The sequence below is a fragment of the Eriocheir sinensis genome, chromosome 54, assembly GCF_024679095.1.
Source record: "Eriocheir sinensis breed Jianghai 21 chromosome 54, ASM2467909v1, whole genome shotgun sequence".
NCBI lineage: Eukaryota > Metazoa > Arthropoda > Malacostraca > Decapoda > Varunidae > Eriocheir > Eriocheir sinensis.
Window position 1 is genome coordinate 171,663 of NC_066562.1, and position 140,838 is coordinate 312,500.

At 43.8% G+C, this 140,838-nt stretch overlaps 5 protein-coding genes and 3 long non-coding RNA genes across 12 annotated transcripts in view; 5 read left to right on the top strand and 3 right to left on the bottom strand.

Annotated features, from left to right (window-relative positions):
- The first annotated feature begins 8,060 nt into the window (after positions 1 to 8,060).
- Positions 8,061 to 34,029, top strand: LOC126983484 (arylsulfatase A-like). The gene is made up of 12 exons (XM_050836227.1): positions 8,061 to 8,192; positions 20,039 to 20,466; positions 20,642 to 20,725; positions 22,646 to 22,769; positions 23,156 to 23,355; positions 23,815 to 23,947; positions 25,839 to 26,005; positions 26,691 to 26,818; positions 28,779 to 28,909; positions 29,195 to 29,303; positions 29,837 to 29,972; positions 33,398 to 34,029. The coding sequence occupies exons 2-12, from the start codon at positions 20,147 to 20,149 to the stop codon at positions 33,639 to 33,641; spliced, it is 1,776 nt and encodes a 591-aa protein (XP_050692184.1). The 5' UTR covers positions 8,061 to 8,192; positions 20,039 to 20,146; the 3' UTR covers positions 33,642 to 34,029.
- A 13,391-nt stretch (positions 34,030 to 47,420) lies between these two features.
- On the bottom strand, positions 47,421 to 50,414 carry LOC126983487 (uncharacterized). Its single transcript, XR_007735931.1, has 3 exons — positions 49,983 to 50,414; positions 48,500 to 48,615; positions 47,421 to 48,003 (listed from the first exon to the last, which is right to left on the bottom strand). It is a non-coding gene; the product is annotated as an uncharacterized LOC126983487 (long non-coding RNA).
- Positions 50,415 to 54,350: 3,936 nt separating this feature from the next.
- Positions 54,351 to 78,564, top strand: LOC126983483 (arylsulfatase A-like). The gene is made up of 12 exons (XM_050836226.1): positions 54,351 to 54,487; positions 60,763 to 61,224; positions 61,400 to 61,483; positions 64,048 to 64,171; positions 64,553 to 64,752; positions 65,212 to 65,344; positions 67,244 to 67,410; positions 69,990 to 70,117; positions 71,965 to 72,095; positions 72,381 to 72,489; positions 73,022 to 73,157; positions 77,938 to 78,564. Exons 2-12 carry the CDS (start codon positions 60,896 to 60,898, stop codon positions 78,179 to 78,181), a joined length of 1,785 nt encoding a protein of 594 aa, XP_050692183.1. The 5' UTR covers positions 54,351 to 54,487; positions 60,763 to 60,895; the 3' UTR covers positions 78,182 to 78,564.
- On the bottom strand, positions 61,587 to 63,876 carry LOC126983489 (uncharacterized). Its single transcript, XR_007735933.1, has 2 exons — positions 62,024 to 63,876; positions 61,587 to 61,983 (listed from the first exon to the last, which is right to left on the bottom strand). It is a non-coding gene; the product is annotated as an uncharacterized LOC126983489 (long non-coding RNA).
- Positions 78,565 to 83,203: 4,639 nt separating the features above from the next.
- Positions 83,204 to 96,097, bottom strand: LOC126983485 (3-ketoacyl-CoA thiolase, mitochondrial-like). The gene is made up of 9 exons (XM_050836228.1): positions 95,931 to 96,097; positions 93,775 to 93,941; positions 91,635 to 91,766; positions 91,178 to 91,300; positions 90,675 to 90,816; positions 88,218 to 88,393; positions 86,417 to 86,617; positions 85,035 to 85,189; positions 83,204 to 84,504 (listed from the first exon to the last, which is right to left on the bottom strand). The coding sequence occupies exons 1-9, from the start codon at positions 95,947 to 95,949 to the stop codon at positions 84,423 to 84,425; spliced, it is 1,197 nt and encodes a 398-aa protein (XP_050692185.1). The 5' UTR covers positions 95,950 to 96,097; the 3' UTR covers positions 83,204 to 84,422.
- Positions 96,098 to 96,358: 261 nt separating this feature from the next.
- On the top strand, positions 96,359 to 99,210 carry LOC126983488 (uncharacterized). The gene is made up of 4 exons (XR_007735932.1): positions 96,359 to 96,681; positions 98,004 to 98,105; positions 98,705 to 98,885; positions 99,138 to 99,210. It is a non-coding gene; the product is annotated as an uncharacterized LOC126983488 (long non-coding RNA).
- Positions 99,211 to 115,806: 16,596 nt separating this feature from the next.
- On the top strand, positions 115,807 to 121,560 carry LOC126983486 (small integral membrane protein 4-like). Its single transcript, XM_050836229.1, has 3 exons — positions 115,807 to 115,973; positions 116,623 to 116,795; positions 121,186 to 121,560. The coding sequence occupies exons 2-3, from the start codon at positions 116,636 to 116,638 to the stop codon at positions 121,254 to 121,256; spliced, it is 231 nt and encodes a 76-aa protein (XP_050692186.1). The 5' UTR covers positions 115,807 to 115,973; positions 116,623 to 116,635; the 3' UTR covers positions 121,257 to 121,560.
- Positions 121,561 to 130,149: 8,589 nt separating this feature from the next.
- The window catches only part of LOC126983490 (lethal(3)malignant brain tumor-like protein 3), a 20,519-nt gene continuing 9,830 nt past the window's right edge, over positions 130,150 to 140,838 (top strand). The window contains exons 1-6 of one of the 5 annotated variants that reach the window (XM_050836230.1): positions 130,150 to 130,333; positions 132,649 to 132,767; positions 134,705 to 134,902; positions 135,449 to 135,647; positions 136,871 to 137,100; positions 140,385 to 140,654. In XM_050836230.1, coding sequence (XP_050692187.1) covers positions 132,669 to 132,767; positions 134,705 to 134,902; positions 135,449 to 135,647; positions 136,871 to 137,100; positions 140,385 to 140,654 — 996 coding nt within the window. In that variant the 5' untranslated portion in view covers positions 130,150 to 130,333; positions 132,649 to 132,668. Of the gene's footprint in view, positions 130,463 to 131,094; positions 131,520 to 132,648; positions 132,768 to 134,704; positions 134,903 to 135,448; positions 135,648 to 136,870; positions 137,101 to 140,384; positions 140,655 to 140,838 lie in introns of those variants that run through there. The other 4 variants (XM_050836234.1, XM_050836231.1, XM_050836232.1 and 1 more) reach the window with 4 other exon arrangements.

Consider the following 140,838-nt stretch of genomic DNA (forward strand, 5'->3'; position numbering starts at 1 on the left):
TGGGGGGGCTCCACTCACACAGCTCTTCTGGACAGAGTGGAGTCTTAGGCTCTTCGTCTCATCAGCTCTCCTCCTCATACTGATAGTCTTCTACCTCTTAAATTCCGTCGCGATGTTGCCTCCATTCTATCTTATATCGCTATATTTTCACGCTGACTGTTCTTCTGAACTTGCATATATATATATATATATATATATATATATATATATATATATATATATATATATATATATATATATATATATATATATATATATATATATATATATATATATATATATATATATATATATATATATATATATATATATATATATATATATATATATATATATATATATATATATATATATATATATATATATATATATATATATATATATATATATATATATATATATATATATATATATATATATATATATATATATATATATATATATATATATATATATATATATATATATATATATATATATATATATATATATATATATATATATATATATATATATATATATATATATATATATATATATATATATATATATATATATATATATATATATATATATATATATATATATATATATATATATATATATATATATATATATATATATATATATATATATATATATATATATATATATATATATATATATATATATATATATATATATATATATATATATATATATATATATATATATATATATATATATATATTTATATATTTATATATATATATATATATATATATATATATATATATATATATTTATATAGATATATATATAGAGAGAGAGAGAGAGAGAGAGAGAGAGAGAGAGAGAGAGAGAGAGAGAGAGAGAGAGAGAGAGAGAGAGAGAGAGAGAGAGAGAGAGAGAGATTTACATAGATTTACATAGAAAATCAGACCACACAGAACCCATGGTCCAGACTAGGTGGTCTGTCCTTAAACCTAAGTGATTTTACATTAATCAGAAGGCTCCTAAACGTTGCATTTCTACTCTAGTTGATATTAAGTTGAAGGAAGTGACGGTCGAGCTTATTTTTGAAGGAGTCAATCGTGTTACACTGGACCACTGATGGTGGAAGCTTATTCCATTCTCGCACTACAACGTTGGTGAAGAAATATTTGGTGCAGTCTGAATTTACTTGTCTACATTTGAGTTTTACGCCATTGTTCCTCGTACGCAAAGTGTCATCGATCATAAACAATGTTGATCTGTCTACATTCGTGAAACCATTAAGTATTTTAAAACATTCGATCAGTTTTCCTCGGAGGCGACGTTTCTCAAGAGAGAACATGTTAAGGGTGGAAAGCCTTTCTTCGTAGGATTTGTTGCGCAAGGAAGGGATCATTTTCGTTGCCCGACGCTGAACACCTTCTAATTTAGCAATATCCTTTGCATGGTGGGGAGACCAAAACTGTACCGCATATTCCAAGTGGGGTCTGACTAAACTATTGTAGAGCGGGAGTATTACATCTTTATTCTTGAATAAAAAGTTTCTTTTAATGAAGCCCAACATTCTGTTCGCTTTATTTGCTGCATCGATGCATTGCTGTGAGAATTTGTGGTTTGACGCGATTTTGATCCCCAAGTCCTTGACGCATTGAACGCTTTTGAGTTTAACGCCGTGCATTTCGTAATCGAACTTCTTATTCCTCGTTCCAACTTGAAGGACTTGGCACTTACTTACGCTAAAGGGCATCTCCCATCTATCCGACCAAGCTGAAATTTTGTGCAAATCCTCTTGGAGGCTTTGCCTGTCTTCGTCAGTGAGAACCGAGTTACCAATCTTTGTGTCGTCTGCAAATTTACTAATGCGATTAATGAGTCCAACATCCACGTCGTTGATGTAAATAATGAAGAGCACTGGGCCAAGAACCGAGCCCTGAGGGACGCCACTAGTGACCGGCGCCCACTCTGAGTTAAATCCGTCAATCACTACTCTTTGTTGTCTGTTGCTCAACCAATTCGCGATCCATTGGTGTACTTGACCGTCAATACCTATTTGCTTTAATTTGTAAAGTAATTTATGATGTGGGACTTTATCAAACGCTTTCTGGAAATCAAGATAGACTACGTCCAGTGATTTGGTTACGTCATAAACAGTGAAGAGGTCGTTATAAAAGGTTAATAGGTTTGATAGGCAGGATCTTTTGTTTCGGAAGCCATGTTGTGAGTCCCCAATTAATGAGTGGCTTTCAAGGTAACTCACAATTTTGTCTCTAATTATGTTCTCAAGTAGCTTACCTACAACCGAAGTTAGACTAATGGGCCTGTAATTACCTGGTACTTTTTTGTCTCCTTTCTTAAAAATCGGTGTCACGTTAGCCTTTTTCCAATCTGAAGGGACGATCTCTTGTCGCAAGGACATATTGTATACGGTTGTGAGGGAGGAGAGCATTTCGCACTTTGTTTCTTTCAGCAGAGTTGGATATACTTTGTCAGGTCCAGGACTTTTATTTGTTTTAAGTGATTTGAGGGCTTTAAGGACTTCATCGGGTTTTATTTCAAAGTTAGGCAATGCATGCTCGGGATTTACATTAGTACTGGTGTTGGTGGTAGTGGTGGGAGGACTGTTATTATTAAACACCGAGGAAAAGTAATTGTTTAATAGGTTTGCAACGTGTTGGCTGTCAGTCACTAGTGCACCGTCGCTGTTTGTTAAGGGTCCAATTCCACTTCTGATCGCCTTTCTGTTGTTTATGTAACTGAAAAAGGATTTCGGATTATTTTTACAGTTGGCTGCAATATTTTCTTCATATCTACGCTTTGCCTGACGCACTAATCTGTTTACTTGTCGCCTGGCATCATTGTAGAGTCTAATGTTTTCGGGCGTGCTTTGTTCTTTCTTTAACCTGTAAAACAATTTTCTCTCCTTGACTGAGTGTTTAATTTCGCTATTAAACCAAGGTGGGCTTTTATTAGTGTTAATTCGCTTCTCGCACAAGGGGACAAATGTGTCCTGCTGAGTGAGTAAGTGATTTTTAAAGCTTAGCCAAGCGTCCTGTACATTGCCATCATCTGATAGTTGCATATCTATTAGTTTTCGTCGGATTTCTACGAAGTTGGCTCTTTTGAAATTGGGCACCTTTACTTTATTTTCAGTCACCGATGTTTGAGCTCTAATGTCAACGCGCACTAGTTTATGATCGCAGGAACCGAGGTGTTCTCCTACCGTGACATTACTGACTAGGTTATCTTGGGTCGCTATGACAAGGTCAAGTATGTTCTTTTGTCGAGTTGGTTTAGAAACCATTTGGCTTAGATAATTTTCCTCTAAAAAATCGATCATTCTATGGGACTCACCTTCTGTACCCGACAGTGTCGCCCAGTCGATATGGGGGAGGTTAAAGTCTCCTAGTATCAGTGAGTCGCTGTTATTAAGTGACTGCCTTAAGACGCTGTACATTTCAAGATCGGCATCGAGTGATTGCCCCGGAGGCCTGTAAGTGTCAGATATATTTAAATTGACTTTTGCAATGTTTACTTGCACGCACAAATGTTCAACGTTACTGTCTTCTGGTGTTTTGTCAGTGGGTTGTAAATAGCTTTTGACAAAAAGGGCGACACCACCACCTCTACGGTTTACACGATCATTGTTGAAGAATCTGTAGCCATCTATGTTGTATTCGGAACTTAAATCAATATTTGTGGTGTCGATAAATGTTTCGGTTATAGCAATTATGTCAAAGTTTTCTGTCAGAGCAAGACATCGCAGTTCATCAAACTTGTTTCTTAGGCTACGCGCATTGAAACTAAGGACTCTTAGGTTATCTTGAGGCCTGGTAATAGAGGTGGTGGTACTGGAGGGTTCAATGTTACGAGTTTGTTGCGGCGTATGGTGTCTATTTACACGGGCGGAATGGAAGGACGTGGCTGAGAGTCGTTTTTTGTTGTTCGGGCGTTACGTACGGCGTCGTTGAGGAGCCTTCCGAATCTGGCTGCCCCGATGGGGGACAGGTGTATGCCGTCCCTATGGAAAAGTTTACTCTGGCCGTAGATATGGTTCCAGGCGTTAAAGAACTCGACGTCAATCTCTCCGCAGAGAGTCTGTAGGCGGTTGTTGAGGCTGAAGGCCTTACTGTAGAAGTCGCCCTCATCCTACGTCCGTGGTAGAATTCCTGAAATCAAAATATTAGGGGATTTAGACTTATACTGCTGGATGAGCCTACGGTACTTGTCCAGCAGTTCCTCAGACCGGGTCGTGGTGACGTCGTTTGTACATGTGTGGAGAACAAAGAGTGAGTCATTAGAGGCCACAGCGGAGACTTCGTCCAGGGCAGCTGTGATGTCGTCAACACCAGCTCCAGGATAACAGTAGTTACGCCTACGACGGGGGACTCTGCCACAGAATTCAACCACCTGATGGCGAATCATAGAGTCACCGACCAAGAAGGTGCTCTGTTCCTCGTCCTCCTCCTCCAGTATGGCAAATCTGTTGTAGCAATGAGTAGGATAAATGGCTCTAGGGGCGGGTCTGGATCCTCCTCTCACGGGGGTGAAGCATTCAGCGTCAGCTCTACCGGTCTCCTGTGACGTGTCTTCTTCGGAAGGTGGCTGGGCATCGAGTGCAGGTGCGGAGGGTGATGAGGCGTCACTTGCAGCAGGGGCGACGATGTTGGCCTGGATAAACTCCTGCAAGGTATCAACAGTACTTGTTAGTTCGGTGATCTTCTCGCCAGCCGTCAGCCTTTCGTCCTGTTGAAGGAGTCTCGTTTCCATCTGCTGTGTCAACAGGCAGATCTTGCAGACGGTCGATCGTCCTGAGAAGAAATGACCAGAGAAGTTTCCTGTGCAAGTCGAGCATTTCTTTAGCGCCATCTTGGTAAGGAGGAGAGAGCAAGTGAGTAGTGTTTATCTATATATTTGCTTTTCTTTTTCTTTTTCGTAGGGCAGAGAGAGAGAGAGAGAGAGAGAGAGAGAGAGAGAGAGAGAGAGAGAGAGAGAGAGAGAGAGAGAGAGAGAGAGAGAGAGAGACACACACACACACACACACACACACACACACACACACACACACACACACACACACACACACACACAGACACACACGCGAAAATTGAAAATGTTTCAGTATCCCATGAAATATCTCGTTTTCCTTATTATTCTCCGCCTGCTCTCTATCATACTGCTGCTGACGTCAAATTCTGCGCGTGGGAAGACCTGGTATATTCTGTTGATCTTGGTTTTACCTACAAACCCATTTTGAAATTCGTGTTTGCATTGATTCATAAAATTAAAAATCCTTTATTTGCATAACGCTTTTATTTTTAGTCGTACAAAAGAATCTTGGGAATATGAAATGTTTGTATTTATGGTAGAATGATATTGTTCTCATGAAAAGTTTTTTGTATCTTACACGGTTGTAAAGTTATTTAAAAAAAAAACGAAAATCGGCTGCCATTTTCCAAGATGGCGGGTTGAGCACAAGTTGGATTTGGTGGGACTTTTAATAACATGTTTATCAGTAGGGTTCACTTTACAAGTGTACCAAGTCTCGCCTTCCTGCTAATCTGTTAGGTCGATTGACCAATTTTGGCCTAAAATTCCTGGCCTAATAACTAAACAGTGGGCGGTCCGGGCCAAGCCACAGTTAGGGCTCGTTAGAATCGATCAAGACTATTAGGCTATAACTGGTTATTCACTTTTACAGAGGAGCATAGAGAGCAAAAGCTGTACAGACTGTCTTTAGATGCAGATATTTTCCAAAGGCAGTTTTAAAAATTTGGAGTTTTGCAGCCACAAGTTTAACATAAATTACTTGCAATATAACTTGAATACTCTGTAGTCTCATTGTTAATAATACACTTTTTGCGACCTAAATATTATTTACAAGTTTGTCAGATGAGGTGTGACCTTCACCTAACCTTACTTTGTGTGTGTGTTGATAGGCGACGATTACCAGCATGTGTGTACCATGACACTCAGATATCATATCAGGGAAAAAACTTGCTTGGGAAAATTCTGTTAAGGCGTAGAAAAATTAATATCAAATTGCAGTTTAACCGTCAAACACCATTTTGGCTTGTTTTTCCACTCCAACTGAATTTTCTAAAGTAAGTTCCCCACTATGAGTTCTGACCGGGATGGTGTGTCCATGGCAACAACACGCTGGCCAGAGGAGAAACTGCTTGACTCCCATGATAGGGATCCCATGATAGGTAAGCATCCCTGCCCCCTCCCTTGCCCTCCCATCCTCTTCCCAGTGGGTACAACACGTGAACATCTAGTGCAGGGGTTCCCAAACCAGGGGTCGGGACCCCAAGTGGGGTCGGAACGCTCATTATGTGGGGTCATAAAGAGGCCATGGGGTCGGTGGTGTCGCTGAGGTACCCCCAAGGCCTGGGGGTACGAAATATCCAAGCAGGGATTACGAGACCATGTCAAATTCAGTGCTGTGTAGTACTTTCATTGAGAAACTTGGAACCACTTACGTTTGTGAGGCAGCACTCATCAATGATGTTCATTAAAAATGACTATCTCGCAGCCGTATGACTGCCATCAACTTGGAAAACTGTATGGTGTGTTGCCAGGCATCATACACCCCCAGATACAGAAAGTTGATCAAATAGTCCACATGGTAGGCTAAGCATATTATCAGACAGACAGGAGATGCAGTATGATACTTGCAATACAGTTGTTATAACGGAGTAGCATGTTATGTAGTGTTAAAATAGTATCGCCAGTTTGTAATTGCCAAATTTGAAAATTTAATTTTGATTAACTTTTACAGTAGTTACTCTCATTTCCATCACTACTTGGAATTTACAGCTACAGAGGATATTGATTTTAATGAAGCACTGGATCTCGCAGAAGAGAAACAGAATTTACTTAATTATTTTCAGAATCTGAGAGGGAACATGAATGCTAGATTCCCAAAGTTGCTAACCTTTTGATTTTGTACAGTTTTCATTCAAAATTGATGCAAAGCAGTATGGTTCTATTGCACTTGAAATGGTGGAGTAGCATGTTGTGTAGTATTAAAATAGTATCACCAGTTTCTATTCTCCCTTGTTGTTTACCTGCAACAATAAACTATCAATCAATCAATCAATCAATCAATCAATCTCGGCCTTGAGCTTCGGCGAGGTGCCTGGGGCGTCTGGATTCGAGACCTGTCAGTTACCATGGGGGTGGAAAGGTGGGCTCTTTCCGACACCCTCAGCCCCTTTGTTGGGTCTCCTCCTTGAAAGAATTGGATATCTCTCTCCCGGCCGTCTGGGGGGTTGCGCGGCATGCTCCGCCTTCCTCCATTGGGGTATATCCAAAAAAAAAAGAAAAAAAAATTCTTTTGTAAATAAAATCTTAATATGTTTTATGTGTTAACTTCTCATTTACATAAATACCACCATATGCCCAAAAATTAACAATAGTGCTGTAAATGTAGAAGTAAACATAAACACTTGGGATATATATATATATATATATATATATATATATATATATATATATATATATATATATATATATATATATATATATATATATATATATATATATATATATCTATATCTCTCTCTCTCTCTCTCTCTCTCTCTCTCTCTCTCTCTCTCTCTCTCTCTCTCTCTCTCTCTCTCTCTCTCTCTCTCTCTCTCTCTCTCTCTCTCTCTCTCTCTCTCTCTCTCTCTATATATATATATATATATATATATATATATATATATATATATATATATATATATATATATATATATATATATATATATATATCTGTGTGCGGGAGCTTGCGTTGCCAATCAGAATGCTGTAATTGTTTCTCCCTGCCCCACACGCCCCATCCCTATATCCCTCCCTACGTGCGGGCACATGCACTGCACGCGGTTTGCTGGGAGGGTAAAGGGTAAGGTTGCCTAGCAGGTCAGCGGCAAGAACAAACACATGTCAACTATTACGAGTGGGTAAGCTTGGAGGGAACCTGCTACCCGCGTCCGGTATGGCCACTCGTATTAGATGACATGTGTTTGTTCTTGCCGCTGACCCGCTAGGCAACCCGCTACCCTTAACCCTCCCAGCAAACCGTGTGCAGTGCATGTGCCCGCACCCTCCCTACCCCCTGCCAGGACCTTTCAAAACCACCTGGCTTTCCACTGCCCTTCCCACAGCAAGCACAGACAAAAAGATATATAAGTCTGCGCTTTCATGCATTGTTCCCTCTTGCATTTTGAAGCTGAAAGGTGAGACAGTTCTTATTCTGTTTTATTACAACTTGGTATATGGGGATGATAGCTCTTTGTTCTGCCCTATTAATTCCTAATCCTTATAAAGTCTCTTGTGGTCACTCATTTGAATTTGGATGTGGTTTTGCTTCTGTTTTTGGTGTGATCAGCGTTGGGGCAGGAAATTAGTGTTCGTATTCTTATATATAGGCGCTTCCGACTCTCACATCACTCACTTCTAAGTGAGTTTTATTTTATTATTGGTATTTCGTTGGGGATATACCCCAAGGGAGGAAGGCGGTGCATGCAGCGCAACCACTCAGACGGCTAGTAGAGAGATGCCCAATGGACCGTATTGGCTATACAGGCAGCGCCACATGTGGCCACTCAACTCCAAGCTGTCCTTTCTATAGAACTCAAGTTATAGACTAGAGTGCGTCTGAGGCTGTCTCCGGGATACATGGCCATGGTGCCGCCATCACTCCAAGCCGATGATTGCACACACTTAATTCACTCCTACCCGATTTCAGTTTTTCTCCATGTCAAATAGTAGAGTCAGGAAATCGGGTAGGAGTAAAGTGTGTGCAGTCGTTGGCTTGGAGCGTTGGCGGCACCAAGGCCCCGTATCCTGGAGGCAGCCTCAGACGCAGTCTAGTGCATAACTTGTATTCTATGGAAAGTACTACTTTGACAGCTCACCGAGTGGCCACGTGTGGCGCTGCCTGTATAGCCAATACGGTCCATTCTTTCAAGGAGGAAGCCCAACAACGGGGCTGAGGGTGTCGGAAAGAGCCCACCTTTCCACTCCTATGGCACCGGGCAGGTCTCGAACCCATACGCTGCCAACACCCCGCCAGAGCGCAAGGCGCAGACTCTACCACGGGATGGTGTCATGCGATGACCCCACCTCGACCAAAAGCTCTTCCGCTTTCATGAACACGCCGAAGAAATGATTCTCCGCATTTTTTTTTTTTTTTTTTTTTTTTTTTACATTGCGGCCTATTGCGCCGGTAGGCTTCTTCCCGGTGGATCCTGATGGTCGGTCCAAGGCTTCTTTCCGGTGGGTCCTGATGGTCGGCCCAGCCCGTTCTGGCGCAGGCGAGTATTTATAGTGGCGCCATCTTGCATTGGCTCATGCTGCCCTCCCTCTGCTCTGAACTTGGCAAAAATGGTATCGATGCCACGAAGCGTGGCATAGGCTGACACCAGGTCGCCATCTTTTCTCTGAAGAGTTCGGCTCGGCTCGAGAGTATGCGCCAATTTACACTCCACTACAACCAGTCCAACGAGAAAGCGGGGAACACGTATGGCGATGAGGAGCCCAGCGGTGGCGTCAAGTTCTTCCTCTAGAAAAAGAAAAACAGCGATGACAGGCAGAAATTCAACGAAAACCAGCACTGCGTCATGCCTCTCAATCCACCTGGTGGGGCACAGGGGAACAAGCTTTTCGTGCTTGGCCGAGGTAAGCTTGCCAACCTCTGTGAAGCGGAGAAAGCGAATATTCGAAGAATGAACGAAGTTGTACACCTCGGTCAGTGTTTGAAGAGCGATCTTCACTTCCTTGACGTCACACGCCTTCGCCAGTGCTAGATTCTGCCGGTGGTTAAAGCAGTGGCTTGGCTTGGCCAGGGTGTACTTCTTCATGAGTACTGCGGCACACCCTTTGAATTTTCCCATCACGGTATTTGCTCCATATCGAAACCAAGTCCCCTGCACTTGGCCATGTCCAATCCGAGGTCTTCAACGGTGCGCAAAAGGAGCCAGGCTAAACCTTTACCGGTGAGGTCTTGGGCGTGCACAAAGGCAAGGAAGTCTTTCCTTATTTCCTCTTCAAAGTGCCAAATGATGATAGTGGCCTGCACTAAAATTCACTTTCTGCTTGCATGTGAGGAATGAGGTCACAAAGTTTTTTCCTAGGCCTTTAAATCTTGCTCTATAATATTCAATATACGATTCCGTAACTTAAATACTGATAATAAATAAAGAAAATCCTGAGTTCTCCAGAAATGCAACAGAAAGGTACCAGTTTTCGTTTCGACTCTCAGAAAGTGGACATTTTAGCGGATGGGTGGGGGGGGGGAGTCGTCCGACACCCCTGGCCTCTCCCCCCCCCCCACCCCCTGGGTACAGCGTACTACGGCCCTGTACGAGTATATAGATGGTTAGATGAGTGCGGGCCCCATAAGAACGCGGGGCCCTGGGCACGTGCCCGTTGTGCCCTGGCCCTGCAGGAGAGTGAAAAATTACATCAGACCGAAAAAAATCTAAATCTTGCCTGAGCATCCTGTCCACCTCCGCATAGTAAGCCTATAGAGGAGGATTTCTTTTTATAGTTTGGAAGACAGCGTCCAGAGCTATCTAGCGGCGGCCGGCTTCGCTCCCCAGCTTTCTAGCTTTTTAGGGGTGTCTTAAATATATTTTATGTTTTCTCAATTCATGGGTATTTCAAATATTTTAGTTATCCTAATATTTTTTTGGGGGGGGCCCGAATTATCTGGCTCCCCACCGCCGTATCCGCGCCTGCATATGCCTACAGCCGACGACACATTCCGTATTATAGTTGTAGCACATTATAAGCGAGTCAGTTCTGTACCGACTATCCGCATACACTCGAGATTTTCTGGGGGGCGGAGATTTTTGGGGGGCCCGGCCCCCCCCCCTATGTATCCGCCCCTGAGTGGTACTGTATGTCTGATTCAGCTTTTCAGCAACTCTTAATTACTGTTAAAAAGCTTTGTAAGACTGTACAGTTCTACGCTTGCTGGGCTGAGCATGAGCAGTTCACGAGAGACCAGTGTTTGTAAACAAAAGCGCCAGCTTTTAACGGTGGGGACGCCAAATAACACAACACCGGTTCAGGCGTTTGTAGTATTCAAGATCTATAGTATTCTACTGTACTGTAGATCTTGGTAGTATTACCGTCCAAAGGTACGTGTCAACGTGTGGTTTTCAGGTTTTGTAAGTTTTCTAAAATACAGATAATGAAAATTTTAATTCATCTATGTTTTTTATTTGAAATATCAATATAGTATCGTTTTCGCCTATCGGACTTATCGCTTGCTGGTATCGGAATTGTGGATTTATATCGGGTATCGGTTATCGGTTATCGCCTATATTTGTGTCTCCAGTTAACGAATATCGGTTATCACCGATAAGGTTTTCCATTATCAGTTATCGGTTATCGGGAATAGGTTTTCTGTTATCGTGCCCAGCTATGCTTATTGGTGCAGAAGAAGGGTCACACTACCACCAGCAGGGTCATAAAACTACTCTTGGGAATGCCCACAACTCTTATGACAGCCTTGTCAAATGTGTGTGCCTGGGAACCGAAACGTTTAAAAATATGACTCTAAATTGTGCCAGGACTAACAGTATCATTTTTAGCTGTGCCTGACTGGTTTTCACACTGGGCTGAGTCTGCTTCACCGTTGCCAGATTATCGTACTCAGAGCCTCGTATTTACCGGTTTCTGAGCCATCGCAATTGCCAAAAAAAAGCACCAATAATTAACCATTTTAACGATAACTATGCATAAAGGCAGTTATTGGGGTCGAGGAGGCAGTTTTTTGATCGGAAATCGGCAAATATAGGAGGCTGAGTACGACAATCTAGCAACGTTGCTCTGCTTCGACTGCCTCACGAGACCAGCGATGCCAGATTGTCGTACACACCGTATTGCATTGTCGTACCTTCTGACTGATATCTAACGCAAAAACAAACAAACAATCCTCAATAAATAACAATTTTAACGCTAACTTTAATATTCTTTCGTTATTTATGTAGGTACGAGAGTATGAGGCTTAAAAATGATAAATACAATGTGGTGAATACGGTAATCTGACACGCTGCACGAGACCCCTGGTTGCAAGTGTTGGCGGCTGTTTATTTACAATGGTGTGTTTCAGAGTGACTGCGTGAATATTGATTACCAAGAGGCTGTGGTCCCATAGCCTAACTAGCCCCATAAAAAAAACAAGAAGAAGAAGAAGATTACCAAGAGAGAGAAGGGAGGAAAGATAGAAGAGATGGAGGAGGGAAGGTAGATGAGAAGAGAGTAAGGAGAAAGGAGGGAAGAAGGGAGAAAGGGAAGATAAAACGTAATATTCAATAGTAATAATGATAATGATAATAACTACAGTACTTCGATCTTTTATTCCCATATTTGTTACCCAGTGGAAGGATATTTTTGTTTCAGTTCATTTATTATTTTTATTCCCAGGCACCGGTGAGAAGAGGGCAGTATTTTAAACCAGTATTAAGAGTATTGATGTGCTGGAAGCTTCCCCCGGCGTCCATGGGGCTCTAGAAGGCTCCGGGAAGAGCGAGCAAGGGGGCGGGGAGCAAAGCCTCGTCCGCGCCCCGCGGGGCGCGGCCAGGCGCCAGGCGGGAAGTGTTGCCAACTCGCACATACTTTTGCTACATGTTCTTGTATGATCTAAAATATACTGTAACATTCTAGACTGTACTGTTCTGGATATATATAGGAGAAGAGGGCGAGAGGAGTGCAGTCCCAGTCATAGTAAGCTAGTGGTCAAAGAAGAGTCAAAGTGAAGTGTACTACTAAGGAAGAATATTAAACTACAGAAGCTGTGCAAAGTGTTTACATATCTCCCTCCCACGGAGTCTCCTGACGGCGACACGGAACCCAAGTAACACGTCCGGCATAACACTGGTGTCAGGAGTGTAGCCATTTGTTTTTTCGCCATGGAGACTCGTTCCCAAGCTGCCCAGAGGGACGACATGTTGACTGAACTTTTAGAAGCCTTGAGACTACAGGGGGAGAAACAAGAAAGAGCACACCAAGAACTCAAAGAACAACTAGAAAAAGCACACCAAGTACTCAAAGAACAACAAGAAAAAGCACACCAAGAACTCAAAGAACAACAAGAAAGAGCACAGGATCAACAAGAAGGAACACTCCAAGAACTCAAAGAACAACAAGAAAAAGCACACCAAGAACTCAAAGAACAACAAGAAAGAGCACAGCATCAACAAGAAGGAACACTCCAAGAACTCAAAGAACAGCTAGAAGATCGCTTCACAGGATTACAGCTACAGCTAAAAGCAGTTCAAGATGGAAGTGAATCAGTGCGAAGAGAAATGACTGATGTGACCACGAACTTGGGACAACGCCTGATAGAAGTGGAGAAAGAACACACAAATCTCCAACAAGAGATGGAGGTGGTACGGGAGACGACACACAAAGAAATATTAGAAGTGACAGAGTGAAGGCCCTTGAAGACTGCTTGGCTGGAAACGGACAGCCAGTGCCTGCAGGGGCTAGTTGTACCCAAGATGCTTCTCCTACGCAAGTCCGGGGTAGTTTGAGCCCTGTTTCGCCTGAGTTTATCCCCGCAAGAAGTTCCGCCAGCCCCATGAGTTTGCTGGGTTCGCCTGTTAGAAAGAAGCCTCAGGAGTTTGATGGCAAGGTCTCCTGGGAGGCTTACCGCGCTCAGTTTGAGCTGTTGGCAGCTCGGAACGGATGGGATGACCAAGAGTGCGCGGTACAGCTGGCCACTAGCCTGAAAGGGGCGGCGCTGGAGGTCCTTGCTCAGCTCGACAATGCGACAAAGGGCAGCTACAGCGGGCTGGCACAGGCGCTGGAGCAACGATATGGGACCAAGCACCAGAACGAGCTCTTCAGGGTTAGGTTCAGAACCCGCAACAGGAGGCGCGGCGAGTCTCTTCAGGAACTCGCTCAGGACCTTGAGAGCATGGCGCACAAGGCATACCCAGGTGCCACCCCTGACCTGCTGACGGTTTTGCTGCGTGATCAATTCATCGATGCCCTGGACAGCCCTCAGCTGAAGATACAAGTGAACCAAGCTAAGCCAACATCAATGCAGGAAGCTCTGGCACGTGCCATGGAGTTTGAGTCCTTTGTTGGGTCTAGCTTGTCAAGCTTCAGGGACGACTCGACTTCTGGCTTTAGGGCACGAAAGGGCGCTGTCAGCGACACAGACAGGTTCCAAGGAACGTGCTGGTACTGCGAGAAGGTTGGGCACAAGGAGAACGAATGCTATAAGAGGAAGAAGGAATATGAAGGTGGCGCTAAGAAGAAGCCCAGGGAAGGACCCAAGTGCTGGACCTGTGGAGAAAAGGGGCACTGGAAGAATGAGTGTCGGAAAAATGTGCCCCCAACGAGGGACCACCACTCGGGAAACTAAGAAGGGCTGGTTCACGGGGGCAACGACCAGTCTGTCCTGTACATGCCCCGAAGATATCAATGTGCAGGAGAACCACCATGACAAGCTGCCAAGTGGAGGGCAAGGTTGACGGAGTGTTGTGGCCTGTGGTCGTCGACACAGGCTCGGAACGCACATTAGTGCGGCCTGACGTGGTGAGTCATCGTCGACTTCCTAAGACGCCGCATCGACTGTGCGGAGTCACAGGACACTACGCAGAGCTCAGAGGCCCGGTGGACGTGAAGTTTGAGCTCGGAGGAAAGGAAGAGTTCCTCTCTGTGTACGTGGCCGACATGGACGACCCCTGCATCCTAGGTATGGATTATCTTGTCTCCCACAGGTGCGAGCTGGACTTCCGCGCTAAGCAGCTGACTGTAGGAGGAAGGAGGGTGCCACTGACGACTGTGAACAAGGAAGACCTGCCAGTGACGGTCAAGCGCACCACCATTATTCCTCCGAGGTCGGAGATGCTGTTACCCTGTCAAATTACGGGTGCCCCCCCGGCTAGCCTGTGTGTGGTAGAGAGTGGAAGTTGATGTCCGGTAGAAAACGGGGTGATTGTAGGCAGTACTTTGGTAGACCCTGCTGCAGCGGAGGTGCCTGTCGTCGTGGCCAATGTCTCCTTCAGCCCAAAGAAAATAAAACAAGGGACCATGGTGGGGTTGTGCCAAGAGATCGACCAGAAACCAAGAACCTGTGTCTGCAGGAGAACCCTGACGAAGCCCCAGGAGGAGCTGCCCGACTACCTGCGCGACCTGTTTGACAGGAGCTCCAAGTGTCTAGAGGAGCCCCAAGTGGAACAGCTCAGGGAGCTTCTCGTGAGGAATGCAGATGTGTTTTCCACAGGAGACCTGGACTTGGGGTGTACGGACCTGGTAGAGCACCACATCGACACAGGTAGCCACCGCCCAGTGAAGCAAGCTCCTCGAAGGATGGCACCAGCCCGTCGCAAGGAGATGGATGAGGTGATGGATGATCTCCGGCAACAGGGGTTAATCGAGCGGTCCAGCAGCCCGTGGGCGTCTGCTGTAGTGTTCGTCAGGAATAAGGACGGTTCCCTCAGGTGCTGCGTGGATTACCGAGCCCTCAACGATCTCACCATCAAGGATTCATACCCACTCCCACGGATCGACGACATGCTCGACGCTTTGGTGGGCTCCAAGTGGTTTTCAACACTGGATATGAAGTCTGGGTATCACCAAGTCAAAATGGCGGAACAGGACAAAGAGAAAACAGCCTTCTCCTACGGTCAAGGCCTGTGGCAGTTTAAGGTCATGCCCTTTGGCCTGTGCAACGCGCCGGCCACGTTCGAGCGGCTGATGGAGAGGGTGCTGGAGGGACTTCACTGGAAGACGGCATTCATCTACCTCGACGACGTGATTGTCTTTGGCCAGACCTTCGAGCAGGAGATGGAAAGGCTATCAGAGGTTTTCGCCCGGTTTAGAGCTGCACACCTTAAGCTCAGCCCGAAGAAATGCTGTCTGTTCCAAAAGGAGGTCCAATACTTGGGACACATCGTGAGCGAGGCTGGAGTACGCACTGATCCTGAGAAGGTGGCTGCGGTAAGGGACTGGCCGGCACCCTCCAACGTGAAGGAGCTGCGGAGCTTCCTCGGGTTGTGCTCATACTACCGCAGGTTTGTGAAAGGCTTCGCTACGATTGCTGCACCACTGCACCTCCTGACGAAGAAGGGGCGCAAGTTTGAGTGGACAGCGGAAACTCAGGTTGCCTTTGAGAAGCTCAAGGAGGCCCTCATCAGCTCGCCCATACTCACCTACCCAGACCCCTCTAAGCCTTTTATACTGGATTGTGATGCCAGTGATGAGGGGATTGGTGGAGTGCTGTCCCAGGCATGTGCCGACATGGAACGGGTTGTGGCCTACTTCAGCAAGAAGCTCACCCCAGCCGAGAAAAAACTATTGCGTGACCCGGAAAGAACTACTGGCAGTAGTCAAGAGCCTTGACTTTCAGCATCTTCCATTTACAGTCTCGTCTACACGGCCGTGCTGTGTAGACGTGCGTTGTCCTGTGCTCCGTTCGTGGATGCCCTGCCTTCCACGGAATAAACGGTGTCTAGAGGACATGGCTAACGAACATTCCTACTCGGCGGCTTCCGGGCAGTGTCCTGCCCCTGAGGAACGGCGCCTGTGGTCTGAGGAGACTGAAGAGATGGCCGACTCTGCCGAACTTGACCCTCGCCTTTGTTCGAAGGACCACGTGGCCAGCGCTAGCAAGCGGCTCAAGCCGGATAATCCTGGCTGCCTCTCCCCCACTGCCTCTCCTGTTAAAGCTGCCGCCGCATCCATGGAGGGTGTGCAGTCTGGTAGCTCTGAAACTGTCCTGGTCGACGGTGAGGTGCCCCTGGAGGACACGCACCCAGCCGCGGCCCCGCGCCAACCCACCCGCCGCCGCCTAGACTTCCCCGCCGAGGCCGGGCTGACACCAGCCCAGCAATACACGTGGTTTGCATCTCTACTGAAGCAGCACGGTGAGTTGGAGCCGCTCTTCAAGGAGGGTAGGCTCCGACCTTATCTCACGGTCAGGGACGACGTCGCCTTCTACAAGCGGCTCCTCACTGAGGGGTTCCTTGACGTTGTTTTGGTCGAAAATGCAGCGGAGCGGCAGCACACTGTCATCATCCACAATGTGCCGCTCTACATGAATGCCAACCTCATTGAGACCCCAGACAACTTTCTGTGGTTAAAGCGCAGGTATGCGGGCACGGCCCCTCGCCCGCAGCTTCTTGGAGCGGTGGTTGGCCACGTCCCGACAGAGGTGCACCTCCTCGGGGTGGGTCGTAAGGCTGTGGAGCCCTACACGGCGGAGCCCGACATCTGTCGCCACTGTTGCCGGTGGGGCCATCAGGAGTGGCGCTGCAGATCGGCCCCTCGGTGCCGGTATTGTGCGGGCACGCACAAATCAGCTCTGTGCCTCCAGAAGATCCAGGCGGGCACACCCGTCCCCCGTAAGTGCTGCAACTGTGGTGGTGAGCATAACGCCCACTACCACTCCTGCCCGATGAAGCCTAAACCATCTCGGGTCGCGGCGCCTGACCTTTTAGCGTAACCCGTTTCTGGGTCGTGATCTGTAGAGTCCCTCATAGAGTCCCGACAACCTAAGATTTGGACGCCATTATTGGCCCTGTGTTTTCGCCGCGCTTTTCAAACACTAGCACACGGTCTCGCGGCGAAGACAGGGCCAATAATGGCGTCCAAATCTTAGGCTGTCGGGACTCTATCTATCAAGGGACTCTACAGATCATGACCCAGAAACGGGTTACGCTAAATGGAAAAGGCTATTTTTCCATGCTTACCTGTACGGTGCAACTTTCACCATCCGCACGGATCACGCTGCATTGCGGTGGTTGAAGTCACTGAAAAACCCTGAGGGCCAGCTTGCTCGCTGGATAGGTAAACTAGAGCAACATCACTACACTATTGTGCATCGATCTGGGCTAACACACGGTAACGCAGACAGCTTGAGCCGACGCCCCTGCCAACCTGAGTGTCAACATTGCCTCCAGAGGGAAAGCGTCCAGAATATGTGCCGCCGCACTACAGTGGAACAGACAGCGGAGGTGCCATGGGAAGACTTGGGAAAACTGCAGCGGGAGGACCGAGATTTGAGACCAATTATGGAGTGGCTGAGTCAATCGTCAACGCGACCTGGGTGGGAAGTAATCTCGAGAGAAAGCCCTACCACCAAGAATTACTGGACTCAGTGGGACACTCTTCGGATGGACGACGGGGTGTTGCAGCGACGCTGGGTCTCTCATGATGGTCTTGACCACTACTGGTCCACGGTGCTACCTATGAAGTCCCGGGAAGGCGTCCTGAAAGAAATGCACGACAGCATCACCAGCGGACATCTTGGGGTAAAGAAGACACTGAGTCGCCTGCGCCAAAGGTTCTATTGGGTTGGCATGAGGAAGGACGTGGAAGAATGGTGTCACGCGTGTGAGGTGTGCTGTGCAAAGAAGGGCCCCAAGAAGCGTCACCGTGCCCCATTGCAACTATACCAGGTTGGAGCCCCCATGGAACGGGTGGCAGTGGATACAGCAGGACCCTTGCCTCTGACGACGAACGGAAATAGGTACATCTGCGTCACAATGGATTACTTCACCAAGTGGCCGGAAGCCTACGCCATCCCTGACCAGAAAGCCACTACCATCGCCAAGGTTTTGGTGGAGGAGTTCTTCTGTCGCTTCGGTGTGCCTAACGAGCTCCATTCCGACCAGGGAAGGAATTTTGAGTCAACAGTCCTTGCTGAGTGCTGCAAGCTTCTGGGTATCAAGAAGACCCGGACCACCCCTCTGCACCCACAGTCAGATGGAATGGTGGAGAGGTTTAATTGGACATTGGGCCAGGAGTTGGCCAAGCAGTGCAACAATGATCAGTCTTCATGGGATAAGAAGCTGCCGCGCTTCTCATGGCCTACAGGTCTGCCGCCCACGAGACTACGGGGTATTCACCGGCAAAGCTGATGTTTGGACGTGAGCTGCGATTGCCGCTGGACCTACTGACAGGAAGGCCTCCTGGGGAAAGCCTTCCAAGGGACGCCTCCAGTTTTGCCCGTCAACTAGAGGAACGGCTGGAAGAGGTGCACCATCAAGTCCGAGGTGCCTTGAAGTTCTCCGGGGAGGCCATGAAGCGCGGTTACAATATGAGGGCAAGCCACGTTGACTTCAAGGAAGGAGACCAAGTCTGGCTTTACAACCCGCAGAGGAAGAAAGGACAGTCTCCGAAGTTACGGAGCCCCTGGGAAGGCCCTTACACTGTGCTAGAACGCCTCTCCGACGTGACTTACCGAATCCGGAGAACGGAAAGGACCAAGCCGAAAGTTGTCCACGTCAACCGCCTATGGAGGTACCACGGTCCGGGAAACTACACCTGGAACAACTACAGACACCCAGCAGCCGACGAAAACGCAAGGGACGTCCAGGACCGAGAGGAGGTCGATGACGACGTAGGCCTTCTGGACCTTTCAGCCGAGGGAGATAACCTCCCGGCTTCGGCAGAAGTTCCAGGGACACCCCAAGAAGCGGACGACGACGAGGCGCACCAGGAGACAGACGTGCAGGAGGCACCGAGCAGAAGACAGAGACAACGCAGGCGTCCACAACGATACGACGATTATTATGTTTTTGATTAATTCTTTTATGTTTGTATATAGTTAAGTGTGTGATCGGGACGATCACAATTAAGAGGGGGGTATAGTGTTGTGCTGGAAGCTTCCCCCGGCGTCCATGGGGCTCTAGAAGGCTCCGGGAAGAGCGAGCAAGGGGGCGGGGAGCAAAGCCTCGTCCGCGCCCCGCGGGGCGCGGCCAGGCGCCAGGCGGGAAGTGTTGCCAACTCGCACATACTTTTGCTACATGTTCTTGTATGATCTAAAATATACTGTAACATTCTAGGCTGTACTGTTCTGGATATATATAGGAGAAGAGGGCGAGAGGAGTGCAGTCCCAGTCATAGTAAGCTAGTGGTCAAAGAAGAGTCAAAGTGAAGTGTACTACTAAGGAAGAATATTAAACTACAGAAACTGTGCAAAGTGTTTACATATCTCCCTCCCACGGAGTCTTGTGACGGTGACACGGAACCCAAGTAACACGTCCGGCATAACAGTATTATGTAAAAAAAACTGGAATTGAAACTTACCATTGCTTTGTTTTCTTACTGACAGGACAAATCAAGGTTGACATGCCCTGAAAATATTGCTCAACATTGTCTGTGTAAAGCAAAGAACTGAATTGCCTTGTCAGTTGTCAATCCCTTCACCAGCAAGAGGAACATGGGAGTGACAATGAAGGTGTTGCTTTGTGTGGTGTGTGTTTTGGTGATGTTCTCCGAGTGTGAGGTCATGAAAAGTGAGACCAGCAAGGCCTTGAAGCAGACGCTCGGTGGGGGAAGGCTGAAGGAGGAGGAAAATAGCCGGAAGCTGATGGAAAGTGAGAAACATAAAGAAGATGAGATGGTGAAGGACGCGCTTGGTAGAGGAAAGATTAAGAAGGAGAAGGAGGACAAGGCAGCATCAACACCCAACATTGTGGTTCTCCTGGCTGATGACCTGGGCTATGGTGACCTCAGCTTCTCAGGTCATCCCACCTCCAGGTAAGACAATATTACTGACCATGATCATTGTAAACTTGAGACACTTCAAGAATGGTGACAAGGTGATGTGAAAGTGTGAAATGATTGAACATTAATCATTTCAAGTGGTTAAGGATGTCATGGTTTAAGTGTCTGAAGACGCTGATGGTTTCTCTATGTGTTCATCTGTTTCCAGGACTCCACACATTGACGGGCTGGCCCAGGAGAGTCGGTTCTTCACCCACCACTACGTCACCAGCCCGGTGTGTAGCCCCTCAAGGTAAGTCCTTTAAGCCTCTCTTGTGGCCTTCTTATTTTCCATATTAATTTATATAAGTACAGTAATCTGTTGTTATTCAGCCCTACATGAATTTTCTGGTCTTATCTTTGAAAGCTTTCGATAAAGTCTGGCACAACTCTTTGCTTTCTAAACTGCCCTCTTTTGGATTCTATCCCTCTCTCTGTTCCTTTATCTTCAGTTTCCTTTCCGGCCGTTCTATCTCTGCTGTGGTAGACGGTCACTGTTCTTACCCTAAATCTATCAACAGTGGTGTTCCGTTCTATCACCCACTCTCTTCCTGTTATTCATCTATGATCTTTCCATAACAAACTGTCCTATCCACTCATACGCTGATGACTCCACTCCGCATTATTCAACTTCTTTCAACAGAAGACCCTTTCAACAGGAATTACAAGCCTCCAGACTGGAGGCTGCAGAACGCTTAACCTCAGACCTTGCTATCACTTCCAATTGGGGTAAAAGGAACCTAGTGTCCTTCAGTGCCTCAAAATCCCAGTTTCTCCACCTATCAATTCAACACAATCTTCCAAACACCCATCCCCTATTCTTCGACAACACCCAGCTGTCACCTTCTTCAACGTTAAATATCCTCAAAATCTCAACTGGAAACTTCACATCTCCTCTCTTACTAAATCAGCTTTCTCGAGGTTGGGCGTTCTGTATCGTCTCTGCCAATTCTTCTACCCCTCACAGATGCTTTCCATACATAGGGGCCTTGTCTGCCCTCATATGGAGTATGCATCTCACGTGTCGGGGGGCTCCACTCACACAGCTCTTCTGGACAGAGTGGAGTCTAAGGCTCTTCATCTCATCTGTTCTCCTCCTCTTGCTGAAAGTCTTCTACCTTTTAAATTCCGCAGCCATGTTGCTTCTCTTTCTATCCTCTATCGATATTTTCATGGTGACTGCTCTTCTGAACTTGCTAACTGCATGCCCCCCTCCCACTGCCCCGCTGCACACGACTTTCTACTCATGCTCATCTCTGTACTGTCCAAACCCATTATGCAAAAGTTAACCAGCATCTGCATTCTTCCATCCCCTTCACTGGTAAACTCTGGAACAGTCTTCCTTCGTCTGTATTTCCTCCTGCCTATGACTTGACCTTTTTCAAGAAGTGTATCAAGACACTTCTCCACCCGAAATTGACCTTTTTTTTGGCTACTCTTTACTTTTTACTTTTGTGGGAGTGGCGAGTAGCAGGCTTTTTCTTTTTTTCTTTGTACTCTTCTTGTTGCCCTTGAGGCGCATCCTTTGATGTAAAAAAAAAAAATAGATGAAGAAGCCCAGAAATCATGCATAATATGAGACTTCATTGTGTCTGTTTCTGACCTTATCAAGTAATGAAAGCATGTGTATTTATGTACCAGTATCAAATGCTTGCTTGCACCACTGAGGCTGCCCAGCAGGCCCCACCAAGAAAGCCTACTGCTGCCACGGGTAAAATAATGAGGGTTTGATTTTTTATGGGACATTTGCTACTTTTTCCTCACCAAGGTTTAAGTGATTTCCAAATGGTCCATAAAACTTGACTCTTTTGGCTACCGTTTTATTTCATGTTTGCTTATGTAAATATGTGTTTGCTGTTGTGTGGCTCCCAGGGTTACTTAAGTGCTTTGGAGGACCATGCAGCACTCACCATAGTCGTAGTGGAGGCCAAGTAGTCCCTCTAACTACCTGGTCCACTTTTCTCCCTGTACACACCCTCAGACACACACTTATCTTCTCCCCAGGGCCTACTTCCTGAGTGGCAGGCTGCAGGTGCCCAGTCGGGTGCATCCTGGGACATACGTATGTTCCTAAAAAAAACCTTGGTATGCCTCGTAAGGAGACCACATTGCTGCTGTCGTGAAGGCGAAGGTGAGGTGCATGGCCACAGTCACTAGTGTGTTTCCTCCCCAGGGCCTCCCTCCTGACGGGACGGATGCAGGTACGCAGTGGAGTCTATCCCAGTTATTTTGTGCCTGACAACCCCCTTGGTATGCATCGTAATGAAACCACCATTGCTGCCCTCTTGAAAGCCAAGGTGAGGCTCCAGTCTTGACCATGGCCAAAGTCATCATCTACAGGCTGCTGGGTTTTTTTTTTTTTCTTTTTTTCTTTCTTTCTTTCTGCTGCTGTTTCATGGTCGTCAGTTGTGCATCATTAAGAGCATCAGAAACACCCAACTAAAACTTATTTATAGAGGAACAATTTTTGATGCCTAAGAAAAGGCAAGGGTTATTTTTTGTGACCAGACTTAGTAAGTGTTACCTCAAAGCAGTGGGTGATGGTGGGCTGTGGGCTTCAAGATTCACATGAAGTTAACCAATCTATATATTTTATTATCTGTGGAGTTCCCCAACTCTGCCTTCACCCACACTTCTCTTCTCCACATTAACTCGTTTGGCCACATCCTCGCTGCCTCTCCAGGGTTACCGCACCATGATGACAGGGAAGTGGCATCTTGGGGTGGGTTCGAATGGCGAGTTCCTGCCCACACACTTTGGCTTCGACCACTACCTGGGGCTGCCCTACCCCCACGGCATGTGCCCCTGCCTGACCTGCTTTCCAGGACCCGAGTCCTGCTATGGCCCCTGCCCTAATAACTGGGTGTCCTGCCCTCTGTACAGGTGATTGTTGAGGCACTGATGGAGGTGGGAATGTGTGAATGGTGGTAAGAAGTTTTAGAATTAAAATGATAAAAATGAGTACCAATGCATAGTTGTAAGTGATGGAGATGACAGGCAACATTGCAAAGAAAGCAGGAAAAAGGTTAAAGAAGATGAGAATGGTGAAGACGATGATGATAATGAAGCACAGGCAGAGAGGAGTTAAGGATGTGGATGACGAGGATGAAGGGGAGATGTGAGACAAATAGAGAACAGAGTGACATTTTATAAGCTAATGTTTTTTAGAGGACCAGAAAACACAAGTAGAGAAGAAATAAGGTTGTGGAAGTGGACGACAAAGGTGAGAAATGGGAGGAAAATAGAGCGAAAGAGGATAATATTGAAATTTAAGACAACACGAACATTGACCAGAAAACACAAATACTGGGTGACCTAATATTACCTGTGTGCCCCTTGCAGCGACACTACCATCATTGAGCAGCCGGTTGACCTCCTCACCCTCACGCAGCGCCTGGTCCACAACGCCACCGCCTTCATCAATGAGTCAGCCGCCTCAGACACACCATTCTTCCTCTACTTCCCATTCTTGCATGTGAGTCCTTATCACCATTGCCAGAAGCCTAACCTAACCTAAAGCCTCGTATTTACTGGTTTCTGAGCCATAACTATTGCCAAAAAACATCAGTAATTAGCCATTTTAACAATAACTATATATGAAGGCAGTTATTGGGGTCGAGGAGGCAGCTTTGGGGTCGGAAATCGGCAAACATAAGAGGCTGAGTATGACAATCTGGCAACGTTGGTCCTGGTGGCATTGTGTTCATAGCTTTTTATTTATTTATTTATTTATTTATTTATTTTTTATTTTTTATTTTTTTTTTTTTTTTCGTCTACGCCTATTGCGCCGGTAGGCTTGCTTGAGGGGCCTGGATGGTAGTCGGCCCCAGCTCGTATTGGCGCAGGCAGGTGTTTATAGTGGCGCCATCTTCTCTTGTTCTTATCTGCTTATACTCCTTTTTCCTCTTCTTCTTGTTAAACGTCCTTATTTTCCCCTCCCAGCGATTGTATACTCTCCTCTCTGATGTTCCTCCTCCTCATGTCACCCTCCATGCACCATCTCCAGGTTTTCCTCAGTCCTCCAGCTGGTCTCCTCCTCCCTTCCTTCCTTCCTTCCTTCCTTCTTTCATCACGCTGCTCTGAAAACTTCATATGAGTTCTACACATATCGAATTAGTCCATTTACACTCATTTCCATCTTGTTAATCCTAAAACTTCTTATGTTTTTGACACATGATTTCACTTGGGAGTTGTATCATCTTTAATTTTGCCCTTGAGCTGCCTCCGTTACTGTAAAAGATTGTGTCTGTGTTTTCCATCTCCAGTCAGACTTGCATGTTGTGTGTTGCGGGAATTTTTACACTTGCGGTTTTGTTTCTTTGTGTCGTATTTAAGTTTGGTTTTGAGTTGCTTCCATTACTGTAAAAAAGAGTAATCAGTCTCAAAAATGGGTGTAAAAAAAGCTGAAAAATGAGTTAGTAAAAAAATTAGCAAGAAATCAGTAAAAAACTAATGAGTGAAAAAATGTGTAAAAAATGAGTAAAAAAATGAATGAGTCAAAAAATGGGTAAAAAATTAATTAAAAAATGAATGAGTGAAACAAATTGTAAAAAAATGAGTAAAAAATGAATTAGTGAAAAAAATGGGTAAAAAAAGACTAAAAAATTAATGAATGAATGAAAAAAATGTGTAAAAAATGAGTAAAAAAATGAATGACTGAAAAAATGGGTAAAAAAGTTTGTTAAAAAATGAGTGAGCAAAAAAATGAATGAATGAAAAAATGGGTAAAAAAGTTTGTTAAAAAATGAGTGAGCAAAAAAATGAATTAAAAAAAATGAATGAATGAAAAAATGGTTAAAAGATTAGTTAAAAAATGAGTGAGCAAAAAAATGAATGAAAAAAAATGAATGAATGAAAATATGGTTAAAAGATTAGTTAAAAGATGAGTGAGCAAAAAAATGAATGAGTGAAAAAAATGGGTAAAAAAAATTAAAAGAAATTAATGGGAAAAAAAAAAGTGAATAAAAAAATGAATGAGTGAAAAAATTATTAAAAAATTTGTTTAAAAATGAGTGAATAAAAAAATGAATGAGTGAAAAAATGGGTAAAAAATGAGTAAAAGAAATTAGTGTGAAAAAATAAGTGAATAAAAAAATGAATGAGTGAAAAAATTGTAAAAAAATTTGTTTAAAAATGAGTGAGTAAAAAAGTGAATGAGTGAAAAAATTGTTAAAAAATTTGTTTAAAAATGAGTGAGTAAAAAAGTGAATGAGTGAAAAAATGGGTAATAAATAAGTAAAAGAAATTAGTGTGAAAAAATAAGTGAATAAAAAAATGAATGAGTAAAAAAAAATGGGTAAATAATGAATAAAAAAAAGTTAAAAAAAAAGTGCTGAATGTCCCCTCCCTGCCACCCTCCGCTCCAGATCCACCACCCACAATTCGCCTCGGAGATGTTTGCCGGGACAAGCGACCGAGGCCTTTTAGGAGACGCCCTGGAGGAGATGGACTGGGCCGTGGGGCAGGTGGTGGAGACCCTGCGAGAACGCGGCATCCTGGACAACACACTCATCTGGTTCTCTTCGGACAATGGGTGAGAACTGAGGACGGGAGCTGAGGTCACCATTCTTAACCTGTCCGCTGCAATTGGCACGGACTTGGGTTTCACTGGTAGCCTGGTCACATGTACTCCCAGGTCTTTCTGTGCCTCTGTGGTGGATAGTTGAGTGTTTCCCATGTGGTATTAGTATGCTGGATATCCCCTCCCAATGTGCATGAGTTTACATTTTTCTTCATTGCATTGTAGCAGCCACTTTGTTCCATTCCTGTAGCTTGGTGAATCTTCTTGTAGGAAATCCACAGTCAAGGGGTTAAATGCCTCCAACACTCACAGCAATTATTTCTACAAGACATAGAAAAGAGGTTAAATGTGTTCTGATGAGTGTCTTTTCACATTTGTGGTAGAGAAGCTTTGTCAGACTACCACCAGAGTCATCAAATTACCCACTGACAGGCCCACAACTCCTAGGAAAGCCTTGCCAAATTTGTGTGTTCTTGGGTGACTCAAATCAGCCACTTTTTTGTTCCATTCCTGTAGCTTGGTGATGTCTTCTTGTAGGAAATCTGCATTCAAGGGGTTAACAGCAGTAAGCTTGAGTTTTGATAATTTTGATGAGTACGAGTTTTGATATCAGTATGAGTAATATGGGTAAGAGTTTTTACACCAATAGATCAAGATACCCCCACACTCACGGGCAAACACTTTCCCCTACTGGCAGCCCCAGTTTGTATCGGCAAGAGCGTGGCGGGTGTGCTGGGATGCTGCGCTGTGGCAAGGGAACCACCTGGGAGGGAGGCGTGAGGGTGCCCATGTTTGTCCATTGGCCCCACCCACTCATAGCACCAGGTAAGGGGGAGGAGATGAAGGAGGAGGAGGAGGAGTCACGGGTGCTTGAAATCACTCAAGAAAGGAGGAGAAGGAGAAAGAGGAAGACCCAGTTACCATATATTTTGCCAGCCCAGAGAGATGAATTTTTCCCTAAGCACTTAATCATCTGCAATTGTTTAAAAGGAGGAGGAGGAGAAGTTGGAGAAAGAGGAGAAGAAGAAAGAGGAAGACACAGTTACCATATATTTTGCCAGCCCAGAGAGACAAATTTTTCCCTAAGTACTTAATCATGTGCACTAGTTTAGGAAGAAGACGAGGAGAAGGATGATAGTAGTGAGTGAGTCGTGGAGCGGATGTGTGTGTTGTCTGGCTCCGTGCTGACAGTGCTGTGTCAGCATGGCTGCCGCCAGCAGGGCCAGGGGCGTGAGGGATTTGTGTTACGTTTGTGAGGATTTCACAGGCAAGAAATGGATTGGCTGCTGTTTGTGTCCTAAATGATGTCATGTGAAATGTGCTCATTTGTCTGGAATTGAGCAGGAGAATATATCTAAAATGAATTGGGTTTGCAACCCATGCCTTCATAAAGCATCTCTGGCTACCAAAATTGTGGAGAAATTGGATGAATTCAAGCAAGAATTATCTTAGGAAATATCAGGGGTAAAGGAAGAAGTTGAGTCACAGGCCGTGAGTTTGAGAAAAGAGCTTGGGGAGGTTGCAGAGGTGTTGCAGCTCGCCGAATATGCAGTCAGCGGGTGCAAGCTGGGCTGAGGTCACCAAACACAGGAGGAAAGTCAAGAAAAATCTACTTGTTGTTAGGGCCTCTGAGCAAGATAAAAAGGCTACTGAGTTAAAAAGTGAAGTTTCCCAGGCATTACAAGGCATTCAGATTACTGATTCAAGATTCACTAATGGAGGTAATATCATAATGAACCTTGATAATGAGAACATGAGGGATGAAGCAGCTAAAAAATTGGAGTCTGTTGAGCAAATTAGTACCAAGAGTGTTGGAAAGATGAAGCCAAAGATCATGATATGCAATGTGCATAAAGAGGAGACCAAGGAAAAAATAAAGGAGACCATCTTAGACCGCAATGACTTCTTACAATCAATTGAGGGTGTTGAGAATAAAATTGAGCTGATTTTTAGTAAGCCTGCAGCTGGCAGTACAATGCACTACATATTGAGGTGTGACCCAACTGTGAGAGAGCTGATTCACAAGAATCATAAGTTATAATTAGAATAGGGAATATACCCAGTGAGAGACAGATACCATGCAATTATATGTTATCATTGTCAGAGATATGGCCATCTTGAGGCCAACTGCACTGCTAAGAGAAATGGGGAAGCCCAAAAATGTTTCAAATGCTCTGGTAATTATAAATCACAGGAGTGCACCATGGCTGAGAAGAAATGCATATATTGTTTGAGGTTCAGGAAGCCTGAAATCAACCACTCAGCGAATGACCAGTGTTGTGTAGTTCTCCAGACTGAAATTGAGAGAATTCGTAACATAACCGATCATGGCTATTAATTAGTGTTTGTACTCAAAGATAAATTGTGTGTGATGAATGTTCAGTGAGTTGGAAATCATCGTTGGATATTTAATTGTGATACTATAATGAAAATACCAGACATGAAAACGGAACAAATGGATATTGGTGGTATTACTCATGAAAGCAATTAAGACACTCACTCACTCACTACAACGTTTGAGAATAAGTGCATCAAAGATTATTGTTGAGGCCAACATTGCAATTGTTGACGACCCTCGAGAGTGCCACATCAGCGGCGGAGCAGGGCCTGAAACTTCATCAACAGTAATCGTAACAGTATGTAGAAAAAGAAGGAGGAGGAGGAGGAGGAGGGCACAGGCATTTACCATATATTTTACCAGCCAGGAAAGATGAATTTTTGCCCCAAGCACTTAATTATCACCACTACTTTTTCCATCACTTCAATTCTGCATCTCTTTGGTTAGGTCGCAGCAATGGCCTGGTGTCGGCACTTGACCTCCTGCCCACATTGGCCTCCCTGGTGGGCCTCGACACCTCTGGCCTCACCCTGGACGGCACAGACATTTCCCCTCTGCTCTGGAACCCCCTCGCCCCTGTAAGTGTGTGGGGCATGGCAAGGCAGGGAGGAGGGGGAAGAGAAGTTACATTTGAGATTGATTTAGTTGACTTGGCAGAGGAAAGGAGTCAGAGGATTGGGAAACGTGTGTCCGTCTTAGTATTTCATCATGTGTGTGTCTGTGTATTCCCCCAGACCCCAGAGTCCAATAAGTGAATTAATCTCCTTGTATTTCTTTGTGTGTGTGCGTGTGTGCTCCTCGAGAGTCCAATGTGTGTATTTCTTTGTATTTCATTTCTTACTATTGCATTATTATTTCCCCAGAGTCCAAGGCAATACATGCCCATCTACCCTGAGAGCCCTGCTCCCTCAATCGGGCCCCTGGCGGTGACCAACGGGACCTACAAGGCTCACTTCTACACCAAGGGCTCAGGTGAGGTCAGCCACGATACAGGTGGTCACGGCTCACTACTGAATTCTTGGAGGCAGGAAAATGTTGTTCATAAACTCCCCAATTCCTTGAAATCAGGAGTGCAGAAAATTATATAAAAAAAAGTATATTAATTGACAGATTTTTACTCCATTCTACTCTATTTTCAGAGACAAAACAAAAATAAATAAAAAAGACGTGAATTGACAGAATTTTACTCTATATTACTTTCTTTCCGCAGACTAAAGACAAAAAAAAAAGCATTAACAGATTTTTACTCTATTTTACTTTATTTCCACAGACTAAACACACACAAAAATGTGAATTGACAGATTTTTACTCTCTATTACTTTATTTTCACAGACTAAAGATAAAAAAATATTAAAAATGTGAATTGACAGATTTTTACTCTATTACCTTATTTTCAGACTAAAGACAAAAAAAAAGAATAAAAACATGAATTGACAGAGTTTTTCTCCATTTTACTTTATTTTCACAGACTAATGACAAAAATTAATCAACTCCTTCATATACAGCTTTATCCGATCCCGATAACTACGACCAAATGTGTCCTGAAACCCACCCACTGACCCAGCACGACCCGCCCCTCCTCTTCCACATCCACCGTGACCCAGGCGAGCGGTATGACCTCTCTGGTGACTCACAGTACAGGTCAGTCAATATTGGGAAGGAGGGAGGGAGTAGAATGTTGAATGGTGGGGATGAAGGTGAAAAGGATCAAGGAAGAAGAGAAGGAGAAGGAGGGGAAGAGGCAGAGGAAGAGGAAGAGGAGACAGGATTATTATGCAGTTGTTGTAATTGTGATAGTACAGGTAACTCAACTTGCGCGAGTTTGGTTTACACGTTTTTTAAATAACGTTGGGTCCAAAATCCAAATAAATGTTTGATTTACACATTTTTTCACTTATATGCAATATTTTATGGAGTGGCCACCAGATGTCTCATACAACTGGACTCACACGGCACCGCGGCCACACAGCTGAGCTCAGTTCTTCCCGCGCGCCACTTGAACAACAATACAGTACCCACGCTGCCACGCTACTCAACTTTAGGGGTGGGCAGGTACCGGTACCAGTACAGGTACTAACAGTACCAGCTATAAGGTATGGTACCGGTACCAGACTGCTCAGTACCGGTACCAATACATGGTGTCCCTCATTTCTTCCTCACAAGAGTGAGACTGAGTGCCTGAGTGGATATCTCGGTGATATGGATATTCTCTCTCTCTCTCTCTCTCTCTCTCTCTCTCTCTCTCTCTCTCTCTCTCTCTCTCTCTCTCTCTCTCTCCCTTCAGATTTAGGCATCGTCCCTTTGGATTGGAATAAGGCTAACGTGACACCGATTTTTAAGAAAGGAGACAAAAAAGTACCAGGTAATTACAGGCCCATTAGTCTAACTTCGGTTGTAGGTAAGCTACTTGAGAGCATAATTAGAGACAAAATTGTGAGTTACCTTGAAAGCCACTCATTAATTGGGGACTCACAACATGGCTTCCGTAACAAAAGGTCCTGCCTATCAAACCTCTTCACTGTTTATGACGTAACCAAATCACTGGACGTAGTCTATCCTGATTTCCAGAAAGCATTTGATAAAGTCCCACATCATAAATTACTTTACAAATTAAAGCAAATAGGTATTGATGGTCAAGTAAACCAATGGATCGCGAATTGGTTGAGCAACAGACAACAAAGAGTATTGCAAAATTCAGAGTGGGTGCCGGTCACTAGTGGCGTCCCTCAGGGCTCGGTTCTTGGCCCAGTGCTCTTCATCATTTACATCAACGACGTGGATGTTGGACTCAATAATTGTATTAGTAAATTTGCAGACGACACAAAGATTGGTAACTCGGTTCTCACTGACGAAGACAGGCAAAGCCTCCAAGAGGATTTGCACAAAATTTCAGCTTGGTCGGATAGATGGGAGATGCCCTTTAACGTAGACAAGTGCCAGGTCCTTCAAGTTGGAACGAGGAATAAGAAGTTCGATTACGAAATGCGTGGCGTTAAACTCAAAAGTGTTCAATGTGTCAAGGACTTGGGGGTCAAAATCGCGTCAGATCTCAAATTCTCACAGCAATGCATCGATGCAGCAAATAAAGCGAACAGAATGTTGGGCTTCATTAAAAGAAACTTTTTATTCAAGAATAAAGATGTAATACTTCCGCTCTACAATAGTTTAGTCAGACCCCACTTGGAATATGCGGTACAGTTTTGGTCTCCCCACCATGCAAAGGACATTGCTAAATTAGAAGGTGTTCAGCGTCGGGCAACGAAAATGATCCCTTCCTTGCGCAACAAATCCTACGAAGAAAGGCTTTCCACCCTTAACATGTTCTCTCTTGAGAAACGTCACCTCCGAGGAAAACTGATCGAATGTTTTAAAATACTTAATGGTTTCACGAATGTAGACAGATCAACATTGTTTATGATCGATGACACTTTGCGCACGAGGAACAATGGCGTAAAACTCAGATGTAGACAAGTAAATTCAGACTGCACCAAATTTTTCTTCACCAACTTTGTAGTGCGAGAATGAAATAAGCTCCCACCATCAGTGGTCCAGTGTAACACGATTGACTCCTTCAAAAATAAGCTCAACCGTCACTTCCTTCAACTTAATATCAACTAGAGTAGAAATGCAACGTTTAGGAGCCTTCTGATTAATGTAAAATCACTTAGGTTTTAGGACAGACCACCTAGTCTGGACCATGGGGTCTGTGTGGTCTGATTTTCTATGTAAATCTATGTAAATCTCTCTCTCTCTCTCTCTCTCTCTCTCTCTCTCTCTCTCTCCATTGAATGAGGTGAAGTTTTTCGATATAAACCTACCTTGCAGACACTGGCAGCGCCAGCAGCCTCCACTATGTTAGTGTCTCCCAGCGCTGTGTTTACCCCTATGGGCGACACAGTGCCCCTCAGGATGTGGTAGCAATGCGCCTTAGGCTAGGCTATAGGTACTACTGGGAGGTTAGTAACTCCCCTGTGTCTGCTGCACGCTAGTGCCAGGCCGAGGGGCCACACACTGCAACACTGTCATGGAATGCCCTCTCATTGCTAAGTTTAAACCACGGGACTGCCTTGACCTGCCCCAAACAATTTGTTGGCTCCTGAACCATGATGTCCTCCCTGCTATCCTCAAAGAACACCCTCAGTTTGCACCAAGGTGGTGATGCAGTATATGGCAGCCTGAAATACTACCGTGCTATACAAGGCTGTGATTTCTGCAGTATTCTACTTTAAGGATTAGTATTTACTCTATCTCTGTATTCATTCCCTTCTAGTGCTTGGGCGATGTCCTTCTCTGTCCCCACATATTATTTTCTTCTTGTCCAGGGGGAGGCCGGCAGGTACCGCCCCCCTCCCTTGTTGTGCATTCCTTCCTACCATTGCATCTCTTTAGTTTCATGGTGCTACCTATACATGTATTAATAATTGTATAATCACACACTCTCCTGCCTGGGGGTTGGGATGGCATGTTCCTCCCTTCTCCCTTGTTGTTTACCTGCAACAATAAATCAATCAATCAATCAATCAATCATTTACGCGAGCTCTTCAAGGACACAATGCTCACGTAAATCGAGTTACCTGTAGTAGTAGTAGTAGTAGTATAGTAGTAGCAGTAGCAGTAGTGGTAACACCTGCTATTACAAGAAAACTCTGAAAATGAAACAAAAGTATCGTATCATAAACTTATACAAAAGAAAACTACCATTCATCGTTACAAATGCAATATTTCTCCTCCTCCTCCTCATCATCATCACCATCATCATCCACTCCATTGGTTATACTCTTCTCTATTTTCTTTTATGTGACAGGGGCAACGTTTAACTTTTTGTCGTTTTCATTTGTTTTTGCCCAGCCGTGGACTGCTTCCTGTACTGTAGAAAAGTCATCATCATCATCATCATCATCCACTCCATTGGTTATACTCTTCTCTATTTTCTTTTATGTGACAGGGGCAACATTTAACTTTCTGTCGTTTTCATTTGTTTTTGCTCGTTAACTGCTTCCTGTACTGTAGAAAGGTCATCATCATCATCACCATCATCACTGCATCTTCCTTTTTTCCCCCTCCAGCGACGTGATAAGTGACCTGACAGCTTGGCGGGAAGAGCACATGAAGACGATGACCTGGAGTTTCCCCCTCACAGAGCTCCATGAATCCTCCTCCCAACCCTGCTGCACCTCCCCCTCCTGCACCCCCTTCCCCCGATGCTGTGACTGCCCCACCTACTCCTTCAGCCCTTCCCCAGCCCCCCACCCCTTCCACACACCAGCCCAGTCCCACCCCAACCTTGTCTCCAGCGTCATGTTACACTGAGGAGGGATTGGATGGATTGGATTCATTGGCTGCAGTCTTGTAAAATAAATGTGGTGCCAGGAAGTGTTAGTCAAGACATTGCATACTTAGATCATCGTCCTCATTAGCGTGTTATAAGTAACTCATTAAATTGACTCCTCTTCTGCCCTCGCATTCTTTTGTTTTTTGTTGGGTCGGCGTCAAGTGGGTTTTCTTGTTGCGCGTTTTGTTTTCTGCCCTTGAGCTGCCTCCCTTGCGACAAAGAGATGAAATAGAAATATAATGTCAAGTGATGTTTTAAACCAATTTCCAGCCATGCCCTCTATAATGTAAACACTGGAATAAGTCGGGATGGATACATGGATATTGGTTTACAAAGATTTAACATTAATAAACTGATTGTAACACACTGATGGCCACACTGACCTAAGGATACATCACCTTGACCGACACCTTTCTGGGCATCACATTAATACATTCACCCTGATCATATGTACTATTACTTAATGCCTAGAGGTTGGTGCATTGGGCAAAGACTCATTTGAATAGATAAAAAGAATATGGAGTGTTAAAGAATATGAATTTTAAGCCAGCACACTCAGCACATATACTTAGACTATTCTATAATCGTAATTACTAAAGGAACCATGTGCTTAAATACATATTACATGTGCAACTATTATAAGCTCACAAATACTTCAGAGAGAGAGAGAGATTTTCATAGATATTCAGACCATACATTGGTTTACTCTCTCTCTCTCTCTCTCTCTCTCTCTCTCTCTCTCTCTCTCTCTCTCTCTCTCTCTCTCTCTCTTGTGTGTGTGTGTGTGAGAGAGAGAAAGAGAGAGAGAGAGAGAGTGTGTGTGTGTGTGTTCCTTAACCCGTCCGCTGCGATTGGCATGGGTTTTGCCTTCCTTGGTAGCCCGGTAACATACACTCCCAGGTCTTTCTCTGCCTCTGTGGTGTATAGTATAGTATAGTATAGTGGTGTATAGCTCTCCCCTCCCCCCTTCACCCACCCCTCCTGGCCCCCCTTCCGACCGTCGGGTTCTTGTTGTTGGTGATAGTCAGGTTCGTTATGTTGACAGGTATTTTTGCTCCAAGGATAAGAACAGGACGAGGGTGTGTTTCCCAGGGGCAGGGGTGGGCCATATATCAGACAGGATTGAGGCGTGTATGGCAAGCGAGGGATCGAACCCCATTGTCTTTCTCAGCTGTGGCGGAAACGACGTTTCTCGTGTGCCAAGCGAGGACCTTCTCAGGCGTTTTAGAGAATTGTTAGGCAGGATACGTGACGCTGGTGGGTCACCAGTAGTGTGTGGCGTCCTGCCAAGGAGGGGCGTTGGCGATGGATGGCTGTCCAGGGCGATAGCAGTGAACAGCAGACTTGCTGAGCACTGCGAGCGCAATGGGTGGCTGTTCGTCGACAATTGGGACCTCTTCTTTGGCAACGACGCCCTCTACGCCCGTGACGGGATACACTTGACGTTCAAGGGTGTTGAGGCTCTCTCAGACTCCCTTGAGCGAGCACTTGGTACCCTGAGGGATTTTTTAGTATAGGCGAGGGAGGAGGAGTAATGGGAGCAATGGGAGGAGTAATGGGAGGGGACATCTAGCTCATAATATAACCAGGCAGCTTAGAAGTAATTCTAGAGGAGTAACAGAGGACGGGCTAAGAATCTTCTATACTAACAGCAGGAGCCTCAGAAACAAGATAGACTTACTAAGGGGTGAAGCTTGTTCAGAAAATTTTGACATAATAGCGATCACTGAGACATGGATAGACTTTGCTAATAGAAATTTTAGGTCAGAATTTGAAATAACGGGTTATCAGATGTTTCACAAAGACAGAAGGGGCAGAAAGGGAGGTGGAGTTGCGCTATATGTTAAAGACTCACTTAAATGTTTAGTTAACAACTCAGTCAAAACTAACATGGATTCAGAATCAGTTTGGGTGGACGTTTACAAAGGGAAAGAAAAACTAACTCTAGGAGTTATATACAGGCCACCCAACCTTAACCGGCAGGACACGAGTATATTACTACAGGAGATTGGCAGGGCGAGTATGAGTAGAAATGTCTGCGTAATGGGGGACTTTAATTATAGGAATATAGACTGGGAAGATCTAGTGGGTGACCTGGAAGCCGAGGACTTTCTTGAAGTTATACAAGATAATTTCCTGAAGCAGGTAGTTACTGAGCCTACCAGAGGAGATAACATATTAGACTTAGTCCTAACCAATAATGGGAACTTGCTACGTGAGTTGGAGGTGGGCGGAGAGTTAGGAAATAGTGACCACAGAACGGTTCGTTTTAGGTTAGACTGGGCGGTAACCCGTGATCCAAACCCAGTGTTAGTGCCAGATTTTAGAAGAGCAAACTACGAGGGGCTTCGAAGACATCTTGAAGGGGTAAACTGGGATAATTTAGGGATTCATGAGGGCCAGAACTGCGGATTGGAGAGCCAGGAGAACCAGGTAGAAATGTCTTACAATAATTTAGTTAGAGTAATAGTAGAGGGGCAAGAACAGCATATACCACAGCGAACACTTAGAAAAGAAAACAATGATCCTAAGTGGATGACTCGTGGACTAAAACACGAGATTGGGTTAAAGAAGGGAATTTATCAGAAAATAAAGAATGGGAAACACATCTCAGGGGCCGGTACGTCGAACTATCTAGATTAGTTAAGAAAAACACCAGGATAGCAAAAAAGAACTATGAGATCAAAGTAGCAAATGAGGCGAAAAGTAATCCTAAGGGCTTCTTTCAGATGTATAGAACAAAAACACGGGAGAAAATTGGACCGCTGAAAACAAACACAGGGGAGCTAGTAGAAAATTACGAAAATATGAGTACATTGTTGAACGACTACTTCCTTTCAGTATTCACACAGGAAGATCGAACGACTATACCGGAAAGAGTTCAGGTGTACGAGGGCGGGGATGGCGATAAATTGAGGGATATAATCATTACCAGGCAAGTAGTTCAGGATGAGATAGATAAGCTTAAGAAGAACAAGTCGCCAGGTCCTGACGGGATATTTCCGAGGGTATTAAAGGAGCTAGGTGATATAATCAGTGACCCACTAACCCACATCTTTAAGATGTCGGTTAATACTGGCTATGTGCCGAGCCTATGGAAAGTAGCTAATGTGACGCCGATTTTTAAAAAGGGGGACAGGTCAGTTGCTTCAAACTATCGCCCAATTAGCTTAACATCGGTTATAGGGAAGATGCTGGAGTCCATAATAGCCAGGAACATTCGGGAGCATTTAGAGAAACATAGCTTAATTCACGACTCGCAGCATGGGTTCACAAAAGGTAGGTCATGCCTCACCAATCTCTTGTCCTTCTACAATAAAGTATTTGAGGCGGTTGACAGAGATGAAAATTATGATGTAATCTATCTTGATTTTAGTAAAGCGTTTGACAAAGTTCCTCACCAACGACTGTTGCTTAAATTACAGGCTCACGGAGTAGAGGGTAAAGTTTTGAACTGGGTCAAGGCGTGGCTTAGCAATAGGAAGCAAAGAGTGCAAATCAATGGTAAAAGATCTGACTGGGGATGTGTTACGAGTGGGGTCCCACAAGGTTCGGTATTAGGTCCACTTTTGTTTATTATTTATATCAATGACTTAGACACAGGAATTAGTAGTGATGTTAGTAAATTTGCAGATGATACCAAGATCGGTAGAGTAATTGAGTCGGATCAGGACGCTAGTATTCTCCAAGGTGAACTCAACAGATTATATGACTGGGCGGATAAATGGCAGATGGAGTTCAATGTAGGGAAGTGCAGTATTCTGAGTGTAGGTAGGAACAACCCCTCACATAACTATTGCTTAAATGACACTCTCATAAGTAGGTCTGGGTGCGAGAGGGATTTAGGGTACTTAGTGAGCTCTGATCTCCGTCCAAGGGCACAATGCATTCAAGCTAGAAATCGAGCTAATAGGGTACTGGGATTTATTTCAAGGAGCGTAAGCAACAGAAGCCCCGAAGTCTTCCTCAAACTATATTTAGCATTAGTTAGACCTCATCTTGACTATGCGGTTCAGTTCTGGTCACCCTACTATAGAATGGATATCAAAATGTTAGAATCGGTGCAGAGGAGGATGACTAAGATGATTCAGGGGTTGAGAAACTTGCCACACGAGGAAAGACTCAAACAGTTAAACTTGCATTCTCTAGAAAGGCGAAGGGTGCGTGGAGACATGATCGAGGTTTATAAATGGATGAAGGGCTTTAATAAGGGAGACATTCATAAGGTTTTGTTGGTAAGAGAACCGGGTAGGACACGAAGTAACGGGTTTAAACTGGATAAATTCAGATTCAACAGGGACATAGGCAAAAATTGGTTTACTAATAGGGTGGTGGATGAGTGGAATAGGCTTAGCAGTCATGTGGTGAGTGCCAATACAATTGTCACATTCAAAAATAGACTAGATAAATTCATGGACAGCGATATTAGGTGGGGTTAGATACACGGGAGCTTAGGGTCAAAGGAGCTGCCTCGTACAGGCCTACCGGCCTCTTGCAGACTCCTGCGTTCTTATGTTCTTATGTTCTTATGTTTCCCATGTGGTATTGGTATGCTGGATATGCCCTCCCAAGGTGCATGACTTTACATTTTTCTTCATAGAATTATGGCAGCCACCTTTTTTTCCACTCCTGTAGCTTGGTGATGTCTTCTTGTAGGAAATCCACATCCAAGGGGTTAGGCAAAACAGAATACAGAAATCCCCCTAAATCACGGGGATTACGTTCCAGACCCACCCGCGATAAGTGAAAATCTGAATAGAAATACTCTATTTAAATAACCCCCTAGGGATGTTTTTATAACTTTTACAGTACTTTTAAAAGCATTTTAAGGTCTTTAAACACGGTTAAAACAATAGAAACACACCGTACACTGTAGGGAGACACACGGATCTGAGACAGAACAAGGCGAACATGGCGAGATGTGAAGCAGCGAGATGCTTCTAGAACACAACAGCCAATCAGTAGGTGAGAAAACAATACTGACGCTCTGATTGGCTGAATCGGTACATATGGCCAGTCTATCGTGATGCGTGAGATTTAAACTCATAAACAATGCTGCAGAATGCCGCGAAATGGCGAATATATGCGATATCAAAATTAATAGGTCTTACAGAAAAAAACGCGAAATACCGGGACTGCGAAAACTGAACTGCGATATCACGGGGGTTTGTACATTAATCAAGTCAGCATGGAGACTGGAAGCAATAAAGGTACTGCCTTGGAATAATAATGATTAGTGACGGGGAACCGAGTACTTTCTGCAAACAGTAATTTGGTTTTGATTACTCTTCAAAACCAAGTACAGTGGAACCTCGGTTTTCGTGATTAATCCGTTCGAAAAAGTCTGACGAAAACCTAATGTACGAAAACTGAAGCAATATTTCCCCAAGAAATAATGTAAATTCAATTAACCTGTTTCAGACACCCAAAAATATTAACAAAAAATACATTTTATAGAGAATAACTATAGTTTTACATACCCTGTATGTAAGCGTTTGTGGCTAAAATCCTTAATAATAGGCCAAAAGCATTCGAAATATACTACAGTGGGTTGGCAGCTTAAAGCTCTGCCGTGAACATGTTGTAAGCATCCTTTGTATGCAAGAAATCTGAGTAACTTCCCTTTATAAACCTTCCTGCCCAGCACAGGAGATGATTATCGATGTAGTACTTACCTCATGTGTGAAATATGGATGAGAAAACTGTCGAGTCTTTGGTTCAGCTGTCGACATAGTAGGTACACGGTGTTGCCGCTTCCTCTATGTAAAAAGTGTATAGCTTGAGCAATTGAATATTTTGCAGTTCTACTTCCACTTATAAATAAACAAAATGTACTTCTTTTTCTGATAACATAATTCTTGCTTATACGTTTCACTTTATAAGTTTATAGAACATATTTTACGTTGTCAATAAATGTGACACCTTGCAGAATAACATCACATCGTTAATTCACTTGAACACCAAAGTCTTATAAACGTCTTTGTATCTGTAATTTTTTCCTCGTATGCAGGTCAAGGTGGACTGAAATTCATGTTTTTTTACAAAAATGAGAACATACTAGCATTTCATCTTGCATAAATGATGATATAGTTCCTATTTATGTCCCAAAGCAAATTAAGGTTCAAGGGAGGTCAGGAGGTACCTTGGAAATGCTAAGTTTTCCTTCGAGGATGATATTGGGAGACGAGCATACGGCTGTGAGTCACGAACACGTGGGATATTTTATGTGGGCGCTCAATTCAGGGAAATGAGTGGCCGAGTCACGAGGGCAAGCGGACTAGTTTGGTACGGACCATTTTCAACTGTACGAAAACTAAGCGGATGTACGAAAACGGACAAAATTTAGACGAAAAAAGTCATCGAAAACCGAATCGTACGAAAACTAGGGAATACGAAAACCAAGGTTTGACTGTACTGAATGATTGCTTTGTTCAGGCGACAGCTAGGCGGGCAGCAGATCGTGCGGGGATTGCAGTCATATCACCAGGAGGCAAAGGGGGAGGTCAAAGGGTTGCCAGAGATAAGAAGTGTTCATATTCAATGACTAAGATAATGTCTCCAACATTCCATGTGACCTTCAAACAATATTAAATGTTGTTCTTATTTTCAAAGAGCTACAGCACTGCATTCCTACTCGAGATAAAACAGAAGGGTCAAGGTCTACAGATTATAAACATCTGTTGGTACATAAGGCAGCTAATTAATACACAAACATATTCCGCACCACCTGTCTGTTTATATTCAATGACTTTTAGAGTTCCTGGTCTGGTCAGGGCAGTTAAGGTAGTGCCCTGCTACTGGTAACATGCAACCCAGTACAACCAGCCGCATGGTCGGGTAGTAGGCGACTAAACCGGCGACCCCACTGGTTTTGTCTTGGACCAGTGAGGAGGGTGTGCTGGATCCCCAGGTGGATTAAAAACAAGACCATTCAAAGGGCAGATGAACTCATGTTTATCAGAGTCAATGGCCATCCAGTCCCAGCTATGGGTGAAATAGTGGGTGGTAAACCTTATAGCCCCCTGCTGCCTTGTAGGGTTTGCCTTTTTCGTTCAGGCAAAGTCTTGGGCCACCGCTTAAAATATGTGGTTGGGTTGGCAAGGGCATGCACCAGGAAAATCTTGCACCAAAAACTGAAAATAGTTTGATTTACAAGCCATAAAACGTCCAATTGCCCTGGAAGAGTGAAAACGGACGTTAAACGAAATGATGATGATGATTCCACACCACCAGTGTTGCACAAAATTAATGTTTTTAACTGCAATGATGCGTTTTGTTTCCCAGACCATGTTGATTACTCTTGCCTTATTTGTCCATCATTGATCGGTCGATCAAATCCCCACAATTTTTGGGGATATAATCTATCAAGTAAGTGAATTCCAAGAACTGAGTAAACTGAGTAGTACTTGCCAGGCCTACCGGCCTCTTCCACTCCTACGTTCTTATGTTCAGATCCAAGAACTGAGTAAACTGAGTAGTACTTGGACCAGGACATACACCCCTAGCTACAGGAGGAAGAGGAAGATTAACAAGAACACAGACACACACACAGCCACTCAGATCTGCTTCAAGACAGAATGAGGAAGAGTTTTGGGCATTTCGTTCTTCTTGCCCCAATCGGAAATAATAGTAAGGTCTGAGGCTAAGCGTTCTGCAGCCTCCAGCCTTGAGTCGTTAAGTTCCTGAAGGGTGGGTCTTCTATTAAAAGAAGTTGAGTAATGCAGAGTGGAATCATCGGTGTAGGAATGCATAGGACAGTTCGTTTTGGAAAGAAGATCATCAATGAACAACAGAAAAAGAGTGGGAGATAGGACAGAACCCTGTGGGACACCACTGTTAATAGATTTAGGGGAAGAACAGTGACCGTCTACCACGGCAGAAATAGAACGGTCAGAAAGGAAACTGGAGATAAAGGTACAGAGAGAAGGAGAGAAACCGTAGGAGGGTAGTTTGGAAAGCAAAGATTTGTGCCAGACCCTATCAAAAGCTTTTGATATGTCCAGCGCAATAGCAAAAGTTTCACCGAAACGGCTAAGAGAGGATGACCAAGAGTCAGTTAAGAAGGCTAGGAGATCACCAGTAGAACGCCCCTTGCGGAACCCATACTGGCGATCAGATAGAAGGTCAGAAGTGGAAAGGTGCTTTTAAATCTTCCGGTTAAGGATTGATTCAAAAGCTTTAGATAGACAAGAAAGTAAAGCTATAGGACGGTAGTTTGAGGGATTGGAGCGGTCACCCTACTTAGGCACAGGCTGTATGAAGGCATACTTCCAGCAAGAAAGAAAGGTAGATGTTGACAGGCAGAGCCGAAAGAGTTTGACCAGGCAGGGTGACAGCACGGAGGCACAGTTTTTGAGGACAATAGGAGGCACTCCATCAGGTCCATAAGCCTTCTGAGGACTGAGGCCAGAGAGGGCATAGAAAACATCATTTTGAAGAATCTTTATAACAGGCATAAAGGAGTCAGAGGGGGGATGAGTAGGAGGAATATGCCCAGAATCGTCCAGAGTGGAGTTTTTAGAAAAAGTATGAGAGAAGAGTTCAGCCTTAGAGATAGATGAGACGGCAGTGTTGCCGTCAGGACTGAGGAGTGGAGGGAAAGATGAAGAAGTGAAGTTGGAGGAGATGTTTTTGGCTAGATGCCAGAAGTCACGGGATGAGTTAGAGAAAGCAAGGTTTTGGCATTTTCTATTAATGAAAGAATTTTTGGTTAGTCGGAGAATAGATTTGGCACGATTTCGAGCAGAAATGTAAAGTTCATAATTAGCATTAGTTTGAAGGCTCTGGTACCTTTTGTGAGCTACCTCTCTATCATTGACAGCACGAGAACAAGCGTGATTAAACCAAGGCTTTTTAGCATGAGGAGTAGAGAAAGAACGAGGAATGTATGCCTCCATTCCAGAGACAATCACCTCTGTGATGCGCTGAGCACACACAGAGGGGTCTCTATCCTGGAAGCAATAATCATTCCACGGGAATGGAAAAGTACATCCTCATGTCGTCACACCTAGCTGAAGCTAATTTCCAGTATCATCGCCTCTTCGGTGGGTCCAGAGGGTGTACAGAAGCGATAGGACAGGATGCAGAAATAAGATTGTGATCGGAGGAGCCCAACGGAGAGAACAGTTTGACAGAATAAGCAGAAGGGTTTGAGGTAAGGAAGAGGTCTAGAATGTTGGGCCGGTCTCCAAGACGGTCGGGAATACGTGTAGGGTGCTGGACCAACTGCTCTAGGTTTATATATAGATATATATATATATATATATATATATATATATATATATATATATATATATATATATATATATATATATATATATATATATATATATATATATATATATATATATATATATATATATATATATATATATATATATATATATATATATATATATATATATATATATATATATATATATATATATATATATATATATATATATATATATATATATATATATATATATATATATATATATATATATATATATATATATATATATATATATATATATATATATATATATATATATATATATATATATATATATATATATATGTATATATGGTTATGATAAGTTATCGCGATACTTTATCGCTGATAACAAAATCTGGTTATCGGCCATCCGCTACTTATTTAAATATATATCGGTATCTTCGTTACTTTTGTAACCAAACTGGCGATAATCGCTACTTTTTTCCGACTCGGAAAAAAAACGTTGTCTCCTCCCTACACGTGGCCCGGGCGCCCGGTGTTGTATGAAAAAACTTCGGGGTATGAAATATCTTCGGTGAAGATATTTCATACTTTGATCATCACCATTAAAACACTAGGTTATTTTTTTTTATGTAAGACTCAAAAATCAATATATCAAAAAGAAAAATCATTTAACTTTGCCCCCAAAAATTATTATTCACTGCCTCAAATTTGATATTCCATATTCGTTTGTGAGCATGCCATGGTATTGAAGGCACCCGGTGTTGTGTTATTTGGTGTCCCATCGTCCAATGTTGGCGCTTTTGTTTACAAATACTGGTCTCTCGTGAACTACGCATGTTAGACCAGTAAGTGTAGCCCTATAGAGTCTCACAAAGCTTTTTAACACATTAAGACATACAGTACCACCATCCTCGCTGTTTCTAAAACGGCACTCTGTACATATAAATACAACTCGCAGAGTGTCGTTCTCACTTCTCAGTGGAACGCCAGCACTCCTCGGGCGAGCAGCTGGGGGGTCCTTCTGCGGCGGCGTGGTTGACCCGCCTGGTTATCCTCGCTTAGGGCCCCACCGCGGCAGTCAAGTTGACCGGTCGGATGCTCGCCCGTGCACCGCTACGGGTGTCTGCTGGGCGCCTGCCCAGAGAGCCCGTGCCTCCGTCGCTGCTCGCCGGCTGTTACCCGTGGCTGTGGCGGCGGCGGAGGCGTCCCGCAACGAGCTTGCATTGCTCGCCCACACGAGCGGGCTGCTCCTGAGCCAGAGCTCGGAGGGCCCGTTCCTCCGTCGCTGCCCGCCGGCTTTTACCCGTGGCTGTGGCGGCGACGGAAGGGCTCCCCCACCCGCCGCACGCCCGCGGCGGGTTCCCCTCTGCGACGGGCCGTCCACGGACAAAGCCCGTTCCCCCTTTTTAGGGGGTAAATCTGAAAAGGAAAGGAAAAAAAGTGTCGTTCTAGAAACAGCGGGGATGGTGGGAGTGGTACTGTATGTCTGATTCAGCCTTCCAGCAACTCTTAATTACGGTTAAAAAGCTTTGTGAGACTGTACAGGTCTACGCTTGCTGGTCTGAGCATGCACAGTGTTTGTAAACAAAAGCGCCAACATGTGACGGTGGGGACGCCAAATAACACAACACGGTTCAGGCGTTTCTAGTATTACCGTCCATAGGTACGTGTCAACTTGTGGTTTTCAGGTTTTGTAAGTTTTCTAAAATACAAGTAATGAAAATATAAATTCATCTATGTTTTTTTATTGGAAATAATATAGTATCATTTTCGCCTATCGGACTTATCGCTATCGGAATTGTGGATTAATATCGGGTATCGGTTATCAGTTATCGCCTATATTTGTTTCCAGTTAACGAATATCGGTTATCGCCGATAAGGTTTTCCATTATCAGTTATCGGTTATCGGGAATAAGGTTTTCTGTTATCGTGCCCAGCTAGCCTAATACCTACTCTTAACTTTGGTATTAACTTGAGAGTGCTGGCGAGGACTTCTAAACACTTAAGTTAATAGTGAATCCCAGACCCAGACCCATATCAACATGGCCCCCGGACTTCCTCGTCCAGCCCGCCTCCGCAATTTAGAGTTTGATCGGGCGCTTTGGAACTGTATAACGATGGTGAACTTGTCAAGACATACATATTAGACCGTGCAGGAATGGAGTATGTGACTGATTTGGTGAGAAGAGAGCTACAAGATCCAGTTCAAAGGGAGCATTCCCTCACCCCGGGGTTGAAAGTGATTTTGACTTAAAGGTACTTGGCTACAGGAAAAATGCTGCAGTGTTCAAGTGATGAGTTTGGGGGTAAGCCAGAGTAGTGTAAGCAGGGTGATTGTGGAAACTCTGGCCGCCCTCAGTGACCCGTAGGTAGTCGGGAGGTTTATCCAGTCTCCCCTTGATAGGGTGGAGATCCGTGTAAAGCAAGCAGAATTCTACCAACTTGCCGGTGTTGTGGGAGTGATAGACTGCACCCATGTGAAAATAATGGCACCAAAGGAAAACGATGTAGTTTATGTCTACAGAAAAAATAAATAAACATAGCTTGAACATACAATTAGTGTTTGATGCCTTTGTTATTGATTAAAATGTGAAATATTCGAGTTAAGGAAAACAAAACATGGGAAAAAACTTTATTTGTAGCAGAAAGGTACACACATGCAAATGAAAAAGATGACATTAAAATTGCATTAAAATGTCATTTAGAATATGATTTATAATTATTGCTGCCGGTTATTCATATTGAGATAATGGTGGTAAGAAAGCTTGTTAGAGACGTCTGCCAGTGTGAGGGAGGAGGAACGAAAGGTCGAGGTGACCACATCGCGAACATCATGACTTATGAGTGAAGTAAAACGAGGTTACTTGGTTTCTGTTTACAAAGTTCCAAGTGGAAAAACAACTTTATTGTGAATTCAGTGTATACTTTTCTGGAGTATTGTGTTTACTGAGTGAATTGGTGACCAATCTGTTGCTATTTGTGTCTTGCTTGAAGATATTCATCATTGGATTCAAAGCTATGGTATTAATGTGCAATAGTCATCATAACAAAATACGTAGTAATTAATTATATATGTCAACCTATTTATTTTCATGAGATCATGGTATGACCACTGAAAAACATAGCTTTTTATCTTGGCTCCATTACAAATTCAGTATATAATTACTCTATTAGTGGAATCTAGTTTTCAGCACCTTTTATTATTATGCCAATATTCTAAGCACTCAGCTTGCAAACATGCTTAGGTTTATGTTGTCAGTTTGGGTCGGACTTATGTGAACACTTTACCAAGTGACCTAAGATTACTCAATGCTCGCAAAGCTATGGTATTAACGTGCAATGGTCATCATACCAAAATATGTAGTAATTAATTATATATGTCAACCTAATTATTTTCATGAGATCATGGTATGACCACTGAAAACATAGCTTTTTTTATCTTAGCTCCATTACAAATTCAGTATATAATTATTCATATATTCAATAAAGTAGTGGAATCCAGTTTTCAGCATCTTTTATTATTATGCCAATATTCTAAACGCTCAGCTTGCAAACACGCTTAGGTTTATGTTGTCAGCTTGGGTCGGACTTAGGTGAACACTTTACCAAGTGACCTAAGATTACTCAATACTACCATATAGGTATACTACATCTTTGATTGTGAGTTCATCAGAGAGCACTGGAGCAGCATGAGTCTAATTAGGTGCTAATGAATATCCTGCCTGCATCACAGACTACATAAAATGCAAATATGATCAGTATATATATATATATATATATATATATATATATATATATATATATATATATATATATATATATATATATATATATATATATATATATATATATATATATATATATATATATATATATATATATATATATATATATATATATATATATATATATATATATATATATATATATATATATATATATATATATATATATATATATATATATATATATATATATATATATATATATATATATATATATATATATATATATATATATATATATATATATATATATAAAACTGTCTGCCCTAATGTCCCTCCCACTTTTGAAGGCCAAATGACGCCTGATTGTAACAACGATCTTGTAACACCCATGACTGGGTGCGGTGCAAATCTCCTCATTTAACACCGAGAAATTAATCTAGGCTCTAGGGAACTCAGAAAATCCAAGTTAGAGAGTGCTGGCTGTGGAGATTGAACCAGTGACCTTCGACATACAAAGCCATGTCTGTCAGTCGAGCCAATAAAGGTAAAGATAAAGTCGGGGCATACGCTATACAGCTGAGCGTGACCTCGGTGCTCATTTCGTCGCATTGGCCCTTGAGCCTGTGGTGAGAGGGAGCCCATTACCCGGGACACAGGGCCAGTGTGACATCCGGCTACCACAGTTTCCCCAGGTAGTCATTTATCGGCCGAAAAGGAGGACGAACAGCTGGATGAGCTGCACGCCGACTGCCCAGGCTGGGATTCAACCCGGCCGCCAGAGAGAAGCCAGGCATGCTGACCACTAGACCACGGAGGCGTATTGGAGCCCAATCTCAAGTGAACCCACTCACAATGGCACACAATTTTTTTTCCAGTAAATTTTGTGCTTTGAATGAATTTGCTAATCATTTCTGTCGAAAAACAGCACAAATTATTTTTCACCCCTTCCACCCTAACCTCCTCAGTAATAAAAAAAAAAGTGACAAAATCATAGCCTTGAGGCAGTAATATTCAGCCCCAGCATCAAAAAATTATACTGCTGCCCTATGAAAGGCATCTCTTAACTCCGATGAAGTAGGTGGTGACTGGTGGAGCAGCTTCATTGTCATCCCTTGCAGTGGCAGGTGTCATTGGGCCAGCAGATGATGAAGCAGTGGCTGGTGTCATAGGGCCAGCAGATGATGAAACAGTGGCTGGTGTCATAGGGCCAGCAGATGATGAAGCAGTGGCTGGTGTCATAGGGCCAGCAGATGATGAAACAGTGGCTGGTGTCATAGGGCCAGCAGATATTGAAGCAGTGGCTGTTGCCGGAGCAGCTAATGGTATCTTTTCCACAAGTAATGAACAATGTGCTGGGATGGTCTCTAGCAATACTGATAAAGTGTGTATCTACAAAGAATATGAATTTAAGGGTAATTAATAAATTGTTTTAATAAGAATATAAAAGAATATAAAGAATATAAAAATGTCATTGTTATGATGGGGCAGGGGTAAACCAGTGTATGCTGTGAGGCCTTGGTGTGGAAGTTCCCTGCCTGAACTGTGCAGCTAATCCCCCATACAGTGAGGGCCTTTTTTACTCCCTCAGGGGCTGTGCAGCTGAGAGAGTGGTGTACATGAGTGTGAGTGTGTGAGTAAGTGTGTGCCTGTCTTGGCTAAAACCCTTCACTGGGGGAAGACAACCAAGGTATTTAGATAGATTGATAGTCATTGACAGATGAACATTAAAAAAATTTCTATATCAAATATGCAGTTCACTGCTATGAACTTATTAACTTTAAGCTGAAATAAAGGCATTGTGGCCAGTATAGCTGCATTCTGTGAGCACATAAAAAACTAACTAATATGTTTTACATTTAAAGACATAACAACTAAAAAAAATTACCAGTCTGCCGCTGCTCATTCTTGCACTTGGCAATGCAAGGCTTTGATTTTTGTTGTACGTTGTACCAACGCCTCTCACAGTCATCCTGCGTACGGGGTCCACTCCCAGGGAAGGCACTGTCGGGATATAAATGTGAAGCAAGTTTCTTAATCGTTTCACTATGGCATGCTTTTTATTTCCCATAACTTCTCCAATAACATTTAATACATGCTGTGATGGAAAGCTAAATCAGTACCAATATTTTATTTACATGCATCATAAGATATTAACTTTTTAGTTGTTATGAACATGGCCATAAATACTACTTTTCATTACCTACTTTTCTAAAATGCTTTTCTCTAAGTAGGAGGATATTACACAATACAGCTATACAAAAAAATTCAAAGCATTAATCTTAATTCCATTCTTTTGAGTACTTCTAACCTAACATTATATCACCAGAAACTGTTTGACCAATGCTATCAAAATAATATTTTAATCTTACTTTACCATTCTCATCAAATCTACCTATTCCGATATAGTCTTAACATAAAATATTTGTAAAAGTGTTGAGAGCCTGGCATGCCCAACCCACCCACCCCCCAAAAAAAATCTAAATAAGGAATAAATAAAATAACAGGTAAATATGACTTGACTCTTATACTAACCCACTTTCCACCCTAACAAACTTGGGGACCTACCATGTTAGGTTAGGACGTGTTTGGTAGGACATGTTTAGCAGGAGTTGGTTTAGTTATGTTAGATTGTTGAGGGAGTGGGGGTTGCAGCAGAAATGGTCATGATGATGCTATTCACATGGAGCAGTAGGAAAAAGTATGTCCTGTTTGGAAACTCTGTGGTTGTGTTTGTATACAAAAGTACCCATTTGACGAGGTTAGGTTAGTTTGCAAGTTACTTGAATCATGGATATGTGAATATGTAACAAAAAAAATAAAAGCGTTAACCTTAATTTCATTATCTTGAGTACATTCCAATCTAACATTATATCACCATAATCTGTTTGGCCAATGCTATAAATATACTATTTTAATCTTACTTTACCATTCTCACAAAACCTACCCATTCCCATATAGTCTTGACATAAAGTACTTGTAAAAGTGTCCATAGTCTGGCATGCCTAGCATCCCCCCCCCAATAAAAAAAATAATAAAAAAATAAAAATAAATAAAGAATGAAAACAGGGCAAATATGCCATAACTATCTATACCAACCCACCTCTTCCCCCCCAACAAACTTGGCATGTTAAGTTAGGATGTGTTCGGTAGGACAGGGCAGGTTTGACATGGTTTGGTTTAGTTATGTTAGGTTGTTGAGGGAGAGGGGGTTGTGGCAGAAATGGTCATAATGAAACTATTCAGATACAGAATGAAAAGGTATGTTCTGTTTGGAAGGTCAGTGGTTGTGTTATTATGCAAAAAATACCCAATTGATTAGGTTAGGTTAGTTTGTAAGCTGATTGAGCCATGAATATGTGATTACCAACCTTGTTACAGCTTCCGCCACTTCAGTCCACGCTCTCTTCTTATCCTCAGGGGTGATGCTCTTCCCATAACACCCTCTGATTATACGTATTTTTTCTTGAATTTGATGTAAGAAGACCGTTTCATCTGGCGACCAATTAAACTTACTCCTTTTCTGCGCTGGTTCTCCGGCCCGTAGATCATTGGGGCAGATGACGTGGTTATGGTGCGGTAATTTCAGCAGAGCAAGTCGTGACGCAGGCGGGGAGATACGGGTATTGACGAGTGACGGAGTAAAAACAGCCTTTGAGGCTGCTTCTATCTGCCACAAAACTCAGTATTTTCTTGTGTTTGCCATTTATTATGTTTCTGTTGTACATTTATACATCTTTTCTTTATTTTTCTTTTGAAATATATACTTAATTCATGTCGGATGTTTACGTTTAGCACGGAGGCGGCCTTAGCAACGAGCCCGCCATAAAGAAGAAGAAGAAGATAATAGTAGCCAGGATTTGCTAATACCTACACTCAAAGTTGACGAGGATAGCTTTTACTCTTAATAATTTGAAACTATTAACTTTGATAGTAACTTTAAGAGTAAAAGTTAATAGCTCTCGAGGATACGGGCCCTGGCCTAATAACTAAACAATGGGCGGTCCGGGCCAAGCCACGAGCTAGGGCCCAAGTTAGAATCGATCAAGACTATTAGGCTATAACTGGTTATTCACTTTTACAGAGGAGCATAGACAGCAAAAGCTGTACAGACTGTCTTTAGATGCACATATTTTCCAAAGGCAGTTTTAAAAATTTGGAGTTTTGCAGCCACAAGTTTAACATAAATTACTTGCAATATAACTTGAATACTCTGTAGTCTCATTGTTAATAAAACACTTTTTGCGACCTAAATATTATTTACAAGTTTGTCAGATGAGGTGTGACCTTCACCTAACCTTACTTTGTGTGTGTGTTGATAGGCGACGATTACCAGCATGTGTGTACCATGACACTCAGAATTCATATCAGGGAAGAAACTTGCTTGGGAAAATTTTGTTAAGGCGTAGAAAAATTAATACCAAATTGAAGTTTAACCGTCAAACACCATTTTGGCTTGTTTTTCCACTCCAACTGAATTTTCTAAAGTAAGTTCCCCACTATGAGTACTGACCGGGATGGTGTGTCCATGGCAACAACACGCTGGCCAGAGGAGAAACTGCTTGACTTCCATGATAGGGATCCCATGATAGGTAAGCATCCCTGCCCCCTCCCTTGCCCTCCCATCCTCTTCCCAGTGGGTACAACACGTGAATTTCACGTGAACATCTAGTGCAGGGGTTCCCAAACCAGGGGTCGGGACCCCAAGTGGGGTCGGAATGCTCATTATGTGGGGTCATAAAGAGGCCATGGGGTCGGTGGTGTCGCTGAGGTACCCCCAAGGCCTGGGGGTACGAAATATCCAAGCAGGGATTACGAGACCATGTCAAATTCAGTGCTGTGTAGTACTTTCATTGAGAAACTTGGAACCACTTACGTTTGTGAGGCAGCACTCATCAATGATGTTCATTAAAAATGACTATCTCGCAGCCGTATGACTGCCATCAACTTGGAAAACTGTATGGTGTGTTGCCAGGCATCATACACCCCCAGATACAGAAAGTTGATCAAATAGTCCACATAGTAGGCTAAGCATATTATCAGACAGAAAGAAGATGCAGTATGATACTTGCAATACAGTTGTTATAACGGAGTAGCATGTTATGTAGTGTTAAAATAGTATCGCCAGTTTGTAATTGCCAATTTTGAAAATTTAATTTTTATTACCTTTTACAGTAGTTACTCTCATTTCCATCACTACTTGGAATTTACAGCTACAGAGGATATTGATTTTAATGAAGCACTGGATCTCGCAGAAGAGAAACAGGATTTACTTAATTATTTTCAGAATCTGAGAGGGAATATGAATGCTAGATTCCCAAAGTTGCTAACCGAGTCTTTTGATTTTGTATAGTTTTCATTCAAAATTGATGCAAAGCAGTGTGGTTCTATTGCACTTGAAATGGTGGAGTAGCATGTTGTGTAGTACTAAAATAGTATCACCAGTTTCTAATCTCGGCCTTGCGCTTCGGCGAGGTGCCTGGGGCGTCTGGGTTCGAGACCTGTCAGTTACCATGGGGGTGGAAAGGTGGGCTCTTTCCGACACCCTCAGCCCCTTTGTTGGGTCTCCTCCTTGAAAGAATTGGGTATCTCTCTCCCGGCCGTCTCGGGGGTTGCGCGGCATGCTCCGCCTTCCTCCATTGGGGTATATCCAAAAAAAAAGAACAAAAAAGATTTATTTTGTAAGTAAAATCTAAATATGTTTAATGTGTCAATTTCTCATTTACATAAATACCACCATATGCCCAAAAATTAACAATAGTGCTGTAAATGTAGAAGTAAACATAAACACTTGGGATATATATATATATATATATATATATATATATATATATATATATATATATATATATATATAAATATAGATATATATATATATATATATATATATATATATATATATATATATATATATATATATATATATATATATATATATATATATATATATATATATATATATATATATATATATATATATATATATATATATATATATATATATATATATATATATATATATATCACGCATAGCTGGGCACGATAATAGAAACCCTTATTCCCGATAACCGATAACTGATAATGAAAAACCTTAACGGCGATAACCGATATTCGTTAACTAGAGACACAAATATAGGCGATAACCGATAACCGATACCCGATATAAATCCACAATTCCGATACTAGCTAGCGATAAGTCCGATAGGCGAAAACGATACTATATTGATATTTCAGATAGAACAACATTGATGAATTCAAATTTTCATTATCTGTATTTTAGGAAACTTACAAAATCTTAAAACCACACGTTGACACGTACATATGGACGGTAATACTAGAAATGCCTGAACCGGTGTTGTGTTATTTGGCGTCCCCACCGTCAAAAATTGTTTACAAACACTGGTCTCTCGTGAACGGTGCATGCTCAGACCAGCTAGCGTAGACCTGTACAGTCTCACAAAGCTTTTAAACCACAATTAAGAGTTGCTGGAAGGCTGAATCAAACATATAGTACCACTACCACCATCCTCGCTGTTTTTAGAACGACACTCTGTACGAGTTGTATTTATATGTACAGAGTGTACGTCGTTCTAGAAACAGCAAGGATGGTGGTACTGTATGTTTGATTCAGCTTTCCAGCAACTCTTAATGTGTTAAAAAAGCATTTTGAGACTGTACAGGTCTACACTTAATGGTCTGAGCATGCGCAGTTCACGAGAGACCAGTGTTTGTAAACTAAAGCGCCAGCTTTTGACGATGGGACACCAAATAACACAACACCGGGTGCCTTCACTATCATGGCATGGTCACAAACGAATATGGAATATCAAATTTGAGGCAGTGAATAATCATTTTGGGGGCAAAGTTAAATGATTTTTCTCTATGATATATTGATTTTTGAGTAGCATAAAAAAAATAACCTAATGTTTTAATTTTCATGATCTAAGTATGAAATCTCATCACCGAAGATATTTCATACCCCGAAGTTTTTTCATACAACACCGGGCCACGCATGCGCAGTAGGGAGACAACTTTTTTTTTCTGAGAGGAAAAAAGTAGCGATTATCGCTAGTTTGGTTACAAAAGTAACGAAGATACCGATATATATTTAAATAAGTAGCGGATGGTCGATAATCCGATTTTGTTATCAGCGATAAAGTATCGCGATAACTTATCGCGATAACGCCCAGCTATGATATCACGTATTCTACGATCTTATCCAAACGTACTTACATATTTATAACACTCTCTCTCTCTCTCTCTCTCTCTCTCTCTCTCTCTCTCTCTCTCTCTCTCTCTCTCTCTCTCTCTCTCTCTCTCTCTCTCTCTCTCTATATATATATATATATATATATATATATATATATATATATATATATTTACCTATCTATCTATCTATCTCTCTGTGTGCGGGCGGGAGCTTGCGCGTTGCCAATCAGCATGCTGTAATTGTTTCTCCCTGCCCCCACACGCCCCATCCCTATGTATCCCTCCCTACGTGCGGGCACATGCACTGCACGCGGTTTGTGGGAGGGTAAAGGGTAGCGGGTTGCCTAGCGGGTCAGCGGCAAGAACAAACACATGTCATCTATTACGAGTGGGTAAGCTTGGAGGGAACCAGCTACCCGCGTCCGGTATGGCCCCTCGTATTAGATGAGGTGTGTTTGTTCTGCCGCTGACCCGTTAGGCAACCCGCTAGCCTTTACCCTCCCAGCAAACCGCGTGCAGTGCATGTGCCCGCACCCTCCCTACCCCCTGCCAGGACCTTTCAAAACCACCTGGCTTTCCACTGCCCTTCCCACAGCAAGCACAGACAAAGAGATATATAAGTCTGCGCTTTCATGCATTGTTCCCTCTTGCATTTTGAAGCTGAAAGGTGAGACAGTTCTTATTCTGTTTTATTACAACTTGGTATATGGGGATGATAGCTCTTTGTTCTGCCCTATTAATTCCTAATCCTTATAAAGTCTCTTGTGGTCACTCATTTGAATTTGGATGTGGTTTTGCTTCTGTTTTTGGTGTGATCAGCGTTGGGGCAGGAAATTAGTGTTCGTATTCTTATATATAGGCGCTTCCGACTCTCACATCACTCACTTCTAAGTGAGTTTTATTTTATTATTGGTATTTCGTTGGGGATATACCCCAAGGGAGGAAGGCGGTGCATGCAGCGCAACCACTCAGACGGCTAGTAGAGAGATGCCCAATGGACCGTATTGGCTATACAGGCAGCGCCACATGTGGCCACTCAACTCCAAGCTGTCCTTTCTATAGAACTCAAGTTATAGACTAGAGTGCGTCTGAGGCTGTCTCCGGGATACATGGCCATGGTGCCGCCATCACTCCAAGCCGATGATTGCACACACTTAATTCACTCCTACCCGATTTCAGTTTTTCTCCATGTCAAATAGTAGAGTCAGGAAATCGGGTAGGAGTAAAGTGTGTGCAGTCGTTGGCTTGGAGCGTTGGCGGCACCAAGGCCCTGTATCCTGGAGGCAGCCTCAGACGCACTCTAGTGCATAACTTGTATTCTATGGAAAGTACTACTTTGACAGCTCACCGAGTGGCCACGTGTGGCGCTGCCTGTATAGCCAATACGGTCCATTCTTTCAAGGAGGAAGCCCAACAACGGGGCTGAGGGTGTCGGAAAGAGCCCACCTTTCCACTCCTATGGCACCGGGCAGGTCTCGAACCCATACGCTGCCAGCACCCCGCCAGAGCGCAAGGCCACGGGTCCACGAGAGCCCCCTCTCATGAGTTTGTTTTTTATGTTAATGATGCAGAAGAAGGGTCATTCTTTTTAGGCGCTTCCGACTTTCACATCACTCACTTCTCAATGACAAAAAAGAGGTTAAACACGTTCTCATGAGTTTGTTTTTATGTTATAGGCATAGCTGGGCGTTATCGCGATAAGTTATCGCGATACTTTATCGCTGATAACAAAATCGGGTTATCGGCCATCCGCTGCTTATGTGAATATATATCGGTATCTTCGTTACTTTTGTAACCAAACTAGCGATAATCGCTACTTTTTCCCGCCTTTCAGAAAAAAAAACGTTGTCTCCTCCCTACTGCGCATGCGTGGCCCGGGCGCCCGGTGTTGTATGAAAAAACTTCGGGGTATGAAATATCTTCGGTGAAGAGATTTCATACTTAGATTATCTACATTAAAACACTAGGTTATTTTTTTTATGTTAGACTCAAAAATCAATATATCAGAGAGAAAAATCATTTAACTTTGCCCAAAAAATGATTATTCACTGCCTCAAATTTGATGTTCCATATTCGTTTGTGAGCATGCCATGGTATTGAAGGCACCCGGTGTTGTGTTATTTGGTGTCCCATCGTCAAAAGCTAGCGCTTTTGTTTGCAAACACTGGTCTCGTGAACTACGCATGTTCAGACCAGTAAGCGTAGCCTTGTGCAGCTTCACAAAGCTTTTTTACACATTAAGAGTTGCTGGAAGGCTGAATCAGGCATACAGTACTACAATCCTCGCTGTTTCTAGAACGACACTCTGTACATATAAATACAACTCGTACAGAGTGTCGTTCTAGAAACAGCGGGGATGGTGGTAGTGGTACCAGGGGCGGATCCAGAAAATCAATTTTGGGGGGGGCCCGATGGTAAAATTTCATAAGTTAGCGACAGCCTCAAAACAGTGAAGACCAATGGATAGTGATGGCGGTTCTTTGCTTAAAATCCACAGCTCCCGAGCAATCAACGTATATGTGACAAATGAAAGAAACAATTCAAATTGTACATCCGACCAGTGAAAAGGCAGATCTGAACAGATAGAAATCATCACCATACGAGCATTTGAAGAAAACTAAACGTTTATTTCCATATGTAAGCAGCAAGGGTGATCATAATACAGGTCATTATATAAATTACAAACCTAACCTTTACAAGAAAGTTAATATGTAAAATTAGACTGCTGAAGATAAAAAGGAATTGTTATAGGGCTTCTTTTACATGGGAGTGAGGTAACACATTTGCAAAGATTGGCTGATCTAAAGAAATATATTTACAAATTCCCAAGTATTCAACAAGTGCCTCACTAAGCAAAGAGTAGTCGGCGGTTTTTTTCGCCGAATTTTCCAAACTCTCGACTGAAATGGAGATATCATAGTGGACACAGAGGAGGGCAAGTCCGTTCAGGCGCTCCTGGCCGACGGTACTCCTCAGATAGGTTTTCAGCCTCTTCAATGCTGAGAAAGACCTCTCGGCTTCCGCGTTGGAGACTGGAAGCGTCAAAAGAGTTTTCAAGAGAATGGCGAGATTGGGGAACATGCTGGTGCTGGCTGGGCTTCTTTGATAGTTTGGAAGACCGGAGCAGATAATGCCCAGCGCTCCGCTTCCGCCTTTACGAGTGTCAGGGATTCGATGGCGAGCTCGTAGAGCTTCGCCGCTTGAAGCACAGCCGCAACGTCCGTTTCGGGGCCTTTGAGGAGTTGCTTGAGCTGAAGTGCGGCAGGCACTGTGTCGTCGCCGAACCGACTCTTCAACTCAGCCAAGATATGGTCCACGAACGGAATGTACAATACACCGCCCAGCATTCTCGCACGGAACATTTAATGATCGCTGGGTCTGTCGTCTACAAGGTCGTGGTACAGGGATTGTGTCATGCGATGACCCCACCTCGACCAAAAGCTCTTCCGCTTTCATGAACACGCCGAAGAAATGATTCTCCGCATCTGCTCTGAACTTGGCAAAAATGGTCTCGATGCCACGAAGCGTGGCATAGGCTGACACCAGGTCGCCATCTTTTCTCTGAAGAGTTCGGCTCGGCTCGAGAGTATGCGCCAATATACACTCCACTACAACCAGTCCAACGAGAAAGCAGGGAACACGTATGGCGATGAGGAGCCCAGCGGTGGCGTCAAGTTCCTCCATTAGAAAAAGAAAAACAGCGATGACAGGCAGAAATTCAACGAAAACCAGCACTGCGTCATGCCTCTCAATCCACCTGGTGGGGCACAGGGGAACAAGCTTTTCGTGCTTGGCCGAGGTAAGCTTGACAACCTCTGTGAAGCGGAGAAAGCGAATATTCGAAGAATGAACGAAGTTGTACACCTCGGTCAGTGTTTGAAGAGCGATCTTCACTTCTTTGACGTCACACGCCTTCGTCAGTGCTAGATTCTGCCGGTGGTTAAAGCAGTGGCTTGGCTTGGCCAGGGTGTACTTCTTCATGAGTACTGCGGCACACCCTTTGAATTTTCCCATCATGGTACTTGCTCCATCGAAACCAAGTCCCCTGCACTTGGCCATGTCCAATCCGAGGTCTTCAACGGTACGCAAAAGGAGCCAGGCTAAGCCTTTACTGGTGAGGCAGGGCGTGCACAAAGGCAAGGAAGTCTTCCCTTATTTCCTCTTCGAGGTGCCGAATGATGATAGTGGCCTGCACTAAAATTCACTTTCTGCTTGCATGTGAGGAATGAGGTCACAAGTTTTTTCCTAGGCCTTTAATGTTGCTCTATAATATTCAATATACGATTCTGTAACTTAAATACTGAAAATAAATAAAGAAAATCCTGAGTTCTCCGAAAATGCAACAGAAAGGTACCAGTTTTCGTTTTGACTCTCAGAAAGTGGACATTTTAGCAGATGGTGGGGGGGGGGAGTCGTCCGACACCCCTGGCCTCTCCCCCCCCCACCCCCTGGGTACAGCGCACTACGGCCCTGTACGAGTATATAGATGGTTAGATGAGTGCGGGCCCCATAAGAACGCGGGGCCCAGGGCACGTGCTCGTTTTGCCCTGGCCCTGCAGGAGAGTGAAAAACTACATCAGACCGAAAAAAAAATTAATCTTGCCTGAGCATCCTGTCCACCTCCGCATAGTAAAGCCTATAAAGGAGGAATTTTTTTAAAGTTTGGAAGACAGCGTCCAGAGCTATCTAGCGGCGGCCGGCCTCGCTCCCCAGCTCTCTAGCTTTTTAGGGGTGTCTTAAATATATTTTATGTTTTCTCAATCCATGGGTATTTCAAATATTTTAGTTATCCTAATATTTTTTTTGGGGGGGCCCGAATCATCTTTTTTTTTTTTTTTTTTTTTTTTTTTACGTTGTTGCCTATTGCGCCCAATTGGCTCCCCACCGCCGTATCCGCGCCTGCATATGCCTACAGCCGACGACACATTCCGTATTATAGTTGCAGCACATTATAAGCCAGTCAGTTCTGTACCCGCTATCCGCATACACTCGAGATTTTCTGGGGGGCGGAGATTTTGGGGGGGCCCGGGCCCCCCCCCCCGGTATCCGCCCCTGAGTGGTACTGTGTGTCTGATTCAGCTTTTCAGCAACTCTTATTTACGGTTAAAAAGCTTTGTGAGACTGTACAGTTCTACGCTTGCTGGGCTGAGCATGAGCAGTTCACGAGAGACCAGTGTTTGTAAACAAAAGCGCCAGCTTTTAACGGTGGGGACGCCAAATAACACAACACCGGTTCAGGCGTTTGTAGTATTCAAGATCTATAGTATTCTACTGTACTGTAGATCTTGGTAGTATTACCGTCCATAGATAGGCTACGTGTCAACGTGTGGTTTTCAGGTTTTGTAAGTTTTCTAAAATACAGATAATGAAAATTTTAATTCATCTATGTTTTTTTATTTGAAATATCAATATAGTATCGTTTTCGCCTATCGGACTTATCGCTTGCTGGTATCGGAATTGTGGATTTATATCGGGTATCGGTTATCGGTTATCGCCTATATTTGTGCCTCCAGTTAACGAATTGAAATGCCTGAATATTTTTTTTACTCTTTTCAATACTCCAACACGATCTCTGCGTGTAACGAAACACACGAGAAATTAATCCAGACAAGGAAAGGTTTGCCGGCGCCGGGTATCGAACCCGCGACCAGCGTAACGGGAGAGCCACTCCTTTACCAGTCGGCCAAAGAGGTACCCCCCTGGCTAAGTGGGTTATGGGAGGCTCGCCCATCAGGCAAGTCAGCATTACAGAATATCGATTATCACCGATAAGGTTTTCCATTATCAGTTATCGGTTATCGAGAATAGGTTTTCTGTTATCGTGCCCAGCTATGGTTATTGGTGCAGAAGAAGGGTCACACTACCACCAGCAGGGTCATAAAACTACTCTTGGGAATGCCCACAACTCTTATGAAAGCCTTGTCAAATGTGTGTGCCTGGGAACCGAAACATTTAAAAATATGACTCTAAATTGTGCCAGGACTAACAGTATCATTTTTAGCTGTGCCTGACTGGTTTTCACACTGGGCTGAGTCTGCTTCACCGTTGCCAGATTATCGTACTCAGAGCCTCGTATTTACCGGTTTCTGATCCATCGCAATTGCCAAAAAAAGCACCAATAATTAACCACTTTAACGATAACTATGTATAAAGGCAGTTATTGGGGTCGAGGAGGCAGTTTTGGGATCGGAAATCGGCAAATATAGGAGGCTGAGTACGACATCTAGCAACGTTACTCTGCTTCGACTGCCTCACGAGACCTGCGATGCCAGATTGTCGTACACACCTTATTGCATTGTCGTACCTTCTGACTGATATCTAACGCAAAAACAAACAAACAATCCTCAATAAATAACAATTTTAACGCTAACTTTAATATTCTTTCGTTATTTATGTAGGTACGAGAGTATGAGGCTTAAAAATGATAAATACAATGTGGTGAATACGGTAATCTGACACGCTGCACGAGACCCCTGGTTGCAAGTGTTGGCGGCTGTTTATTTACAATGGTGTGTTTCAGAGTGACTGCGTGAATATTGATTACCAAGAGGCTGTGGTCCCATAGCCTAACTAGCCCCATAAAAAAAACAAGAAGAAGAAGAAGATTACCAAGAGAGAGAAGGGAGGAAAGATAGAAGAGATGGAGGAGGGAAGGTAGATGAGAAGAGAGTAAGGAGAGGAGGAGAAAGGAGGGAAGAAGGGAGAAAGGGAAGATAAAACGTAATATTCAATAATAATAATGATAATGATAATAACTACAGTACTTTGATCTTTTATTCCCATATTTGTTACCCAGTGGAAGGATATTTTTGTTTCAGTTCATTTATTATTTTTATCCCCAGGCACCGGTGAGAAGAGGGCAGTATTTTAAACCAGTATCAAGAGTATTATGTAAAAAAACTGGAATTGAAACTTACCATTGCTTTGTTTCCTTACTGACAGGACAAATCAAGGTTGACATGCCCTGAAAATATTGCTCAACATTGTCTGTGTATAGCAAAGACTTAATTAATCCAGGCACCAGCTGTCTGCAAAACTGAACTGCCTTGTCAATCCCTTCACCAGCAAGAGGAACATGGGAGTGACAATGAAGGTGTTGCTTTGTGTGGTGTGTTTTTTGGTGATGTTCTCCGAGTGTGAGGTCATGAAAAGTGAAACCAGCAAAACCAGCAAGGCCTTTAAGCAGACGCTCGGTGGGGGAAGGCTGAAGGAGGAGGAAAATAGCCGGAAGCTGATGGAAAATGAGAAACATAAAGAAGATGAGATGGTGAAGGACGCGCTTGGTAGAGGAAAGATTAAGAAGGAGAAGGAGGACAAGGCAGCAGCAACACCCAACATTGTGGTTCTCCTGGCTGATGACCTGGGCTATGGTGACCTCAGCTTCTCAGGTCATCCCACCTCCAGGTAAGACAATATTACTGACCATGATCATTGTAAACTTGAGACACTTCAAGAATGGTGACAAGGTGATGTGAAAGTGTGAAATGATTGAACATTAATCATTTCAAGTGGTTAAGGATGTCATGGTTTAAGTGTCTGAAGACGCTGATGGTTTCTCTATGTGTTCATCTGTTTCCAGGACTCCACACATTGACGGGCTGGCCCAGGAGAGTCGGTTCTTCACCCACCACTACGTCACCAGCCCGGTGTGTAGCCCCTCAAGGTAAGTCCATTAACAGGGCCGGATTTACTTGCTTGTGGGCCCTAGGCCAAATCTCATCAGGGGGCCCCCCCCTCGCCAATATATATATATATATATATATATATATATATATATATATATATATATATATATATATATATATATATATATATATATATATATATATATATATATTTATATTGTGTGTGTGTTGTTTGTGTGCGTGTGTGTGTGAGAGAGATTTTGACTGTCCTTTTTTCAAGAAAACTTAAGGACAAACAGGCTCAAAAAAGGACAGACTGTCCTTAAAAGGACAAACATGGCAACCCTGCCACACACAGTACGAGTCTGGTGACTGCGGCAGTTTCAAAAGAGCAACCTGCATTGTGAGTCAGTAAATTTAATTTTTGTGGAATGAATATGACACACAAAAGTTGATGAATGTGGATTTTTGGTCAAGGTGCTGAAGGTTAACGAACATTATTCTCTCTCTCTCTCTCTCTCTCTCTCTCTCTCTCTCTCTCTCTCTCTCTCTCTCTCTCTCTCTCTCTCTCTCTCGACCATTGGGCCACCACAACTTAAGTCCCCAGGACCCCAGTGGGCCCTCAGTTACCAGTGGGCCCTAGGCCAATGGCCTATGTTGCCTATTGGCAAATCCGGCCCTGTCCATTAAGCCTCTCATGTGGCCTTCTTATTTTCCATATTGATTTATATAAGTACAGTAATCTGTTGTTATTCAGCCCTACATGAATTTTCTGGTCTTATCCTCGAAAGCTTTCGATAAAGTCTGGCACAAGTCTTTGCTTTCTAAACTGCCCTCTTTTGGATTCTATCCCTCTCTCTGTTCCTTTATCTTCAGTTTCCTTTCCGGCCGTTCTATCTCTGCTGTGGTAGACGGTCACTGTTCTTACCCTAAATCTATCAACAGTGGTGTTCCGTTCTATCACCCACTCTCTTCCTGTTATTCATCTATGATCTTTCCATAACAAACTGTCCTATCCACTCATACGCTGATGACTCCACTCCGCATTATTCAACTTCTTTCAACAGAAGACCCTTTCAACAGGAATTACAAGCCTCCAGACTGGAGGCTGCAGAACGCTTAACCTTAGACCTTGCTATCACTTCCAATTGGGGTAAAAGGAACCTTGTGTCCTTCAGTGCCTCAAAATCCCAGTTTCTCCACCTATCAATTCGACACAATCTTCCAAACACCCATCCCCTATTCTTCGACAACACCCAGCTGTCACCTTCAACACTAAATATCCTCGGTCTATCCTTAGCTCAAAATCTCAACTGGAAACTTCACATCTCCTCTCTTACTAAATCAGCTTCCTCGAGGTTGGGCGTTCTGTATCGTCTCCGCCAATTCTTCTACCCCGCACAGATGCTTTCCATATATAGGGGCCTTGTCCGCCCTCGTATGGAGTATGCATCTCACGTGTCGGGGGGCTCCACTCACACAGCTCTTCTGGACAGAGTGGAGTCTAAGGCTCTTCGTCTCATCTGTTCTCCTCCTCATGCTGAAAGTCTTCTACCTCTTAAATTCCGCAGCCATGTTGCCTCTCTTTCTATCCTCTATCGATATTTTCATGGTGACTGCTCTTCTGAACTTGCTAACTGCATGCCCCCCTCCCACTGCCCCGCTGCACATGACTTTCTACTCATGCTCATCTCTGTACTGTCCAAACCCCTTATGCAAAAGTTAACCAGCATCTGCATTCTTCCATCCCCTTCACTGGTAAACTCTGGAACAGTCTTCCTTTGTCTGCATTTCCTCCTGCCTATGACTTGACCTTTTTCAAGAAGTGTATCAAGACACTTCTCCACCCAAAATTGACCTTGTTTTTGGCTACTCTTTACTTTTTACTTTTGTGGGAGCGGCGAGTAGCAGGCTTTTTCTTTTTTTCTTCGTACTCTTTTTGTTGCCCTTGAGCTGCATCCTTTGATGTAAAAAAAAAATAGATGAAGAAGCCCAGAAATCATGCATAATATGAGACTTCATTGTGTCTGTTTCTGACCTTATCAAGTAATGAAAGCATGTGTATTTATGTACCAGTATCAAATGCTTGCTTGCACCACTGAGGCTGCCCAGCAGGCCCCACCAAGAAAGCCTACTGCTGCCATGGGTAAAATAATGAGGGTTTGATTTTTTATGGGACATTTGCTACTTTTTCCTCACCAAGGTTTAAGTGATTTCCAAATGGTCCATAAAACTTGACTCTTTTGGCTACCGTTTTACTTTATGTTTGCTTATGTAAATATGTGTTTGCTGTTGTGTGGCTCCCAGGGTTACTTGTGCTTTGGAGGACCATGCAGCACTCACCACAGTCGTAGTGGAGGCCAAGTAGTCCCTCTAACTACCTGGTCCACTTTTCTCCCTGTACACACCCTCAGACACACACTTATCTTCTCCCCAGGGCCTACTTCCTGAGTGGCAGGCTGCAGGTGCCCAGTGGGGTGCATCCTCGGACATATGTTCCTAAAAAAAACCTTGGTATGCCTCGTAAGGAGACCACATTGCTGCTGTCGTGAAGGCGAAGGTGAGGTGCATGGCCACAGTCACTAGTGTGTTTCCTCCCCAGGGCCTCCCTCCTGACGGGACGGATGCAGGTACGCAGTGGAGTCTATCCCAGTTATTTTCTGCCTGACAACCCCCTTGGTATGCATCGTAATGAAACCACCATTGCTGCCCTCTTGAAAGCCAAGGTGAGGCTCCAGTCTTGACCATGGCCAAAGTCATTATCTACAGGCTGCTGTTTTTTTTTTCTTTTTTTCTTTCTTTCTTTCTGCTGCTGTTTCATGGTCGTCAGTTGTGCATCATTAAGAGCATCAGAAACACCCAACTAAAACTTATTTATAGAGGAACAATTTTTGATGCCTAAGAAAAGGCAAGGGTTATTTTTTGTGACCAGACTTAGTAAGTGTTACCTCAAAGCAGTGGGTGATGGTGGGCTGTGGGCTTCAAGATTCACATGAAGTTAACCAATCTATATATTTTATTATCTGTGGAGTGCCCCAACTCTGCCTTCACCCACACTTCTCTTCTCCACATTAACTCGTTTGGCCACATCCTCGCTGCCTCTCCAGGGTTACCGCACCATGATGACGGGGAAGTGGCATCTTGGGGTGGGTTCGAATGGCGAGTTCCTGCCCACACACTTTGGCTTTGACCACTACCTGGGGCTGCCCTACCCCCAAGACATGTGCCCCTGCCTGACCTGCTTTCCGGGACCCGAGACCTGCCATGGCCCCTGCTCTAATAACTGGGTGTCCTGCCCTCTGTACAGGTGATTGTTGAGGCACTGCTGGAGGTGGGAATGTGTGAATGGTGGTAAGAAGTTTTAGAATTAAAATAATAAAAATGAGTACCAATGCATAGTTGTAAGTGATGGAGATGACAGGCAACATTGCAAAGAAGGCAGGAAAAAGGTTAAAGAAGATGAGAATGGTGAAGACGATGATGATAATGAAGCACAGGCAGAGAGGAGTTAAGGATGTGGATGACGAGGATGAAGGGGAGATGTGAGACAAATAGAGAACAGAGTGACATTTTATAAGCTAATGTTTTTTAGAGGACCAGAAAACACAAGTAGAGAAGAAATAAGGTTGTGGAAGTGGACGACAAAGGTGAGAAATGGGAGGAAAATAGAGCGAAAGAGGATAATATTGAAATTTAAGACAATACGAACATTGACCAGAAAACACAAATACTGGGTGACCTAATATTACCTGTGTGCCCCTTGCAGCGACACTACCATCATTGAGCAGCCGGTTGACCTCCTCACCCTCACGCAGCGCCTGGTCCACAACGCCACCGCCTTCATCAATGAGTCAGCCGCCTCAGACACACCATTCTTCCTCTACTTCCCATTCTTGCATGTGAGTCCTTATCACCATTGCCAGAAACCTAACCTAACCTAAAGCCTCGTATTTACTGGTTTCTGAGCCATAACTATTGCCAAAAAACATCAGTAATTAACCATTTTAACAATAACTATATATGAAGGCAGTTATTGGGGTCGAGGAGGCAGCTTTGGGGTCGGAAATCGGCAAACATAAGAGGCTGAGTATGACAATCTGGCAACATTGGTCCTGGTGGCATTGTGTTCATAGCTTTTTATTAATTTATTTTTTATTTTTTATTTATTTATTTTTATTTTTTTTATTTTTTTTACGTCTACGCCTATTGCGCCGGTAGGCTTGCTTGAGGGGCCTGGATGGTAGTCGGCCCCAGCTCGTATTGGCGCAGGCAGGTGTTTATAGTGGCACCATCTTCTCTTGTTCTTACCTGCTTATACTCCTTTTTCCTCTTCTCCTTGTTAAACGTCCTTATTTTCCCCTCCCAGCGATTGTATACTCTCCTCTCTGATGTTCCTCCTCCTCATGTCACCCTCCATGCACCATCTCCAGGTTTTCCTCAGTCCTCCAGCTGGTCTCCTCCTCCCTTCCTTCCTTCCTTCCTTCCTTCTTTCATCACGCTGCTCTGAAAACTTCATATGAGTTCTACACATATCGAATTAGTCCATTTACACTCATTTCCATCTTGTTAATCCTAAAACTTCTTATGTTTTTGACACATGATTTCACTTGGGAGTTGTATCATCTTTAATTTTGCCCTTGAGCTGCCTCCGTTACTGTAAAAGATTGTGTCTGTGTTTTCCATCTCCAGTCAGACTTGCATGTTGTGTGTTGCGGGAATTTTTACACTTGCGGTTTTGTTTCTTTGTGTCGTATTTAAGTTTGGTTTTGAGTTGCTTCCATTACTGTAAAAAAGAGTAATCAGTCTCAAAAATGGGTGTAAAAAAAGTTGAAAAATGAGTTAGTAAAAAAATTAGCAAGAAATCAGTAAAAAAACGAATGAGTGAAAAATGTGTAAAAAATGAGTAAAAAAAATGAATGAGTGAAAAAATGGGTAAAAAATGAATTAAAAAATGAATGAGTGAAAAAATGGGTAAAAAATGAATTAAAAAATGAATGAGTGAAAAAATGGGTAAAAAATGAATAAAAAAATGAATGAGTGAAACAAATTGTAAAAAATGAGTAAAAAATGAATGAGTGAAAAAAATGGGTAAAAATGACTAAAAAATTAATGAATGAAAAAAATGGGTAAAAAATGACAAAAAAATGAATGAGTGAAAAAATGGGTAAAAAATGAATTAAAAATTAATGAGTGAAAAAAATGGGTAAAAAATGAGTAAAAAAATGAATGACTGAAAAAATGGGTAAAAGAGTGAAAAATTAAGTGAAAAAAATGAATGACTGAAAAATGGGTAAAAAAGTTTGTTAAAAACTGAGTGAGCAAAAAAATGAATTAAAAAAAATGAATGAATGAAAAAATGGTTAAAAAATTAGTTAAAAGATGAGTGAGCAAAAAAATGAATGAGTGAAAAAATGGTTAAAAAATTAGTTAAAAGATGAGTGAGCAAAAAAATGAATGAATGAAAAAATGGTTAAAAGATGAGTGAGCAAAAAAATGAATGAGTGAAAAAAATTGTTAAAAAAAATTAAAAGAAATTAATGGGAAAAAAAATAAGTGAATAAAAAATGAATGAGTGAAAAAATTGTTAAAAAATTTGTTTAAAAATGAGTGAGTAAAAAAATGAGTGAATAAAAAAATGAATGAGTGAAAAAATGGGTAAAAAATGAGTAAAAGAAATTAGTGTGAAAAAATAAGTGAATAAAAAAATGAATGAGTAAAAAAAAATGGGTAAATAATTAATAAAAAAAAAGTAAAAAAAAAAGTGCTGAATGTCCCCTCCCTGCCACCCTCCGCTCCAGATCCACCACCCACAATTCGCCTCGGAGATGTTTGCCGGGACAAGCGACCGAGGCCTTTTAGGAGACGCCCTGGAGGAGATGGACTGGGCCGTGGGGCAGGTGGTGGAGACCCTGCGAGAACGCGGCATCCTGGACAACACACTCATCTGGTTCTCTTCGGACAATGGGTGAGAACTGAGGACGGGAGCTGAGGTCACCATTCTTAACCTGTCCGCTGCAATTGGCACGGATTTGGGTTTCACTGGTAGCCTGGTCACGTGTACTCCCAGGTCTTTCTGTGCCTCTGTGGTGGATAGTTGAGTGTTTCCCATGTGGTATTAGTATGATGGATATCCCCTCCCAATGTGCTTGAGTTTACATTTTTCTTCATTGCATTGTAGCAGACACTTTGTTCCATTCCTGGGCAAAACTTAAGAATAACCACTCCAAACCAATATTCATAGTAATTTAGCACGTGAAAGAATTAGTATTATAATGCATTTTCTTATACGTTTTACCTTGGGGAGGGGCCAGGGGGGCAAGCCTCTTTAATTATAGAGTTAGGTGGCTTGGATTTTCTAAGTCCATTGTTATTGTTTCACAAGCGCCTCTATACACAGACTGAGCCTCATACCTGCCTTGCAGTGCACCCTACAAACTAGTTCCTAAGTCAGTAATATCCAAAATGCGCATGGATTATAACGATTTCGGACAAAAAAACGGTCTTTTAAGAGTTTTACGTTATTTTTTTCTCTATATTAAAGCAACTAATGCCGCAGCTATTTGTATTTTCTTATACACTCGTAAAATGTTACTACGCGAGGGTATCAGCGGCGGTACCTAACGGTGGGTTCCTGAAGTCAGTTGTTTTCAAGCCGCCATAATGGATGGAAGGCCCGACACTCACTCCCTCAAAATATCCGTCTACTTTACCTTTCGGTAAGTGTTAACTGAGTATTTAACCTCTTTATTGGTGTGCATGTAGGTTGACAAAAGGACCGATTACTATCCCAGTACCTACCGGGTCCAACAAAGACACGGGCGTGTCAAGTGTAACATATGGTGTGACAAGCACGTGTTAGAAAACAAACGGATATTGTTCAATGCGCGATACTTATAGTGGAATTTGAGTAAAATGGAGGCCAGGGTCATACGTAGCAGTCGGTAGGTCACTCCCGCGTCAGTTAACAGCAGGAGCGTCAGTTTGATCTGGATGACAGCTGTCACAAATCTGTTTTATTTTGTACCTTAAACTACTCGGTAAAAATGATCTAGCATCAACTTACAAGAAGTGGACGGGTTAACCCTCAGTATTGTACCATATGTAATTATGAAACATGACATTTCCCAAGAGTTGCTCGACTACGATTGGGGTGGTGGGGTGGGGGTTCAACTACGCTGACCATCCAATTACACGCCCTACACTCGTCAACAGACCCGCTGCAGCGGCTACTACGTTATATAGGAATAGATTACAAGAGTATACGTTAGGGAATTTCCTTTCTTTAGAGACTAGGATTTTCCCGATTTTGGGGTTTTTGTGGGACATTTTGAAAGCCCATTTTTCAGTGATTTGGCCCACCACCAAAATCACTGTTCCCTACAGGGATTAATCGAGCTAACGACCACCAAAACCACAGCTCCCTAAAGGATTAATCGAGCTAACGCCGCCGCAAAATAGCTTGCATTCATTACCTACCGTATGAAGCATCACTAGGTCTTCATACATTTTTTTCTACAAACGTTTGGTTAGCGACGGTACGCTTGGTTGCTTGGTTAGCAATGCGGCTTGGTTAGCGTTGGTATGCTTGGTTAGCGATGGTACGCTTGGTTAGCGATGGTGCGCTTGGTTAGCGATGAATGCGCTTGGTTAGTATGCGGCTTGGTTAGCGATGAATGCGGCAGTTAGCGATGATGCGCTTGGTTAGCGACGGTACGCTTGGTTAGCGATACGCTTGGTTAGCGTTGGTATGCTTGGTTAGCGATGATGCAACGGTTGGCGATAATGCGGCAGTTAGCGATGGTATGCTTGGTTAGCGATGATGCGGCGATGGTTAGCGATGGTATGCTTGGTTAGCGATGATGCGCTTGGTTAGCGATGGTATGCTTGGTTAGCGACTAGCCCACGCATGTGAGACCAGGTCCACCACGCGTGGTTATTTTTTAGAACACGTAGCCGCGGCTGCCGTGCTGAGGGCGGGTATAGCCGGGCCTGTTCAACCAGTCCCGGATGACCTTGAGTCATGGTTCAGGGCTGTTTTGGGGTGGTTAGCGATGGTATGCTTGGTTAGCGATTAGCCCACGCATGTGAGTATCTGATGGGATTTTCCCTACTTTCGAGACTAGAATTTTCTGATTTAGGATTTTTCTAGGAAATTTTGGAAGGCCATTTTCAGTGATATGGGCTCCCCCCCCCAATACCCCGGTTCCCCACAGTTCCCCAGGCTTGTCTTGGGGGATTGGGGGGGCTGGGGTGGTGGAGGGGGTGGAGTGGTGATTCTTAAGATTTACCCCTAGGAAAGCCTTGCCAAATTTGTGTGTTCTTGGGTGACTCATATCAGCCACTTTTTTGTTCCATTCCTGTAGCTTGGTGATGTCTTCTTGTAGGAAATCTGCATTCAAGGGGTTAACAGCAGTAAGCTTGAGTTTTGATAATTTTGATGAGTATGAGTTTTGATATCAGTATGAGTAATATGGGTAAGAGTTTTTACACCAATAGATCAAGATACCCCCACACTCACGGGCAAACACTTTCCCCTACTGGCAGCCCCAGTTTGTATCGGCAAGAGCGTGGCGGGTGTGCTGGGATGCTGCGCTGTGGCAAGGGAACCACCTGGGAGGGAGGCGTGAGGGTGCCCATGTTTGTCCATTGGCCCCACCCACTCATAGCACCAGGTAAGGGGGAGGAGATGAAGGAGGAGGAGGAGGTGGAGTCACGGGTGCTTGAAATCGCTCAAGAAAGGAGAAGAAGGAAAAGGAATGAGGAAGACACGGTTACCATATATTTTGCCAGCCCAGAGAGACAAATTTTTCCCTAAGTACTTAATCATGTGCACTAGTTTAGGAAGAAGAGGAGGAGAAGGATGATAGTAGTGAGTGAGTCGTGGAGCAGACGTGTGTGTTGTCGGGCTCCGTGCTGACAGTGCTGTGTCAGCATGGCTGCCGCCAGCAGGGCCAGGGGCGTGAGGGATTTGTGTTACGTTTGTGAGGATTTCACAGGCAAGAAATGGATTGGCTGCTGTTTGTGTCCTAAATGATGTCATGTGAAATGTGCTCATTTGTCTGGAATTGAGCAGGAGAATATATCTAAAATGAATTGGGTTTGCAACCCATGCCTTCATAAAGCATCTCTGGCTACCAAAATTGTGGAGAAATTGGATGAATTCAAGCAAGAATTATCTTAGGAAATATCAGGGGTAAAGGAAGAAGTTGAGTCACAGGCCGTGAGTTTGAGAAAAGAGCTTGGGGAGGTTGCAGAGGTGTTGCAGCTCGCCGAATATGCAGTCAGCGGGTGCAAGCTGGGCTGAGGTCACCAAACGCAGGAGGAAAGTCAAGAAAAATCTACTTGTTGTTAGGGCCTCTGAGCAAGATAAAAAGGCTACTGAGTTAAAAAGTGAAGTTTCCCAGGCATTACAAGGCATTCAGATTACTGATTCAAGATTCACTAATGGAGGTAATATCATAATGAACCTTGATAATGAGAACATGAGGGATGAAGCAGCTAAAAAATTGGAGTCTGTTGAGCAAATTAGTACCAAGAGTGTTGGAAAGATGAAGCCAAAGATCATGATATGCAATGTGCATAAAGAGGAGACCAAGGAAAAAATAAAGGAGACCATCTTAGACCGCAATGACTTCTTACACGCAATTGAGGGTGTTGAGAATAAAATTGAGCTGATTTTTAGTAAGCCTGCAGCTGGCAGTACAATGCACTACATATTGAGGTGTGACCCAACTGTGAGAGAGCTGATTCACAAGAATCATAAGTTATAATTAGAATAGGGAATATACCCAGTGGGAGACAGATACCATGCAATTATATGTTATCATTGTCAGAGATATGGCCATCTTGAGGCCAACTGCACTGCTAAGAGAAATGGGGAAGCCCAAAAATGTTTCAAATGCTCTGGTAATCCTAAATCACAGGAATGCACCATGGCTGAGAAGAAATGCACATATTGTTTGAGGTTCAGGAAGCCTGAAATCAACCACTCAGCGAATGACCAGTGTTGTGTAGTTCTCCAGACTGAAATTGAGAGAATTCGTAACATAACCGATCATGGCTATTAATTAGTGTTTGTACTCAAAGATATTTTGTGTGTGAATGTGTGATGAATGTTCAGTGAGTTGGAAATCATCGTTGGATATTTAATTGTGATACTATAATGAAAATATCAGACATGAAAACGGAACAAATGGATATTGGTGGTATTACTCGTGAAAGCAATTAAGACACTCACTCACTCACTACAACGTTTGAGAATAAGTGCATCAAAGATTATTGTTGAGGCCAACATTGCAATTGTTGACGACCCTTGAGAGTGCCACATCAGCGGCAGAGCAGGACCTGAGACCTCATCAACGGTAATGGTAACAGTATGTAGAAAAAGAAGGAGGAGGAGGAGGAGGACACAGGCATTTACCATATATTTTACCAGCCAGGAAAAATGAATTTTTGCCCCAAGCACTTAATTATTACCACTACTTTTTCCATCACTTCAATTCTGCATCTCTTTGGTCAGGTCGCAGCAATGGCCTGGTGTCGGCACTTGACCTCCTGCCCACATTGGCCTCCCTGGTGGGCCTCGACACCTCTGGCCTCACCCTGGATGGCACAGACATTTCCCCTCTGCTCTGGAACCCCCTCGCCCCTGTAAGTGTGTGGGGCATGGCAAGGCAGGGAGGAGGGGGAAGAGAAGTTACATTTGAGATTGATTTAGTTGACTTGGCAGAGGAAAGGAGTCAGAGGATTGGGAAACGTGTGTCCGTCTTAGTATTTCATCATGTGTGTGTCTGTGTATTCCCCCAGACCCCAAAGTCCAATAAGTGAATTAATCTCCTTGTATTTCTTTGTGTGTGTGCGTGTGTGCTCCTCGAGAGTCCAATGTGTGTATTTCTTTGTATTTCATTTCTTACTATTGCATTATTATTTCCCCAGAGTCCAAGGCAATACATGCCCATCTACCCTGAGAGCCCTGCTCCCTCAATCGGCCCCCTGGCGGTGACCAACGGGACCTACAAGGCTCACTTCTACACCAAGGGCTCAGGTGAGGTCAGCCACGATACAGGTGGTCACGGCTCACTACTGAATTCTTGGAGGCAGGAAAATGTTGTTCATAAACTCCCTAATTCCTTGAAATCAGGAGTGCAGAAAATTATATAAAAAAAAATATATTAATTGACAGATTTTTACTCCATTCTACTTTATTTTCAGAGACTAAACACAAAAATAAATAAAAAAGACATGAATTGACAGAATTTTACTCTATATTACTTTCTTTCTGCAGACTAAAGACAAAAAAAAAAGCATTAACAGATTTTTACTCTATTTTACTTTATTTCCGCAGACTAAACACACAAAAAAATGTGAACTGACAGATTTTTACTCTATTACTTTATTTTCACAGACTAAAGACAAAAAAATAATAAAAACGTGAATTGACAGATTTTTACTCTATTACTTTATTTTCAGACTAAAGACAAAAAAAAGAATAAAAACATGAATTGACAGAGTTTTTCTCCATTTTACTTTATTTTCACAGACTAATGACAAAAATTAATCAACTCCTTCATATACAGCTTTATCTGGTCCCGATAACTATGACCAAATGTGTCCTGGAACCCACCCACTGACCCAGCACGACCCGCCCCTCCTCTTCCACATCTACCGTGACCCGGGCGAGCGGTATGACCTCTCTGGTGACTCACAGTACAGGTCAGTCAATATTGGTAAGGAGGGAGGGAGTAGAATGTTGAATGGTGGGGATGAAGATGAAAAAGGATCGAGGAAGAAGAGAAGGAGAAGGAGGGGAAGAGGAGACAGGATTATTATGCAGTTGTTGTAATTGTGATAGTACAGGTAACTCAACTTGCGCAAGTTTGGTTTACACGTTTTTTAAATAACGTTGGGTCCAAAATCCAAATAAATGTTTGATTTACACGTTTTTTCACTTATATGCAATATTTTATGGAGTGGCCACCAGATGTCTCATACAACTGGATTCACACGGCGCCGCAGCCACACAGCTGAGCTCAGTTCTTCCCGCGCGCCACTTGAACAACAATACAGTACCCACGCTGCCACGCTACTCAACTTTAGGGGTGGGCAGGTATGGGTACCAGTACCGGTACTAACAGTACCAGCTATAAGGTATGGTACCGGTACCAGACTGCTCAGTACCGGTACCAATACACCAATACATGGTGTCCCTCATTTCTTCCTCACACGAGTGAGGCTGAGACTGAGTGCCTGAGTGGATATCTCGGTGATATGGATATTCTCTCTCTCTCTCTCTCTCTCTCTCTCTCTCTCTCTCTCTCTCTCTCTCTCTCTCTCTCTCTCTCTCTCTCTCTCTCTCTCTCTCCCTTCAGATTTAGGCATTGTCCCTTTGGATTGGAATAAGGCTAACGTGACACCGATTTTTAAGAAAGGAGACAAAAAAGTACCAGGTAATTACAGGCCCATTAGTCTAACTTCGGTTGTAGGTAAGCTACTTGAGAGCATAATTAGAGACAAAATTGTGAGTTACCTTGAAAGCCACTCATTAATTGGGGACTCACAACATGGCTTCCGTAACAAAAGATCCTGCCTATCAAACCTCTTCACTGTTTATGACGTAACCAAATCACTGGACGTAGTCTGTCTTGATTTCCAGAAAGCATTTGATAAAGTCCCACATCATAAATTACTTTACAAATTAAAGCAAATAGGTATTGATGGTCAAGTAAACCAATGGATCGCGAATTGGTTGAGCAACAGACAACAAAGAGTATTGCAAAATTCAGAGTGGGTGCCGGTCACTAGTGGCGTCCCTCAGGGCTCGGTTCTTGGCCCAGTGCTCTTCATTATTTACATCAACGACGTGGATGTTGGACTCAATAATCGTATTAGTAAATTTGCAGACGACACAAAGATTGGTAACTCGGTTCTCACTGACGAAGACAGGCAAAGCCTCCAAGAGGATTTGCACAAAATTTCAGCTTGGTCGGATAGATGGGAGTTGCCCTTTAACGTAAACAAGTGCCAGGTCCTTCAAGTTGGAACGAGGAATAAGAAGTTCGATTACGAAATGCGTGGCGTTAAACTCAAAAGTGTTCAATGCGTCAAGGACTTGGGGGTCAAAATCGCGTCAAATCTCAAATTCTCACAGCAATGCATCGATGCAGCAAATAAAGCAAACAGAATGTTGGGCTTCATTAAAAGAAACTTTTTATTCAAGAATAAAGATGTAATACTTCCGCTCTACAATAGTTTAGTCAGACCCCACTTGGAATATGCGGTACAGTTTTGGTCTCCCTACCATGCAAAGGACATTGCTAAATTAGAAGGTGTTCAGCGTCGGGCAACGAAAATGATCCCTTCCTTGCGCAACAAATCCTACGAAGAAAGGCTTTCCACCCTTAACATGTTCTCTCTTGAGAAACGTCACCTCTGAGGAAAACTGATCGAATGTTTTAAAATACTTAATGGTTTCATGAATGTAGACAGATCAACATTGTTTATGATCGATGACACTTTGTGCACGAGGAACAATGGCGTAAAACTCAGATGTAGACAAGTAAATTCAGACTGCACCAAATTTTTCTTCACCAACGTTGTAGTGCGAGAATGGAATAAGCTCCCACCATCAGTGGTCCAGTGTAACATGATTGACTCCTTCAAAAAAAAGCTCGACTGTCACTTCCTTCAACTTAATATCAACTAGAGTAGAAATGCAACGTTTTGGAGCCTTCTGATTAATGTAAAATCACTTAGGTTTTAGGACAGACCACCTAGTCTGGACCATGGGGTAGGTTTTAGAACAGACCACCTAGTCTGGACCATGGGGTCTGTGTGGTCTGATTTTCTATGTAAATCTATGTAAATCTCTCTCTCTCTCTCTCTCTCTCTCTCTCTCTCTCTCTCTCTCTCTCTCTCTCTCTCTCTCTCTCTCTCTCTCTCTCTCCACTGAATGAAGTGAACATTTATTTTTCGATAGAAACCTACCTTGCAGACACTGGCAGCGCCAGCAGCCTCCACTATGTTAGTGTCTCCCAGCGCTGTGTTTACCCCTATGGGCGACACAGTGCCCCTCAGGATGTGGTAGTAATGCGTCTAGGCTAGGCTATAGGTACTACTGGGAGGTTAGTAACTCCCCTGGTGTCTGCTGCACGCTAGTGCCAGGCCGAGGGGCCACACACTGCAACACTGTCATGGAATGCCCTCTCATTGCTAAGTTTAAACCACGGGACTGCCTTGACCTGCCCCAAACAATTTGTTGGCTCCTGAACCATGATGTCCTCCCTGCTATCCTCAAAGAACACCCTCAGTTTGCACCAAGGTGGTGATGCAGTGTGTGGCCGCTTGAACTACTGCCGTGCTATACAAGGCTGTGATTTCTGCAGTATTCTACTTTAAGGATTAGTATTTACTCTATCTCTGTATTCATTCCCTTCTAGTGCTTGGGCGATGTCCTTCTCTGTCCCCACATTTAATTTTCTTCTTGTCCAGGGGGAGGCCGGCAGGTACCGCCCCCCTCCCTTGTTGTGCATTCCTTCCTACCATTGCATCTCTTTAGTTTCATGGTGCTACCTATACATGTATTAATAATTGTATAATCACACACTCTCCTGCCTGGGGGTTGGGATGGCATGTTCCTCCCTTCTCCCTTGTTGTTTACCTGCAACAATCAATCAATCAATCAATCATTTACACGAGCTCTTCAAGGACACAATACACGCGTAAATCGAGTTACCAGTAGTAGTAGTAGTAGTAGTAGTAGTAGTAGTAGTATTGGTATAGTAGTAGCAGTAGCAGTAGTGGTAACACCTGCTATTACAAGAAAACTCTGAAAATGAAACAAAAGCATCGTATCATAAACTTATACAGGTAACTCTCGATTTACGCATGTTTGGTTTACGCGTTTTTGAAATAACGCGGGGTCCAAAAAAAAAAAAATTATTTACACGTTTTTTCCACTTATACGCGATATTTTATGGAGTGGCCACCAGATGTCTCACGCAACTGGACTCACATAGCGCCGCGGCCACACAGCAGAGCTCAGTTCTTCCCGCGCGCCACTTGAACAACAATACAGTACCCACGCTGCCACGCTACTCAACAATAGGGATGGGCAGTTACCGGTACTAACGGTACTAGCTATATGGTACAGTACCGGTACCAGACTGCTCGGTACCGGTACCAATACTAGCTAGCCACTCATGGTGTCCCTCATTTCTTCCTCACACGAGTGAGGCTGAGACTGAGTGCCTGAGTGGATATCTCGGTGATATGGATATTCTCTCTCTCTCTCTCTCTCTCTCTCTCTCTCTCTCTCTCTCTCTCTCTCTCTCTCTCTCTCTCTCTCTCTCTCTCTCTCTCTCTCCACTGAATGAAGTGAATAAGCATATTATTCCCACCATCACTCGTAGGTTATGACAGAGAACTAGGCAAGACACAATTCACACGTTTCTGGTGACACGCGCCATGCAGCTGTTTGTTGTATGGGTGTGGTTGTGTGGTTTGTAAACAATGCAAATGGCGGCCTGGCTGGTATTGCGCGAAATATCTCCTCGTACAAGACTCATGATGTACAGTTTCTGATATCATATTTACCCCATTATTCTCACTAATATTAATAATTAATAATGAACACATGGATATTTTTTTCCAATATGATTTTTTATGTAGCTTGTACTGCTCCTTAGTCATACAATCAAGCCACCTGTGACATCAAGATCAAGATCATACAAATGGCGCCCGACGGAAAAACGGAATAACAGCAAGGCATGGGGAATCCTCCATCGATTTCAATTTTGTATAGTAGTTATTAGATCGCCCTGTATTCTATAGTAACATTATAAGACAGCTACGGACTATGAAGGATTATATACAATGATAAAGGAAAGTTTGCCGTTGTTATTGGATAAGACAAAAAACAGACCCTTAAAAACACCCCAAAGAAGAAAAAAATCATTAAAAATTTGTACATTCGGCGTACAAGGCGCAGGGCTAAACTTTCAGGCATTTTTTTGAGAAAAAGGTGTGCGCTATACGCTGAAAAATACGGTATTTATTTTTCGACAGAAACCTACCTCTTGTTTGATTTACATTGTTTTTGATTTACGCGACCTCTCCAAGAACGCAATACTCGCGTAAATCGAGAGTTACCTGTACAAAAGAAAACTACCATTCTCCACTGATCATCCACTCCATTGGTTATACTCTTCTCTATTTTCTTTTATGTGACAGGGGCAACGTTTAACTTTTTGTCGTTTTCATTTGTTTTTGCCCAGCCGTGAACTGCTTCCTGTACTGTAGAAAAGTCATCATCATCATCATCATCATCCACTCCATTGGTTATACTCTTCTCTATTTTCTTTTATGTGACAGGGGCAACATTTAACTTTCTGTCGTTTTCATTTGTTTTTCCCGACCGTGAACTGCTTCCTGTACTGTAGAAAAGTCATCATCATCATCACCATCATCACTGCATCTTCCTTTTTTCCCCCTCCAGCGACGTGATAAGTGACCTGACAGCTTGGCGGGAAGAGCACATGAAGACGATGACCTGGAGTTTCCCCCTCACAGAGCTCCATGAATCCTCCTCCCAACCCTGCTGCACCTCCCCCTCCTGCACCCCCTTCCCCCGATGCTGTGACTGCCCCACCTACTCCTTCAGCCCTTCCCCAGCCCCCCACCCCTTCCACACACCAGCCCAGTCCCACCCCAACCCTGTCTCCAGCGTCATGTTACACTGAGGAGGGATTGGATGGATTGGATTCATTGGCTGCAGTCTTGTAAAATAAATGTGGTGCCAGGAAGTGTTAGTCAAGATAATGCATACTTAGATCATCGTCCTCATTAGCGTGTTATAAGTAGCTCATTATTGACTCTTCTGCCCTCGCATTCTTTTGTTTTTTGTTGGGTCGGTGTCAAGTGGGTTTTCTTGTTGCGCGTTTTGTTTTCTGCCCTTGAGCTGCCTCCCTTGCGACAAAGAGATGAAATAGAAATATAATGTCAAGTGATGTTTTAAACCAATTTCCAGCCATGCCCTCTATAATGTAAACACTGGAATAAGTCGGGATGGATACATGGATATTGGTTTACAAAGATTTAACATTAATAAACTGATTGTAACACACTGATGGCCACACTGACCTAAGGATACATCACCTTGACCGACACCTTTCTGGGCATCACATTAATACATTCACCCTGATCATATGTACTATTACTTAATGCCTAGAGGTTGGTGCATTGGGCAAAGACTCATGTGAATAGATAAAAAGAATATGGAGTGTTAAAGAATATGAATTTTAAGCCAGCACACTCAGCACATATACTTAGACTATTATATAATCGTAATTACTAAAGGAACCATGTGCTTAAATACATATTACATTTGCAACTATTATAAGCTCACAAATACTTCAGAGAGAGAGAGAGAGAGAGAGATTTTCATAGATATTCAGACCATACATTGGTTTACTCTCTCTCTCTCTCTCTCTCTCTCTCTCTCTCTCTCTCTCTCTCTCTCTCTCTCTCTCTCTCTCTTGTGTGTGTGTGTGTGTGAGAGAGAGAGAGAGAGAGTGTGTGTGTTCCTTAACCCGTCCGCTGCGATTGGCATGGGTTTTGCCCTCCTTGGTAGCCTGGTAATATACACTCCCAGGTCTTTCTCTGCCTCTGTGGTGTATAGTGGAGTGTTTCCCATGTGGTATTGGCATGCTGGATATGCCCTCCCAAGGTGCATGACTTTACATTTTTCTTCATAGAATTATGGCAGCCACCTTTTTTTCCACTCCTGTAGCTTGGTGATGTCTTCTTGTAGGAAATCCACATCCAAGGGGTTAGGTAAAACAGAATACAGAAATCCCCCTAAATCGCGGGGATTACGTTCCAGACCCACCCGCGGTAAGTGAAAATCTGCGTAATAGAAATACTCTATTTAAATACACCCTAGGGATGTTTTTATAACTTTTACAGTACTTTTAAAAGCATTTTAAGGTCTTTAAACTCGGTTAAAACAATAGAAACACACCGTACACTGTAGGGAGACACACGGATCTGAGACAGAACAAGACGAACAGCTTCTCTCCCTGCGAGATGTGAAGCAGCGAGATGCTTCTAGAACACAACAGCCAATCAGTAGGTGAGAAAACAATACTGACGCTCTGATTGGCTGAATCGGTACATATGGCCAGTCTATTGTGATGCATGAGATTTAAACTCATAAACAATGCTGCAGAATGCCGCGAAATGGCGAATATATGCGATATCAAAATTAATAGGTCTTACAGAAAAAAACGCTAAATACCGGGACTGCGAAAACTGAACTGCGATATCACGGGGGTTTGTACATTAATCAAGTCAGCATGGAGACTGGAAGCAATAAAGGTACTGCCTTGGAATAATAATGATTAGTGACGGGGAACCGAGTACTTTCTGCAAACAGAGTAATTTGGTTTTGATTACTCTTCAAAACCAAGTACAGTGGAACCTCGGTTTTCGTGATTAATCCGTTCGAAAAAGTGTGGCGAAAACCGAATGTACGAAAACTGAAGCAATATTTCCCCAAGAAATAATGTAAATTCAATTAACCTGTTTCAGACACCCAAAAATATTAACAAAAAATACATTTTATAGAGAATAACTATAGTTTTACATACCCTGTATGTAAGCGTTTGTGGCTAAAATCCTTAATAATAGGCCAAAAGCATTCGAAATATACTACAGTGGGTTGGCAGCTTAAAGCTCTGCCGTGAACATGTAAGCATCCTCTGTCCTTTGTATGCAAGAAATCTGAGTAACTTCCCTTTATAAACCTTCCTGCCCAGCACAGGAGATGATTATCGATGTAGTACTTACCTCATGTATGAAATATGGATGAGAAAACAGTCGAGTCTTTGGTTCAGCTGTCGACATAGTAGGTACACGGTGTTGCCGCTTCCTCTATGTAAAAAGTGTATAGCTTGAGCAATTGAATATTTTGCAGTTCTACTTCCATTTATAAATAAACAAAATGTACTTCTTTTTCTGATAACATAATTCTTGCTTATACGTTTCACTTCATAAGTTTATAGAACATATTTTACGTTGTCAATAAATGTGACACCTTGCAGAATAACATCACATCGTTAATTCACTTGAACACCAAAGTCTTATAAATGTCTTTGTATCTGTAATTTTTTCCTCGTATGCAGGTCAAGGTGGACTGATATTCATGTTTTTTTTTACAAAAATGAGAACATACTAGCATTTCATCTTGCATAAATGATGATATAGTTCCTATTTATGTCCCAAAGCAAAGGTTCAAGGGAGGTCAGGAGGTACCTTGGAAATGCTAAGTTTTCCTTCGAGGATGATATTGGGAGACGAGCATACGGCTGTGAGTCACGAACACGTGGGATATTTTATGTGGGCGCTCAATTCAGGGAAATGAGTGGCCGAGTCACGAGGGCAAGTGGACTAGTTTGGTACGGACCATTTTCAACTGTACGAAAACTTGGACAAAATTTAGACGAAAAAAGTCATCGAAAACCGAATCGTACGAAAACTAGGGAATACGAAAACCAAGGTTTGACTGTACTGAATGATTGCTTTGCTCAGGCGACAGCTAGGCGGGCAGCAGATCGTGCGGGGATTGCAGTCATATCACCAGGAGGCCAAGGGGGAGGTCAAAGGGTTGCCAAAGATAAGAAGTGTTCATATTCAATGACTAAGATAATGTCTCCAACATTCCATGTGACCTTCAAACAATATTAAATGTTGTTCTTATTTTCAAAGAGCTACAGCACTGCATTCCTACTCGAGATAAAACAGAAGGGTCAAGGTCTACAGATTATAAACATCTGTTGGTACATAAGGCAGCTAATTAATACACAAACATATTCCGCACCACCTGTCTGTTTATATTCAATGACTTTTAGAGTTCCTGGTCTGGTCAGGGCAGTTAAGGTAGTGCCCTGCTACTGGTAACATGCAACCCAGTACAACCAGCCGCATGGTCGGGTAGTAGGCGACTAAACCGGCGACCCCACTGGTTTTGTCTTGGACCAGTGAGGAGGGTGTGCTGGACCCCCAGGTGGATTAAAAACAAGACCATTCAAAGGGCAGATGAACTCATGTTTATCAGAGTCAATGGCCATCCAGTCCCAGCTATGGGTGAAATAGTGGGTGGTAAACCTTATAGCCCCCTGCTGCCTTGTAGGGTTTGCCTTTTTCGTTCAGGCAAAGTCTTGGGCCACCGCTTAAAATATGTGGTTGGGTTGGCAAGGGCATGCACCAGGAAAATCTTGCACCAAAAACTGAAAATGGTTTGATTTACAAGCCATAAAACGTCCAATTGCCCAGGAAGAGTGAAAACGGACGTTAAACAAAATGATGATGATGATTCCACACCACCAGTGTTGCACAAAATTAATGTTTTTAACTGCAATGATGCGTTTTGTTGCCCAGACCATGTTGATTACTCTTGCCTTATTTGTCCATCATTGATCGGTCGATCAAATCCCCACAATTTTTGGGGATATAATCTATTAAGTAAGTGAATTCCAAGAACTGAGTAAACCGAGTAGTTGCCAGGCCTACCGGCCTCTTGCACTCCTACGTTCTTATGTTCAGATCCAAGAACTGAGTAAACTGAGTAGTACTTGGACCAATACATACACCCCTAGCTACAGGAGGAAGTGGAAGATTAACAAGAACACAGACACACACACAGCCACTCAGATCTGCTTCAAGACAGAATGAGGAAGAGTTTTGGGCATTTCCAGGCATGGTTTTATGACCTTGGTGGTAGTCTGACCTTTCCTCTGTACCACGAACCTTAAAAGCTCATTAGTACTTGACTGATCCCCTCATTAGCTCTTGGAAATGATGTGATGCAGAACTGTTGGGCATTTCCAGGGGTAGTTTTATGACCCAGGGTGATAGTCTGACTTTTCCTGAGTACAACGAACCTTAAAAAATCATTATAACCCAATTGATCTCCTTTCTAGCTCTTGGAAATGATCTGAGAAGTGGAAGCGTTGGGCATTTCCAGGAGTAGTTTAAATCCCTGGTCTGACCCTTCTGTCATGACCCCCCAAGAAACACTAATTTGAACCCGATTGATCTCATTTTTGGTCCTTGGAAATAGGTGATGTGAAAGCCCAAAGTGTCTGAGTCACTGGGTTCACTAAAGAAGTCTGGTGTGTTAATTTCTTGGCTGTGTGTACTTATAATGAGCGGAGTGAGTGTACATGGATGAAATTGGTGCTTCTATGCAGGTCAGACTGGGTGATAGGAAGGCTTTTTGAGTAGTTTGCAATAAGTTAGCTTCCCTGCATGTTCCATCTTTCTTGTCTTTTGGAGGATTTCACATCATTTCAAAGGGTAAACTCACTGAGGAAGGCGTTTTGAGTAATTTGCAATAAGTTAGCTTCCCTGCATGTTCCATCTTTCTTGTCTTTTGGAGGATTTCACATCATTTCAGAGGATGGACTGACTCAGGAAGGCTTTTTGAGTAGTTCTTTATTAGTTAGCTTCCCTGCATGTTCCATCTCCTATGTCTTTTTGGTGATTTCACGTAACACTAGAGGATGAACTCACTGAAGAAGGCTTTTGGGTATTTCGTTATGAGTCAGCTTCCCTACATGTTTGTCATCCTTGTCTTCTAGGTGTAATGGCATATCTATTAGCATGCTTATGACTGGTAACTCAATATAGCAGACTTATTCTAGTGGTTTATAGACTTTTGGTAGCCAGGGATTTTACCGTAATGATTAAATAATAGAGAAGAATATGTCAAATATATGATTTATTGGCTCCAAAAAGCTCACTACAGTACTATATCATGATACAAAATTGCATTATATGTGCATTGTTTTATTGAACTCTTGATTTGGGCAGGAAGGGGAGGAGGAGGGGATGGGAATGAGATGGAGAGCTAGGGGCAGAAGGGATAAAAGAATGAAGATGCCAGCCAACTCTTGCATAGGAAATTTGGATAGAACAGGAATGAGCAAGAGTGGAGTCATGTGCAGTGGGAATATGGGAAGGGAGGAGGCATGCAGTTAGTAAGTTTAGAGGAGTTAGCATGAAAATATATATGGGTGCTACAAATATATATGGAAGATAGAAAGAGATACAACATTGAGGCAGGAATTTAAAAGGTAGAAGGCTGCTAGTAAAACGAGAGATGATGAAACAAGAGCCTTAGACTTAAAACAACAGTAATCAGTTTTACATCTCTCTCTATTGTGTCTGTCTGTCTCGCTCATATTCCCAGACATTCGAGGCTTACTCACCCACATTCAGTAAGGCTTTGTTTAGAGGCTGTGGGTATTTCCAAGGGTAGTTCTATGAGCCTAGTGAAAGCTTGACAAGGCTTCTGCACCGTAAATGTGAAAAACACTCATGAGAACTTGACTATTCTCCTTCGTGGCCCTTGGAAATATTTGTTGCGAGAGCCGAAAGGGTCTGAGAATATGGGCCAAACTCACAGCCATGCGACACACCACACAGGTCAATGAGCCGCCTCACCGCCTCTCAAGAGTACAGTATAAACCTTGTTGTAGCAATGACACAACTGCTTGGCTTTAGTTATAAAGATACTGGCAAAATACTTCATGTCATTCATTGGGTTAAATATTATCTATGTATACTAACCATTATTAAAACAATGATATTAGTTGCCCTCTGCCAACTCATTTCCCCTTCCCTCTCATTCCCCTCTTTTTACACCCTCTCTCTATGTACCCCTTTTTCCACTCCCTCCTCCTCCTTCCCTTCTTCAAACCCTTCCTCCTCCACCCTCCCTTCCTCCCCCTCCTTCACATCTTTTTTTCCTCACTTCCTCTTCACCTCTCTTCATCCAACTTGTTTCAGCCTTCACACTATTGTTGTTGGTGGTGGTGGTGGGAGATGATGGTGATTACTTTCTGTGGTGTTCCAGGCACTGAGGGCAAGGATTGACATGACGGGGTGGTGGTGGTGGGGGGGGGGGCTCAGCTGGCAGCCCTACACAGCCTCCAGCAGCAGTGCGATACCCTGCCCGCCCCCGATGCAGGCTGACCCGATGCCATACTTCACACCACGACGCCTGAGGGCACAATGGAAACAGATGAAGACTTGTAGACGGTAAGAGAAATAATAATGAATAAATGCTGATACTACTACCAACACTAATTTTTATTTTACAGTAAAGGAAGCAGCTCAAGGGCACACAAAAAAAAGTACTACTATTACTATTACTACTACTACTACTATTACTACAACTAGAATAACCACAAGAATAATCATAGTCAACCCTTCGTTACAGGCATTGATTCAGATCCCTCCAGACAAATGATGACTGCCAACGCTAATGTCCATCCCAATGCACCTGGGTCAGTATTGTCAGACCCTTCCACCTCTCACATCAATTATTTCCAAAGGCCAAAAAGGAGATGAATCAGGTTCTCATGAGTGTTTCTTTAGGTTCATGGTACAGAAGAAGGGTCAGAATACCACCAGGGTTGTGAAACTACCCCTGGAAATGCCAACAACTCCTATGAAACCCTTGTCAAATATGTGTGCCTGGGCGCTGAAAGGTTTAAGAATATGGGCTCTGGTCAGTCCCATTAGCCTCACCTGAGTTCATGTACCAGGTGTGAGGTGATGCGTGCCCCCGAGGCCCCCAGCGGGTGGCCCAGCGCTATGGCCCCGCCGCATGTGTTGAGCAGTGAAGGGTCCAGGTCCAGCTCCCTCTGGCATGCAATGGTCTGGGGTGCGAAGGCCTCGTTGATCTGGGGACAGGGACGTCAACGATGACAACAGTAATGATAGTAATGATAACAATAAGAACAGTAATAGTATAGATTGATAATAATAAGTGATAATAATAATAATCTATCTATCTATCTATCTATCTATGTCTCCGATGCCTTGCTCCCTCGTGGGAACTTCCCTTCAGGGGGTGGCCGCAGCAGAAGTGTCTCCATCTCTCCCTGTTCTGGCACTCCCTTTCAGCACATTCAATCCTGCTACTTCCAACTCTCTCGCTCCAATACTCACTCACCCTATTTATCCACTTCACAGATGGTCTTCCCCTGATACCCCCTCCCTCATTCCTTCCCTCATACACTCTTCACAAATTCATTCTTCCCCATTCTCATCACGTGTCCAAACCATCTCAATGCACCACGCTTCACCCACTCCACACTCCACTCCTTTCACTGCTGCACCCACACCAAACCTCTCATACACACTTTCATTACTTTCTCCAATCCATCCTGACACACCACATGCACCTCTTATATAACTCATTTCCACTGCATGTATTCTTGATTACTGTGCTGCATTCCATGTCCACGTCTCTGATGCATATGACAGAGTTGGCAGGATAATACCATTCTTTATTCCCCTCTTTACCTCCATGCTCACACTTCTTCATGAAGTAATAATGACAACAATAATAACAAAAATATTAAGCTCTCACCCACACTTCCACCAGGCCCATAACAGCAGCAATAATAATAATAATAACACCAACAACAATAACAGAATAATACTAACCAGCGTTGCCAGGCTATCTTAGAACTTAGAACACAGCATTTATCACTTCCAGATCCCAAACTGTCTTACACACACAACATCCGATATCAATTGATGCTGTTAATTCTTGAGGGTTCTCGTTAATAGTTATGGGGCAGAAAACAGGATATAGGAGGCTCTAAGTACAACAATCTGACAAGGCTAATACTAACCTCCACCAGTCCTATAATAATAATAATAATAATAATAACAACAACATTAACAATAATAACATTAATAGTAACCCCTCTCTCTCCCTCTCTCACCTCTGCCAGGCTCATAATAATAATAATAATAATAATAATGATAATAATAACAATAATAATTTCTCACCCACACTTCCACCAGGCCCATAATAGCAAGAAGTAGTAGAAGAAGAAAAGGAACAACAACAACAGTAACATCAACAATAACATCAACAATAACAACTCAGTCCTCACCTCCACCAGTCCAATGTCCTTCAGCTCCATCCCGGACACCTTGAGCAGCTTCCTGATGGCCGGCGCTGGACCAATGCCCATGATGGTTGGGTCCACCCCAGCCACGGCATAGCCCACCAGGCGAGCCAGCGGGGCCAGGCCAAGCTCCCCGCACGCCCCCTCACTGGCCAGCACCACGGCCCCGGCCCCGTCACAGATGCCCTGAGGGAGACGGGGAATAAGGAACACTACATGAATAATGAATGATGAATAACAAATGAATGATAAATTATGAGTAATGAATGAATGATGAATGAACAATAAATAAATGATGAATAATGAATGATGAACAATCAGTGAATGATAAATAATGAATGATGATGAATAATGAACTCTTTAGATGCATCTTCTGAAGTTTCTGCGTGAATATTTACAAGATATTTGAGTGCGGATGATGAAAAAAATGGTGATAAGTGTGCATTAGAATTGAGTTATTGAGGACATGTGGAATGGAGATGAAGGCAGGAGGTGAGGAGTGGAAGGAGGAGGAGGAGGAGGAAGAGATGTGCAGTGGAGGAGGTGAAGGGAGGTGTGGAGATACAGAGTGGAGGAGGCAGCAAAAGAGTTGAGGTTAGTGAGGGAAAACAAAAGGCTAAAACAGGCAGGAAAAAGAAAAGAAAAAGTCCATAAATAAACATATGCCCACAAAGGGAGAAGAGCAACAAAAGAAAGTGTGTGTTGAGGTTACTGAAGGGAAATTAAAGGCTAAAACAGGCAGGAAAAAGAAAAGTCCATAGATAAACCTATGCCCAGAAAATAAGGGAGAAGAGAGCAAGAAAAGAATGTGTGTGTTGAGGTTACTGAAGGGGAACTAAAGACTTCAATAGATAGGTAAAGGATGTTTGTTCTACAGTACAGAAAGCTGCTCAACGGGGGGAAAAGAAGATAAATAAATAAAAAAGTCAGTATAAAAGTAAATATGTAGAAGTGTGTTGATAATGATGACAAAAAATTAAAAAAATTAAAAAACGAGAAGAAACAAAATCTAGTCATAAAAATAATTCTTCCTTATTTTTCATCTTCCTCCTTTTCTTTCTCTTCCTCCCCTCCTGTTTTGCCATATTTCTCCTATTATTGATTTTTATTGCTGTTTCCCCTTCTTCCTCCTCCTTTTCTTTCTCTTCCCTCCTGTTTTGCCATATTTCTCCAGTTATTGATTTTTATTGCTGTTTCCCCTTCTTCCTCCTTTTCTTTCTCTTCCCTCCTTCTGTTTTGCCATATTTCTCCTGTTATTGATTTTTATTGCTGTTTCCCCTTCTTCCTCCTTTTCTTTCTCTTCCTCCCCTCCTTCTGTTTTGCCATATTTCTCCAGTTATTGATTTTTATTGCTGTTTCCCCTTCCTCCTTTTCTTTCTCTTCCTTCCCTCCTGTTTTGCCATATTTCTCCTATTATTGATTTTTATTGGTGTTTCCCCTTCTTCCTCTTCTTGTTCCTCTTCCTCCTTTCTCTTCTTTCTCCTTCTGTTACTGATTTTCACTGGCATTTCTTTCTTCCTCCTCCTCTTTTATTCCTCTTCTTTCTTCTTCTGTTACTTCTTCTATTACTGATTTTCCTGGTCTTTCTCCTTCTTCCTCCTTCTCTCCTTGTTCCTCCTTTCTCTTCTTTCTTCTTCCATTATTTCTATTACTTATTTTCCTGGTCTTTCTCCTTTATATTCTTTCCTTTCCCCACTCACCCTGTCACCCTCCCTCTAGTCCACTCCCCAAGTCCTTTCACCCTCCCCCCCAGTCTATTTCCCAAGCAATCTCTCGCCCTACCCACCGAGGCAGTGCCGGCAGTGACAGTGCCGTCCTTCTTGAAGACGGGCGGCAGCTTGGCCAGGCCCTCGGCAGTGGTCTTGGGCTTGGGGTGCTCGTCCATGGTCATCTCCGCCGGGCCCTTCTTGGTCTTGATGGTGATGGGGGCCATCTCAGCGGCGAAATGGCCTTCATTCTGGGCTGGGGTGAAGAGAAGAAAGTTAGCCAAGGGTTAGGTTAGGCTAGGTAAGGATTTCAGGCTATATTATTAAACATTTTGGCACCCAAGCACATATTTGACAAAGTTTTCATAGGAGTTTTGGGCATTTCCTGGGGCAGTTTAATGACCCTAGAAGTAGTTTGACCATTCTTCTGTACCATGAACCTACAAAAACACTCATTAAAACTCAACTGATCTTCTTTTCAGCCTCTGGAAATAGTTGATATGAGGTGGGAATTTATATCAATACCAGCCTTTCTTCTTTGCCTCCCTTCCCCCCCCCACACATACACATACATATGAACTTGGGAAATGGAATTCAATGCTCATGGCCATTCTTTTGGGTTGGGGTGGATAGGAAGAGGGGGAGTTAGCCGAGGGTTAGTTTAGGCTGGGTTGGGATTTTGGTCCATATTCTAAGATGCTTCTTTCTCCTACATCAACTATTTCCAAAGGTCGAAAAGGCGATCAGTCAGGTTCTCGTAAGTGTTTTTGCAGGTTCAACGTAAAAAAGAAGGGTCAAAGTACCACCAGGGTCATTAAACTACCCCTGAAAATGCCTACAACAACTCTAACGAAAGCTTTGTCAAATATGTGTGCTTGGTATCCGTAATGAACACCACTGAGTGCCGGGAATCAAACACGAGCCTTCCGAGTAGAAGCCAGGAAGCATAACAACTAGGCCAACGATGAGCTAAAAGATCACCGCGCCAGAAGCCGCTTCTGCGGACTATACCTGACGCCCTCGCCCCGCACTGTGGACAGAAGGTAAAGGTGACCCCGCTCACACCCGCAGCCCGTCGGAAATGCTTTTAATCAACCCAGTGGTGTTCATTACGGATATTTTCACTGTGTTATTGCAGTTTCTCTAACATGTGAGCTTGGGTGCTGAAAGATTTAATAATACACCCCTTTATTCTTCACCTCCATTCCCCTTCCCCTGCCACACACACACACACACATGAATGGAGCAAAACTTGGGAAATAGAATTCAATGCAGAAAAATGTAATGTGCTGGAAATGGGGAAGTGAAATGCGACCTACATACATCTAATAAATGTGATATGATATAGCAAGTAAGAGAAACAGAGGAGGAAGCCCTGGGAGTGATGAGTCAGGATGATTTTACCAGAGGAGCATACAAGCAATATATTTGGAGATACATACGAGCCCAATGTGCTTGGGAACTTAAAAATGGCATGTCACAGCTCAAATAAAGACATGATAAAGAAAACAATAACCACAATGACTAGACCAAAGCTGAAGTTGGAAGAACTTGTGTGATCTCCTCACAAGAAGAAACACTTGAAAGATTAAGAGAAATGCAGCTGATAACACTGGAGGGAAGAAGAGAGAGGACACCTAATTAAATAATATAAATGCATGAATGATTTACAGGAATCAGATAAAACAGACCTATTGTTGAAAAGGGAAAATGGTGTAGTCAGGGTGACGGGACACAAGAAAAAATTGCAAAAGGTAACTAGTCTTGATGACACAAAAAATTACAGGTTTCCCCTTCAAAATATAGAGCCATATTCTAAAACCTTTCTGAGCCCAAGCACACACATCTGGCAAGGCTTTCATAGGAGTTGTGGGCCTTTCCTTGGGTAGTTTTAAAACCCTGCTGGAAGTTTGACAAAGCTTCTGCATAATGAACGTGAGAAAACACTCATAAGAATCCCTTTAACCTTGTTTTTGGCCGCTAGAAAAAAATAATATGATGTTCGAAAGCATCTAAGAGTACTAACTATAGATCCTTGGAATTAATTAGAGGAAGGGGTGGAGGCAAAGAGTGTGTGGAACTTAGTGAAAATTGGACAAATATAGACGGACAGGACATTCTCTCTCTCTCTCTCTCTCTCTCTCTCTCTCTCTCTCTCTCTCTCTCTCTCTCTACAGCAAGGGAGGCAGCTCAAGGTCAAGAAACAAAAGCAACAACAAAAAAGCCCACTATACACTGCTTCAACAAAAGAAAAAGAACGAGAGGTCAGTTTGGGGTGGAGAGGTGTGTTGATACTCTCTTGAAAGCATGCAACTACAACTTGGTCAATAAAACTTGGTCAATAAATACTAGTGGGTAAACAACAAGGGTGTGGAATCGGATGTAATTTTAAGATTGTGACTCCAGCTCCAACTCCAACTCTGATTTCACCCCACTCCCCCTTCCCCTCTTTTGCAGTACAGTGGAAGGCAAATCAAACCCACCCACACCACACCACACCCAGCCACACATCACACACCACCCAACCACACACATACCGGTAGCCCAGTTCTGTTGGCTAGCGAGGGCGAAGGCGTCTGCGTCCTGCCTTGTGATGTTGTACTTGGCGGCCAGGTTCTCAGCGGTCACCCCCATCGGAGTCTTGCAGTGCTGGTCCGTCAGGGAGGCCCAGAGTGTGTCCTGAGGGGCACGGATGGCAGTGAAGTGAATGTATGCATAAAAAGTTTGATAACACAGCCAAAGCAAACCAGGTATTATAGAAGGAGACCTGTCAAGAGGCCTGTCAGACTACACGTGGTGGCTGCTCATCATTTGCTCTCCTTATTAATACTTCACTCTTGTTTTAACAGACCTGGAGTTAATGGATTTCAAATTTAACAGACTCCATTCACTGCTGAACAAGCTAACACACACACACACACACACACACACACACACACACACACACACAATTATACACACATTCCTTTGCCCTCATTCCGTTCATGTTTGTTTTGTGAGTTTTCTACCATGACGAATTAAAAAAACAAAAATCACTCACCTCCATGGATAGGTCCGAACCAAGCCGAGTGCCAAAGCGAATGTTCCTGACAGCGTAGGGTGCCATGCTCATGCTGTCCACACCCCCAGTCAGTACCACCGAGCTGTCCCCCATCAAGATGTCCTGGCGGGGGAAGGTTGGGATTAAAAAAAAAAAAAAAAAAAAAAAAAGATAGCCTAATGTTTTATCACACACACACACACATACACACATACAATACTACACCTTTCCCCTCCCCTCTTTATCCCCCCTCTCCCCTTCTCCCCCTGTTTCTCTACACAAGCACACTGATCTGATTCAATTGGCATTACTACATTAATTATTTTTTATCTCCCCTTCCTCTCTTTACCCTTTTGCTCCCCTCTCCATCTCCCCTCCTCCTTTTATTATGTCATCTCTCTCTCTCTCTCTCTCTCTCTCACCAACAACCAGTCTTTCCCAGGCCATCAATGCTTACATGCGCTCCATTCACCACAGCCTGGAAGCCCGAACCACACAGCCTGTTGACCGCGAGGGCGGGCGCGGCGATGGGCACCCCACACCGCAGTCCAACGTGGCGGGCGATATAGATGGTGTCCGTGTTGGCGCACTGTGGGGGAGGCAGCGCAGAGAGGTAACTTCAGGGTGCGGCAGATGGATGGGTGGATTTATGTTGAAATGAGACTCATGAGATTGTTTTTGCATTGGTTCCCAATTTCCCGCGAGTCCTTTCCTCCCTAACACTCTGTCTGCCACACAACCCCAGCCTATCTTTTCCCCTCATATGTGACCTACAGATAACACATGTGAGGAAGAGACAGGTGTTGAGACAGTGTGGCGGAGCGGCGGGAAGGAAAGAACCCGAGGGACCCAACACCAAAACAATCTTGCCAATCTGGTTTCACTGGCTGAGAATCCTATACTCCTACATTACAAATCCCTATCAACACACTATTTTCCTCCAATCCATGTCCGTCTCACAACTTCAAAGCCACTCTTCTATATTCTCTCTTATAGGGGCAGTGATTAGCAGACTTTTCTCCATTACAAATCCCTATTAACCCGTGGGCTTCGGCTATGGGAAAGCCGAGAAGTGGCCGAGAAACGGCAAAATTACACTGCATTTTGAGACAAAGAAAAGAGCATGGAACATACATCCGAGTACTCCTCTCATAACCATAAAGCCGTTAAAAATATTTACTTTAACTCAAACTCCATTCTTTTTGGGTGGTGTTTGTTACAAAATAAACAGTCTTGTGATGCGTGGCATGTAGCCAAGAGTCGCTTGTTGTCTACTATAGAGAATTTGACAAGTGATTACTGTGTGGATAGCTAAGTCAGTCTGCCATGACCTTACAGCACCACCTATGACAAAAAAGCCCATCTCAAGATCACTCACCCACCACTGTGACCCGGGGCATGTATGATGGGTTGCTCTATGCCACCACCGCCTACAATTAGCTCGAATTATGGGTTTTATGGTGAGCCCTTTTTAAGGTCCACCGTACCACAGCCACGACTCATGAAAGCCCAGAAAAGGGTCTGCAGATGTTCTCGGGATAACCCGCCTTCAATCCATGTCCTTCTCACCACTTCAAAGCCACTCTTCTATACTCTTTCTTATAGGGGCAGTGATTAGCAGACTTTTCTCCGTTACATATCCCTATCAACACATTATTTCCCTTCAATCCATGTCCTTCTACCACTTCAAGGCTGCTCTCCTATACTTTCTTTTATAGGGGCAGTGATTAACAGGATCTTTATTGTCTCTTTATTGATGGCACACTGTAGGGTTGGGCAGCTTTAGGGGGTGACAGGACAGAGGGGTGGACTAGTGTGTGTTTTGTCTATGGGGTGAGGTAGCTTGAGGGTGTTGTGAATAGATGGGTGGATTACTGTATGATCTTGATGGTACACTGTAGGGTTGGGCAGCTTTAGGGTGTGGTGGATAGATGGGTGGACTACTCTGTGTTTTGTATGGTTTTCATGGCACACTGTAGGGCTAGGTAGCTTTAGGGTGTGACAGGATGGATGGGTGAACTACCCTGTGTTTTGTCTCTTCTTAAAGGGACACTGAACAATATTTTCTTTACAGTGAAGGAAGCAGTTCAAAGGACAAACACAAAAAAACAAAAGAGCCCTCTAAGCATTGCTCCTACAAAACCAAGAATTGAGTGGCCAGAAGTGACAGTCAGTTTGGGACGATGTAAATATTTTCTTAATATTCTGAACATTAGGGAACTGAATATTATCATGACAATAGCGAAGAAAATAATGGCGATACCTCTACTACTGTTAAAAGTAATAATAATAATAATAATAATAATAATAATAATAATAATAATAATAATTACTCACTCCAATCACATTTCTGAAGAGTGAATCATATTTAATTTTTTCCTTTATATATTGAACATAATAGGACTGGATTTTTTCATAATAATAAAAGAGAAAACAACAATGATAATAATTGCAATACTTTGACTACTACTACTCATAATAATACTCTACTACTACTACTACTAATAATAATAATAATAATAATAATAATAATAATAATAATAATAATAATAATAATAATAATAACAGGAACAACAACAACAGCCTCCGCCACTCACCCCAATCACGTTACCAACGACCACCGAGTCCACATTTTCCGGGTTGACTTTGGCGGAGGCGAGGGCAGCCTTGGCGGCCACTTCCTGCAGGTCGGTGGGCGTGTGTTTGGCCAATGCGCCGCCAAACGTGCCAAAGGGCGTGCGTTTGGCCCCCACAATGAAGATGCCTGTGGGAACAGTGCACTGGGTTAGTTTGGGGTCAACCAAGAAGAGTTTAGAGGTGCTGAGGATAATGTGTGCTATGTTTTTTTTTGTTTTTTTTTACAGTAATCTGCCTGTTGGAATGGACACAGGCGCAGGAGAGTTAGAAAAGGCGGCACAAGTATGTACACCCCTCCAAAGTTATGGGGATCATGTTTCTGAAAGGCACCTCTAAGCGAATTAATGAGAAAAAATCATCACTCACGCAAACCATTTCATAATATATATCAACACATTTGTGATCAGTTTATGCATCAACTATTTTGGGGGGTTTATATCATGGCAAAACTTTGGCCCGTCGCTGGTACACAGTAAAGCCACAAATTTGGCCCATCGCTGCGACCGTGTTAAATAATTTCAACTGGACATTCCCTCAACTTAATTCTCTGAGGAATATTCATGAAAGTATAGCCTACTAATTTTAAGATACTGACTGCTTATTTCTGGACAAAATATGATGCTGTTTACCATGGAGATATTTTTTTTTCCAGAAATCACTAAATGATTGACATTTCAATGCCTTTTGTAGACCCGCCGCCACAGCCGCAAACTAGCACGCAGAGAGGTTCAACTTGGACACCCGTGGGTTTTGGGTGGGGGAGCATATTTAAACTACTCCAACTGAACTTTACATAACCTCCTCTCCCCTCATGTATATGCGACTTATTTCATCGAGGAGGTATTTCTTGCAACAATGGCTGGACTGCCGCCACAGCTGCCACCAGAGAAGGCTACGCTTTCGTGAATGTTATCTGATCCTCTTCTTCTTCTTCTTCTTGGGTGGTTTTATGGGGCTAGTTAGGCTGTGGGGCCACAGCCTCTAGAGCCCCTTCAGTGGTAGTTGGTATCAGGTTTTTGTTTGTTGCTGTCACCAGGGTGGGGTTAGATTCTGTCGAGTTGCCCCGACTTCTGCAGGAAGGTTTGCGTGCACTTGAGGGCTTGGAAGGCTGTGTTGGGGCTGAGGGTGTCACTGGCCAGCAGGTCTTCTAACAAAAACAGAGTGACACAGTGCTCCTTGTATTTACTGTGTTCCCAAGTTAAGTAATTTTAACTGGACATTTCCTTGACTGCATTCTCTTCTATACAACAAAAACAGTGATGTAAAGGTAAGGGGAGTAAGGTGTGGGAATTAAGGAGGAAAACAATAGAAAATAAAAATGGTGAGCATAGAATAAAATTAGAATAAGAATGAAATTACTGTCAAGATTCGTTTTAGGTCCATGCCAGTATCTCATTACCTACCTTATGAAACATCAGTATCTCTTCATATATCTTTTCTACAAACCTTCAACAGTCATGGAAATGCTTTGCAAATCCAATTCAAGGACTTTTTTTTTTTACTCTTGAATATAGGGGATAATGTTTACGAAAGCGCGTCGCCTCCTCTGGCGGCGGCCGCGGCGACGCTGCAGCCGGTGTTGCAAGAAATACCTCCTCGCTGAAATAAGTTATATAGTAGGTCGTAAAGTTCGGTCGGAGTAGTTTTAATATGCTCCCCGACCCTAAACCCTCTGCGAGCTATTTTACGGCTGCGGCGGCTGCAGCGTCGCTGTGGCCGCCGCCAGTGGCGACGCGCTTTCGTAAACATTATCCCATTTTCAAGAGTAAAAAAAAAGTCCTTGAATTGGATTTTCAAAGCGTTTCCATGTCTGTTGAAGGTTTGTAGAAAAGATATATGAAGAGATACTGATGTTTCATAAGGTAGGTAATGAGATACTGGCATGGACCTAAAACGAATCTTTACCGAAATGACTATTATAAAAACAGAGAGCAATAGAGCCACAGCCACATAAGTCAGCACACCACAGCAATGCAATCAGCAGCTCACCCTGACTCGTCACACTAAGCAGGTCACCCTTTCACACCGCAAAGCCCCGGTAGTAGTAGTAGTAGTATCACCATTATTGCACTATTATACCATTATCTCACAGTACAAGGACCAGTATTTACCGCACCTCTGGTCAGGGAAGCCATTTTGGAGCACACGGCCTACTGGGGGAGATAGAGAAATGGAGATAGAGAGATTGTTAGCACCTCGCAACCGGCTGATCTCTCTTCTCCTTCCTCTTCTTCTTCTTTACTCCTCCCTCTCAGCTGACTTCTCTCTCTCTCTCTCTCTCTCTCTCTCTCTCTCTCTCTCTCTCTCTCTGTGTGTTCCTTTTTTTTTTTTGTTCTTCCTTTTCTTCTTTCTTTCTCTTCCTCTTCATTCTTCTTTCTTGTTTTTTCTTATTATTATTATTCATCCTCTTCCTTAATTCTTCTCCTTCCCTCCCTTCTCCTTCCTCCTCTTACTTTATTAGACTTGTTTTTATCATTATTATAATTATTGTTATTATTATTAGTAGTAGTAGTAGTAGTAGTAGTAGTAGTAGTAGTAGTAGTAGTAGTAGTAGTAGTAACCCAAACAAACACCACCGGGTTTGTGGGAATTAACTCGCAGCCGCAAAATAGATCGCATCATCGCAGAGGTCCACCAATTCCTTCCCTTTAATTGTTCCCGTCGTGGCTGTGGTTCGCTCGTCGTGCTGTTCGCCTCCAGTACGCGGCACAAGCACCTGAGCAACACCTTCAATCACGGGAAGGCTTTACAACTAACGAATAGGGCGGATATGGCGGGAAAGACAGACACGTACAAGTGCTACCATTGTCCTTTTCAGTCCGAAGACTACGATTGTATGCTTCAACACCTTCAGATGTGCACTGCTGGTAGGCACTATGGTTCATCCCTGTAGAAATACAGTACATACATAGTAATCATAAATATAATGATGTGGTTCAAAGAACAGTGGCGCAGATAAGCGTATACAGTTTTGCAATACATCCTATATATAATAAGCTACATTTTTTTTTTTCTGGTGGTTATTTTACCCTCATTTCAATTCGTTATACTTTCTGTCCATTCGAAAATACTATGTTTTTACTCCCATGCTTGTTTTGGGGGAATGCTGCTTATGGGTAGGGAGGAATAACCTAACAACCTAATGTAATCTAACAACCTAATGTAACCTAACAACCTAATGTAACCTAACCTAACCTAATGTAACATAACATACCATAATGTAACCTAACCTAACCTGATGTAACATAACGTAACCTAACCTAATGTATGCTAACAACCTAATGTAACCTAACAACCTAATGTAACCTAACAACCTAATGTAATCTAACCTAATGTAACCTAACAACCTAATGTAACCTAACAACCTAATGTAACCTAACAACCTAATGTAATCTAACCTAATGTAACCTAACAACCTAATGTAACCTAACATAACCTGATGTAACCTAACCTAACCTAACCTAACCTATGTAGCCTAACCTAAAAGAACCTGTCATGGGAGTGAGCAAGCGAGCTTGCTTTCCCCAAAAAGAAAAATCTTTAAAAATCAGTCAGCATGATAAAAAAAACTTGCGGTGGGTATAAATGGAGTTCATATTTCTCAGAATGAGAAGCTCTAACTGATGATAAGGATAAGAAAAAACATGTTGAGATTGGTGAAAGTGGTGGGTCTTGCAAGTACACTCCACTCACTGTGGGGTGAGATTTGAGTTTTTCTTGTGTTATCTGAGGTCCTGTGAATGTTTCTGATACTCATTTTCATTGGAAACTATTTTCATTTCACTCTTGGTTAGGTTAGGTATATAGTAAAAATTGTTTGTGGCATCAATTATTATCAGAAATGTTCACAGCACAGAAACTACAAGAAAAAACACATTCCACCCCCATAGTGAGTGGGGTGTGCTTCAAAATATTTAACCAGGATAAAATAGACGACACCTACACCATCTATTCCAGAGACACTGACTATTTTTTGGCCTATTTTTGGTGCTTTTTCTGATGGAGATTTTTTTGGGGGGTGGGGGGGGGCAGAAACCAGTAAAAAAAAATATCCTAACCTAACCAGAGGTGGCAAGCCTTCCTGGACCCCTCCACCTAACCTAACTAAGGGGGGCAAGCCATCCCACATATATGTCGCAAAATAATATTACCATCACTAGCGATCTTTTAAGGTTGAGTTTTCTGGCAGGTGCTGATGTTGCTGATGACGATGATGATGTTGCTGATGATGATGGTGTTGCTGGAGTATCTGCTGAGCAGCGTGGTGTTACCATGCAGGAGCAGGAAAAATGTTAGTTGGTGTGATTTGTAGATATGAACGTAAAACTTTAATATAAATAGAACAGCAAATTTAATCTCATGCACTGTATATAGTAAACTTCTGCAGTGTTGTCTGTAAACCTCATTTAGGCTAGATTGACTTACTGCTATACTCAAGTTTATGAAGATACATTGGGTGCTTTGGGTCTGTCTGGTCAGGGCAGTTAAGCTAGTGCTCTGCTACTGGTAACATGTAACCCAGTACAACCAGCTGCATGGTCGGGTAGTCAACGACTAAACTAGGCCATCCAGTCCTAGCTATGGGGGAAAAAGCGGGTGGTAAACCTCATAGCCCCCTGCTGCCTTGTAGGATTTGCCTTTTTCGCTCAGGCAAAGGCAAGGGCCACCACTTAAAATATGTGGTTGGGTGTGCAAGGGCATGCACCAGGAAAATCTTGCACCAAAAACTGAAAATGGCTCGATTTACGAGCCATAAAACGTCCAACCACTCATGAAGAGTGAAAATGGACGTTAAATGAAGTGATGATGATGATGATGATGACTTTGGGTGCAGCGCATCGGGAAATTTTCTTCTCCACAGCAATTATTAACTCAAATTTTTGTCAACAGGTTGGTCACATGAAGCAATATTGCTGTTGATAGAAACCTGCAAGCTCCACCAGCGAGGATTCTCAGATAACTCCAAAAGAAAATATCAAGTTTGGCGGGATATCGCTAAAGAGCTACAAGCGAAAGGATATGCTGTGGATGGGGCAGCATGTGACCAGAAAATGAGGGGATTGAAAAGAAGGTACATCATTATATACAGTGCACAGTCTTGACCTGGACTAGCTGTGATATAAATTTATGGTATCTTTTAAGCAAGTAGTTATGGATACATTGTCAACATAGTATAATGTCAGACAGGCTTTTATTAAATATAATTAGATATTGTATCTCACAGTTGTCATTCAGACATTTAACATCACTAATGTCACTTCACCATTCATATCTGTAATCCATACTTATATTGGCTTTATATAATGATTTTCTTTGCTACCAGGTACAGGATTATCAAGGACAAGGCCAGCCAGAGTGGGAGGTTTGCTCTGACCCAGTGGCTATATTACGGTGCCAATGATTTTTTAACTTTCTTTTTTTTTTGGGGGGGCATTCATAGCTTTTTTTTTTTTTTTTTTTTTTTTAAACCATTTTTCTAAATATAAGTCACAGTAATAGAACTTAACTGGCACATGTAGTTAGAATGCTACAGAACTTGACCTTCAATGACTTTTTTTTTCTTCTTTTTTAGCCTCATCATCAGGAATTCAGGCCCAGTCAGCTCCAGCAGGTGTCTCAGAGGCAGTAGTGTGTTCGACACCTAGTCCTGCGCCATCTTCCACCATCAGTGACTCGCCCGTTCATTCCCCATCACCATCTAGTCCCTCCATACGTCCCCAATCGAAAAGAAGAAGAACTTCGGAGGAGTCACCTTTTGCAAAATCATTCATCCAGCAAGGGAAGCTATTGGAGATGATAATATCTTCACAAAATGAATGCACCGCCGCTTTGACTGGGTTCATGAATCAGGTGAGCTTGCGAGGTTTGACTAACTCAGAGAGGTCTGTGGAGGCTGAGAAGGAACAACTCAGGAAAGAAAAAGAGGAGCTCCAGCAACGCTTGCTGCAGCATAAGGAAGAGCACCTCAGAGAAATTGTGGCAATGCAGGTACAACATAAGGTAGAGATTAAGGATCTTCAGGAACAGCATAAAAATGAAATTAAAGAAATACAGCAACAGCATCTGCAACAAGTTGTGAAGATCTTATTACAGAAGCATTGAAAAGGACACACCACCATTTCCTTCCATTTTTTTTCCTTGGTTACTCATCTACTTGAGGGGAGTGTCCGCCATGTCTTAAATAATTAACGTATGATCCTGATTATATTCATGTGAAATGTATTCTTATTGGGAAGTAATGTACGCTTACTTATAGATCTATAAGTCAGTACATAATAACAGAAAAATATAAAATGTACTTTTTAACAAACTTCAACTCAAAATTCCTCTCATCTAATGACCTACGCTGCTGAAAAAAATACCAAAGAAACCTAAAGCAGAGTCCAAAAGATTCATCTGGGAAAAATTTTCAATTTTGCTTTTGTTTGAGGTTTTTTTTTTCTCAATTTTGTTGGTGTATCTAATGATATTAATTTTTTTCTGACAATTGTCCCTTAATTGAAAAGAAAACTCACGATGAAAAGCTTGCGCTTCAGCTCCTCTTTCCAATGATGTATTGCTCATTAAAATCATTCAAACAGCGGCGACAGAATTTCCAAAAAACTGAAATTAATCCCGTTTTCTAATAAGTCGAACTCAGCGGATTTATAGAGTTCACCCTTTAAACCTAGATGTCTTCCCGGTTGGTATTCTTTACTGAATTGCAGTATTTTCTTTGTTTCGAAGGACTTCATGTGTCTGATGGTGTCCTTCTCTTGGAAATCGAGCTGAAATGCAAAATTTATCTCTCTGGCTTCTCTGGGGTGAATAATGAATGTGTCAGCTCTGCTGCCTCCAAGGCCATCGCAGATGCTGGTTTGCCTCAAGATACTATATGAATATTCTTTTAGGATATTTTATATGCTGAAACATGACGATGTATGCACCTGTGTATGAATATAGCTTTTTTTTTTTTTTTTTTTTACTTGCCAGCCAACAGCGCCGGTAGACTTTATTGATGGGCCTGAATGGCAGTCGGCCTCAGCCTGACATGGTGCAGGGAAGTGTTTTATAGTGCCGTAGGTGACAAGCGGAAGAGGGCTGGGGGTGGAAATTCAGCCATAACTGTCATTTTTGCTTATTTCTTCATAATATTTGGCCACACAGTAGCCAATGTGTGTACGCAGACGTGTGAATTTTTTCGTTTTTTCCAATTTTTTTGAAATATTAATGGCGGACGCTTTCCTTACTATTTCTGGCCCATGCTATGTCTCTTTGCCTTAGGTTGTTGTGACTGTGATTTCTTCTTCGTTGCTGCTACGTTGCCCTGTTTTCTTCCTGCTGCTGAAGCAAGCCTTCTTTTCTTTGCCTTCACTCCAAGAATTTTACATTTAAACATTTTACTGCCTCCCACACCTTTCTTACATCATTTACTCTAGATCTTACCTCCTTGCCTATTCCACTATCTACAGCAGCTTTGTTTGGGGAGAAATATATCTGGTGTATGGATGGATGGGATTTATATATATAAAGGGACTATAACTAAAACAATATGATTTTATGAGCTGATATGGGCAAGATCTTAGCCAAGCAACTATTATAGGATTTCAATTTGAAACTGGGTGGTGGGGTGTTGGCCGCTGCGGGGTTAGCCCCGCCCCACACCTTGCCACACACCCTCAACACCCCTTGCTTCCTCTCATATGTCAACTATTTACTACCTTTAAATGAATTTAATTAAATAACTGGATAATCCAATAAAGTCATATAGTGCTAAGATTGTTTTGTTTTTAGGATAAAAACAAAGATTTTGCATAAATACCACGACACTTGACAACATAGGAATACAACATTGTCAAGTGTCGTGGTATTTATACGAAATATTTGTTATTATCCTAAAAACTAAACAATCTTAACACTATATGGCCTTATTGGATTATCCAATTATTTAATCAAATTCACTTAAAGGTAGTAAATAGCTGACATATGAGAGGAAGTGAGGGGTGTTGAGGGTGTGTGGCAAGGTGCGAGGCGGGGCTAACCCTGCAGCGGCCAACACCCCACCGCCCAGTTTCAAATGGAAGTACTATAGTATAGAATTTTGTGGCATGGTATGTTTATGCTCCCTGATGGTTTTGCTCTTTTAGTAATTAATATTGTTTACATATTTTCCAAGGAATACAATATATATTTATACATGCATGCTGTATTTTATATGAAGCCCTTTATAATACCAGTAATAGTTATAATTATAATGATGTTATTAGACATTAACTCTTTCCATACGGTGATGCCGACATCAGCGTCATGAAGTGCCAGTGCAAAATACGGTGATGCTGACGTTGGCTGACATTTATTTACATCTAAGGAGACAGTTCAAGGGCGCAAAGGAAAAAAAAAAAAAAAAAAAAAGCCCGCTACTCACTGTTCCCGAACAGAGGTCAAAGGAGTGTCCAAAAAGAGAGGTCAATTTTGGGAGGAGAGGTGTCCTGACACCCTCCTCTTGAAAGAGTTCAAGTCATAGGCAGGAGGAAATACAGATGAAGGAAGGTTGTTCCAGAGTTTACCAGCGTGAGGGATGAAAGAGTGAAGATGCTGGTTGACTCTTGCATAAGGGGTTTGGACAGTATAGGGATGAGAATGAGTAGAAAGTCGTGTGCAGCGGGGCCGTGGGAGGGGGGGAGGCATGCAGTTAGCAAGTTCAGAAGAGCAGTCAGCATGAAAATTTCGATAGAAGATAGAAAGAGAGGCAACATGGTGGCGGAATTTGAGAGGTAGAAGAATATCAGTATGAGGAGGAGAGCTGATGAGACGAAGAGCCTTTGACTCCGCTCTGTCAAGGAGAGCTGTATGAGTGGACCCCCCCCACACATTAGATGCATACTCCATACGAGGGCGGACAAGCCCCCTGTAAATGGACAGCAACTGTGCGGGGGAGAAGAACTGGCGGAGACGGTACAGAACGCCCAGCCTCGAGGAAGCTGATTTAGTAAGAGATGAGATATGAAGTTTCCAGCTGAGATTTTGAGTTAAGGATAGACCAAGGATGTTTAGTGTTGAGGAAGGTGATAGCTGGGTGTTGTCAAAGAATAGGGGATAGTTGTTTGGAAGATTGTGTCGAGTGGATAGGTGGAGAAACTGTGTTTTTGAGGCGTTGAAGGACACCAGGTTCCTCTTGCCCCAATCTTAAATAATGGTAAGGTCAGAGGCTAAGCGTTCTGTTGCCTCCAGCCTTGAATCGTTAAGTTCCTGTAGGGTGGGTCTTCTATTAAAAGAAGTTGAGTAAAGCTATAGGACGGTAGTTTGAGGGATTGGAGCGGTCACCCTTTTTAGGCACAGGAAGGAAAGGTAGATGTTGACAGGCAGAGGCGAAAGAGTTTGACCAGGCAGGGTGACAGCATGGAGGCACAGTTTTTAAGGACAATAGGAGGCACTCCATCAGGTCCATAAGCCTTCTGAGGATTGAGGCCAGAGAGGACATAGAAAGCATCATTTTGAAGAATCTTTATAACAGGAATAAAAGAGTCAGAGGGGGGATGAGTAGGAGGAATATGCCCAGAATCGTCCAGAGTGGAGTTTTTAGAAAAAGTATGAGAAAAGAGTTTCAGCCTTTGAGATATATGAAGTGGCAGTGTTGCCATCAGGACTGAGGAGTGGAGGGAAAAATGAAGAAGTGAAGTTGGAGGAGATGATTTTGGCTAGATGCCAGAAGTCACGGGAAGAGTGGTATATACGACGATGCCTATGTTGGCGTCATAATTACATTTTGTTTTAGTTGTTGCTGAGCGATGGCTACGATGTCACCTTGCTCTTGAGCAACTTCATGTGGAGCATTTTCATCCATTTGAATATTTTGCACATCAAATTCTAAATCTATCTTCTCTCAAAAGAATGATATTGTGCAAGTCACAAGAAGATAGTATATAACTAAAGGAATTTTTGTAACCAATCTCATGTCCAAGTATTGCAACTTCCTAAATTTCAATTTTAGAAGACCAAAAGCTCTTTCTATCACTACCCTTGCTGATGAATGGCACATGTTGTAATTTACCTGAATTTCAGTTAAATGACCATTGTCCCTAAATGGAACCATCATATATGGTGCAAGACCGGCCATAACCAATCACCTGCTGTAGTGCCGACTTGCCTGATGGGCGAGCCTCCCATAACCCACTTAGCCAGGGGGGTACCTCTTTGGCCGACTGGTAAAGGAGTGGCTCTCCAGTTACGCTGGTCACGGGTTCCGGCGCCGGCAAAACCTTTCCTTGTCTGGATTAATTTCTCGTGTGTTTCGTTACACGCAGTGGTCGTGTGGGAGTGTAGTAAAGAGTAAAAATTCTAGCATTTCACTGGTGGCAAGGCGGTGGCATCGTCTCCTGTGGTTCTGTTGTGTCACCCCGAGAGGGTAACAGGTAGAGTGATGGCCCATGCTCTCCGAAGTTCATAGAAAACGGGAACTCAACACAGAAATTAATCTAAATGGGAATAGGGAGACGTGTAGTGCCGACTTACCTGATGGGCGAGCCTCCCATAACCCACTTAGCCAGTAGGGTACCTCTTTGGCCGACTGGTAAAGGAGTGGCTCTCCCGTTACGCTGGTCGCGGATTCGATCCCCGGCGCCGGCAAACCTTTCCTTGTCCGGATTAATTTCGCGTGTGTTTCGTTACACGCAGTGGCCGTGTGTGAGTGTAGTAAAGAGAAAATTAATGGCATTTCACTGCCGTGGGAATTAATGCACTGATAGGTAATATTTCTCTCTCCCTATTGACTTGTCATCACAGGCTACACACTTCACCAAAAAGATTTATGTAGTGTAATCATGAAATCTGCAAGTTTGTTCATAGAATTGATCAAGCACAAAGCCAGTGGGACCTACCCGAGCTGGTTCATTGACAATGTCAAGGTTCCAGAGTTGGGTGGTGCAGTCGGAAGGGGATAACAATAAACAAGATAAATGGTTGACACCAATTTACTTTAAATAAAGTAAAGAAACCCACAACGGCCTCACAAACACTTAAGTCTCCAACACGAAGGCTTCAGCACGCCGGATTCAGCAATGATCCTTGTACGGCTTCTTCCTCTTCTGACGTCCCGTCCTCAGAGTGGCAGTGACGAGGCAGCACAGCTTCGTCCTTGAAGTGGTGTAGACGAGGGAGGCGCAGGAGGAGAAGGGGCGTCGGGGTCACGGCAGTAACGGGAGTCCGGCCGTGGAGATGACCGAGGTGAGGGCACCCAGAGCAAGCCCACCGTTCCGAGGAAACCCAGCAAGAAACAGAGCTGGCTGGAGCAGAACCAGCTGTTCAGGGCGGGGCTCAGCTACTGTTTGACGATGGGGAGGCTGGCCGCCCACGAAGTCGCCTCCCACAGCGGGTTGAGAAGCCTCGGTGGTTCGGTCGACCGAGGCATCGAACGGCTACAGGCAAACGAGCAGCAGGAGTGTTGCAGGTTGTTCGCTGCGCCTCGGTAGTCGGTAGTTGAACGGCTTCATGGCGAACGAGCAGCAAGAGTGCTCCGGTCGTTTGCCACTCAGTTGGTAGTGGCTCCCATACAAGAATCTACTCCAGGTAGATTCAATAAACAACTACTAAATGGAAAAGAAAAAGAACATAAGCCAATTACTAAAAACAGTGGGGAAACTGGCGAGGAAACCGAGAGGGAGAAAGAACAACAGAGGATCCTAGCCGAGAGAGAAGAGAAGCGTCTCCTGGCCGAGAGGGAGAAAGAACAGCAGAGGATCCTAGCCGAGAGAGAAGAGAAGCGTCTCCTGGCCGAGAGGGAGAGAGAACAGCAGAGGATCCTAGCCGAGAGAGAAGAGAAGCGTCTCCTGGCCGAGAGGGAGAGAGAACAGCAGAGGATCCTAGCCGAGAGAGAAGAGAAGCGTCTCCTGGCCGAGAGGGAGAGAGAACAGCAGAGGATCCTAGCCGAGAGAGAAGAAAAGCGTCTCCTGGCCGAGAGGGAGAAAGAACAGTAGACGATCCTAGCCGAGAGAGAAGAGAAGCGTCTCCTGGCCGAGAGGGAGAGAGAACAGCAGAGGATCCTAGCCGAGAGGGAGAAAGAACAGCAGAGGATCCTTGCCGAGAGGGAGAAAGAACAGCAGAGGATCCTAGCCGAGAGAGAAGAGAAGCGTCTCCTGGCCAAGAGGGAGAGAGAACAGAGGATCCTAGCCGAGAGGGAGAAAGAACAGCAGAGGATCCTACCCGAAAGAGGTGTCTCCTGGCCGAGAAAGAAGAGCGGGCTGCCGAGAGAGATCTCCAACTCGCCAAGCTGCAAGCACTGCCAAGCAGAGAAGAAAATAGCGCTCCCCCGTGTTGTCGGCCAAGGAAAAGCGGCTTCTCTCTCGGCCGCGTGCGCTTGTCCCTCTCGATGGCTTGCTGCTTGACAACATAGCGGCCAAGTTCCTGACCCTCCAGCCCCAAGACAGCAGCTGAGCCCCGCCCTGAACACCTGTTCTGCTCCGGCCAGCTCTGCTCCTCACTGGGTTTCCTCGGAACGGCGGGCTTGTTCTGGGTGCCCTCACCTCGCTCCTCTCCACGCCCGGACTGCCGTGACCCCAACGCCCCTTCTCCTGCGCCTCCCTCGTCTACCACGTTTACACCACTTCAAGGACGAAGCTGTGCTGCCTCGTCACTGCCACTCTGCTGAGGACGGGACGCCAGAAGAGGAAGAAGCCGTGCAAGGATCATTGCTGACTGCTGAGTACGGCATGCTGAAGCCTTCGTGTTGGAGACTTCAGTACGTGTTTGTGAGGCTGTTGTGGGTTTCTTTACTTTATTTAAAGTAGATTGCAGCACCCAACTCTGGAACCTTTGACATGTCCAGGTGACCTCGCCGTAGTCGCCCTCATTCGCAATGATGTCGATCATACTCTAGCTGTTGCTCCATTACATTTTCTTTGGCATCATACCAGACTATCTTGATGTTCTATTGCCACTCTACAATCAATTCTTTATAACTCTGCCACCAAAGTACGTCATGCCTTTACACTTAATATGCTATGATTGCTTTATAGTGTTATGCCGGACGTGTTACTTGGGTTCCGTGTCGCCGTCAGGAGACTCCGTGGGAGGGAGATATGTAAACACTTTGCACAGCTTCTGTAGTTTAATATTCTTCCTTAGTAGTACACTTCACTCTGACTCTTCACTTACCACTAGCTTACTATGACTGGGACTGGCCCTCTCTCGCCCTCTTCTCCTATATATATCCAGAACAGTACAGTCTAGAATGTTACAGTATATTTTAGATCATACAAGAACATGTAGCAAAAATATGTGCGAGTTGGCAACACTTCCCGCCTGGCGCCTGGCCGCGCCCCGCGGGGCGCGGACGGCTCGCCTTGCTCCCCGCCCCCTTGCTCGTTTCTCCGGGAGCCTTCTAGAGGCCTATGGTCGCCGGGGGAAGCTTCCAGCACAACACTATCCCCCCCTCTTAATTGTGATCGTCCCGATCACACACTTAACTATATACAAACGTAAGAGAATTAATCAAAAACATAATAATCGTCGTATCGCTGTGGACGCCTGCGTTGTCTCTGTCTTCTGCTCGGTGTCTCCTGCGCGTCTATCTCCTGGTGCGCCTCGTCGTCGTCCGCTTCTTGGGGTGTCCCTGGAACATCTGCCGAAGCCGGGAGGTTATCTCCCTCGGCTGAAAGGTCCAGAAGGCCTATGTCGTCGTCGACCTCCTCTCGGTCCTGGACGTCTCTTGCGTTTTCGTCGGCTGCTGGGTGTCTGTAGTTGTTCCAGGTGTAGTTTTCCCGGACCGTGGTACCTCCATAGGCGGTTGACGTGGACAACTTTCGGCTTGGTCCTTTCCGTTCTCCGGATTCGGTAAGTCACGTCGGAGAGGCGTTCTAGCACAGTGTAAGGGCCTTCGCAGGGGCTCTGTAACTTCGGAGACTGTCCTTTCTTCCTCTGTGGGTTGTAAAGCCAGACTTGGTCTCCTTCCTTGAAGTCAACGTGGCTTGCCCTCATATTGTAACCGCGCTTCATGGCCTCCCCAGAGAACTTCAAGGCACCACGGACTTGATGGTGCACCTCTTCCAGCCGTTCCTCTAGTTGACGGGCAAAACTGGAGGCGTCCCTTGGAAGGCTTTCCCCAGGAGGCCTTCCTGTCAGTAGGTCCACCGGCAATCGCAGCTCACGTCCAAACATCAGCTTTGCCGGTGAATACCCCGTAGTCTCGTGGGCGGCAGACCTGTAGGCCATGAGGAGCGCAGGCAGCTTCTGATCCCATGAAGACTGATCATTGTTGCACTGCTTGGCCAACTCCTGGCCCAACGTCCAATTAAACCTCTCCACCATTCCATCTGACTGTGGGTGCAGAGGGGTGGTCCGGGTCTTCTTGATACCCAGAAGCTTGCAGCACTCAGCAAGGACTGTTGACTCAAAATTCCTTCCCTGGTCGGAATGGAGCTCGTTAGGCACACCGAAGCGACAGAAGAACTCCTCCACCAATACCTTAGCGATGGTAGTGGCTTCCTGGTCAGGGATGGCGTAGGCTTCCGGCCACTTGGTGAAGTAATCCATTGTGACGCAGATGTACCTATTTCCGTTCGTCGTCAGAGGCAAGGGTCCTGCTATATCCACTGCCACCCGTTCCATGGGGGCTCCAACCTGGTATAGTTGCAATGGGGCACGGTGGTGCTTCTTGGGGCCCTTCTTTGCAAAGCACACCTCACACGCGTGACACCATTCTTCCACGTCCTTCCTCATGCCAACCCAGTAGAACCTTTGGCGCAGGCGACTCAGTGTCTTCTTTACCCCAAGGTGTCCGCTGGTGATGCTATCGTGCATTTCTTTCAAGACGCCTTCCCGTGACTTCATAGGTAGCACCGTGGACCAGTAGTGGTCAAGACCATCATGAGAGACCCAGCGTCGCTGCAACACCCCGTCGTCCATCCGAAGAGTGTCCCACTGAGTCCAGTAATTCTTGGTGGTAGGGCTTTCTCTTGAGATTACTTCCCACCCAGGTAGCGTTGACGATTGACTCAGCCACTCCATAATTGGTCTCAAATCTCGGTCCTCCCGCTGCAGTTTTCCCAAGTCTTCCCATGGCACCTCCGCTGTCTGTTCCACTGTAGTGCGGCGGCACATATTCTGGACGCTTTCCCTCTGGAGGCAATGTTGACACTCAGGTTGGCAGGGGCGTCGGCTCAAGCTGTCTGCGTTACCGTGTGTTAGCCCAGATCGATGCACAATAGTGTAGTGATGTTGCTCTAGTTTACCTATCCAGCGAGCAAGCTGGCCCTCAGGGTTTTTCAGTGACTTCAACCACCGCAATGCAGCGTGATCCGTGCGGATGGTGAAAGTTGCACCGTACAGGTAAGCATGGAAAAAGTCAAGGCTCTTGACTACTGCCAGGAGTTCTTTCTGGGTCACGCAATAGTTTTTCTCGGCTGGAGTGAGCTTCTTGCTGAAGTAGGCCACAACCCGTTCCATGTCGGCACATGCCTGGGACAGCACTCCACCAATCCCCTCATCACTAGCATCACAATCCAGTATAAAAGGCTTAGAGGGGTCTGGGTAGGTGAGTACGGGCGAGCTGATGAGGGCCTCCTTGAGCTTCTCAAAGGCAACCTGAGTTTCCGCTGTCCACTCAAACTTGCGCCCCTTCTTCGTCAGGAGGTGCAGTGGTGCAGCAATCGTAGCGAAGCCTTTCACAAACCTGCAGTAGTATGAGCACAACCCGAGGAAGCTCCGCAGCCCCTTCACGTTGGTGGGTGTCGGCCAGTCCCTTACCGCAGCCACCTTCTCAGGATCAGTGCGTACTCCAGCCTCGCTCACGATGTGTCCCAAGTATTGGACCTCCTTTTGGAACAGACAGCATTTCTTCGGGCTGAGCTTAAGGTGTGCAGCTCTAAACCGGGCGAAAACCTCTGATAGCCTTTCCATCTCCTGCTCGAAGGTCTGGCCAAAGACAATCACGTCGTCGAGGTAGATGAGTGCCGTCTTCCAGTGAAGTCCCTCCAGCACCCTCTCCATCAGCCGCTCGAACGTGGCCGGCGCGTTGCACAGGCCAAAGGGCATGACCTTAAACTGCCACAGGCCTTGACCGTAGGAGAAGGCTGTTTTCTCTTTGTCCTGCTCCGCCATTTTGACTTGGTGATACCCAGACTTCATATCCAGTGTTGAAAACCACTTGGAGCCCACCAAGGCGTCGACCGTGTCGTCGATCCGTGGGAGTGGGCATGAATCCTTGATGGTGAGATCGTTGAGGGCTCGGTAGTCCACGCAGCACCTGAGGGAACCGTCCTTTTTCCTGACGAGCACTACAGCAGACGCCCACGGGCTGCTGGACCGCTCGATTAACCCCTGTTGCCGGAGATCATCCATTACCTCATCCATCTCCTTGCGACGGGCTGGTGCCATCCTTCGAGGAGCTTGCTTCACTGGGCGGTGGCTACCTGTGTCGATGTGGTGCTCTACCAGGTCCGTACACCCCAAGTCCAGGTCTCCTGTGGAAAACACATCTGCATTCCTCACGAGAAGCTCCCTGAGCTGTTCCACTTGGGGCTCCTCTAGACACTTGGAGCTCCTGTCAAACAGGTCGCGCAGGTAGTCGGGCAGCTCCTCCTGGGGCTTCGTCAGGGTTCTCCTGCAGACACAGGTTCTTGGTTCCTGGTCGATCTCTTGGCACAACCCCACCATGGTCCCTTGTTCTATTTTCTTTGGGCTGGAGGAGACATTGGCCACGACGACAGGCACTTCCGCTGCAGCAGGGTCTACCAAAGTACTGCCTACAATCACCCCGTTTTCTACCGGACATCGACTTCCACTCTCTACCACACACAGGCTAGCCGGGGGGGCACACGTAATTTGACAGGGTAACAGCATCTCCGACCTCGCAGGGATAATGGTGGTGCGCTTGACCGTCACTGGCAGGTCTTCCTTGTTCACAGTCGTCAGTGGCACCCTCCTTCCTCCTACAGTCAGCTGCTTAGCGCGAAAGTCCAGCTCGCACCTGTGGGAGACAAGATAATCCATACCTAGGATGCAGGGGTCGTCCATGTCGGCCACGTACACAGAGAGGGACTCTTCCTTTCCTCCGAGCTCAAACTTCACGTCCACTGGGCCTCTGAGCTCTGCATAGTGTCCAGTGACTCCGCACAGTCGATGCGACGTCTTAGGAAGCCGACGATGACTCACCACGTCAGGCCGCACCAATGTGCGTTCCGAGCCTGTGTCGACGACCACAGGCCACAACACTCCGTCAACCTTGCCCTCCACTTGGCAGCTCGTCATGGTGGTTCTCCTGCACATTGACATCTTCGGGGCATGTATAGGACAGACTGGTCGTTGCCCCCGTGAACCAGTCCTTCTTAGTTTCCCGAGTGGTGGTCCCTCGCCGGGGGCACAGTTTTCCGACACTCATTCTTCCAGTGCCCCTTTTCTCCACAGGTCCAGCACTTGGGTCCTTCTCTGGGCTTCTTCTTAACGCCACCTTCATATTCTTTCTTCCTCCATTCGTTCTCCTTGTGCCCAACCTTCTCGCAGTACCAGCACGTTCCTTGGAACCTGTCTGTGTCGCTGACAGCGCCCTTTCGTGCCCTAAAGCCAGAAGTCGAGTCGTCCCTGAAGCTTGACAAGCTAGGCCTAACAAAGGACTCAAACTCCATGGCACGTGCCAGAGCTTCCTGCATTGATGTTGGCTTAGCTTGGTTCACTTGTATCTTCAGCTGAGGGCTGTCCAGGGCATCGATGAATTGATCACGCAGCAAAACCGTCAGCAGGTCAGGGGTGGCACCTGGGTATGCCTTGTGCGCCATGCTCTCAAGGTCCTGAGCGAGTTCCTGAAGAGCTCGTTCTGGTGCTTGGTCCCATATCGTTGCTCCAGCGCCTGTGCCAGCCCGCTGTAGCTGCCCTTTGTCGCATTGTCGAGCTGAGCAAGGACCTCCAGCGCCGCTCCTTTCAGGCTAGTGGCCAGCTGTACCGCGCACTCTTGGTCATCCCATCCGTTCCGAGCTGCCAACAGCTCAAACTGAGCGCGGTAAGCCTCCCAGGAGACCTTGCCATCAAACTCCTGAGGCTTCTTTCTAACAGGCGAACCCAGCAGACTCATGGGGCTGGCGGAACTTCTTGCGGGGATAAACTCAGGCGAAACAGGGCTCAAACTACCCCGGACTTGCGTAGGAGAAGCATCTTGGGTACAACTAGCCCCTGCAGGCACTGGCTGTCCGTTTCCAGCCAAGCAGTCTTCAAGGGCCTTCACTCTGTCACTTACTTCTAGTATTTCTTTGTGTGTCGTCTCCCGCACCACCTCCATCTCTTGTTGAAGATTTGTGTGTTCTTTCTCCACTTCTATCAGGCGTTGTCCCAAGTTCGTGGTCACATCAGTCATTTCTCTTCGCACTGACTCACTTCCATCTTGTACTGCTTTTAGCTGTAGCTGTAATCCTGTGAAGCGATCTTCTAGCTGTTCTTTGAGTTCTTGGAGTGTTCCTTCTTGTTGTTGCTGTGCTCTTTCTTGTTGTTGCTGTGCTCTTTCTTGTTGTTCTTTGAGTTCTTGGAGTGCTCTTTCTTGTTTCTCCCCCTATAGTTTCAAGGCTTCCAAAAGTTCAGTCAACATGTCGTCCCTCTGGGCAGCTTGGGAACGAGTCTCCATGGCGAAAAACAAATGCCTACACTCCTGACACCAGTGTTATGCCGGACGTGTTACTTGGGTTCCGTGTCGCCGTCAGGAGACTCCGTGGGAGGGAGATATGTAAACACTTTGCACAGCTTCTGTAGTTCAATATTCTTCCTTAGTAGTACACTTCACTCTGACTCTTCACTTACCACTAGCTTACTATGACTGGGACTGGCCCTCTCTCGCCCTCTTCTCTTATATATATCCAGAACAGTACAGTCTAGAATGTTACAGTATATTTTAGATCATACAAGAACATGTAGCAAAAGTATGTGCGAGTTGGCAACACTTCCCGCCTGGCGCCGGGCCGCGGACGGCTCGCCTTGCTCCCCGCCCCCTTGCTCGTTTCTCCGGGAGCCTTCTAGAGGCCTATGGTCGCCGGGGGAAGCTTCCAGCCATGGAGGTATTATGGGAGGAGCCGCCATGACGTCACGAACGCGAAGCCAACGCGCTATTGGTCCGCTGTCTCCCCACCCCCCTTAGACTCAAAACATATATCAGCTGATCCAGTGGACGCATTGAAAGTGCATACAATCCCTGCCTTTTCTGAGTGTAGGTAGGAACAACCCCTCACATAACTATTGCTTAATGACACTTTCATAAGCAGGTCTGGGTGCGAGAGGGATTTAGGGGTCTGAGTGAGCTCCTGATCTCCGTCCAAGGGCACAATGCATTCATGCTAGAAATCGAGCAAATAGGGTACTGGGATTTATTTGAAGGAGCCAATAGAAGGAGCAATAGAAGCGCCGAAGTCTTCCTCAAACTATATTTAGTATTAGTTAGACCTCATCTTGACTATGTGGTTCAGTTCTGGTCACCTGGATATCAAAATGTTAGAATCGGTGCAGAGGAGGATGACGAAGATGATTCAGGGGTTGAGAAACTTGCCATACGAGGAAAGACTCAAACAGTTAAACTTGCATTCTCTAGAAAGGCGAAGGGTGCGTGGAGACATGATCGAGGTTTATAAATGGATGAAGGGCTTTAATAAGGGGGATAATTATAAGGTTTTGTTGGTAAGAGAACCGGGTAGGACACGAAGTAATGGGTTTAAACTGGATAAATTCAGATTCAACAGGGACATAGGCAAAAATTGGTTTACTAACAGAGTGGTTGGTGGATGAGTGGAACAGGTTTGCAGTCACGTGCTGATTGCCAATACAATTGTCACATTAATAAATAGATTAGATAAATTCATGGACAGCGATATTAGGTGGGGTTAGATACACGGGAGCTTAGATTCAAAGGAGCTGCCTTGTACAGGCCTACCGACCTCTTGCAGACTCCTACGTTCTTATGTTCATATGTTCATATGGCTGCACGAAAAGGGAACGTAGTGGTTCTACATCATTTCACAGGTGAGTTGAGAACTGTATAATCAGATAGGGCTACATATGATAGAAATCTGCAGTTCTGTTGTACACTGACATTGAGATTACCAGGCGGCTGCCAGGGTACCTGTCCTCGACCCGGGCTGAGCTGTATGCCATACTTTAGGCTCGCCACACTGTAGCAGCTTTCCGCAAAGATGTATACTTGTTTATTGATAGCCAGGCTGCATTACATGAACCTGTGTCCTCCCCTACAGACTGTGATCTTGTGACTAAGTGCCTGACTGCCCTCCGTGCCCTTGAGGCCGCAGGTGCCACGGTCCACTTCACCTGGGTGCCCTTCCATCCAGCACAATGAAAAGGCAGACTGCCTTGCTCGACGTGCCCTTCAGGATGACACAGTGGACCCTGACACTGACTATACGCTTAGCTATGTTAAGAATATAATTAGGGATTATTTCCATAATAACATTGCTACCCAACTCAGACACTGCTGTGACAATGGTAGCACCAGCAGCCTCCATTATGCAAGTGTCTCCCACCACTGTTTACCCCTATGGGCGACACAGTGCACCTCAGGATGTGGTAGCAATGCGTCTTAGGCTAGGCTATAGGTACTACTGGGAGGTTATTAACTCCCCCTGTGTCTGCTGCACGCTGTGTGCCAGGCCGAGGGACACACACTGCAACACTGTCATGGAATGCCGGGGCCCTTTCATTGTTTTTTTTTTGAAGCCACGGGACTGCCTTGACCTTAAATGTCGTTAATAATAGATCTACATTAAATATATAGGAAAATTTTATGTACTTTTCATAACTCAAGCCATCAATTCTTTTTTTAATTTTTCGTCTAGATGCAAAAACAAGTGGTAAATTCCCTTAGTTCCGCCCAGGAGATCGCAATGTTTTGGGTCTATCTGCCGATTGTAAGCTCCGCCCACAGACTCTGTAAGCTCCGCCCACTGGCTTCACTCGCCTGTGTGGGGACGGCGCGGGAGGGCGCCTCCTGTTATAATACCTCCATGCTTCCAGCACAGCAATAGTTTATAGTTGCAGATAGTGTGATTGTACAATTATTGACATATTTGTAGGTAGCACTATGAAACTCAAAGGCGTAATGGTAGGGGACAATTTGCTAGAGTAAAAAAAATAATAGCCATGAACTTCCTTAATATTCCAACAGCCTCAGCCCAACTAGCCCGGCCGATGGTGGGGTGTTTATATAGGTACTGGCTGGCAGTGGTAGCTACACACATATTATAGGCGTAGCCTACACGTATGAAACGAGTCGCAGGACCGACCAGTTGGTGTCCGTCCTCCCTCACCCCCCCCCCCGGCCCCCTCTGACTCTGCTCAGGTGAGCCCTCTCCCTCTCTCTCTCTCATTTATTTTTGGGGGATTTTCAACTACCGGGAAGCATAATTTCTGTATATTTTCTGGAAAACCTATCAAAATTCATTAGATTACGGCAATATTTCGGGATTTCTTGAGATTGATGGGAATTTCAGTAGAACTCATGAAATGTCGGTAGATCTGGCAACACTGAGCGGGGTGCGGGTGGCATCAAGTACAGAAAGGAGAATAAAAAAGAAAGAGGAGAGAGGAAAGGTTATTATTATTATTATTATTATTATTATTATTATTATTATTAACCAAAACAAACTCCGCCGGGGTTGTGGGAATTAACTCGCACTTGCAAAATATATCGCAGAGAGTGGGCCAACTTTCTTACTTGTTCTCTATTTCACTCGTCGCTGTCGTTTACTTGTCCTGGTTCGCCTCCAATACACGGCACAAACACCAGAGCAACACCTTTAATCACTAGAAGGCCTTACGACTAACGAATAGGGCAGATTTAAGAAAAAATTACCCCGCCTTGATATTCACTCAGTTCCGGCTGGTTTAGTATTTTGGTCTGGTGTGTTGTTGTCTTGCAGGGAATATCAACCATTACAAAGATCACAAGTGGATGAAGTAGAACAAAATAAGGCAAATTAATAGGTTTTCCTGCCGTGTGTTCCTTATTTTTGCAGGGAGGTATTTCTCGCACCACCGGCGGGAACATGCCAACATTTAGGGAGGGGGAGAGGACGGAAGGAGGCAGTAGGGTACCAGGGACATTTTTAGCTTTCATTCCTTTATTTTCCGTTTGTCAGTACCTGTCTTACACCTGAAGCATGGGAGCTTCTGCCTAGGCCACCTGTGATACCTGCCAGCCGCCCAGGTGAGCTGAGAAAGGGAGGAAATAGCTGTTAATAAGGAGTTTGGAAGAGTTGCGTCATTTATGGTAGTGGTTGTAGTAGTAGTAGTAGTAGTAGAGAGGATAGTTGGGTAGGGAGGAGAAGGCGAGAGGGCAGGGAGGAGTAAGGTGGAGAGGGAGGGGTAAAGAATAGCACGATATAGGGAAAAGGAGAGAGAGAGGTTAGGTTAAGAGGGGGTCAAGTTAGGTTAGGTTAAGCTCGGTCAAGTTAGGTTAAGCTAGGTCGTTAGATTAAGCTAGGTTAAGTTAGATTAAGTTAGGTTAAGTTAGATTAAGTTAGGTTAAGTTAGAGTAAGTTTGGTTAAGCTAGGTTAAGTTAGGTCACGTTTGGTGAAGTTAGGTTAGATTAAGCTAGGTTAGGTTACGTTTGGTTAAGTTAGGTTAGATTAAGCTAGGTTAAGTTAGGTTAGGTTACGTTTGGTTAAGTTAAGTTAGATTAAGCTAGGTTAGGTTATTTTACATCTATTATTATTTCTACTACTACTACCACCACCAATATTATTACTACTATCACTATTACTACTACTACTACTACTACTACTATAGCTACAATAAAAACTGCCAGCGCTAAAAATCTTCTGGCCACTCATATCATTCTGCCCCTCCCCCCCAGGCCAGCCCCAGCCATGGCACAGAGGCTACAAAGTCGTCGCCTGCAGCACTTCCTCAACCGCTGGCCCGGCAGGAGGACCTTCGGCATGTATCGCTTCCTGCCGGCATTCTTCCTCCTCGGCGCCGCCCTTGAGTTCTCCATGATCAACTGGCACTACGGACAGACCAATTTTTGTGAGTGATCGCCGACTCCACATTCAGCTCTCCTCTCGAAATTGACCTCGCTTTCGGCCGCTCGTCTTAACCCTTTTTTACAGGAGCGGTGATTTGCGGGCTTTTTGTTCATTATTGTTTTCTTTTTTTTTTTTTGCCCTTGAGCTGTTGCCTTTACCTAAAAAATAAAATACTGTCATCGTTATTATTTTTTTCTGTTATTATTTCTGTTATCTTGGTTATTACTGGTGCTGGTCAGTGTTGTTAAGTGTGTTGGCTCCCATTGCTAACATTGCTATATTTCTTCCTGTTCTTTTCCTCCTCTTTTTTCTCCTCTCCATTCCTTCCTTTCAATTCTTTTCTCCCTTCCTTCTTTCTCTCCTTTCACCTCATTTATTTTCATATTCTTTTTCTCTTTTTCTCCCTTTCCTTTCTTCCTTTCCCTCTTCCTCTTTTCCTTCTGCCTTCCTACTTTCCTTTCACTTCCTCCATTTTCTTGTTCTTTTTCTCTTTTCTCCCTTTCCTTTCATCCTTTCCCTCTTCCTCCTTTCTCTCCCTTTCCCTCCTCCCTTCTCTCCCTTTCCCTCTTCCTCCCTTGATCCCTCCCCTCCTTCCTTTTACCTCCATTTTCTTTCTCTTCTCTTTTCCTCCCTTCCCTTCCTTCCTTTCCTTCTTCCTCTCTCGATTCCTTCCTTCCTCCCCTTTCTTCTCCCCCCCTCGCATCTCTCCCCGTTCTGTCTCACTCCACCCCTTCCCTTCAGGTTATACAAGTAGGTCCACATTCTTAACCCGGTAGCAGCGGGGATCATGTTTCTTAATGGTCCCTCTAAACGAGAAAAATGAGAAAAAATCATCATTCACACAAACCATTTCATAATATATATCAAAGCATTTGTGATCAGTTTATGTATCATCTATTTTGGGGGGTTTATATCATGGCACAAATATAGCCCATCGGTGCTACACGGTAAAGCCACAAATTTGGCCCGTCCCTGATACTGAGTTAAACATATCAGTCTCAAATTACTAGTTCCTGAGGCCACGGAGAAGACTGACCTGGTTTTCTTGGGTGTTTTTCCCATTGAAGATGCAGAAGCTGTTTAAAACTCACCAGGATCACAAAACAGTCCATGGAGATCCCAGCAACTTGTACGAGAGGCTTTTCAAAGTGGCGAACTGAGGCGCTGATATGTTTAAAAATACTGGCTTTTATCCTTAGCTGCCATTATTTACTAGAGTAGCTGTGAGAGGTTACTGTGTGTCAGGTTGATGTGGGTCATTCTAGTCTTTCTTTTCTGTATTGCCTCAAGGGAATCTGTATCCTCCCTCAGTTCTCCCATTTGAAAAGCCTCTCGTAGAAGTTGCTGGGATTTCCATGGAGTGTTTTGTGATACTGGTGATAGTTTTACACGGCTTCTGGACCTTAAACGGAAAAAAACACCCATGAAAACCTGGTCAGTCTTCTCTGTGGCCTTGTGTAATAGTCGTATTGGGAGACGATATGTTTAAGAATATGGACCTATAACCTGAAAGGGAGGAAGGAAAGAAGGAGTCGAGGGAGGAAAAGGGAGAGGAAGAAAGGGGAGGGAGGAAAAGAGAAAAGGAATAAGCAGCTCTAAAATTGAACAGCATAATCCAGTGCCAGATACAATTTAAGGATAACTTCTGAGCTCCGGTTGCTTCCACTTCCAGAAATAATACCAGAGGCTACATTTTTTGCACGGCTTCTGGCGATAATATATTGATTTCTGGGTCAATGATCAGAGCTCACACACACAATTTCCTTTAGCAGCTGAAGTGGACAAGGAATGGAAATGAACTGGTCAGGAACTGGAATATATCTTGTCACAAAACGGTGAAACTTCTTCCAAACTTTAACCCGTTATAACAGACTTGTGTTATTGTGTTTGTGATGTGTGGGTTGTTGTGGGTGTGGGCCAAGGGGGGGATAGTGTAGCAGTATTATAGAAGTTACAGTACTAGCAGAAGTGATGGGAGAAGCACAGTAATGATAGTGGTGGTGGTAGTAGTAGTAGTTGTAGTAGTTAATCAGTAGCTACATTCTTTCATCCCTTTCACAGGTAAACTTGAGAGCATCCTTCCTTCTGTATTTCCTCCTGCCCATGACTCAGCCTTAGCACCATTCTCTGCCTTACCTTCCTGTGTCTGTATTTCCTCTTATGACTCAGACTCTTCCTTCCAGCACCACTCTCTGCCTTCCTGTGTCTGTACTTCCTTGTGCCCATGACTCAGACTCTTCCTTCCAGCACCATTCTGCCTTCCTGTGTCTGTACTTCCTTGTGCCCATGACTCAGACTCTTTCCTCCAGCACCATTCTCTCCCTTCCTGTGTCTGTACTTCCTTGTGCCCATGACTCAGACTCTTTCCTCCAGCACCATTCTCTCCCTTCCTGTGTCTGTACTTCCTTGTGCCCATGACTCAGACTCTTTCCTCCAGCACCATTCTCTGCCTTCCTGTGTCTGTACTTCCTTGTGCCCATGACTCAGACTCTTTCCTCCAGCACCACTCTCTGCCTTCCTGTGTCTGTACTTCCTTGTGCCCATGACTCAGACTCTTTCCTCCAGCACCACTCTCTGCCTTCCTGTGTCTGTACTTCCTTGTGCCCATGACTCAGACTCTTCCTTCCAGCACCAATCTCTGCCTTCCTGTGTCTGTACTTCCTTGTGCCCATGACTCAGACTCTTCCTTCCAGCACCAATCTCTGCCTTCCTGTGTCTGTACTTCCTTGTGCCCATGACTCAGACTCTTCCTTCCAGCACCAATCTCTGCCTTCCTGTGTCTGTACTTCCTTGTGCCCATGACTCAGACTCTTCCTTCCAGCACCACTCTCTGCCTTCCTGTGTCTGTACTTCCTTGTGCCCATGACTCAGACTCTTCCCTCCAGCACCATTCTCTGCCTTCCTGTGTCTGTACTTCCTTGTGCCCATGACTCAGACTCTTCCCTCCAGCACCATTCTCTGCCTTCCTGTGTCTGTACTTCCTTGTGCCCATGACTCAGACTCTTCCCTCCAGTACCATTCTCTGCCTTCCTGTGTCTGTACTTCCTTGTGCCCATGACTCAGACTCTTCCCTCCAGCACCACTCTTTGCCTTCCTGTGTCTGTACTTCCTTGTGCCCATGACTCAGACTCTTTCCTCCAGCACCATTCTTTGCCTTACCTTCCTGTGTCTGTGTTTCCTCCTGCCCCTTGACTCAAAGCAGTGGTTGGGGGCACTAGTACTTTCCAAAGGAGTTCAAACCCCGGAGGAAAAGTTGGAATTTCTGATGTTGGAGTGTTTATTATCTTAACAAGTGTATGGGCTAATATTGAGAAGGTTATGAAAAAATGGAATATTATCGCATTCATTAACTTCATTTTTTTATAGTCTAGTCAGGCTTGCCATTACTGATAAACCTGGGAGTAAATTTTATCTATAAGCAAGGGAGGCGTGGGAGGAAGGACCCATTCTTTTGTACAAGTTGCTGGGATCTCCATCTGTTTTGTGATACTGGTGATAGTTTTACACGGCTTCTGCATCTTCAACGGGAAAAAAACATGAAAGGCCGGTCAGTCTTCTCCGTGGCCTTAACCCAGTAGCAGCGACAGGCCAAATTTGTGGCTTTACCGTGTAGCAGCGACAGGCCAAATTTGTGGCTTTACCATGTAGCAGCGACAGGCCAAATTTGTGGCTTTACCGTGTAGCAGCGACTGGCCAAATTTGTGGCTTTACCATGTAGCAGCGACGGGCCAAATTTGTGGCTTTACAAATTTGTGGCTTTACCGTGTAGCAGCGACGGGCCAAATTTGTGCCATGATGTAAACCCCCCAAAATAGATGATACATAATCTGATCACAAATGCTTTGATATATATATTATGAAATGGTTTGTGTGAGGGGTGATTTTTTCTCATTTTTCTCGCTTAGAGGGACCATTAAGAAACATGATCCCCGCTGCTACCGGGTTAAGAAATAATCATAATGGGAGACGGAGAGACTTATGAATATGGACCTATGACCTAACTGGGGGGGTGGAGTGAGATGCAAAGGGGAAAGAGAAGAAAGAGGAGGAAGGAAGGAAGAAGTGAAGAAGTTGGAAAAGGGTTGAAGGGTGTGGTAGTTAACCCTTTGAAAACCTATGACTTAGACACTTTCAAGAGGCGAGTAACGTTTTTTATTTTTTATTATTATTGTTTTCTTTTTTGTGTGCCCTTGAGCTGTCTCCTTTGTTGTAAAAAAAAAAAAAAAAAAGGACCTGCCTGATTGCGACTTTTTCAGCTTCTCTATCAAATATTTGCAAAACCAGCACCAGCAGGCTCTTTCATTTCCTGTTTTCTTTGGTGTTCCCTTCCTGTGACAGACGAGCCTTAACACAACTTATCCCAGCCTAACCTGTCTTGACCTGGCCCACAGATCGCACCTTCAAGAGGAGACAAGCCTCGGAGATCGCACTGAAGCAGCTGCAGCAAGAGGAGGCATTCTGAAGGGAAGGGAGGAGTGAGGATGCAGGAGGTGGAGGGAGGAGAACAGTGGAGAAGTTCAAGTGGAGGAGAGTGGAGTATGAAGGCAGAGGAAGTGGAAGGAAGAGGAGGGAGAGATGGGGAAGAGAAAAGAAGGTAAGAGGGAGAGAGAGGAGGACAGTAGTAGGAGGGTAAAGGAGGAGGAGGAGGAGGAGACTTTGATGGAAACTTTAAAAATGATGTACAAAATAAGTAAGAGACAGAAGAGCCTCTGATTTCATGCCATGCAATGAAATGTATAAATATGATGTTACACGTTGAATTTAAACCATTTTTCTCTTTCCCTTTGTGATAAACTTGTTGCTTCAATCTTTGTTTCTCTGAGGCAGGATTGGTGAGCTGTGCATCACAAATAACATGTACCTAGCAGGAATATGCACAGTAGTGTCTATATATGTGGCTTGTGTAGGATATATATACAATGAAAAAAAAATGCATTATGGATACCGAAGTGATTAAGTTAAATAAGACTTTCTAAATAGTCAAAAACATGCTATATTAAGGTTACTGATCTCCAGCCACGGCCTGATGACTAGTGGAAGAAGGGCTGCACCAAACATGATTGTCTCTCTGTGTTTGGTAAGCAAGGCAGCTTTGGCAACATTCATTTATATCATACAGTCATACCTCACTTTATGAGTTTAATTTGTTCCGGAATTTTGCTCGCAAATCGAAAAACTCGTAAACCAAAACAAATTTCCCCATTTAAATTAATGTGAATCCAATTAATGGGTCCCATATCCCCCAAAATATTAACATAAAAATCATTTTCCATGTTATTATATACAGAATAAAAGTAATTTCACTAACAAATAGCTCGCGTCTTCAACTTGTATAAACAGGACGCTTGTACACCAAGTCTCTGCTCGTAAATCAAGGCATTAACAGTGATTTTTTTTCTCGTAATTGAAAACGCTCATAAGTTAAGGCACTCATAAACCGAGGTATTACTGTATAGCTATGACCAAAACCTTTCATTACTTGCCCTTATTAACCCGTCCGCTGCAATTGGCATGGATTTCACCTTCACTGGTAGCCTGGTAACATACACTCCCATGTTTTTCTCTGCCTTTGTGGTGGATAGTGGAGTGTTTCCCATGTGGTATTGGTATGCTGGATTTCCCATCCCAAGGTGCATGACTTTACATTTTTATCATTGAATTGTATCAGCCACTTTTTGCTCCACTCCTGTAGCTTGGTGAGGTCTTCTTGTAGGAAGTCCACAGTCAATTATTTCTACAAGACATAGAAAAGAGTTTAAAGGTGTTCTGATGAGTGTCTTTTGACATTTGTGGTAGAGAAGCTTTGTCAGACTACCACCCGAGTCATAAAACTACCCAAGAAGGAGAGTCCCACAACACCTAGGAAACGAAAGCCTTGCCAAATGTGTGCGTTCTTGGGGGATGGTAAACTGTGGAAACCCAGACGATACACTTGGTCTGTGTCCCGGGGTGGGCTCAGGGACCAGTGCGACGGAGATGAGCACCAAGGCCACGCGCAGCTAAAGAATGTGCCCTCAACTTTACCTTTAACTGTAATCCTAAAATTCCCCCAAATAGCCAGGCCATTGGAATCAAGGGGCAGCTTTGGTGAAGGGCAGGCTGGTATGTTGTTTGTCTTGGCCCCTTGCTCAGAGCTCCAACTCATCTTCCTTGTTTTTTTACCCCTTTCTTTTTCTTGCTTTACTTCCTACTCTTTCCCCGATCCTTTTAATATCGCATACCAGTACTAAGACAACATTCTTTCTCTCAGTGTAGGTGCAGATTTGGCCCCGTGCTCAGAGCCTCAACTAATCTAAACTAATCTAATCTGTTCCTTGCTTTACCTCCTACTCTCTCTTTAGCATCACAAACCAGTACTAAGACAACATTCTATCTCTCAGTGTAGGTGCAGATTTCTCTCTTTAGCATCACAAACCAGTACTAAGACAACATACTATCTCTCAGTGTAGGTACAGCCTCAGCCCCTTGCTCTGAGGCAGTCCTGACTTGACTAAATTTGCTGTACTTTCCATCTCCAATCCCTTCAACCCCACAAACCAATACTAACACAACATTCCTTCTCTTCATTTTCCTCAGCCGTTATAGTTTCATATGTATGATTTAGCACTACATGACGATCTTGTATCCTTGTGTGTAGCTTGAGGAGGCTGCTTGGAAAGAGAGATAAAGCACAACAATTGTCATTGTTTTTATCTTACAGTACAAGAACACAGATGAAAGGCTACACAAGGCTATAGGACAATAAGAGATCAGTCAGCCAGGCAGATCCTTACAGTTAGCTATGCAGCAGCCCTCCCAGTCATCTTTCAGTCTGTCATCAGCCAAGGTTAGGCTAGGCTAGGCTAGGTTAGGTTAGGTTCAAATAGATAGGTTAGAATAGGTAGGGATAGACTAGATTAGGTTGGGTTAGGGTCACAGGAGCTACCTTGTATAGGCCCACCGGCCTCTTGCAGTCTCCTTACGTTATTATATTCTTATTCACAATTTACATTATGGATATAAGGAGACTTCAAGATGCCAGTCGGCTTATTCATGACAACTCCTTAGAAACAGTTATTTTAGCATCTGCCTTCTCTCTCTCTAACTTGCATATGTCTGCTCTAACTGCAGTGAGAACATAACAAAAATCCTTGTTTCTTTTTAATGTTAAGTTCCAGTCAACCCAGCCACAGAGCAGGGGGACTTTAAGGCAACATGGGTTGAGTTTGTGGTTGTATTACACCACTATTGTGCCAGTACTAGGTAGCAAAGACTGTAGTGCTGAGTCATGCCTATTATTTATTTTCAACAGTTTGAAAAAGTTAAGAGAGGAGACAGGTATGTGGATGATGAGCAAAACAATAGATTGTTATACTTTATGCAAAATGGAGTATAATATTAGTGAATGGTGACTAAGGTCCATATTCTTAAAAGTCTTGGGCTCCCATTTTGACTATTTCCCAAGGCCACAGACAAGATGAACTGGGTTTTCATGGGTGATTTCCCATTCAAAGTTCAGAGGTCATATAAAACTATCACTAACTTCCACGAGAGGCTTTTCAAACACGTAAACTGAGGCGCCAAGACGTTTAAGAATACGTACCGGCTAAGTTAAGTGTGTGGGTCACAATATGAGAAAGCAAGGAAACCAACATGGCAGCTGATTTGGTTCTTACAAATGAAGCCTTGCACAACACCTATCAGCAGACAAAAATAATTAAAGAGAACTGTTAAGATCCAAGCCTGTATTTTTAAATATCTCAGCACCTCAGTTCGCCTGTTTGAAAAGCCTCTCGTAGAAGCTGCTGGGATTTTCATGGACTGTCTGATGATCCTAGTGATAGTTTTATATGACTTCTGCACCACGAACAGGGAAATCACCCATGGAAACCCGGTTAATCTTCTCTGTGGCTTTGGGAAATGGTCGCAATGGGAGCCTGAGATGTTTTAGAATATGGACTTCAGTACATTCACATTTTGGTTTGGTGGATGAAAGTTTTATTTAATGAAAGAAAAAAAAGGAACCTGTATGAATGATTTATGCTACAAGGAAAATAGAACTGATTGGCTGATTCATTTTATTGTTACCAGAAAATACAACCATTGAGAAGGGAGTGTTTGCCATCCCAGCAGCAAGCCTGTCACACAGTACATGGTATGAAAGATGTGAACTCACAGGCCATCGCAGGTGTTCAGAAAACCAACCTACGGAGATTTTTGTAAAGATGAACGATTAGATAAAGTTTTGTGTGTTTGGAATATTTCTTTGAGAGTGAGCAGTTTGTGAGTCATTAGCAGGACTCATATGAAACAAATCTGCCTGCCTCTTGTCACCTACCACACACACACACACACACACACACACACACACACACACACACACACACACACACACACACTCTGGTAGCTCAGTTGGTTAGAGCGCCACGCTGCAAGGCTTCACAACCAAACAGGCGGCGGTTTGAGCCCCGCTCAGGCCGGATTCTTTCCGTTGACTAGGAGTGGTTACTGTCCCCCCATGAGCAAGGGGGATGGGGTGTGTGGTGTGTGAGGTCCTGGCGGTACTCAGAGATCGACAATAATGAGCACATGCTCATGTCGTGAGGATACCTGCTGGTGAAAGTGAGTCCAACTTGTGATCAGGCCGTGGTGAATTTTACACACACAAACGTATTACTTCACTGAATCACTGAATTAAATTACAAATATAACAATCTCATAAGGCAGCTTGTTGGATATGTGCACTGCAGATAATGAAAATGCTATATAATGCCTGAAATATCCATCAAGGAATAAACAAAATTGTTGAGACATGTCTGAGGGCCAAACCATTGCTGGCAATGGCCAAACACAAGCCCTATTCTATCCAAATCCCTTCTGCAAGAGTTAACCAGCATCTTCATTATTTTATTCTCTCCGCTGGAAAACACTGGAGCAGCCTTGCTCTGTCTGTATTATCTCCTGCCTGCGACTTGAACTCTTTCAAGAGGAGAACATCAAGACACCTCTCCACCTGAAATTGTCCTCTCTTCCAGCCTCTTGTTCTTTTTTTTTTTTTTTTTTTTTTCTTGGAGCAGTGCCTAGCGGGCTTTTTTGTCATGTTCTTGTTTCATGCCCTTGAGCTTCCCCTTAGTACTCTAAAAAATAGTAGATAATAAAAGAATGATGTGTGTAGCAATGAGTATGGCATGAGAACTGTGATGGCAAGGAAAGGAATCAGATGAGGGAATACATTACGATATTTATATTGCCATCCTCTCAATATTTGCCATTTTAATACACCCAAAATTGACCTCTCTTCTGGCCTCTCATTAATTTTTATTCTGTTTGAAGCAGCGTCTGGCGGGCTCTTTTTTTTTCCCTTTGGCTGCCTCCCTAAACAAGTTAGAGCCTCAGGTAAAATATATCAATTCTTATACTATTAAGGTCTTTTGGTAATACAAGAGGTGCCAAATCCTTCCTTCCACTCCAGCCCACTGCCTTTCCTCAATATTTGTCCTTAAGGAAGATAACTGTTCATTTTCCTGCACTTCCTTCTCCTCTTCCACCTCTTCCATATCCTTCCCTTTTTCCTTTTTGTCCTCCTGCACTTCCTCCTCTTTCTCCTCCTCCTTCTTTTACTTTCTCTTTTTCTGGAGCCCCAGGTGGATGTGATGCATTAGCTGGCAGTTTAGGAAGCCTTACTTTAGCAAGATAAAAGGCATTTAAACCCTGGTCAGTATTGGCAGACACTTCCACCCCTCACACCAACTATTTGCAATGGCCAAAAAGTAGATTATATGGTTCTAATGCATTTTTTTTTTTTTTTTTTTTTTTTTTTTTTGGTTCATGGTACAGAAGGGTCAAACTGCCACCAGAGTCATTAAACTATTTCCAAGGGTCATAAAATAGATTAGTTAGGTTCTAATGCATTTTTTTTTTTTTTTTGGTTCATGGAACAGAAGAAGGGTCAAACTGCCACCAGGGTCATAAAACTATTTCCAAGTGCCATAAAGTAGATTAGTTAGGTTCTAATGCATATTTTTTAAGGTTATGGTACAGAAGAAGGGTCAAACTGCCACCAGGGTCATAAAACTATTCCCAAGTGCCATAAAGTAGATTAGTTAGGTTCTAATCCTTTTTTTTCTTTTTTTGGTTCATGGTACAGAAGAAGGGTCAAATTGCCACCAGGGTCATAAAACTACTACTGGAAGCCCACAACTCCTATGAAAGCCTTGTCATGTGTGTGCGTGGGTCCGGATGAAATGCCAGGATTTGTTTTCTTCTACACTCACACACGTCCTCTGCGTGTAACGAAACACACGAGAAATTAATCCAGACAAAGAAAGGTTTTGCCAGCGCCGGGGATCGAACCCACGAACGGGAGAGCCACTCTTTTACCAGTCGGCCAAAGAGGTACCCCCCTGGCTAAGTGGGTTATGGGAGGCTCGCCCATCAGGCAGGTCAGCATTACACGGAAATGTAGTATGACCCAGCTCTGTCCCCTTCCCCACAACCATGATGCTTATTATAATTCAGACTGGGCCACATGCCTTTTATTTTACAGCAAAGGAAGCAGCGTAAGGGCAAAAACTAACTGATAAGGAAAAGGAAGCCTAATCACTGCCCTCATGAAAGAGTATAGATGTCTTGTACATTATAAGGTTGCAAAGTCATTCATTTGATGATAGCATAGTTTTGTTCATTACACACACATCTATTAAGTATGGTGGAATTACACACTCAAAATGCTGATGGAAAACTAACATACAAAATACAAAACTAACAAAAAATCTACACTAGAAAAGCCATCCAACGTAACCAAGGACATCGTTATATATCGATTGATTGACTTAAGTTTTTGTTGATTTTCACAACAAAGGAGAAGGGATGAGCATATGCCATCCCTTCCCCCAGGCATAATAATTAAACAGTAAATTATCAATCAACCTTCTCCCTTGTTGTTTACCTGCAACAATAAATTATCAATCAATCAATCTGCTTTTTGTGGGGGGCTAAACGACTGGTATAAGTACAATGATCTTGAAGTGTGGCTTAGAATGAATGAGAAGGAAGGGTTATCAGCGTTGCCTTATTCAGCACATTGTATTGTTCCGTTTCCAACCCAAAACTTTCGTATCCACACCAGTAACGGTAATCAATCAAACTAGCTGTTAGAAATTTGATTATTGATGCATTTTACATTCATGGGAAGGATAAATCGACGGTCTGTAAGCTGCTTTGAATCTCGTATTTTGGAGTGATTATCGTACATACAGGAACGCTGCACCCCATACAATAAAACTCCCCAACATGACAACCAATGGTGTTTTTCATCAGTTTATGGTTGTGGGAATAGCTGAGGTGGCGCGCTTTGTTGTCTTAATCTAATAGACTGATTCGCGATGCAAGAAACAAAGTATAGAAAATAGTAAACAAATCGACTGATGTTGGTAGCCTTTGCAACGGCAGTCTTCAGGAGATGGAGCAAAATGGGTTTCATGAAGAAAATTGAAGGGCTAAGCGAGGAAAGATGGGCTAAAAAGATGGTATAGCAGAGGACAGAACAACATCTACATGGAAAATGAAATACCCGGATCGAAGAGGAGAGAAAATCTTGAAAATGATTGGAACAGATATGTATCCGGGAGAACCTAAAAGAAATCAAGAAATATGTTGCCAACAATTAATGGCCTCGAGAGATGATAAACAGCAGGAACAGCAAAAGAATCAACGTTAAAATTGTAGTGCAAGAGGAAACAAAGGCCTTCACGAGAGAGTGAATTTTTAGCTTAGAACACAACCGTAGAAGAAGTAATTGGAAGAAACAGAGAGCAATGTTGGGAAAAAAAAAGGACCAGTTAAAGAGAAATAAAAAAACAAGTATAATTGTAGAAAACGAGCAAAAGGGCACAAAAGGGAAAAGAACGAAGTAGGAAAACAATTTAATATGATATGTGTAATGTACAAAAAAACAAAGCTCAGTGCAGAGTGAAGTATATAAGTGTGCAGAGTGAAACATATAAGTGTGAAGAAGAACCAAGGAGAACCTAATTCGATACAAAGAGGAATAACAGCTCAAAAGAAGACTAATGTTGGTACGTGGTCTTTCCAACGGCACTGAGGTGTTTGGATTACTGTGTCTTCTTCTTCTTCTGTAGGCCTCTGACGCATTATATAACTTTTTAGGCCTTTACACCTTGATCTTCCATCCCTTGTATCCTTTCATGATTTTTCCTTCTTTGTTCAGGGCTTCCACGGGCTTACAGTTGGCAGCCTTGGGAATCATTGCATTTTGAACGGTATAACAATTGTAAGGATTGTCCTTATAAGGCAATGAAAGTAATATGTATCTTATTAGCCTCTTATTAGGCCTTGCATATGCTTTTCTTTGACCCAAGATGAACAGATCTAAAGTCCTACAAGACGAGAATCCTGCCCAACATGTCGATCCTCCCCAATACCTTTATTTCCTCTCAATAGTACCAGTAGAATATTCATCATACTTCCATTCGGCACTCTCGTTGGTTAGTGGGAAAGCAGTGCATGGCTTGTAGCTATATATATTGTGTTATCTATGAGGTTGACTTCCTACATGACGAGAAACCTTTCCAATATGTCCTCGATCCCCAATAGCCAACCTGTAATATATCTTCCCATATACCAATATAACATGCATTAAAATAATATACTCGCCCATACAACACCCTCGATGGCTAGTGTACGTGAAAGCAGTGACTCGTATTATATATTGTTATCTATGAGGTTGGCTTCCTATACCCTATACGTGACGAGGAATCTGTGCAACATGTACTCCTAAACAGATTTAATATTTCAGCCTTTAATTGCAGGCGAGGAGATGCATCCATGTGGTGACAGAAGAGCCTATTACCCTCCCCAGACGTGTGGTTATCTTGTACAGGCTTGCTAGCTAGATAACATGACCCGTTCAGGCCTCAGGCAGGTATAATTTCGCACATTGCAAGCTGGACAAGGGACATTATGACAGGTGTTGCCTAATACCTGTCCTGAGTTTCCGGACGGCACTAAATTATAACAAGTCGACCTGTTCTACCATTTCTATGCAATCTGAGTCACTTCGAGGCTGGTTTAATCTCGCAGACTGAAAGTATTGTAAAAATACGTATGGACAAGAAAACTGCAACACACCCATTGTAAAATTATACCCCCACTGTCTGACATGGGGCCTGCACACTGACGGAGGCGTGGCAGCAGGAGTATGTTGCCCAAATGAAATATATGACGGGGAAAATGGTGATGGAGAGGCGCTGGTTATATCATGAGGCTGAAAAGCATGTTAGGCAGGCAGAGCGGGAAGCCAAACCCGCCATTCTCTCGCTGGGGGTAGGCTCGAGGGACCTTTTTCACATAACCCAAATAGCCTTCCTGCACCTCCCACAGCTTGCAGGCCTATCAATCATGGCATAAAACTCGTATTTATGAAGGTTTTGGAGTCCAAGCGAGCTGGGGAGGATAAGGAAATAGGAAAATGAGAGATATTTGGGGAAGCATCTGGCTGTTCCATTTACCTCCCCGGAGTGACTCTTGGCCCACGGTGAGGTAGGCGTCCTGGCCCTCCTCTTCTTTTCCTAATAACTCGGTATATATCGCTTGTTACCATTGCCTAGTGCTCGTTTTGGCATTTTCAGGGTGTGGTCCATCTAGTGTGCGTGGTGTGTGCGTCCTGGGGTGAGTCTCCACGTTGTTCTTGTGTGAAATGTGCAAGGGACAGGGCCAGGCTGGGGAGCACATCCTCGAGCACTTCGCCGCTCACACTCACATTTGACAAGGCTTTACTCGGGGTTGTGGGCCTTTCCGTTGGTGCTTTCATGACCCTGCTGTTAGTTTGACCTTTCCTTTGTAAAACTGAACCTGAAAAAACACTCATGACAGCCCGACTCATCTCCTTTTTGGCATTTGAAAATAGTTGGTGTGAGAGGCGGAGGCGTCTGAGAACACCGACCTGGGATCAGCTGATGCAGGCCTCGTCGCGGGCAGTATGACTTCTCGCCAACAAAAATCATTATCTCTCCCCTTCCACCGTGGCCCAATGATCATAACATCCGTAAATACCTTCTTACAGGACTATTTATTCATATGGTTGCAGTAATTTCCCCCGAGGCTCGAATATATGGCTGAAAACATGGAAAGACTGGGTGGCAGGCAGGCCGTGGAGGGGGGGTGGCAGAGGGCCAGCGGTGGCTTGATGATTCCAACAAAAATCATTATCATTCCACATCCGCGGCGACCCAATGATTACAACATACGTAACTGCCTTCTTACAGTACTATTGATTCATATGGATGTGGTAATATCCCCCGAAGCGTGATTATATGGCTGAAAACATGGAAAAACTTGTTGGCTGGCAGGCCGTGGAGGGGGGGTGGCAGAGGGTCCCCAGAGGCTGGATAATTCCTCTGTAATATGGAGTTGGGCGAGCACCCAGGCACTAACCAGCTTAAATATCGGCACATCACGAGTAACTGAGTGGAATGGGATATAAAACACTCCACGGTCAAGGTTTTATCCACCAAGTGACACCCCCCAGGCCTGCATTGTATCTACGACCCATTTGGCACATTGCAAACCTTGGAAACCTGATATCACGCACCCCAGGCAGCCACCATGACCCTCACACCTCGAACACGGGCCATGAAGAACGTTTCCATTGACCTAACATGACCTGATGGTTCTAATAGTTGTAAACCCAGTTCAGGAGGCATTGACCTTGGGTGGGCCAAGCCAGGTATTGACCAAGACAGAAAAAAAAATGTGCACTTGTTTTGGGATTGTGGAAGCTTGTGAAGGTTTAAGTGTTTGTGGATTTTCATGTTTGTTCATCTAGCTTAGGTAGTTTGTTGTGGTGTGTTAGTGAAGGTTGGGTTAGTGCCCTCCTTGCCTATTAGAAATAATGAAAAAAGTAACTGATATAATGAACCCCTGCATTTTGAGTTTGACAGCTTGTTAAGATACTAAACTTATATAGGTTCTCATGGTTGGATGCCTAGTTTGTTCTGTCCTACTGTTAGTGCTTTCCGTGCCTCAGAGTGTACTTAATTTAACTTACTCCTGTTTTGTTTTTTGTTTTTATATTCTGGCAGCTTTGGAAGGTATTGAGTTGATGTGGCTTTTTTTGTGTTTATTCATCTTTAGTCTGTTCTGCTGTGTTAGTAAAGGTTAGGTTATTGACTTCCTTGCCTTAGAGAGATGCTGTAAAAAGTAATTGATATAACTTGTTCATATATTGTAGCTTTGACAGCTTGTGAAGGTATATATTTAATATATGTGGATTTTCATGTTTAGACATCCATTTCATTCTCTTCATGTGTTAGTGCTTTCCTTGCCTAAGAATATAAATAAAGGAACTTACTCCTATTTTTTATTTATTATTATTATTATTTTTTTGCAACGTGTGAAGGTATTAAGTTGATCTGGCTCTCTGGTATATTCTATAGTCTGTTCTGCTGTGTTAGTGAAGATTAGGTTACTTTTTTGTTTTATTCATTTATTTAATTATATATTTATTTTATCTAGTCATTTCTTTTTGTTTTGTCTTTATTTAGCGACAATAATTGATGATTTCTTTTATTATTTTTTTCTGTTTTGTTTAGTGTCGCTGTTTTGTTGATCATTAATGCCATTTTGGTCCATATTCTTTTAGGTATCAGGTTCCCATTATGACTATTTCCTGAGGCCACAGAAAATTAATCAGATTTTCATGGGCGTTTTTTTCAATACAAGAAGCAAAAACCATGTAAAACTATCACCAGGGCCACAAAACAGCCCATGAAAAGCCCAGCAACTTCTACGAGAGTTGTTTTAAAACGTGAACTGAGGAGTCAAAACGTTTGATAATATGTCCTTTTGTCTTCCAGCAAGGGATGTAGAAGTCACAATGGCTGACCAACCTCAGCCAGAGAAGCCTCCCGGTAAGGTGGATGGCAAGGGCAAGGAGCCGCAGAAGTTCCTCTACCTACAGCTACAGCAAGACAGGGTGAGTGAGGCGGCAGGATTTGTGTTATTATTAGATTAGTATTAGTGTTACTATTATTATTGTTAGTGTATTAGAAGAAGAAGAAGAAACAGCACGAGATAATAATAAGAGAAATATAAAAAAAAGATCATGGGGACGAAAAGATAAGCAAGAAAGAATTGGTAAAGAAGAACAAGAAAGAACAAAATGGAAGAAAAACACGCAAAGCAAACATGAGTGGAATGAGGGCAAAGGAGTTTGTGTGTGTATTTACTAGTTGTATTTACCTAGTTGACATACAGGAAGAGAGCTACGCTTGTGCCGTTCCATCTCTATATCCTCTCTTGTCCAACTTTTCCTTAAAATCATGAATGTTTCTTGCACAAACCACCTCCTCCTCCAGCCTATTCCATAGCTCAATGCTTCTGTTTGGAAAGCTAAACTTTTTCACATCTCGCCTACACGTGGTCGCCCTCAACTTCTTTCCATGTCCTCTCGTTTCTCTCTCGTTCCACACACACAGGTCCTCTCTGTCCAAATGCTCCACTCCGCTCGCCACCCTGTACACCGTTATCAGGTCTCCTCTTTCTCTTCTCTCCAGGGTTGTGAGCCCCATACTATTGAGTCTCTCCTCATAAGTCCGATCTCTAAGTTCCAGTAGCATTTTAGTTGCCACTCTGTGCACTCTTTCCAGCTTTCTTATGTTCTTCTTTTTGTGAGGAGACCAGACCACTGCTGCATACTCCAACCTTGGCCTTATCATTGTAACTATTATTTCCTTCATCATTTCCTCATCCAAATACACAGATGCCATCCTTAATGTTCTTCAGCAAATTCAGTTTGTCCCGTTATCCTGTTGATGTGTTTGTCCAGTGACATGTTTTCTGAGACAGTCACTCCCAAATTTTTTCTTCCACTCCTCTGCATATTATCTCACGTCCCATCTTATAATCATATTCACATCTTCTTCCTCCCCTACCAAATTCTATTTTTTTTACATTTCCCGAGGTTGAACTCCATCTGCCATGTACCACTCCACTCCCATATTTTATCCAGGTCCCTCTGTGTGTGTGTGTGTGTGTGTGTGTTATGTGGGAAAAATGTTTGGTATTTATAATGTTTAACTAATATGATTTTAGTTAAACAGGTCAAAAGAAAATAGAAGGATTGCTCTAGTACTATAAGTTTCACCTTCCCTCTTGCCCTGTCCCAGCTCTCCTTCCTTCCCTCACATCCATTCTTCAGACTCTCAACAATGCATGGCTGTTGAGTGTGTATTGACCTCCTCTGAGACCTGGGAGTCATTACAAGCCATATTCTTAAACATTTCGGTTCCCAAGCACACTTAGAGGCTTCATAGGAGTTTTGGGCATTTCTAGAGGTAGTTTTAAGACCCGTCTGGTAGTTTAACCCTTCTTCTGTACCATGAATCCAAAAGAACACTCATTAGAACCTGACTGATCTCCTTTTTGGACTTTGGAAATAGTTGATGTGTGTGGTGGAAGTGTCTGACAGTACCTACCTACAAGTCTGCATAGTCCAGTGTATTCCAAAAAACACCCATGTTGTACCCTCCCTCCCTCCTTCCCATAAACCTCCTCCACCCACAGCACAGCAGGAGCAGGGGTGTGGAGTCGGAGATGGAGTCAGAGTCACTGGAATCACCTACTTTTGGCCGGAGTTGAAATTGGAGTGGAAGTCGGTAAAGATGTCTCCAACTCCGACTCCTACATATGATGTCGTGTGGCTAGGTGTGGTATGGTTTGATTTGCTTACCACTGTACTGCACAATAGGGGAAGGGGGAAGGAGTTAGTCACAGTCTCAACCTTAAAATTTCCTGGAGTCGTCGGAGTCAAAATTTTCCCTATCTGACTCCACACCCCTGAGCAGGATGGCCATGTTTCACCTACCCTCCCTTCCCTTCCCTCTTATGTTAACCTGAGTCTCGCGCCCACAGACAGGCGATGGGACAGGGCGGGTGGCAACACTGGTGGGTGGCCGCGGGGGCACCGGTCCGGCCCACTTCATCCCACTGACGGCTAAGCTGAACTCCATCTCAGTCTTGGGATCTGGGCCGAGGGCATCCCGGGGCGCTGTGTCCATGGCTGCCTCCCGCACGCTGGCCGCTGGCAGGAAGAACAGCAGTAGCACCAGCGTCAGTATCTCTTGTTGTTTGGGGTATAGGGGGTAGTTGTCGGTTAGCTTTGTTTGATTATATATTGTTATTTCAGTGACTAACCAAACCTGAGAACACTTCAACCCATACAACCCTGAATCCATCGATCTACTCTCTGTATTTATCTATATTTTGCATTGTGTGTATTTCCTCTCTTCTGTGAGTAAGTCTTTTCATGGGGGAGTATCAGGACATTCCTTCAACTACTAGGGATCATTTTTCTGCTTTTTTGTACATTAAAGGAAGCAGCTCAAGGCCAAAAACATGAAGGGAAAAGCAAAAACAGTAGAATTATGTGTCCCTCTGTATGCTTTTGTGATGGCAGCGTGTTGTGGACCATCTTATTTGTCTGTTTTACCTTTATTTGTCTTCCTGTGCAAACCCCCACACTCACACAGCTGTCACCTCACCTCACACCCTTCCTGACCATTTTGCTTGTTTGTTTTACCTTCACCTGTCTTATTTGCAAACTCACACATTCATACAGCCATCACCTCACCTCACCCCCTCCCTGCCTCACCCCAGAGCACTGCCGTCGTCACCATGGCAACTGGGCGGCCCGTGGTGGCAACAGCAGTGAGCGTGGCGCCAATGCGATGCGGCACAGCGACGGTATCAAGCCCCAGGCCGGTCATGGCTTCCCCCGTCACCACCGTCACTGCAAAGTCCAGCAGCTCAACGCCCATCGTCCGCAAGGCTCACACGAATGTCATGGTGTCCTCGGGTGAGTCTTGGAGGGACGGGAGAAGCTTAGGGTTGAGGAGGAAGAGGAGGAGAAGGAGGAGGAGGGTTTGAAAATTATGCAGCTGTAAGAAAATATTATTCCCATCTTGTCTCCTCCTCTTCTACTCCTTCTACTACTACTTCTACTACTACTTCTACTGCTACTTCTACTTCTACTACTACTACTACTACTACTACTACTACTACTACTACTACTACTACTACTACTACTACTGCTACTACTACTACTACTGCAACTGTTATAGTAGTGCCATCCTTAACTGAGGGCTGTGGTGGGGTAAGGGCTGGGTGGGGCCTGTGACCAGCCTTGCCAGGTCTCCCAAACCCGCAATGCGTAGCTTCTGTGATATATGTAAAGGCATCACAAATGATAAAACACACACCAATACAAGTTTAACGTAGATATTATGATATATCAAAGAAAAGTAAACTATTTAAGTGTATGATATTTATACGGCGATTAAGAAATGTGGCATACATATTTTACAGTGGTGCTAAGAAAAGTTATTACTTTTATTTAACTTTGGCTGCAGTTCTAAGGTTGATAAGGAGAATAACAATACTATTTATCAGATAGTTTGAAGGAACAAAAGTAGAAAATATATTTTCTTAATAAAAATAAATGTTAAACCTCTCACGAGTGGCAGCACTCCCACCGACCCAGCCTGACATGAGTCATGTGTCAAGTGTTTCTATGGAGATGTGACAGCACTGGAGACAGCAGATGCCCCGCCCCAACCACACCCTGGCCCTCATTTAGAGGCGGTAGTACTATACTACTACTGCAGCTACTACTAAAAATTCTCATCCTGTCTCCTCCCTTCCTCTCCTATTTTTTCTACCTCCTTCTTAATCTCAAACAGCAACTCCCTCGAGGGAGAGAGGGAGAGCATTCCATTTTTTTTCATTCGTCCATTTTTTCTCTCGCCTCTCCTTTCTTCCCTTCCTCTCCTCTCTCACTCCTTCACTCCTCTCTCCCACTCTTTCCTCCACTTCTCACTCACTCCTCTCCTCCCTTATTCCCTCCCTTCTCTTCTTCCTCCTCTTCCTTTCCTCGTTTCTTCCCTCCCAGCTGTTCCTCCTCCCCTTCTCTCCCCTCCTCCTCCTCCTCCTCCTTCCTCCTCCTTAAATAAAGTTGATTTTCACTCTCTCTCTAGACCAAGCTAATGACCCTAATCTCCCCCCTTTCCCCCCTTCCCCCAGGCATCACCCGGCCCGCAACCTCACCCAGTGCCGCCACCATCACTGTTTTGGGGGCCAGTGGGGGACTGTCTGGCTCGGCTCCTGTCCTGCGGCCCAACACATCCCAGGGCGCTTCACCTCACCCGCCAGTCATCCTCCACACATCCAAGGTCCCCCAACCATCCTCATCGCCTTCCCCCGGAGCTGGCAAGGGCATATCACCGCGCCTTGTACCCATTCCACTCACCCAGGTAAATCTCTCATACCCATTCCACTCACCCAGGTAGTAGTAGTAGTAGTGGTAGTAGTGGGTCTGGGGATAAAGCTCTGCAACGCCTCCCCATCTGTGTTTGGTCTGGTGCATGGGAGGGATCCAGTAACTTGTGTATTGTAAGTCAGTTTTCTTTACCACTTAACTTGGCTCTCTTCTTCCACATTCTTCTGATCAGGTCTTTCTTGACTTCACTTTCTGTTGGGTCTAGTTTTTTTTTTTAAGTAATGATAGTTCCTCTAAAATGTCCACCTTGTTTTCTTGGTGTGGCTGCGTTAGTACTGGGTATTGTTCAATGTAGCAAAAAGTGTTCCAAGTCCTCTAGTTCAGGCAAACTCTTCTACCCATTCCAGTCACACAGGTAACTAGCTTGTATTCATTCCAGTCACACAGGTAACTTGCTTGTTTTCATTCCAGTCACCCAGGTAACTTGCTTGTATTCATTCCAGTCACACAGGTAACTAGCTTGTATTCATTCCAGTCACACAGGTAACTAGCTTGTATTCATTCCAGTCACACAGGTAACTAGCTTGTATTCATTCCAGTCACACAGGTAACTAGCTTGTATTCATTCCAGTCACACAGGTAACTAGCTTGTATTCATTCCAGTCACACAGGTAACTAGCTTGTATTCATTCCAGTCACACAGGTAACTAGCTTGTATTCATTCCAGTCACACAGGTAACTTGCTTGTATTCATTCCAGTCACACAGGTAACTTGCTTGTATTCATTCCAGTCACACAGGTAACTTGCTTGTTTTCATTCCAGTCACACAGGTAACTAGCTTGTATTCATTCCAGTCACACAGGTAACTAGCTTGTATTCATTCCAGTCACACAGGTAACTAGCTTGTATTCATTCCAGTCACACAGGTAACTTGTATTCATTCCAGTCACACAGGTAACTAGCTTGTATTCATTCCAGTCACACAGGTAACTAGCTTGTATTCATTCCAGTCACACAGGTAACTAGCTTGTATTCATTCCAGTCACACAGGTAACTAGCTTGTACCCATTCCACTCACCCAAGTAACTAGCTTGTACCCATTCCACTCACCCAAGTAACTAGCTTGTACCCATTCCACTCACCCAGTAGCTCTCACCTGCAGTCCTTCCACTCACCCATAGGCACAGAAGAAGAGGAAAGAGATGAAAGCCAAAATTAAAGGAGTAAAGTTCATCAGAAACCCGTAAGAGAGAACCGAAAAAAAGCGAAGGAAAATGGGAAAAAATAGGAAAAAAATGTGTGGAAAATCGAAAGGAAAACAAGAAAACAGAAAGATAACACAAGAAAAGCCACAAAACATAACAAGTGATAAAAACAGAGGAGAGAGAGAGAGTATATGTCGGAGAGGAGGGAAAACGAAGGAGTAACTAAAGGAAGACGAGAGAAATGGGAATAGGAGGATAGGAGAGAAGAAAAGGGAGTAAAGAATGAAAGGAGGAAAGAAGAAACAGTGGAAGAAAAGAAGGGAAAGAGAGGAAGGAAAAGAGATTAAAGGAAGAACAAGTGGAGAGAAAATTGAAGGAATGGAGGAGATGGAGCAAGGAATTAGAGAGAGAGAGAGAGAGAACAAGGAGGGAAAAGGAAAAAAAAAGACTAAGGAAGAATTGTTTGTATGTATTTACCTAGTTGTATTTACCTAGTTTTGAAATACAGGAAAATAACCGTACTAGGCTCGTGCTGTCCTGTCTCCATAACGCTTATTATCCAGTTTGGCTTTAAATTCATGAATCGTTTTTGCACACACAGTCTCCTTGTCAAGTCCGTTCCATGTTGTTATGCTTCTGTATGGAAAACTGTATTTCTTGATGTCTCTCCTACAGTTGCTCTTCTTCAATTTCTTACCATTGCCTCTTGTCACACTTCTGTCATGTACCACTAGGTCTTCCCTGTCCAATTTCTCCAATCCCTCAATGCTCAATGCTCAGTTGCTATTAGGTCCCCTCTTTCTCTTCTGTTCTCCAGTGTTGTTAGTCCCAATTTCTCCAGTCTATCTTCATAAGTATGTTCTCTCAGAGTTTCCGGTAATTTAGTCGCTGCTCTTTGTATTCTTTCCAACTTTCTAATTTCTTTCTTCAATCTAGGTGACCACACTAATGCTGCATATTCCAGTCTTGGACGTATCATCGATGTTATTAGTTTCTTCACCATTTCTTCATCTAAATATGTAAATGCTGCTTTTATGTTTCTAAGAAGATTGTATGTTTTCCAAAGGATAACTTATCTGTTATGATCACTCCCAGATCTTTTTCTTCAGTTTTTTTCATGATTCTTTCATTACTCAGAGTAGTTCCCCGATATTCGTCTACTGCTCTTACCAAACTCCATCACGCTACACTTCTCTGTATTGAATGTCATTTCCCATTTGTGTGACCATTCGCTTATTCTATCGAGATCTTGGCTCAGGGCTACACAGTCATCTTCATTAGCCACCCTCCTCATTATTTTAGCATCATCAGCAAACATATTCATATAGCTTGTCACCCCTTCTGTCATGTCATTAATATAAATTACAAACATAATCGGAGCCAGCACCGATCCTTGGGGGACTCCACTCGTCACTTCCATCCAGCTTGATTTATTATTCTTGATTACTGTTCTCATTTCTCTCTTTGTCAAAAAGTCCATAATCCAATCCAATATTGAACCACCCAGACCTCCAACATGATTACGTTTCCATATTAATCGCTTGTGTGGTACTTTATCAAACGCCTTCTTTAAGTCCAGATACACACAATCTGCCCAACCACCTCTCTCCTGTATTATATCAATTACTCTTGAATAGAAGCTGATCAGATTAGTTACACAAGACCGCCCTCCTTTGAATCCGAATTGGCTATTTGTTAATATACTGTTTTCTTCTAAATACTCCACCCATCTGTTTTTTATAATTTTCTCACACATCTTTGCTACTACACTTGTTAATGACACTGGCCTATAGTTCAACGGGTCTTCCTTACTTCCTCCTTTATGTATTGGGACGATGTTAGCCCTCTTCCAGTCTCTCGGTACCTTCCCTTGTGCTAGTACCGAGAGACTGGAAGAGGGCTAACATTGTCCCAAACCATACTCGGATACTCCACATTGCACCCAGCCATATCACAGTCACACCACATATCACACTCAAATTAAGGCCATCTCACATCGTGACTATATATCGCCGCTATAGTAAATCGTTTCACAACACCACTTTGTAGTTGACGTGAGGGGTGGAAACGCCTGACAATACCAACCTAACACCTTATTATTATCCTCCACAGGTCCGCACGGGGGTCAGCAACAAGGCGGTTCTCTCCTACAGCGCTCTCCTACAGGCAGGGGCAGGTTCAGGGGTGGGGGGGGCAGGCCTTGGGGGTAGCGGGGCGGGGACCAACAGTAGCGTGAGTGGCGGCAGTAACCCCAGTGGCAAGAAGGAAGGACATGCCTCCCCTCAGCCCCTCCTCCTCCAGACTGCGTCGGCGGGGGGGGTGAAGGGTGCCAGCCCCCTCGCCAAGACAGGCGCCGCGACCATAAGCATCATCACGGGGAAGGTACAACACTTTTTTTCCCTTTTTACAGTTTACTTTGAAAGTATTAAGTTATGCTCCATTGCCATTTGTGTTTCTCTCTCTCTCTCTCTCTCTCTCTCTCTCTCTCTCTCTCTCTCTCTCTCTCTCTCTCTCTCTCTCTCTCTCTCTCTCTCTCTCTCTCTCTCTCTCTCTCTCTCTCTCTCTC

Excerpts from the sequence above, each read along its gene's own strand:
- LOC126983484 (XM_050836227.1), top strand. The coding sequence starts at position 20,147 with ATGGGAGTGACAATGAAGGTGTTGCTTTGTGTGGTGTGTGTTTTGGTG. Across the intron at positions 20,467-20,641 it reads TCAGGTCATCCCACCTCCAG|GACTCCACACATTGACGGGC; the intron begins GTAAGACAATAT and ends ATCTGTTTCCAG. Across the intron at positions 23,356-23,814 it reads GTGTCCTGCCCTCTGTACAG|CGACACTACCATCATTGAGC; the intron begins GTGATTGTTGAG and ends TGCCCCTTGCAG.
- LOC126983483 (XM_050836226.1), top strand. The coding sequence starts at position 60,896 with ATGGGAGTGACAATGAAGGTGTTGCTTTGTGTGGTGTGTTTTTTGGTG. Across the intron at positions 64,753-65,211 it reads GTGTCCTGCCCTCTGTACAG|CGACACTACCATCATTGAGC; the intron begins GTGATTGTTGAG and ends TGCCCCTTGCAG. Across the intron at positions 67,411-69,989 it reads TGGTTCTCTTCGGACAATGG|CCCCAGTTTGTATCGGCAAG; the intron begins GTGAGAACTGAG and ends CCCTACTGGCAG.
- LOC126983485 (XM_050836228.1), bottom strand. Across the intron at positions 90,817-91,177 it reads GTTCGGACCTATCCATGGAG|GACACACTCTGGGCCTCCCT; the intron begins GTGAGTGATTTT and ends CGTGCCCCTCAG. Across the intron at positions 86,618-88,217 it reads TCACTGCCGGCACTGCCTCG|GGCATCTGTGACGGGGCCGG; the intron begins GTGGGTAGGGCG and ends CGTCTCCCTCAG.
- LOC126983486 (XM_050836229.1), top strand. The coding sequence starts at position 116,636 with ATGGCACAGAGGCTACAAAGTCGTCGCCTGCAGCACTTCCTCAACCGC. Across the intron at positions 116,796-121,185 it reads CTACGGACAGACCAATTTTT|ATCGCACCTTCAAGAGGAGA; the intron begins GTGAGTGATCGC and ends CCTGGCCCACAG.